Source organism: Xenopus laevis, chromosome 6L, assembly GCF_017654675.1.
Source record: "Xenopus laevis strain J_2021 chromosome 6L, Xenopus_laevis_v10.1, whole genome shotgun sequence".
Lineage (NCBI taxonomy): Eukaryota > Metazoa > Chordata > Amphibia > Anura > Pipidae > Xenopus > Xenopus laevis.
In genome coordinates this window covers 117,483,295-117,619,079 of record NC_054381.1, presented here as the reverse complement: position 1 = coordinate 117,619,079, position 135,785 = coordinate 117,483,295, and the positions used below count along the sequence as shown (strand labels likewise).

At 38.7% G+C, this 135,785-nt stretch overlaps 1 protein-coding gene across 2 annotated transcripts; it reads left to right on the top strand.

Moving 5' to 3' along the window:
* Window positions 1–66,605: 66,605 nt before the first annotated feature.
* On the top strand, window positions 66,606–129,800 carry LOC108719227 (BTB/POZ domain-containing protein KCTD1). Of its 2 annotated transcripts, none has more exons than XM_018267955.2 (5): window positions 66,606–66,877; window positions 111,157–111,335; window positions 123,440–123,584; window positions 124,856–125,161; window positions 129,382–129,800. In XM_018267955.2, exons 2-5 carry the CDS (start codon window positions 111,172–111,174, stop codon window positions 129,538–129,540), a joined length of 774 nt encoding a protein of 257 aa, XP_018123444.1. In that variant the 5' UTR covers window positions 66,606–66,877; window positions 111,157–111,171; the 3' UTR covers window positions 129,541–129,800. The 2 variants fall into 2 exon arrangements, with proteins under 2 accessions (XP_018123444.1, XP_018123443.1); XM_018267954.2 differs by lacking the exon at window positions 66,606–66,877 and adding an exon at window positions 93,227–95,346.
* Window positions 129,801–135,785: the final 5,985 nt, after the last annotated feature.

The window sequence follows — 135,785 nt, the reverse complement described above, 5'->3', positions numbered from 1 at the left end:
GTATGGTCTTGAAATATGTTTTTTTATTTTAATAAAGGGATCTTTTCTGATAATATTTCAATATTATGATGTATACATTCAATAAAAAAGAGATAGTGACACAATTTGGGGTTAAGCTTAAAGGGGACCTGTCACCTTAGGAGATAATTCCAAGTCCTTTTCTATGATGTTTGTCATGCAAAATAAATTTCATTTACACTATAAAAATTATTTAAATCTTGTTTTTTTTAGCCTTGGAATTTATAATTACAGCAAGCAGGCAGGTGCCATTTTGTAGACGCTGTTATTGAGACAAGCTTTGCATCACGCCAAAATCCTGTTTATGTGCCAGAACCTGGTGCCTATACTTGTGGACTGGCTACATATTTTATGGTAAGGAGATAGGAGGAATGTGGTGAGGGCAGTGACATCTAGGAAGTGCTGAATGGAAAGTGAATGTAATTGCCTACCCCACCTCTATGCCTAAAGCTGGCCACAGACGCAAAGATCCGATCGTACGAATCAACGTACGATCGGACTTTCCTATCTCCCGACCTGCCACTAACCATTCAGATCAAAGTCTTACCATTCCGACCAAATAAAGTAGTTAAAGAACAGATCAGCCAATGTTCTGACCCTAACAGCAATCGTATGATAGACAAAGCTAGTGACAATCTGCCACTGAAAATCGTACGGTCGGCAATACATGCAGAGATATTATCGGCAGGCGACAGAAACTTTCTAACCTGTCCGATCGACCAAACAACTGATCTCCGCCGGACGAAAAATGTCAGGACTCTCTACACACGTTCCGAAAATCGTACGAATCCTCGATTCGTACGATGAGATCTTTACGTCTATGGCCAGCTTAAGGCATTGAGGCGGGGCTGGCAATAGTTGATTTACTTTTGAGACATTTAAACAAGTCTATAACAGGTATGGATGTTTTAATTAAAAAGAATTTGAATTTCATGTATAATTTGAATAGGACTTTAATGATACAAATTTGTATGTCTGGGTGACAGGTACCCTTTAAATTAGTCTTAGAGCCTTTGAGTATTTGAAACAGAAGCATGTGTCTGTTGTATCTAGAAGGATTTTGTGCCCAGAGTCATAATGTGCTTTCAAGACATAGTAAAGCCAAAATGCTCAGCTTTGTACACCTGTTAAACCTGCTCTCCTTCCAAATAAGTCACACCACCCGACCTTAGACTTATACTGAATCAACGAAGGAAGGGGCACACGAGCCACAGTCTCAGCTGCAAATCTTTTATTTAACACATAGATCCTTTTCAAGTGCAAAATTACAGATAAACACATTACACCTTATAACACGTAGCTCACATAGGACACTCATCCTCCTAATGACATCATTAATCAGAATCACACTAGTCCAATTAGTTCTGAAAAAAGTGAAACTTGCTTTAGTGCACTGAAGTGCACCATTGTGCATATACAAAACACATTAGTCCCATAAGTGCTGCAAAAGTGAATCTTGCTTTATCACCAAAGTGTCTATTGTCCATTAGTGGGAATCATCGCATATTCATTTTCTAGCAAAAACAAAATTATTTTCGTAAAAACAAGTGAAATTAATTTTTATTTAGAAAAATGTGTTTAAAAAAGTTTTTCATTAACAGTGCAAAAGTTACCTTTAAAATTGTCATTGCCTGTGCACCACCATAAAATGAGTGTTATCCTTAAAGGGATACTGTCATGGGAAAAACATTTTTTTCAAAATGAATCAGTTAATAGTGCTGCTCCAGCAGAATTCTGCACTGAAATCCATTTCTCAAAAGAGCAAACAGATTTTTTTATATTCAATTTTGAAATCTGACATGGGGCTAGACATATTGTCAGTTTCCCAGCTGCCCCAAGTCATGTGACTTGTGCTCTGATAAACTTCAATCACTCTTTACTGCTGTACTGCAAGTTGGAGTGATATCACCCCCCCCAGCAGACAAACAAAAGAACAATGGGAAGGTAACCAGATAGCAGCTCCCTAACACAAGATAAAGCTGCCTGGTAGATCTAAGAACAACACTCAATAGTAAAAACCCATGTCCCACTGAGACACATTCAGTTACATTGAGAAGGAAAAACAGCAGCCTGCCAGAAAGCACTTCTCTCCTAAAGTGCAGGCACAAGTCACATGACATGGGGCAGCTGGGAAATTGACAAAATGTCTAGCCCCATGTCAGATTTCAAAATTGAATATAAAAAAATCTGTTTGCTCTTTTGAGAAATGGATTTCAGTGCAGAATTCTGCTGGAGTAGCACTATTAACTGATGTGTTTTGAAAAAAACAAGTTTTCCGATGACAGGATCCCTTTAACATTACACATACCTTTGCAAAAATTTGCGAAACGGCCTAAATTTGCGAAACGATGAAAATTGGTGAAACGCATTGTAGTCAATGGCCGTCAAAATAATTTTGACACACAGCGAATATTTTGTCCAAATCAATTAAAGTCAATGAGCGTCCGAATCATTTTTCTTGTCGTGTTGGATTTTTCGTTCATCACTAATTCCGACATAAAAAATATTTAACATGTGAAACAAAGTTACAATAATCATTTCCATAACCTGTTACAAGGAATACTTCAAACTACTCCTACTCGCACAAAATTGACATAACTCCAATCCACGAATTGAACTCATTTATTAAATAATCAGCTAAAAATATTGGTGCGGGAAAAGTCTTGGCAAAATCGTGTGACAATTCAAATAGTAAATTTTGTTTCGAGTTTGGCACCCAAATTGCTCTATTTTTTTTAATTTTCGTCTGAAAACTCTTTTGGACCAGATCATAACAAATCATAACATCCTCATGGACATCGGCCATTGGCTTTTACATGACTTTGATTGGTTTTAGCTGGAGTATTTTTAGGATCAGATTTTCAGCAGTTTATGGTGTATAATAAATCTTTAAAAAATTGAGGATTTTTTCCCTCTGAAAGTTTGAGTTTTCCCCTTAAAAAGCTTGACCAGAAAAAATTGAGGTTTAAAAAATAGGCCTCTATATGGCCATAATCATATTTTAAGTCAAAAATTCCTTTATCCAAAGATAATTGTCCCAAGGCTTTTCTCAGTAAAAAAATTTTTCTTTATTTAAATTAGCATTAAAAATTCGGATACAAACTCACCCCACCAGGCCCACCTTACGCGTTTCGCACCTTCCGGCGCTTAGTCATAGGTGTATCTCTTTAAGACATGTACTTAACTCAAAAAAATGGTGTTCAAATTTTCTAATAGTGCAGGCTATTCCTTTTAAATGGGGAATGCTCAATGACAGTGTTTTCAACACAATCCTAATACATACTGTAGAACGTCATTAGAAGTTTATCATAGGATCTAATAGGAGATAAGATTGGAGAAATTTTGATTGGATCAAAAACAATATCATTCTTAAAACTTCAAAGAGATTTAACATTAAACTTGCTTAGTAGCTAGATGCCCTTTCTGTCTATTTGTATAACTAAAATGTAGCTACTAAATATATTGTAAAGCAACTAAAGATAAAAAAGCATAATTATCTAACATGACTGCACATGGATAAAATATAGCAGCAGAATCAGAACATACACAAGCGATAGTCTGTGTCTGTCTTTACTGTTGTTTCCTGAGGAAGAGCCCCAGAGAAACAGCTGCATAGCACCCACCAAGAGGCGACTGAGGCCAGCTGTAATATGTGCCATTTACAAAAGACTGCAAACATTTCGGAACCACTTATATTCTCAAAAGCCTTCTAAGACCGTTTAAAAGATCAGTCAATCACCATTGCTGTGACCCCTAATCTCCATTTGAAAAGACTCAATTTTTTTCTAAAAAAGAAGGGCTGCCTAAATCAAATATCACATTTCTTTGTACTTTGTTTTTTTTTTCCTTAAAAACTTTGATTGATGTATAAATAGAAATACACTGTGGTTTCCCCAAGGGTTAACATATACACAACAGAATTATGACAAATATCTCCACTGGGTACAATATTTAGTGGAGATGTGAGAATAAACTGTTAAAGGAGAATTCAACCCCTTATTAAAAAAAACCATACCCCCTACCCTACATAGGCCCACCTCCCTCCTCCCCTCCCTCCCCAGCCTAGCTGCTAACATTTTACTTACCCCTCAGTGCAGATTCTGTCCAGTGGAATTTGCAGGCGCCATCTTCTTCTCTTCGGGAATCTTCAGGAAGTAAGTGCCGTATCAGCGCATGCGCAGTTGTAGCAGTCTGCTGGTCCCGAACAGCTGCACATGCACCGAAAGTCATGGAAATTGCTGAAGCGCCAGAAGAACACCCGAAGATTACAGAAGAAGAAGAAGAAGATGGCTACCGTGAACTACGATGCCCTGAATCTGGGGTAAGTAAAAAGTTAGGGGCATTTATCAAAGATCGAATTTTAGCATAATGTTAATTTTTTTTAAACTCACAATTCGAATGGTTTTTAATGAAAAAAATCGTCCGTCTAAAATTTGATTGAATAGTCCTGACCTGAAAACTTAGTTAGAATCTAATTTGAATTGAGTTTTCATCCGAAAAAAACTCAACTTGTCAAAAAAAATTTGATGCGTAAAAAATTGGGCGTGCAAAAAAATTCTTTCTCCCATTGGAGTCTATAGCCTTCATTTTTGAAGCGAAACTTAGCAAAAATGTGGCTCATCACTATTATTAAAATCTTCAAATGTTGAGTTCAAGGGACCTCTGCCACTGACTTCTACAGGAACTCGGCAGGTTTTAGGTGGAGAATAGATAAATCTGACAATTGAGTTTGTGGTTTTTAAATTTGAATTTGTGAGTTTTGACCACAAAAAAAATTGAATTCGAATTTACCAATTCGAACCTTATTAAATTTGCCTCTTAACTTCAGGCACACACATTGCAATACACTTTCCCTGCTAAAATAAATAGTTACATATTGTCCACAGTGCATATTGTGGAAATTCACTCAGATAACATACAGTAAGTGGTAATACCTTTTCCAAAGTAAAAGTTGATACCCAGGGTAATGTCAAGCAGTTATTTAATGTAAATTATTCACAGCAGCATTTTCGCTATAAAATACATTTTAGTAGTACATATCAATGAATTTAAAGTTAATTTCTCTGAAATCAGGACAGACTGGTTCAGCCACTATTAGGGAAACATAATCAAGGGAAATTGTTAACAACCCCACTGATGTGTTTCTCAGCTCCCTGAAAATTTACATAAGCTCCTTCACTGCTTCCTACTTTCTGCACAGAGCTCATAGAACATTTTTAAAGAGACACACCTTCCTTCCAAAGTCTTCCAAAGTCTTCCTACTAATAGTACCTTTTAACAGTTTGCATTTATACAAATACAACTCTTTCATATACATGTCTGGTTTCTGTTATCCAGAACGCTCAGCACTTGGGGTTTTCCAGATAATGGATCTTTCTGTATTTTGAATCTTCATACCTTAAGTCTACTAGAAAATAATTTAAACATTAAATATACCCTATAGGCTGGTTTGGCTTCCAATAAGGATTAATTATATCTTTTCTTGGATCAAGTACAAAGTTCTAACTCCTCATTACAGAGAAAAAGGAAATCATTTTTAAAAAATATGGATTATTTGGAGTCTATGGGATATGGCTTTTTCATGATTCCGAGCTTTCTGGATAACAGATCCCATACCTGTATTTGAAAAAAGTTGTTTAAAATGTATTCTATTTATTTAATTTGTCATGGGGTTTGCGGTTACAAAATTTAGATGTATTTTTCCCATTTTATATAAGGATTAAAGGGCCTTCATCTAGTGCTGATAGTGTGTTCATATTTTTAATGTGTAATTAGATGTTTTTCCATAAAAATAGATTCCAACTTTCACATATGTGTGTATATATTTTATGCATATTTATTAAATATGGCTGCCTTCAAGACATTTCACAGGTGGCCTTCCCACTCACTTCTACACATTAGTGTATGAGAGCCTGGAGGCACTAGAATAAATCCAAAGCCAGACAGGCTGTATCAGTTGGCTCTGACATATTGCAGTTTGCCATCAGCAAATCAGTTTAACACTTAGGGTGCCAGTGACCCTTAGGAGACAGACAATGGTATTGCAGCTGGCTTTCAACACTTTGTTAATATAGTTAATAAGGTTAATAAAATTGTTTTCCTGAAGGGAGATGGCTATAAGTGAGCTGACAAGTACAGGCTGCCTTTTATCCAAATGTTAAGCAGACATAAAGCAAATACACAATCTACTAAACTGATCATTTATTTTTCAATACAATAAATGTAATTACATATAAATATTAACAAGGTAAACAAAGGAATCTCATTATTTAGCTTCATTTGCTTTACCCCTTGTCTAAATTGTAAGCTTCATGCTCAAGTTACCCAGTAGGCTGTTTAACCATCCTCTATCTGCAATTTTTTTTGTGAAATTATTGTAAATATTTGATACTGTTCTTGTTTATTAAAGAGGACCCATCACCCATAAAAATTATTCAAAATCCTATTTTATCACATTAGTCAAGCAAAATGATGTTTAATTACACTATATAAATTATTTGAATCTTGTTTCCTTCAGTCTGGGAATTCATAATTATAACAAGCAGGCAGGAGCCATTTTGTGGACACTGTTATTAAGACAAGACTTGTATCATCTCAGAATCTTGTTTGTGCACCAGAATGGGGGACGTGATGTCCATCTCCATGTACTGGCTACACAATTAAATGGTTAAGAGAACGGGGGAATGTGGGGAGAGCAGTGACATCTAGGAAGTACTGGATGGAAAGTGAAAGTAATTAGGCATAGTTAGGCATAGAGGAGGGGCAGACAATATTTGATTGACAGCTGAGATGTTTAAATGAGCTTAAAACAGCTATGAATGCTTCAATAAAAAATAGAAATTGGATTTCATGTTTAATTTAAAAATTAATTTTATTATACAGCTTTTTGTGTTTGGGTGACAGGTCCACTTTAAATGATCATATTATATTTTCTTAAGACCTAACAAATTCCATAGGGTAGAAAATCCAAACATTTATTTGGTAAAAATGGACCACCAAGAAGCACACCTGTGTCATCCGTATCATCTATGGCTGGCAGAAAGATTGAAATGCATATGGTTGGTACATTTACTGTAAGCATGGTTTTCAAAAAAGCTTCGTCGGGCAAAATAAAGTGAATGCTATCAATATGCATATGAAATGTCTCGTAGCCACATCTGCCTTTAAGTCATATTTTCAGTAGGACAACCTTTTCCCATGTGAGACACTGAACAACAGCAAATCATATGTGTGGGAAGAAAAGCCTTCAAGCTATGTACAAAAGCTATTCCCTTTTGTGCCATGCTTTTTTCCCTCTCTTCCTCTTAATAGTGGCTGCAACAATTATACAGTAGCTGAAGCTGTAATAGTAAATACATTCATTCAGGTATTAGTTTTATCAAACAATGTGAATATGCTAAGAAATTAGGGGTGACTAAAACAGAGAAAATAATAGATTTAACAATTTTAAACAGAAAAGAAATGAAGATATTTTTAAATTGATCATCTAAGTATAACAGTTACATAGTTACATAGTTATGTTGGGTTGAAAAAAGACCAAAATCAATCAAGTTCAACCCCACCAAATGAAAACCAGCGTCCATAGATACACACGCTCACACTAACTCCTCCACACACTCACTGAAACTATATAAATACTCCAATATCTATAAATATTGTAGCCTTGAATATTTTGCTTGTCCAAGAAAACATCCAAGTCACTCTTAAAAGCATTAACAGAATCATCCATCACATCATCATCCGGCAGTGCATTCCACAAGCTCACTGTGAAGAACCACCTACGTTGCTTTAAAAGAAAGGTCTATTCCTCTAGTCTAAAGGGATGTCCTCTGGTGCAGTGATCTATTTTATGGTATAATACAGGGTCGGACTGGCCCACCGGGGCACTGGGAAAAAACCCGGTGGGCCCCAGACCTTGCAGGCCTCAGCATTATCTCCCTACTGTTCCCCAGCTGCTTTTTTTCCAGTTCTGAAATTATTTTAAAGTTCAGTGGGGGGGGGGGGAGCGTACTGTCCAATATGTGCCTGCTGGGCTCCTGTTATCCGTATCTTTGCTTAAGTATATAGTGTAGAGAACTTGCCACCCTTTCTCCCTGCCACTCTCTGATATTTGCTTCTCTCTTTTTTCCTCATCACACGTCAATGCAGAGAGTTCCTTCAGAATACGGGTGATCAGATAAGACACTCAGGGTATGCACATTGCCTGTTAACCAATCACACATTAGCTGGTCACTGGTATTCAGAAGGAGTTCTTTGCCTGTGATGTGCAGTGTGCCATGAGGAAGACAAATGAAAAAAAACAGATAAGCAAGTGATCAATCTTGTAGGGGAGGTAAGCACATTCCTAAAAGGCATAGGGAAGGGGATAAAGACAAGTTAAGATCAATGAATATTCTTTCAAAGGAATAGCACAAAAAAAATTATATATACAGTAAATATATATATATTGTATTTTTTAAATAAACAATGCAGCTTATCCCTTCCTACATTGGGTGCACGTGGTTAGGCTTGATATACAAATTACAAAATTTACCACAGCACTCCAACATATAGCCCTCTGGGAAAACCTGTTTTGCACAACTAAACTGTAACTCTAATAAAAAAAGACACTTTTAGTTACAAAGTTTGTACAAAGTATGCATAAACTGACGCGCCCCGTCAAGGCAGTGTCCATGCGTCAGTCCTATCTAAGTGAAAAAAGTATTATCTTTGGGGGGAGAAAGTCCATACCTGCTTTTCTCTTTATTTAGCATGATAGCATGATATGTTTGACCGTATGAAGGAGCATATTGATTAATTTAACAGGAAAGAAAAGGCTAAAAGCTGAAACGTCGGGGCGATTCTCCTCTCAGGGCAGGTGTATCCACTTTCTTTATCAAATTGCTGTTTGACCATATTTTGAGTGGTATGTATATTTGAATAAATTTTTTGGCATGTTTTGGCCTTGACTTATGTATGTGATTTATTTCTTTTTAAATATATGACTATTCAGATACCACTTGGTCTATTTATTTGGAGTGCAGGCCTTTCTTGCTAAACATATATCTGCAGAAATAATATCTATAACATCTTTAGTCTGCCACATACAATGCTGTTTTGGCACCTCTCCCTGGAAGGTTTAATAAAACCTTAAAGCTCCAATCATGTGAATAAAATCAACACCTAACTTCATGACATCTTGCAGATTATGATAAACAGATTATGCTAATTGGAGCAACATTCCAGAGCATATATATATATAAAATATATATATATATTTTCAAGTTATTCTGATCTGAGAAAGCCGGTTGGATGACTGGCAAAAAACATAGCAAGTCCAGTTGATTGATTTATTTCTACAGATATATATTGGGATTAGATTAGCAAAGGGAAATAAATCTGTGTGATTTGTAAATCAATTAAAATGTATTCCACCCAACACAGAACATAATACAGGTATGGGATCCATTATCTGGAAATCCTGTATCCAGAAAGCTCTGAATAATGGGAAGGTAATTTTAAGAAAATAGTTTATATTTTTAAATATTATTTCGTTTTTTGTCGGTAATAAACCAGTAACTTGTTCTTGATCCTAATCAAGGTAAAGCAAAACAATCCTATTGGGTTTATTATGGGGCCGATTCACTAAGGGTCGAATATCGAGGGTTAATTAACCTTCGATATTCGACTAGGAATTAAAATCCTTAGACTAGAGTATCGAAGTCGAAGGATTTAGCGCAGATAGTTCGATCGAACGATCGAAGGATAATTCCTATGATCGAACGATAAAATCCTTCGAATCGAACGATTCGAAGGATTTTAATCCAACGATCGAAGGAATATCATTCGATCAAAAAAAGTTAGCCAAGCCTATGGGGACCTTCCCCATAGGCTAACAGTGACTTTGGTAGCTTTTAGATGGCAAACTAGGGGGTCGAAGTTTTTTTTAAAGAGACAGTACTTCGACTATCGAATGGTCGAATAGTCGAACGATTTTTATTTGAATCCTTCGATAGTTGTAGTCGAAGGTCGAAGTAGCCCATTCGATGGTCGAAGTAGCCCAAAAAAAACGTCGAAATTCAAAGTTTTTTACCTTCGAATCCTTCACTCGAGGTTAGTGAATCGGCCCCTTAATGTGCAAATGATTTTTTTTAGCAAGCATAAGGTATGGAGATCCAGATTATGGAATACCCCTTATCTGGAAAACTCCAGGTCCATTCTAAATAACAGGAAAGAATAAAGCAGTGGAGCTTCGCAACACAGGACCGCTTTAAAAACCAGAATCTTTATTCATCTACATTAAAAGGCACACAACATAATGTTATCTAACGCGTTATCTAACGCTTCCGCCCTTAAACATAGGCATAAAAGAACGGAGTCCAGAATGTCCAAATATATAGGCATGAGTAAACATGCCTCTAGTGGCAAAAATAAACAAAACAAATCATAAAGCAAAAACAAGAAAGCAAAAAGATGCCCTTTTGTGTTAAATAGGAAATGTCAAATCTGGTATTAAGACTTTGAGGTCTGTGTGTATTTAAAGCAAAAAAAACCTCACTTAGATTTAAAGAGCATAAAGTATCCCCTCCTCTTAAGGGAATCACGTTTACTGCATGAATTAAAAGTCTACCATTAGGAGATTTAACGTCTCCTTTTTCAATAGCATTTAAATGCTCCCGGATCCTTTCCTTAAGAGGGTAGACTGTATGGCCGACATATTTATTTGGAAAACTCCAGGTCCTGGACATTCTGTATAACAGGTCTCATACCTGTAGACAGATCTAAAGCAAAAAAAAAGTAATATTAATTCTATATTGTTTGGATTGAAAGATAATTTTCCATAATTCCTGGTCCATACTCAAAATGACAATGTCAGTATAACATAACTATATCAAGAAGATCGTAAGTGCTAACAAAGGCCCTTTAATCTTTAGCTTCAGCATGCATTTGTTTGTATTATTGTACATTGCCTAATCCTATTGTACAGTGCTGCATTATACTCAGTTTATAAATATTTAATTACATATACATAATAAACAAGCAATTTACTGCAAATGTCACTAGTGATAAATATATCATAACTTTATATATGTCATTAATACTAAACACTACACACCACACACTTATGATACAACTAGACGTTCCCCTGAGTGCATAATGAACAGATAATAGTATCCTAAGATTGCCTTTAACTGGACATTTAGAATAAGTTATATGAGAGTTTGATTCCTGGGGGACTGTGAGTTATCTACAATGGTCTACAATAGCTGTGTGTTTGCCAGAGTCGGCCCCATGCTCTCTGCCTGCCCTGAAGCAGGAGATAATTACAGGGCTTCTTTTCCCATAGCAAATCTCTGCTGTGAAAATCCCCCATGATTAAAACTTGGCCCAGTTTTGCAACAGAGGAGCTGTGCCGCTTCATTAAAATAAACAGCTCTGTAACAAACTCCAGAAGTGAACTTGCATGTCCTCTTTTATTCTCTCTCAGCACATCCCTTAATAAACTTGGTCTCCTTAAAAAGAAATATATTCATTCAGTATCCATTACTGAGTCATGTGGATCATCCGGATATGGCAAAAGCAGTGGCATTATATTGTTAAGCCAACACATCAAGCTCATAATTTTTTTTTCAAGTCCTAGTGTAATAGAAAGCATAGGCTGCCCCCACCCAGCAGTTGTTCTATAGCTGCAAACCTTTCAGACATCATTAATCTTCCTGAGCTTCTTCTGCCTCCTTCTTTTAGCAAACGACTGAAGCACTTTACTGAAAAATATAGTATAACAGTACATTTAAAATTATTTTCAACTCTATGATTGTTGGCAGTATGTTACATGGTTGATTGATTCGTTTTAAGAAAAGCAGATATCCTTAACCTTTATGGTGCCTCCTGCCCATGTCTATGGTGCCTCCTGCCTATGTCTATGAGAAACAATTGGAAGTGATTATGAAAAAAGTTGAATTGAATCTCGTCCATGATTTTTAACGTGATAAACCATGAGATAACTTTTTTTTTGGAGTTTTGCTGCCGGTGAATAAATTCGCAAAATTGCAGCAAAAATTCGCTGGCGTCAAAATATATTTGACACAAAAACAATTTTGACGCCGGCGACAGTTCTAGGTGCCCATTAACTTTAAGGGGTGTCATAATTGTCGACAGAGTTGGAATTGTCACCGGTGTCGGAATTGTCGCTGGCGCCAAAAATATTTTGACGCCGGTGTCGAAATTCACGTTTCGAGAATTTTTCAGGAGAAATTCGCCCATCACTATTTACTTCTATGATGAACTAGCAACAGTGCTGTGCTAGATTTTTCAGAAAAGGCAGTGGATATTTATTACATGTTTGAAAACAGACAGGCACAATGGTGCATGTGATAAATTAATGCAAAAAAATTATTTGGAATTCAGCTCACATTTTGTACATAAATGTTACTCTGGTTTTAGAAAGTGATATATTAGACAAGCTCACTCATTAGTGTGTGAGGCTATAGTAAAATGAGCAGCACCATTTCTCTAACTTGTAGCTTTAACCCAATATGTGAGGGGATTTTGAACATATCCACATGGGAGGATAGAGCAACGATATAGACTACAACCATGGTGAAGTCAATACATACACCCAATGAAGAGCATTGGTAAAATAATCCCTCCACTGTTGTGTGCAGCCCACCCAGAGTTTCTTCTGTTTCCTCTGGGGACACCTCTTAGTGAGGTCCCAGGTGGGAATCTATCTAGTCCTTATAACCTCTCTGGCTCCCTGACTAGGCAACAATGCCCTTGGGATCTAATCCCTTCTAGTACTCCTTGGTGGAGCCAAGAGCTGCTTATCTAGGCAGCCCTAATCTGGCTTTCTCTCCTAGAGAGACTGGTGACCACATGGCTCATTCATTATATATTATTAAACAGTGATAAACATCTCAAATTGGGATAACTAGGGGTCATACTGTGACCCAGGAAATGGGGAATTACTCCATCCCCTATATTGGCCAAACCGTAGAGGAATGCACTATAAATGGGCAATATATTTATCAGTCCCCTTCATGTGAATAAGGGCAATGCTGTTATATTTATAGCCATCTTCTTTTGTAAAAAGAAAAATGATTACTAATTGTAATTTAAAGTTTGTTAATATTGCATACTGTATATGTATGCAATTAATGACAAAGTCTTGAAAAAGTCTTTTCACGAGAGACCATTTCAACACCCTAGAATGACCTCAGTTAAAAGAGAATATGGTGAGAAGTAGCTGGTTTTGAGAAATCTGTTTCATTAAATATGATCCCTAGAGGGTTATAGATTAAGAAATATTCTATTTTATTAACAAATGATGAGGAATTCATAGAACAATGAAAACTAGTACACATTATAAATCAATATTAAAACTTAACAAACAAAAACCAGCTTTGTGTCTGCTTCTCCTCCTTTTTGTCTCTATGGGATAAAGGGATTATATTACACAAAGAGAGTACACAAATACACAGAGATAACAAATATGTGGATAAATGTCTACTATGAGAGCGAAATTTCCAGCCAATATGTAGATTTGTTGGAGGACCACTACATTTTTCTGAAGATGCAAACAATTACAAATAATCAGTTGTATATACATTGATGACCTGCTAATTATTTTGTCTGATAAGAAGGAAGAGCCAACAAAATTTGCTGTCAACACTCGCTCACTGCCTGAACCTTGCCTGTACTGTTTTCTCCTGATTGGTTACTGACTCAGCCTACTCTCTGACCTTCCAACTTTGCTGCCTGTCCTGATCTGAGCCTGAATTGACCCAGTCTTCATTTCACACCAAATAGCTAGCACTTCTGCCTTTCCTTCATTGGAGCTGCCCAGCTCCTTCCATCTGTGGGAGTTGCAGAAGAGTCTGATTTCCCCCGTTAGCCTTGGACTACTGGCCAGTCTGGCCCAAAATCGCTATCTACTGCCTTTCTGTGACTTGCCTACGATTAAGTGTCCATGATGTTAGGTACGAAACATTTAAGGCTTTACTTGATGTGCTCTTCTGTTTATAACCGTTCAGTAGATATTCTTGACAACAGAATAGTAGTTATCACACTATCGAAAATAACTTTATTCAGTCTGTGACAGTTGTCAGCATAGCTTGTTGCTGTGTTTAAAAAACTGTGCGTACAGCACTGATCAAAAGTACTGTGCAGAATGGGATTAGGTCTACTGAATCAGACCAACTTAAACGGGACTCTTCACCCAAAATAATTATTCAAAATTTCATCACATTAATCAAGCTAAATGAACTTTATTTACAAGATATAAATTGTTTGAATCTTGTTTCCTTCAGTCTGGGAATTCACAATTACAGCAAGCAGGCAGGAGTTATTTTGTGGACACTGTTATTAAGACAATCCTTGCATCATCTCAAAATCTTGTTTGTGCACCAGAATGGGGGACCTGATATCCATCCCCATGCCCTGGCTATACAATTAAATGGTTAGAGAGAGGGGGAATGTGAGGAGAGTAGTGACATGTAGGAAGTGCTGAATTGAAAGTGAAAGTAATTGTCTGCTCCACCTCTATGCCTAAAGCATAGAGGAGGGGCAGACAATATTTGATTGACAGCTGATATTTTTAAATGAGCTAACATCAGCTATGAATGCTTTAATAGAAAATAGAAATTGGATTTCATGTTTAATTTGAAAAGGACTTTTATTATACAGATTTTTGTGTCTGGGTGACAGGTCCACTTTAAAAACCCAACCACCATACAATGCACCGGGGTTCCCCAACCATTTTTACCCATGAGTTACATTCAAAAGTAAAAAGAGTATTTTGCAGTTGTACACTCAGTATTATAAAGGAAAGGAAAACCAAAAAAAGTTGCATTTAAGTCAGATCCGTACACCTTCAGCGACATGATAATTTAGTTTCACAAATACACTTACTGCTGGATATGGGGTTGACTGAGCAGTTGCAGACAGTGAGGACACATAGTGAGCGACTCTTTCAAAGCTGACCATTTTGACTTTGGACCGAAGGCAGTTCATAAAACAGTAGGGGAGGATGAGGTGGACCATAATGGATGAAGTTGGCTGTTGTTCAAAGGGGACCAGCATTACTGGTGAGCAAGGCATGTCAGGTGGCAGACTATAAAACGAAGTTAACACAACCACAGTGGGTCCCTACAATTGGTGGGCTCTGGGCAAATGCCCTTTTTGCCTGTTTCTTAAAGTACCCCTGTTCTTATTATTTAATTATGAAATGATATTTAGTAAAATAAATACTGTACTTTTTCTGTCTATTATAAACTAGCTGGTCCCTAGTGACTAATAACAATAATGGAGTATCCAGGGTAAAAGAACACTTGCTATTGAATGTTGGAGCTTTATAGATGTTTGTTAATAACAATAATAATGCTGCAGTCAGTCCAAGTGCATCAAAAAGCAGATTTATTAGTTCAGGACAGCAGTGACATGTCACAATAATTTAGTGGATTTAATTTCCTGGAATTTATGCATTTAATTTGCCGGAATTCATGCACCACCAATGCCACAGTCCGCGGAATTGATTAATGAACACTAGTATTGTTATTGCTGGGTTATCATCTACTACAGTGGAATAGAGGGGGCAACAAATGTATTTGCAATATCAATTTCAGTTTTAATCATTTTGCATTCTATGAGTCGCATCATTCCCTGAATTAAATAACACTGTAAATGACATCCTAAAAATCCAGCAGTTATCAAAACTGACCAGCAGGAGGAGAGAAAGAGCCTAGAAGCAATGTATTCAGCATAACAGCAAACGTTATCTGATCTGCCATTTACAACACCAAGTTATGTATTTTCTTCAGTGCATGCCAATTAAGCTTTCTCAATGCTAATTTGCGACAAAAAGGGCATGGCAGATCTGCAAATAAACTAGATTTAACAAGCGCTTAGATGGCAGGCAGAAAATAATGAACATCATTGTCAAATGTGTCTTCATTTAGCAGATCTGTATAATTGTTTACAAAAGGAAAGTGTCAGGATTTACCAGGTTATAAATTCTAAACACTCACCACTACAGGAGATAAAGAGGGCCCTGCTCATTAAAGCTTATAGTCTAAAAGGAGATGGGGTACAAGATACAAGGAGTGACTTACCACTGTCAATCAGTGATGAATACACTGTTTACATTTGTATTCCAAATCCATCTGTACACTGGGCATATACCCTACCACCCCCCAAGCCTGGCATCGCTATCGGACAGTGGTGGAAGATGGGAGGCTGCTGGCCAATGAGGGCATTCAGTTAGTGTCATGTACCAACCTAGTGTGACACTAACACATGTTATAAATCAGTATCCCTTTAGAGGGTAAGTTGGCCTAAGTTTACATTCATTATGTTACAGATGCATGTAATCTTACTGATTGCAACACAAAATGTTATCTAGTTGTCTGGGGGTCAGTCATCCTATATGCTAACTTCCAAACTGCTGCCTGGTGCTAGGGTAACTGGAACTCTAACAAACCAGATAAATTCCATTGGTACTCACTGTTTTTGAAACATTATGTGCAATGAAATTCCTCCCAGACACACAATTTCTCAAATATATATGCTATTTTCCCTATTCAATGAATTTCAGTGGCAAATGACTTTTACCGTTATGGCTTATTAAATTAACACAAAGCCGCTTCAAGTGAAATAGGCTTTTTGACAAACATAGGTGTCTTTGCCATGAGAGCCATGCATTTATCATTTCTCGTTTTTTTAACTGGAACTATTAAGAGCCTAAACGATTTTGGTTCCAATCGGAACTACTAATTATCTAAAGGGGGGGAAAAGCAAGCCGACAAATTCCTCAAAAAGATGGTTTTAACAGAAATTAACTCTGGATAAAAATTATGAGCTGTGCAGTCACATGGACTTTTTTAACACACATGAAATTTAACAGATTTTTACATGTGTTGACAATAAAGTTTATTGTATCCTTTGAATGGAGTAGCGTTATCTTCAAACATAATAGTAGTGAGCGCTACCATCAAATAGGAAAATTATATAAGCTACTTTGTCTGCCGACTTATATTGAAGCATGGAACAGAGAATTGGTTGTTCAGTTGGAAGACGTACAGGTTGGCAATGTAAGAAATTGATTAAAGGTATATTTGGAGACTAAATTAATCTGATTGTATACAAATTTTATTTTACTTTTTTCTTTATTTTCTTTATTTTTAAATTTTTCATTTAAAACTTGGCCAGCCAGGAACACAACATATAACAATATAAATACATAAAAAGAATTTTCAAAATGATCCAGGTAGGCTGTCACTTAAAAATCACAGTAATTGGAATTTTTGCAAATCTCATAGGTTGTACTGAATGATTCCCCAGTCTTGCAACAACAATTATGTAGATTGTAGAGCAAAATTGGTGTGAGTTACAGTTCTCCAATTTGGGAGTACTATGGTGTGAGTTATTACCAATTTGGTAATCAAGTGAGAAGCAATTTTGCCAGGCTTATTATGTAGAGATATACTGTATGTAGAGAAGGTTACAAAAGGGGTCAAATGGTGACGCCCCATTTAAAGGGATCCTGTCATCGGAAAACATGTTTTTTTCAAAACGCATCAGTTAATAGTGCTACTCCAGCAGAACTCTGCACTGAAATCCATTTCTCAAAAGAGCAAACAGATTTTTTTATATTCAATTTTGAAATCTGACATGGGGCTACACATTTTGTCAATTTCCCAGCTGCCCCAAGTCATGTGACTTGTGCCTGCACTTTAGGAGAGAAATGCTTTCTGGCAGGCTGCTGTTTTTCCTTCTCAATGTAACAGAATGTGTCTCAGTGGGACATGGGTTTTTACTATTGAGTGTTGTTCTTAGATCTACCAGGCAGCTGTTATCTTGTGTTAGGGAGCTGTTATCTGGTTACCTTCTCATTGTTGTTTGGCTGCTGGGTGGGGAAAGGGAGGAGGGTGATTTCACTCCAACTTGCAGTAAAGAGTGATTGCAGTTTATCAGAGCACAAGTCACATGACTTGGGGCAGCTGGGAAATATAAAAAAAATCTGTTTGCTCTTTTGAGTAATGGATTCAGTGCAGAATTCTGCTGGAGTAGCACTATTAACTGATTCATTTTGAAAAACAAATTTTCCCATGACAGTATCCCATTTACCTCAGATTTTTTGGTCGTGCGCACTCATTAGAACCGTTTGGGAAGATGTCAGGAAATTAGCTAACCTAATACTAGATTAAAAAAAGAAAAGATATATCCTCTATAATTGTATCCTCTTGATTACAGTTGAGGTCTGACCTCAGTCAGTATAATGTAATTCTTAAAGAGTTAAAAGAAAAGTACTCCACTTGTATCAAGTTATAGCTTAGAACTAGTCACTATTAAGCCACTATTTATAGCTTAGAACTAGTCACTATTAAGCCACTAATACTAGGTTATGAGATCCCAGACAACCCTTTACGCATCTTCTTGTTTCATGTTGATGTATCACTTTCTACTTTTTTTTAACACACTGGAGTCCCATTTACTTAATGCAGCGAAATTACCGATCCCAGAGCACTGGAAGCAAACAGCAACACTCACTATACAAGATTGGCTCAAAAAGGTAGAATAAATGTGTAAATTTGAGGAACTATCACTTTCTGAACCTGAATAGAACCCTAATTTTAGCAAGGGTTGGCTCCAATGGTTTCTAAGAGTCTGAAGATTATAGATGAGCATTGGAATAGTTTTATCATGACGTAACCTCTTTTGTTTCTTTCTTTTCCGTTCCTTTCTTTTTTTTTTTTTTGTTTTACTCCTTTTTTTCATGCTAATTATTAACGATGTACATTTTGCTCCATACATGTAATTTCTTAATGCCTTTATGTACGTTATTTTATTTTGTAAATTTTGTTTTCCTATCAAAAATAGGTTGTGCTTTTATAACATCACAGGGCTCATTTATACAAGCAGGTGCAGTGTATAAAGTACAATTTGCATTTTTTTTTAACCCACAATTCAGATTACGCACTAACTGTATGCATTTGATCTATACATTATTGCACAATGCAGACTGATGAAGTTAAAAAAGGATTTTATTTAAAAAAAAGACACAAGCCTATGACTAAGTGCCTTCTAAGACACGTACCACGTACAGCATTGTCAGATAACAAAGTCTGATTATTTTTAGAAAGTGTACTACTGTATTTATAAAAACTTACTTTATCAAAGAAAATTTGCTGACAAAGTTTGAAAACATTTGGGCATTTACTTCTGCAATATTACATTGGGGTGATCTGCTCACTAGGGGTACCTATAATTAGTCTCCCTAGTTTTAGTCTGCTAATACTTTTTGTACTCTACAAGAGTACCCCTACACAAATGAGGAGCTACTCTGATTTACACAACTTTCCACTCAAGAGTTTTCAGACATTATGGGGCAGATTTATGAAGGGTCGAATTTCGAAGTACAAAAAACTTCGAAATTCGGCCATCGAATTAAAAGACTTCGAATATCGAATTCAATGTTTTTTCCACAAATTTGGCAATCCTGCGGTCGAATAAAAATCATTCGATCTAATGATTCGACCGATTTTAGCGATCGATCGAAGGATTTTTATTCGATGTGTAAAGACTTAGAAATGTTGTAGAAGGTCCCCTAAAGCTAACATAGCACTTCGCCAGATTTAATTTGGCGAAGTATTGAAGTCAAAGTTTTTTTAAAGAGACAGTACTTCGATTATCAAATGGTCGAATATTCGAACGATTTTAACTTCGAATCGAAGTCGTAGTATCCTATTCAATGGTTTCAGTATCCCAAAAATTACTTTGAATTTCGATTTTTTTTTACTTGAAAATCCCCTCGAATTCACTTCGACCCGTAGTAAATCTGCCCCTAGAAGTTTGATTATTTAACCACCAATAAAAAAGTGGATTAGTACATTTTTCCTAAACAAAGCAAACTGGAAGAGTAAATAAGCTCAAAGTAATGTTCCTAAAACAATTTAATGAAAATGCTGTTTCCCAGTAATTTTGCAATTCTTTAATTATAGGTTCCTGTATTGGAAGAATAAAAGACTGCCAAGCATGACATTGTAAAGAAAATAGAAAGTTTTCATGCAGGGATTTTATAGGTTTTTATTGTTCAATCGCAATCCAGTTATAATAACAATTTTACAAAATCAGGCTTTGAATCAAGACCAACTCTTACAATGAACATAGAGGTTTAATGACTAGGATATTGACTTCTTTATCATCAAGTATACTGTCAGCAAGGAGAAGCAAAACATCAAGGAATTAGATATTTGGCTTGCAGCCCATCCCTCTGAGCAAACAATGGCTAAATAAAATATAAAGCCATAACACAGAGTGACATTTTTCATGTTGTATCAGTTTAAAAAAAATCCACAGAGATCTGCTGATATAGATGTCAGTGTCGGGGACAGTTCGGCTTCAGTGCTCTTGGACACAAGCACAGCCGGCACCTGTCTACTCAGCAGGTTCTGCATCTGATAGTAAAGGAATAAACATGAACATATTATATTTGCCTCCCTTACCTTAGGCAACAAGAACACAGAACATTGACTCCACACCGCCGGCCTGTAACTGCACATGACTGTTACTTAGACAGGAGATGCAACTTTAATGAGGGCTGGATGCAGATGGCAATTTCATCAGTACCTACGCAAAGCAATTTCACATTATGCCTCATTGGTCCCAATAAGATTACTGTTCAAAACAGCTATAATGCCATCCATAACACTTTATAGTTGATCTGCTTTTTTATTGCTATATTTTTTCATTTTATTTGAAAAGTTTGAAATTGAATTTTGAGATAGGGTTGTGTTCACTTCTCACTTTACATTACTTTTAACCCCTTAAATAAGGTTCTGTGGCAAAGTACTTTGCCCTTTCGGGGCACTCCCTATAATATGATATCCAGCCGCAGAACATCAGCAAAGGGTGCAGAAAAACCTTATACTATAACCACAAAAAAGAGGAGCTAGGCAATCAAACAAAACCACAAAAGACACCAAAAAAATTAGCTAAAAACAAAAAAAATTATTTGAAGAATATCTCGATTGCCTTACGCGTTTCATGCTCTATGACCACTTAATCATAGGAACGCCCTTCGGTAAGGGAATGCCGTATTTGGCTCATGCATAGTTGGAGCAGTCGGGTATTCATACCAACTGCGAGTGTGCTGAAAAGTTCCAAAAAAGACCAAAGACACGAAAGATGGCGCCCATGAGCTCCGCTGCACTTACTCTGCATAAATAATTGAGCATGCTATCCAGGGGCACTATCTGAAATAATGAACTAAGGAAGCAGGGGGGACTATCTAGGGTAAAATATGAGGCTTTTTTTATTGGGGAGGTTTACAAATCAAAGTAATAGCACATTAGATCAAATTTGAATCGAAGCTTAATGTACATTTAGGGGCCTATTTATGTAGACTCAGTTTTTTTCTGCTTGAGTTTTTAAAAGGGAAAACTTGAATTTTTAGAGGGAATGATTTATTATTTATTATACCCCAAACCTGCTAAAAATCCAAATCCAAAAATACTCCAGATACAATCTGGTCATGTAGAAGTCAATGACAGATGTCCCTGAAGATGTTTGTTGACATTGTGATCTGTGCTGGATAATCTTAAAGTGATACTGACACTAAGTGCTTTTAAAATATGAATGTACATTAAAAGTTACCTATAGATCATGTTTATCATTTTTTGCTGAGAGGTTTGTTTTTGTAAGTAATTGTTAGTTGAAGTTTCTAAACCTGATTGTTTTGCCAACCTGACTGTCCCATCTCAGCCTGTCAGTTAGAGTTTCTAATGCTAACGGACTCCTGCTGCACAAATATGGCAGCCTCCTCATAGAGGAACATGGGGCATCAGACAGGTAATATAAAAGCATTGTGCAAATACGTTATGGCAAAGTTATAAGTAGCTTTCAAAGACAATGTTATGATAGATGTAAAAAAAAGAGTTTTATTTCTGGTGTCCCTATCTCTTTAAAAAGAAAACCTTTTTGAGCTAATTATTTGATAAATGAGTTCAATTTGTGGATGGTTGACTTTGTTTTAATAAAAAAGTGAGATAAATTCAAGTTTTAGTAAATACCCTCCTAAAAGTCACCTTTAGGTGATGTGCATCATTTTTTGCTGATAGTTCTGCTTTTGTAAGTAATTGAAGTCCCTAAACCTGACTGTTTCGCCAACCTGAATGTCCCTTCTCAAAATCTCAGTTAGAGATTCTAATGCTAACGGACTAATGCTGCACAAATATGGCAGCCCCCTTATAGAGGAACTTGCGGATCAGATGGGTAATGTAAAAGCATTGGGCAAATACTTGTATGGCAAAATTATAAATAGCATGCAAAGACAATGTTATGACAGATGTAAAAAATAAATAATTTCTGTTGAATTGGTATCTCTTTAGAGAAACAAGATACACACTTAGGGGCACATTTACAAAGCTCGAGTGAAGGATTCGAATTAAAAAAACTTCCAATTTCGAAGTGTTTTTTTGGCTACTTCGACCATCGAATGGGCTACTTCGACCTTCGACTACTACTTCGACTTCGAATCGAACGATTCGAACTAAAAATCGTTCGACTATTCGACCATTCGATAGTCGAAGTACTGTCTCTTTAAGAAAAACTTCCAACCCCCTCTTTCGGCAGCTAAAAGCTACCGAAGTCAATGTTAGCCTATGGGGAAGGTCCCCATAGGCTTGCCTGTGATTTTTTGATCGAAGGATATTCCTTCGATCGTTGTATTAAAATCCTTCGAATCGTTCGATTCGAAGGATTTAATCGTTCGATCGAACGAATAATCCTTCGATCGTTTGCGCTAAATCGTTCGACTTCGATATTCGAAGTCGAACGATTTTAGTTCCTGGTTGAATATCGAGGGTTAATTAACCCTCGATATTCGACCCTTCTTAAATCTGCCCCTTAAAGAGACTTTAACAATTTTTAAAAATATACATATATACAAAAGACCAAAAATACAATTTCTAACATGGAATATGGCTAGAAAATAGCAATGCTAAGACTCAAAAGATATACCGAACATATAATAAAGTGCACATTAAAGTGCAATATGCAATAAATAGATAGATAAGATGGAAATTAAAAGTAAAAATTATAATAAAAAAACACTAAGGAGAGAGATAAGAAATGTAATTTTGTGATAGAAAATTCAATATATCTAAAAGTATGATGGAGCATTCTGTATGGGGGGTGTTTATGATACAGTAATAACATAATATGCCAAATTTAGCTCTCATGCCTAAGGGTATTCAGGGTCCCAAATAAAAAATCCGAAATGCCTCATGTTTAAGCAAAATTACAAATGAAAATCCCCTCCAAGAGACTGGCCAACCTGAGAGAAAGTGTGCCATTTAACACATGCTCTACTGGGAGTTGCAGAGAGTTGATACTGGTCGAGCCCAAGTTGGGTAAGAAAAAGTGAGGTAATAGGTACTGAGACTAGACCATCTTCATAATTTGTGTTACATTTGTTTCATATAAAGCAACTGTGCCCAGACTTTACAGATATACTGTATGTCTACTGTAAGTGAAGAAATCCAGGATCTACCACCACAAGTGTTATAGTCCTCCCATACAGTCTTTTTTTGTTACAAGAACATATCCCTATTTGTCTCCCAAAAAAGAGCACCTCTTCTACACATTATCAACAACTTTGCTAGACAGTTTGAATGGTCATGCAATTGGCATGTCAAGAGAGCTACAACTTCATTTTCTGCCAATAAAACTAGCATTGTATTAAAGTTCTAGAGCCGTTTCAGTGAAAAGGTTGGATATGGCTGCAGGCGTTGTGCTGCTGTTACATTACCCAATGCAATATTCTTTATTTTGGAAAGGAATAGTCATACTGTATCCAGTGCTCCCGCTATATCACAATCTGAACTTGGCATAGTTATTTACAGGTTTGCAATTATAAGCAAGAACATGCCTATAACATATGAAGTTTTTTCTGCACCTTTAATGAATGCCACCATTTCACACGACGACAGCATTAATCTATGTACAACTGCAGCTGTGGTTGCAGTTCATTAATGAATCCTGTTAGCCGTCAACACCCACAGTTTGGAATACAGAAAATAATGTATTATCATGAGAAGATCTGCCAATCACACCCCTCAGAGCCTGGTTTGGTAGCAGATGCCTTCAGTTCCTCAATTTTACTTTGCTAACTGCACTGTTTGTATAGGCATAAAGCAGGTGCAATGCTTCTGGCCCTAAAACTATCTCTTTGCAAAAAAAAAGCACCAGTGAGTATATACTTTGAGTATAGTGAACAAATCAGGTCTGTAGAATATTTACTAAAAGAACTGTAGTTTAATGCTGGGATTTTAAGAATAATTACAGTTTACATGGAAAAATCATTAAAATACCAATAACTGTGTTACCCTGGATTTATGAATGAATTGCTCATTTCTAAATCATAGGGTAGCTCTTTCATAGACAGAAACGGACAACTTGTAAATCCATCGATATGACAAGAGTAGAGATCCACACATCCTGGAGAGTCATATTTAAAGACGTCTAATTCCCAGTATGGTCAGAGTCTCATGATCTGATGATGAGTAAAAAATTTGGGTGGATGTCTGTCAAATATGGCCTCACTTGTTAAAAAAAACCATTACACAAATTACAGTGCTTGGGGCAGGTGAATTTAACTGAAGCATTAAAAAAACTATAGAAAGTTACATCAATCATTTAAAAAGGAATATTCTAATTAAAGACGGTAAAGATGAGACTATAAAGAACTTTTATCATTTGAGTATTTCACATAAATATATATATAGAGTCAATGGAGAAGCTATGTATAAACGTGCCTGGGTGCAGTGTCCAAATTTAGTACATCTAACACACAAAAGGTCCGCACTCTCAGGACTTACTTGTAAATAAAAAATGTTTTATTATAAAGTCTTTTAATAAAACATTTTTTATTTACAAGTAAGTCCTGAGAGTGCGGACCTTTTGTATATATATATATATATATATATATATTGCTGCAGTATTTTTGTATACATAAGTAAACCAAAAGCATATATATTTATTTTTACTAATGTAATGATGTTATTACAAGGTCCCTTGAAACGCAATATGCAGAAAGCTCTAAATTATGGGAAGGCCATTGCCCAGAGAGTACTTTTCATACGCGAAAGGGACTCGGGGTCCTGGATTACCATGGGTTATTTGCTATTTAAAGAGACAGTAACCAAATTAGGGTTATAGCATATAGGATGCAAACAGAAATAGTTTCTCAGCATTAGCTATATGGAGGGATTTAAGCAGGGGAAATGGTTGACATATTTGGGGGTAACAAATAGAAGGCTTTCCACTGGAGAACTTATAATTATATATGAATATACTGAAGATAGTCTGAGAAAGAAGTTGAAAATGAATATCAACAATTCCTGAGCCCTAGCAAATTCCATGACAAACCAGTGGGAACGATTGGTTGAGTTCATACATGTACCACTGGACACAGACTGTTGGTAATATATTAAAAAGACTTACGTTAATCTTACTCCTCTCAGCAGCTTTTGACACCATCGATCACCTTCATCTCTTCGAGTTTCTTCATTCTTTTGGCCTTTGTGATAGTGCCCTGTTTTCTTTCTTATCTATCAAATTGCTATTTCAGTTTCTCCTACAAAGGAGACATCATTATGTCTCTTTGTTGGGGTTCCTATTATTGCCTCTCTATACTTCCTGCTTTGGCCAATAGATCAATTCATATGGTTTATAATACTACCTTTATGCTGATGATACCTAAATGTATCTCTCCTATCTCAGTCTCAACCCAGATCTCCTAATTAGGTTCTCTTATTATTTGACCATCTAATTCTCCTTGAATGTTCCTATGTTACCTTACTACTGTACTAAGCCCGTCACCTTTTACATGTCGTATCTGATACCTACACAAATCAGTTGAGCCACATATTTGAAAGGGTCTTCTACACTTTTTTGGGGGTTCTTTTTTTTAGATTTACTGTTCTGATACATGTATCATGACTTTATAGAACCAATTCAGCCTCACTTCTGAACTCATAATAAATCATCAAAGCAGCTTGTGCATGTTATTGGAAGAGATGAGATATAACCCTATTGTGATTCTGGGTTTAGTTTCATTTATACTACTGAAGCAATTGCAATCTGATTCACTTTGTTCATCTTCATGGAGTTGCATGGAAAATGAATGTACATCCAGGTTATATGTAAGAGGTAGGATGTGCTTTTGTAAAGCGCAAACCTGATGAATGACTGGATGACCTGAAACATTGTTGATACCCAGCATGTTGCACAGATAAAGAGAATAAAGAGAAGGCTCTGATGATTATATAGTGAATAAAGTACCCCCTCTTGTAAAATATAAGGATATTATAAGTTACCAAGGAATTTCATGACCATATAAAAACACGAGGCCGAAGGCCGAGTGTTTTTACACAGGTCATGGAACTCCGAGGTAACTTCTAATATCCTCATATTTTACAACTGGGGGTACTTTATTTATTTATAATACACAAATTTCAGTGAGTCATGTGACAGAAATGACATCAGAACTCACCATTTATAAGTGATGACATCAGAACTCACCGTTTATAAGGATATAATTTACAGGATATTCATGGCTTTTGTGTATTATATAAGTATATTGGCCTTATTATTATTTATTATTATTTTTTTAGCTCTGTTCTCTTATGTTGGAATTTATTTACCCTCCATTATTTTTTCTTTTTTGTTTTTGCCATGAAAATTGGATCCTGCTGAGTGGAACTGAAATTGCATCACATGGTCTGCAGTTGCATCCAAATTTAGTAGGATCCGATGTTAATGCTGGAGTAGGATCACAGTCTATAGTATGAACGAGGCTTCAGGCAAATCTAATCCGGGAACAAAATATCCAGTCCCCTGCTGCCACCGAATTTCACTTGAGAAAATACATCTGAAATGTGCACACTCAACCCATTTAGATTCTGTCAAACATACAAATTTTACACTTTTAACTGCTCTGTCTTTGTAATTTAGCAAAGTTTGGAATCTCTAAGTTTCTGCTAGACTGGGCAAATGTTGCAGCAGTTGCATTTTATTTGAAATATAGTGTGGTTTAATTATTTCTAAGAATGCATTTTATGTCAGTCAGCAGTAACTTTCCATCTGTGTTTCTGCATACGTTGATAGGAAAATGTACAGATTTAAAGCTGTAACTTTTTAAGATTGATTATTACAAATGTAGTGAATACAGGAAAGGGCTGAATCGATGTAGTTGCTGTATCTCATCAAGGGGCAGATTTACTAAAGGGCCTACAGGGACAACGCTGATTTACTAATGGGAGCAGGCGCCAATTCGCTAGAGAAAGAGATAGGCATAACACTCATTCACACTGTATCGCCAGGCAACAATTCGCTCTGGCGAATGGACGTTACTCCGCAAATTCACAAAAATGCGGATTTTACTGAACGTTACCTCTTTCGCCAGACTTGCCTTCACCAGCTTAGACCAGGCGAAGTGCACTAGAGTGCATAGAATTTCCTCAATCTGTTACATAAATCATATTCTTTAGTGGAAAAAGCATCGAAGTTTAAAAAACGCTTTTCCTAGCCTGCAAAAGTACTCAAAAATTTTTTTGGGGTAACCAGTTTTCCCCATACATTTTCTAACATATGGAACACATTGCTATACATTCTGATTTATTCTATTCTAATTAGTGAGTTTCCTGGGGATAGTAACTAGCAAGAAATACTCATGTAGGAAAAAATAACAATAATCCTCTACCGTAGAGTGTATTGAATCTATATTGGTACAGCTTCTGAAGAAAAAGTGAAACAATTAAAAAACTATAAATAATAATACATGGAGTCCAATTACAAATTGTTTTAGAATACCCATATGCATATCATAATAAAAGTGAATTAACTAAAAGGTGAACAAACGCTTTAACAAAAATATCTGTGCCCCCCCCACCCATGAATGCTCATAATATATAAAGGTTTCATCCTTTAAAGTATGCTTCCATAACAAGCTCTATTGCTCTCACTCACTAGCCATATATCATTGTTCAAAGTGAAATATATAAATATGCACATTATTTCGGGTCATCTTAAAAGGCATTTTTTTTCTAGATAAGGTAATACTAAAGTATAAAGTAAAAGGGGGGGGGATAAAAAAACACATTTGTTGTTAAATCTATTGAAAATATTGTTTTATGCCAGAAAATCATCTAAACTCATTTTGAAAAAATATATAGTTATATAAAGTTATAGTAAATCGATCTTTGCAATTAATAACACCAAAAAAGCCAACTTATTGTCAATTGTTTTGACTAGTGGTGGACCAGGCATGGATTTGCCGCAAATTTCCGTGTTTCACCGCCTGCTAATAAATTCACGAAACTGCTGCAAAAATTAGCCGGAAAAAAATCCACCTCAAAAAAAAAAATTCGACTTCAATGCGTTTCACAAATTTTACAGTGAATCGAAACAGATTCGCCCATTGCTAGTTTTGACATATTTGTCTGGAGTCATTTCAATGCTTCAAATTCAGAGGCATTCAGAATATTAGTTTAATGCTAACGCTAAAAGAAATTCTGTATTCACAAAAGGGAGTTAGGATTTTGAGTATAAATCTTTAAACAACAATTGAAACTGTCATGGGGGGGCAGGAGAGGCAGTTGTCTCAGGCCTAGTCAAATTTTAACATTGAGTGGAGCCCAGTGAAGTAGTTTAAAGTTACATAAATTGAATAACTTACACTAAAACTATCATTTAGATGACTTCCAAAATAATTTACATAACTTACATAAAAACCTATGTGACGTACCTACAGATATGGGATCTGTTATCCGGAAACCTATTATCCAGAAAGCTTCGAATTACAGAAAGGCCATCCTCCATGGACTCCATCTTATCCAAATAATCCAAATTTTTTTTAATGATTTCCTTTTTCACTGTAATAATAAAAACAGTACCTTGTAAACTAAGATATAATTAATCCTTATCGGAAGCAAACCCAGCCTATTGGGGGTTATTTAAGGTTAAAATGATTTTCTTGTAGATTTAAGGTGTGGGGATCCAAATTATGGAAAGATCCATTATCCAAAAAACCCTAGGTCCCAAGCATTCTGGATAACAGGTCTCATGCCTCTAGAAACTTAAGTAACTTTTGTGTCCAGTAATGAAGATGCAAAGCAGCGTGACAGGGGCAGGGCAGTGTGCCGGGTGTAAACTTAGGACAAATCCCCCCTTACCCCAATAAAAAACTTAAGGTGAATTTCACCGACCCCAATAAACTGACATTTATTAGTTGTAAATATTTATATAAGATACTTATTAAAGGGTAACATTAAGGGGCAGATTTATCAAGGGTCGAATTTCGAGGGTTAAAAAACCCTTGAATTCTACCCTCGAAGTAAAATCCTTCGAATATCGAATTCGAAGGATTTTTGCGCAAAAGCTACAATCGATAAAAAATCGATTCAAACTATTTTAAGTGATCGATCGAAGGATTTTTATTCGACCAAAAAAAACGTAGAAAAGTGCTGGGAAAGGTCCCCATAGGCTAACATTGGACTTCGGTAGCTTTAATTTGGCGAAGTATGAAGTCGAAGTTTTTTTTAAAGAGACAGTACTTCAATTATCGAATGGTCGAACGATTTATACTTCGAAATCGTTTGAATCATTTGACCAATCCGATGGTCGAAGTACCCAAAAAATTACTTCGAAAATCGTGTATTTTTTGATTCGAACTATTCACTCGAGCTTAGTAAATCTTCCCCTAACTATTGACTGACATACATGAGCTTTCTCCTACATGAACTTTAAAGCAGTGGGATGACTAATTACTGGGCCCTCCAGCAACATGATTGAGCTCTTAACTTTGGGAACAAGACATTTTTACTTGCAAATGCTTATTAGTCACAGACAGTCCCACTGTGCCCCATATACAGTAGTTGCCAGATCCCCCAGCAGTTGGTCTGTTTGCTCTATAGTTACCCCTGCTTTTCAGTAGCACAATTTGTGAGTTTGTTTCACAGTGGCACAATCCATCCAGAACAAATCCAGCAAAACCTACTTAACTTCTATTTGATCTTACAAAAAATTCTGATACCAAGCATTTGTGTTTATCGGGGGGAGGCAGACAAACAACTCATTTGTAGCCCCAAGTTTTCTAATGGCAGCACTGCTTTCAATCCAAAATTAGACTCCCCTCGGCTAGTTTTTGTCTTACTTACATAGCAGTTATCATACAGAGGATCCTGAGATCTGATGAGTGAATGGGTGCAACAAACCAGGGATCGCTCCATTTTTTTAGGGTAAGCAGCAATTACCGGGATAAATGAACCAGATATTTCCATTCCAACTTCAATTAACTAACACAGTTGTTTCATTAGGATGTCTTGTGCTTTGATTCTTAGCCCCCATGCTTTTTTCTTTCTCTCGATTTGGCAATAATGCTAAAAATATTAATTAACTAAAAAAAAGAATCAGTTCATAAAGATAAACGTTTTCCCTTTATAAAAAGCCATCAGGTTGGAGGCTAATGAAAACTTTATGAGGGAGGCTGATGAGCAATTTATTAGATCCATTTGCTCAGCGGCATTTATTTGTCACTGTGATGTCTTTTAAGATTTACCGCTCGGTGGTGCCGCCGCTCTCATATGGTCTTTTGCTTCAGTGCTGAAAGGGTAGCAGTGCAACTCAGAGCTCATCCCCAGGGGCCAAAACAGAAGAATAAAAACAGCGAAACATTTGCATCTATTTAAGAATCCCAGTTCTAAGACTTCTATCAGAGAAAGAGAAAAAAAAAATTCCATATCTGCGGGTTAAACAGGGCTGCTTGGTAACTTTGAAGGCAGCTAAGCTCTCAAGGCATCCATTTATTGTCAGAAGTGACCCAGGAATTCATGCCTTCACGATTAAATATACAAAGTGGAAGATAGTAACAATATTTTGCATTTTTTTATTTCTGTCTCTTTTCTGCTGCGGAGCATCTGCCTAGGTGGCTAAAGAAAAATTCCATGTGTCTGTTGTAGGAGGAAATGAACTGAGCCGATGGCAAAAATAAAATTATACAAATGTTATTATAGACTAGCCTGCTTCTGTCCTAGTTTAATTCACAATTTGATGCCACGGGCGGTGCTGCTGGCTGTAGCCTTCCTGAATAAATCAACATTTGCTTACATCTAAATTATAAGGGGAGCCATGTGACTTTGTTTATTGTATAAATTATACACTGGGTTATTCATTAACCCTAAACTAGCTACTGCAAAGAGACCAAATAATGTGATGCTTTGTCCCGATGTGATATTGAACATGACACCCTGAGATTTGCAAACTGGGCCGAGGTGCTGATAACTGGCACAGGGTTTATTTCCACAGACAAGACAAAGTCCATAGCTCACATGTTTCACAGTTACTGCTCAGAAAAGTCAGATGCAATCCTCCAGTGTTGCTAACAGCTTAGGTTTCAGCTCTATGTAAGGGTTTAGGTACTTAGATCAATCAAAGTGACGGAGCCAAACATACATGGATATCCTTAAACTCAAGCCTCTCAGTGCTGCTGCAGGTCTCTAGCGGTTTGTCTCTGTCATGGAGCATATATTGTTTTCACAACAGTAAGAGATTTTGACCAAGACCAGCAAGTAAGACTGCTCACTTTCTGATGCATATCAAAGGCAAAATACCACTGGGAGACATGTTTTACAAGGCACCTATCGAGGCTTTGTATTGAGGCATCCATGTAGTCCTTCATAGAATGTGGTTGCACAAGAGAAAGAGGCCAATGTACTAACACTCAGATTTAAAAATTTTCACGAATCATATTTTTTTCTCAATTAGTTATTTCTCTAAAACTCTCTAAAATGAGAGATGTATTAAGTGTAAAAACCATGAAGAACTCTAATACAAAACTCTTTTTTTAGCTGTTCAGGCTTTTAGAGGTTTTTTAGATTTTTTTTGCTCGTAATTATCATACAGTTTTAGAGATTTTAGAGGTGTTTGGATTTTTTTTTTGATCATCATTCAGCTTTTTTTTCCATTCGTACTTTTTATACTTGGATCTTTTGATAACTTTCTTGGCATGCATTGTTTTAGAGAAGACGAGTTTAATTGTTGCTCTAACACCACTAAAATTCAATAAAAAAAGGGTGGAAAAAGCATTTAATAATGGGTTATTTTTTTTTAATTTAGTGACTAAATTTAGTCTTTTGTAAAAAGAAAGACATTTTCCCAAAGCAACCTTTAAAAGTAAATGCATGATTATTAAGTATTAACTAATATTTGTTTCTAGCAATCCTGCAGATTTGACATTCACCTCTGGAGAAAGGGGCCTCCTATACTATGAAGGTGCAGAAAGCAAAAGGGACTGTGGCTGTTCCAGAATTGTGCACATGCCTGGCGTCTCTGTCCTTTATTTCAATATATATATATACAAATACAAGAGTCCTCTGCACTCAACCCATTATCAATATATTTAAGACAGAGACATTTTGTGCATACTGCTACTAAAAAATGCCTTACCCTGAAACAAAACAGGGATTGTTTGTCCATTGCACCCCCGCCTAATGGTTTTAAAAAATAGTGGTGAGCACAACTTCCCCTTGTTTGTTATAGTTATACAGGAGCAGTGACCAGCTCCATGTTGTAGCTCCCACCCTTCCCAGCTATAGTCAGGTGATCCCACTGGTGTCTAATAAAAGGGCAGCCAAGTTTGGGAGTTTTATTTTGAAAGCAGCTAGTAAGTTGCAGGTAAAACTTAGTCCCTTTGTAAAATGTATAATTAAGCAATAGAATTCTTAATGAATCAGATAAAATTGAGCATAGGACTGGCCAGATATGGGATGACTTTGAAGTAGTTGGCCAGTTTAAATATATTGCAATATATGGACAAACAATCCCTGTTTTGTTTAAAGGGTAAGGCATTTTTTAGTAGCAGTATGCACAAAATGTCTCTGTCTTAAATATATTGATAATGGGTTGAGTGCAGAGGACTCTTGTATGTGTCTATATGTATTTTGTGGTCACAGCCTCATTGCACCCCCGCCTAATGGTTTTAAAAAATAGTGGTGAGCACAACTTTCCCTTGTTTGCAGGGCTCATGAGGAGTAGTAAAGCATGGCCACGCTCTTATAGTTTATGAACTTCCCTTAGATCTCCATCTCTCTTGGGGGCAGATTCACTGACGGGCGAATTTTCGCAACCCATCGCACCACTTCGCAAGGTGCAAATACAATATGAATACACTAATTCACAAAAATGCAAAGTTTCGTCCCGGGCGTCAAACGCTGGCAACTTTTCATTAGCATTACTTCGGCTGTGCAAGCATTTCATAACGAAGATGAGCTAGCGTTCGTTTGTGCCTATCGAAACTTTGCTACTGATCTTGCGCTTAGGTCAATTTGCATAGGGCGGGAAATTAAAATTGTATGGACGTCTTTATTATAAATGTTGCTGCAAATGGTTCAAGTTACCGGTTTATATTACACATGTCCAGGGAACCTAAATAAAGACAAAAAGACATGATATTAAAGTTAATATAATGCCCTACACATGAGCCCACTGTAAAATGAATGTTCCATATATTAGGAAATGTCTAGAAAAAAACGGTTCCAGAAAAAAGTTTGTTAGGACTTTTACAAGCAATCACACTGAAAAAAGGAAAAGACGTCAGCATTTTTTGAGCTTGATGCATTTTTAGTGATTTCAGGGTCAGACAATATAAGGAGAAACAAAGATAGAGGTTAATCAGAAATGAAAAGTCTTGAAAGCAAACAATGGGCACTTCTGTAGAACATAAAGTTCACACCACTAATGTCTGTTCAGATTCAAATGAAGTCCAAGGGGTAAATTTATCAAAGAGTGAAGTTCCAGCACTAGAGTGAAATTCCGCAGCCCTCCATTCATTTCTATGGGATTTTGAAAGGCGTATTTATCAATGGGTGAAAGGGAAATTTCACCCTTTGATAAATATGCCTTTAAAAAAAACCATAGAAATGAATGGGAAGTGGCGGTATTTCACTCTAGTGGCGGAACTTCACTATTAACTTCACTCTTTGATAAATATACCAAAATGACTCTTTGGGGCAAATTCATCAAGGGTCGAATATCGAGGGTTAATTAACCCTCGATATTCGACTGGGAATGAAAATCCTTCGACTACGAACATCGAAGTCGAAGGATTTTGCGTAAATACTTCGATCGACCGATCGAAGGAATAATCGTTCGATCGAATGATTAAATCTTTTGAATCGGACGATTCGAAGGATTTTAATCCAACGATCGAAGGATTATCCTTCGACCAAAAAAACTTAGCCAAGCCTATGTGGACCTTCCCCATAGGCTAACATTGGGTTCGGTAGCTTTTAGGTGGCGAACTAGGGGGTCGAAGTTTTTTCTTAAAGAGACAGTACTTCGACTATCGAATGGTCAAATAGTCGAACGATTTTTAGTTCGAATCCTTCTATTCGAAGTCGTAGTCGAAGGCCGAAGTAGCCCATTCGATGGTCGAAGTGGCCAAAAAAACATTTCGAAATTCGAAGTATTTTTTCTTCTATTCCTTCACTCGAAGTTAATGAATTGGCCCCTTAATCTAAGTAATATTAGAATGATGTGTTTCATGATCAGAAAGAAGAATATAAATGTGATCTGTAACAATGTAGAGTGTCTGGTGTTTGCTATGAGATGTCAAGCTATGTATATATTGGGACTGGTACTTGAAATAGTGGCAAGTGAACCATTCTTAGAGTTCTATTTACCAAAATGTTAAAATTTGAAAAACATTTACAAAATTTTTTTATGAAACTTCATTGTAAGCTTATTTAATGAAAAACTTGAATATAAAAAATCTTGATCAGATACAAACATGAAAAATCTAGAACGCAGAGATTCACATTCTCATTCATCATTATCAATGCGTCTAAAAACTGAAATCTGTAAAACATGAAGACAACTTACACTGACTTCTCCATAAACCCAGCTGCTTGTAGATGCCATTTTTTTAAATTGGAGTTGCTTGTTTGCTCATAAAAAAATCTCAAAAATCTAAAAAAAAATTGAAAACATTTTTTCATCTCTGATTTAAAAAAAACTCAAATTGTTGTCAAAATTTGATTCAAACTTGGATAAATCAGTCCCTTATCATTATGTTTGTCGAAACTTGAAGACATATTTTCTAAAGCTTTTACAGGTAAATGTTCTGCTCCTGGTTAAAAAGAAACAGAAATAAAAAGAATTATTAAGGGGCCCATTTACTTAGCTTGAGTGAAGGAATAGAGGGAAAAAAACTTCGAATTTCGAATGGTTTCTTTGGCTACTTCGACCATCAAATGGGCTTCTTCGACCTTCGACTTCAAATCGAATGATTCAAACTAAAAATCGTTCGACTATTCGATAGTCGAAGTACTGTCTCATATTTTCTAAAGCTTTTACAGGTAAATGTTCTGCTCCTGGTTAAAAAGAAACAGAAATGAAAAGAATTATTAAGGGGCCCATTTACTTAGCTTGAGTGAAGGAATAGAGGGAAAAAAACTTCGAATTTCGAATGGTTTTTTTGGCTATTTCGACCATCGAATGGGCTTCTTCGACCTTCGACTTTCGAATAGAACGATTCAAACTAAAAATCATTCGACTATTCGACCATTCGATAGAGAAGGTCCCCATAGGCTTTTGGTAGCTTTTTTTGGTAGGACAAAAATCATTCGATCGATGGATTAAAATCCTTCGAATCGAACGGTTTGAAGGATTTTTCGTGCGATCAAACGAATAGCCCTAAATCCTTCGATCCTAAATCAAAGGATTTAACTTAATTAACCCTCGATATTTGACCTTAAGTAAATTTGGCCCTAAGAGTTATTGATACAACCCATATTTTAATGTGGCAAAACTAAACAGACCACAATGAGGCATCCTGGAAAAACTCACATTTCTTCCAAAAGGAAAAAACAAGTCAGACACAACTTTACAACCCCTTTAAGCAAACTTGATCCTGCAGAAGTTTATTTCCATTAAACCATGCACTGATTAGAACAGCAAGCTGACTTCTTGTGCTGTTACTTGAGTATAAACTAAGCACCTTTCCATGTAGTTCCTTCCTGGAATTCCTGGGGCTAAATGACTAATGAGCTGTATGGGTGCATAATAATATCAGACTGAGCACCATGAGATTTGTTTAATCTTGGAACTGGGATGCTAGCAGTAATTATTTCTCCAATCTGTTTCTAAATGAGACTGTACAAATGTGTATTTAAATAAATTGTGAAGAAGTGATATTTGGTAAATGGCAATTGATTTAATAGGTTGTGGGTCTTTCAAATAGAAAGATCAAATACGAATGCACCCTGCATGCGGGATTATGTAGGTTTATATAAAACATTCAGAGGCACAACCCTACATAAATGTGCTTGGTTACATTGTTTAAATTGCCCTGTGATATAAGAATGTTAGCAGGTATCCTGCTAGGCACACTAATATTCTGTATCAATGTAAAGCAGGCACTCAAAAGCAGTCTCCCAAACATATGTATAAAATCCAATACAGGTATGAGATCTGTTACCCAGAAACCCATTATGCAGAAAGTTCCAAATTACGGAACAGCCGTCTCCCATAGACTCCATTTTATACAAATAATCCAAATCTTTAAAAATTATTTCCTTTTTCTCTGTAATAATAAAGCAGTACCTTGTACTTGAGCCATTGTAAATAATAAGTATTCCTTATTGGAAGCAAAACCAACCTAATTTATTTAATGTTTACATGATTTTCTATTGGATTTGGGGTATGAAGATCCAAATTACAGAAAGATCCATTATCTGGAAAGCCCCAGGTCCCAACCATTCTGCATAATAGGTCCCATAGTAGTAGTCGTTTATTTAGGTACACATGAAGGTAGCCTTACGCCTATAATTAAGGGGCCTATTTACAATCAAATTTCTATTTTTTCCATGAATCAAAAAAAAATGTGTTTTTTATTATATTTCTAAAAAAAAATTAGATTTATTAAGTGTAAAAACCACACAAAAACTCTAAATACAGAAATACATGTGGTAAAAGTTGTCAATATCCTATAGAAGTCAATGGGTGCAGCACTGATCCTATTGGACCATTTTTAACCAATTTTGGCTTTGTTGAGGTTTTCTCCTTTTTTTCTGCTAGGAATTGTCCAAAAAAAAACGAAGGTTTTGTTATTTGGTATTTCTTTTCAGGTCGCTTAGTGCTTTTTTTCATTTGTGCTTTTTATATTAGGATCTTTTAAATAAATTTCATGACATTTGTGGTTTTAGAGAAGTTAAGTCGTGGTTTCAAAAACCTTTAAAACAACTAAAATGAGACTGTTGATACATAGGCCGCCTTCATGTCTTAATAAACTACTATTGGATTTTATACATCTGTTTGGGAGACTGCTCTTGAATCCCTGATCTAAACTGAAATGATTTGATCCTCTTCCTTGCTGAAGGCTCTGGGCGGTTCACCTGGGAATCTTCCGGTACCTGGTAAGTTTTTCACTTTTTCAGCAACACTAAGGGGCAGATTTATCAAGGGTCGAAGTGAAATCGAGGGAATTTTCGAAGTTAAAAAATTCTAAATTCGAAGTAATTTTTGGATACTTCGACCATCGAATAGGCTACTACGACTTCGACCTTCAATTTGAAGTAAAATCGTTCGACTATTCGACCATTCGATAATCGAAGTACTGTCGCTTTAAAAAAACTTCGACTTAAACCTGCCAAAGTGCTATGTTAGCCTATGGGGACCTTCCAGAGCATATTTCTACGTTTTTTGTATTCAAAGGAAAATCATACGATCGTACTATGATCGGAATACGATCGTACGATGCAAAGAATCCAAGAATTCGACTTCAAATTTCGTAGTATTCAATTCGGTGGTCGAAGTAGTTTCCACTTTGAAATTCGACCCTTGATAAATCTGCCCCTTAAGTTCTGTAACTCAGTGGGGCCTGAAATCTAATTCACATGTCATCAAGGAGATGAATAAAAGACCATCTTCAAAATTGTTCAAAAATATACTACTTCTATGAAAAGGAGAGCTTTTCACTAGCACAATCCCTAACATGGTGGGGATCGCCTCATAATGCTAAAGAACTTGTATACTAACTTGATAATAGCGGTTAGAAATTCACATTTTGGAGTTCACTTTGTACACTGCAGAGTACAGAGTGTGCAGAATACTACACTTTAATATTTTAATAGTTAAAGGTTCATGTTATTGTTTTGCACCCAACTTTACATGATTTGAGAAAGGGTCCTCATCCTTGTTACTGAAAGCACTGCCACATCTCTGCCATAAAGTGGAAGTAAGAGTTAGCAGTAATACATAACAGAAGTTATGGGAACTTTACTACAGGACTATAATAATATACATCGCAAAAAATGAATCCACTGTATAAGAGTAAAGGACAGAAATGTACAGCATGTTTTCAACTGCATATTGATGGGTCATATTGATGTTATAGAAATAACGGTTTCTTATAGTGCACTTTCACTTGAATTCACATTTTCTACTGGATATTTTATAGTTAGAGATAATTTGAAAGTGATGTCAACTTGCATGATTTCTATCTGCTACGAAATCAACATGAGGGAAGAGTTGTTGAGCAAAGATTAGATATGCTAACGTACTTGGCCTGAAGCTGAAGAGGTTTAACAAAGATATAACATCAGTCTTAAAATGACAAAATAGAGTGAACAGATTTATGAACCCATGTTCACAATCAAGATCTTGACAAGGGTGCTAGATGTAACTAAATCTCTCCAGCCATAGACATGAATAGGAAGGATTGTGTTACAATGAATGTACAAATGAAAACACCCTCCACAAAATATGTTTGGTTGAGGATAAACCACAACCTCACTTGTCTTAAAGGCTCATTTAGGAGCAGGCACTGCATTCATGCTTTCAAAAATTGTAGCATGTACTGTGTTTCAGAGCCTAGAGAGGCGTTGGATAAACTTGTAAAATTTGTGTAAAATAAATCAATAAATATTCACAAACAACAGTGAGTGTTGATCCTCCGTTTATATATTGCAACATGTTTGATCTTGCACCTCTGGCTTAATTGGTTTGAGTGCGGGCACTGTGGGACATTTCTATATGTGTGTGTGTATGTGTGTGTGTATGTCCACTACATGGCAGTGTGTTGGGGGTAGCCTTAATTAAGAAGGATCTGAAGTTGTTTGTGGATAAATAATGGAGTAATTCTAGGCAGTAACAAACAAGAGAAAGTGCAATTCAATGGCTACTAAAGTAAATAAAGTACAGGTATGGGACCTGTTATCCAGAATGCTCTGGACCTGGGTTTTTCGGATAATGGATCTTTCCGTAATCTGGATCTTCATACCTTGTCTACTAAAAATCATGTAAACATTAAAGGATTATCAATGAGCTGAAGAGAGAGTGCAGAGAAGTGCAACTAAACTGGTTGGATGTAAAAGGGATGGAAGAATTAAATAATGAGGGCAGACTGTGAAGGTTGGGGTTGTTTTCCTCTGGAAGGCAGGACATGTGTCTTTCTTCAACCTAACTTACTATGTTTCTATTTTACCTGAATGAATGAATGAATGAATGAATGAATGCATGAACACCTTCATGGACACTTGCATATGGTCTTCATTGCCAACACAGTTTCAAACATTTGCATAAGGCTGAGGTGCCAGATGCAATAACAACTGCTACAAAATGATTTTACATCCAATATCTAAAAAATGATTACAGCTTGCCAGGTCTCTTAGCAAAATGTATTTTACCATAGCCAACATATACATTGTTAATCCTGTCAGGAGCTGGGAATCCTTTTGGTGCGTTAGCAGAAATCTGGAAAACACAAAAAAAATCCAGTTGGCTTCAGGCTGGAACTAGGGGTAGGCAGGAGAGACACATGCTTAAGCGTCTATGGCTTTAGGGTTCCAAGCTGGGAGTGGTTTTCCAGATATCAAATCTTTCTGTAATTTGGATCTTGATGAAGTCTAAAAGAAAATCATGGAAACATTCAATAAACCCAATAGGCTGGTTTTGCTTCCAATAAGGATTAATTTTATCTTAGTTTGGATCAAGTACAAGGTACCGGCTGTTCGTGTGGATGCGCGAAGTACCGCTAGTGGCGCGCATGTGCAAAGTATGGCTCGTGACGCTCAGGCCCAAATCGAGGGAATCGATCGATACACGCCAAATAGTACATACAGCCGGAGAAAGAGGACCGGACATGGGGTAGGCAACAGAGGAGGTACATGCCTGGCGCCCCCCCAGCACGTGCCTACTCTGCCTACACCTAGTTCTGGCCCTGCAGGGGAGAGTGAAATCATTTTTAAAAACTGGGATTACCTGATTATAAAGAATATGAAAATGATATATGAATATGAGTCGATGGTCCTTAGTGGAGTGGAATAATATACAGTGTTTTCCGGATCAGACTGAGAAGCCAAGTAACCAGAAGCAACCAGTATTCTAAATCCAGAAGGAATTGCCAGGGTGCAGGTGGACCGAAAAGGACCTAGTGAGAAAAAAGCTTTGAAAAAGGGATCAACACATGGCTCTGATGAGTGCCCTTTTACAAATGGAGAGAAGACAATTAAATGTGCTCAAACCAAGTCTGATTCTATTGTCAAAGTGCCTGCCTTACTGGGTTGTCCAAAAACAGTGTTAGTACAAGCATACCTCCCAACATTTTGGAAATAAAAAGAGGGATGAAAAAGTTTTTTTGACCACTCCCATTTGTGTGGCCACACCTCCTAATTACCATGTTCATTTTACAAAATTTGGCAGGTTATGAAAGTTTGAACATATTTCTGTTTTTTTTCCAGTTATTACAGTTTTGTGGTGAATTGCCCTTTAAGCTGTGAGTCTAACTTCTCCCACAGTTGGGAGGTATGGTACAAGGGAATACCAATGCTAAAATTATTTTATGGTATCTCTCTGTAAAGGCTATGAGCTAATATGGGGGAAGAATGCTGGTATATTTTTATGGTATATCTACAGATTACAATCAAAAATAGGGTTTGATCCTACTGAACTGTGCTTAGTACAGGGGTACACCAATGCTTAATGTTCGTGATCTCTCTATACTGTCCATGAGCAAACACAGGGGGGGCTCTTCCTGCTGAATGGAGGGGAATAACTACAGTATGCTGGAATACCTGGAATAGATTTCTGGTTCTATGTATAGGCTATGAGCACACATATGAAATTGTTATTCATGAACTGCATTTAGTACAGGTGAATATCTATGAATAGTGATGGGCGAATAAATTCACTTGGCACTATTTTGCGGCGAATTTCCGCGTTTCACTGCTGGCAAATACATCCGCGAATCTCCGGCGAAAATTCGCTGGTGTCAATTTGCGATTTTCTAATTTTTTCTGTGAACGTTCCGCTTTCATGATTTTTCGCTAATTTTTCGCCATTTTCGCCCATCACTATCTATGATGACTTTTAGGATATCTCTCTGTACAGACTATGAGCAAACAGTCTGTTCCTGCTGAATTATTCATAGGACAGGGCAATACCTATGCTGGAAAAGTTTTATGTTTTCTCTCTGTACTGGCTATATGAAAATGTAAGGGCTGTTTCTGCACAATTACATTCTGAACAGGAGAATACCAATAATGACTTTTAGAGTATCACTGTACAGAATAGTTTTAGGATACAGTATCTCTCAGTACATGCTATGAGTAAATGTACGGGGCTGTTCCTGCTGAACTACACTTACAACAGGGGCATGCCTATGCTGGGGGGAATATCATGATGACTATCACTGTTGCTACACCGTCCGACTTTATATTACTTACCTTGTTCCTGTCGCATCCGATTTGACGCGTTCATTTTGTCGCCCTGCATCGGATTCAACGGAAACGCATCGAAGTCGCCGTGTAGTCCTACCCGAAGGCAAAATAAATGCCATATAAGCCTTGTTCGTCAACAGGGTACACTTCCCCTTTAAGAGCAGGGAACAGAGGTGGCTTCACAACTAGGAATTTGACAGTTGGTTTTGTCATTGGTTGGCATTGTGGAGAAAGGTAAGTGTACGTCTCTTAGGATAGGGTAGCATAGGGCAAGCAGAGCATGGCACACTCAGAGAACATAAGGCAGGCAGAGTATGGCACACACAGGGACCATAGAGCAGGCAGAGTATGGCACACACAGAGAACATAAGGCAGACAAAGTATGAAATACACAGGGAGCATAGGGCAGGCAGAATGTGGCACACACAGGGAGCATAGGGCAAGCAGTGTATGGCACACACAGAGAACATAGGGCAGGCAGAGTATGGCCCTTTCAGCATTTTGTTTGAAGTGTGAACAGGTGAACAATGTGGCAATTTTCAGGCTGGATCTGAGGTGTGAACAGTACAGTGCTTTAGGGTGTGAGCAATAGAGGTGTTACAGGTGTGAACAATGCAGGGGATTACAGATTGAAATTGAGTTGTGAACAATGCAGGGGCACCTATACACCTATACAAGGTAAACAGTCACAGCAGGCAGACTTTCATGTGGGGGTGACACGGGGGGGGGGTTGTGGGCCGCTAGTTGGACAGCACTAGCTTTTATAATTTTAAGAAGGCAGGCAATAGCAAGAAAGCTATGCATTTTGTATCCATGGTCCATGAACCCAGCCATATATATTCTTTTCTGGCTATTGATATTATGCATTTATATTTACGGTTATATATATAAACCCCTGGTACACATTACAATAATGCCTTTATGGTTATGAAATCAGCATTTTTATGAACAGCAATATAGGGAAAAACTTGTTAATGCCATTTTTAATTTCTGGTTTTTCTAGCAGACATTCCGATGGCTAGAGGCACCTATTATTGACAGCGGCAGAATCTAGTTTATAGATATTTCTCTAACTTTGCTTCTCCTCATTCATATGCAGCCTAGACAGCAACGGTACTGTGGAGCTTGGGGCATTTCATTTAACTGCTGGGTGTACAGCTAATGTCTTCAAGGCTTTTTAGATAAAAACCTTTTTACTTTGTGGTTCAAAATAAAATGTATTTTCAGTTCTATTGTTCAATGTAAATTTCAAAATTGCTCAACTCAATTTATATTTTATGAAGAGGCATTTTAAAAAGCTGCACATCTGGCCACAAGACGTATTCACAAATAATCTCTCAAGTGAAATCCTTTACATTTACTTTTATGTGTTTTCATAGTTAAATGCTTTTCTTCGTTATTACTTCATGCACTTAAGAGGGTACGGCAAGTTTTATGAAAAAATGGTCTTCGGGGCAAAGAAAGCCCTTGAAAACAATATTTCCCGAATAAGTGTAATCAGAAATCAAAATACTTTTTTGAAGAAAGAAAAATACCTGTGTGTTCCATGCTCCCAGGCATTTATTGATATTTTCCTTCTGTTGCTGCCAAACAGAGAAAAGAAAAATAGATTCCCCACAAAAGAGACAATCAGGGAAATATACACTAGGTGCCCTGCCGATACTAAGCCTTCTGTATTTCAATTTTCAAATATTTTCATTTAGTTTAATTAGTAGTTAATTGCACAGTGTTGAGAAGCATGGATGTCTTACTGTCACTGGAGCAAGGGCTGTCATTCTGATGTGTTCCAATGGAATTGTGTAAGAAAACTAGTCACCAGTTCTGATTTGTTCCTGATTTAACAAAATAAAAGAATACATATGCTGTGACCATTATGGTTGTGCAGTGATCCCTGCCCTTCCTAAAATATTACCTTCTTTTTACTACAACAACAAAAAATATAAATATAATTATATATTATAAAGATTAGGGTCATATATACCCTAATACACCTAGGGGCACATTTACTTAGCTTGAGTGAAGGAATAGAATAAAAAATTCTTTGAATTTTGAAGTATTTTTTTGGCTACTTCGACCATCGAATTGGCTACTTCGACCTTCGACTAAAACTTCAAACTAAAAATCGTTCGACTATTCGACCATTCGATAGTGGAAGTACTGTCTTTTTAAAAAAAACTTCGACCACCTACTTCGCCACCTAAAACCTACCGAGCATCAATGTTAGCCTATGGGGAAGGTCCCCATAGGCTTTCTAACAAATTTCCGATTGAAGGAAAATCATTCGATCGATGGATTAAAATCCTTCGAAACGATCGTTTCGAAGGATTTAATCGTTCAATCAAACGATTTTTCCTGCGATCTTTCGAACGAACGAATAACGGTAAATCCTTCGACTTCAATGGATTTTACTTCGACGGTCGAATATCGAGAGTTAATTAACCCTCGATATTTGACCCTAAGTAAATGTGCCCCCTAGTATTATAGTAATTGTACTAAACCAATCAAATCTAAAAAATAACTCATGTTCATACTTGGGTTCCTACATACCCATAATCAGAAAAAAGAGCCTAAATTCATTTTACGATCATTTAAAGGGAAAGGAAAGTTGGTTTAACAATAGGATGCGGCAGAAAACATACCTGCAATGAGATCAGCAGTGCTCATTAAATCACTTACTTTGATAGCATTTAGTGGCAGCGATTTACTTTAAAAAAAATCATAGGCTCTATGAACAAAAAAGTCACTCTTTCACACAGACCAAGACTCATGTGCTGCAGCGTTGATGTTAAAGCTGCCCATGTGCAGTAAGAGTAATTGTGAACAAGCTTCACTTCAAACACACATACACAGTGTCCCTCTGAAGATCATCCATCTTCATCCATCTTCATCCACATCTCAATCCGCATGTGCAAATTAATTAAAGTGGCCATCTTAGTAATGTCGCAATCGGCAAAATAGTGCCTGCAACCAGGAAGGAAAATAGAATTGAAGAGGGAACCGCAGGCTTAATAAATGGTATTTCTGAAAATTGACCTAGTGATCTGGGATAGGAAGAGCTCCTCTTTAACATACTACAACACTGGTTGAAAGGCTTTTCTTGTCCTTTATTATTATAATTATTATTAATAATAATAATATCATGTAAAGAAAGGTTTATTACTGCCTTTATGTTTCTTAAAAAACAGATAAGTACATATGTACTCAAGTTACATGGCACCCCTTATAAAGGATGCCTAACACCAGTAAGGTAGGGTGTGGTTGCATTAGACTCTACTGAAAAGGACGTTCTCAGCTTTATCTTTTAGTTTGAACCACAACATTTCTGGAGGTAATAGGTACATTTATGCAGTGATGGTACAGAATATGTATGCGCATTAAGAATATGGTACCATAAGCATAAAAAGCAATTTCAATTACAACACTGTAGTATGTGGAGCATCAGTTAGTAGCCCTCCTCCAGCAAAATCCTGCATAGAAATCCTTTTTTCAAAAGAACAAACAGTTTTTATTTTAATATTTAATCAGTTTCCTTGATGCCCCCAATCATGTGACCTATGCGCTGATAATCTTCATAAACTCTTTACTTCCCCAACACCAGCAGCCTATCAACATAGCAATGGGGAGGTAACAAGATAACAGCTTCCTGACACAAGGGGGCCCATTCACTAAGCTCGAGTGAAGGAATAGAGGAAAATAGAGGAAAAATAGTTCGAATTTTGAATGTTTTTTTTGGCTACTTTGACCATCGAATTGGCTACTTCGACCTTCGACTACAACCTTCGACTTTGAATCGAATGATTCTAACTAAAAATCGTTTGAATATTTGACCATTCGATAATCGAAGTACTGTCTCTTTAAAAAAAACTTCGACCCCCTAGTTCGCCACCTAAAACCTACCGAGGCCAATGTTAGCCTATGGGGAAGGTCCCCATAGGCTTTCCAAGGTTTCCAAGGTTTTTCTGATCAAAGATCTTCGATTCGAAGGATTTAATCGTTCGATCGAACGAATCGCACTAAATCCTTCCACTTCGATATTCGAAGTCGAAGGATTTTAATTCGGCAATCGAATATCGAGTGTTAATTAACCCTCGATATTCGACCCTTGGTTAATGTGCCCCAAGATAACAGCTCCCTGGTAGATATAAGAACAGCACTCAGTAGTAAAATCCAAGTTCCACTGCGACTCCTCCAGTTGCATTGAGTAGGTGAACCAATAGCCTACCAGAAAGTAGTTCCATTGTTAAGTGCTGGCTCTTTCTTGAAGCACATGACCAGGCAAAATGTCCTGAGGTGGCTGCCTATGCAACAATATTACAACTAAATAATACATTTATTGATTCAAGAATAACATTTTAAATGGTAGAATGAAATCAGTGCAATGTTTACAATGTAATTTAGTAATTAAAACAATACCATAAAAATCCCTTCTTAGGGCTAGCCCTTCTTAGAATGCAAGTATGATAATCATATCTTCTCTATCCAATTATTAAATAAGTGAGATAGAAAACAAGCCTACCTTCTGAATTAAGATAGCTGGTGGGCAATAAAGCCCTAGGGGAGAGTGCCAGTACCAAAACATAGGATCAGTATCATTGACTCACTAAAAAAAAGCCTTATTATGTGGATAGAACTTGTCAGCTCATTATTTTTGCAGTTGTACATTGCAAAATTAGCTCCATGCAAAAATGGTAAATATTCTATGTAAGAAATGCTGTAAAGATTAAAAAGTTAAACTTGACAGACGTGTAGGTTTCTTCATCCTTCAATAATATGAAGTGTTGGAAGCAGCACTGCCATTGAGGAGAAGCTTGGGTTTGTAAATATGCAGGGCTACAATTAAATTAAACAATAGCTGGGGTAGCTATTAAAAACCTTCCATAATGAAGCATCATAATGATCAAGTGTAATAACATTAAAAACAAATTGAGCAGGAAAGATTAGACTCTCACTGTCCTGGAGAAACCTTGCAGGTTTACTGAGAATTCTGAAACTCCCTTGAAACCGTGACAAATACAAGAGAGAATTGGACTGAAAGAAATGTGGGAGTGGTAATGAATTGGATGTGGCATGTCTCCCAGCCATCAAGAAGCTTCTAAATAATAAAGTAAAGAAATAGAAAGTGATGTTCTCATAAATATATATCTTTAGGCTGGTATGCCACTAGAAATCCTCCTGTCACTTTGAGTACTTTGCTACAGGGATGTCTAGTAAGGGTGTTTATTTTGATGATAAACAGGTTGCACATACTTGTACTATGTCAAGAAAAGGGGGACAGTGTTTATAATGTGTTTGCCCAAGCTTGAAAATATTTGATGGTGACCAAAAACATTTTTTTTTCTCATCTTAGTAAATAGCTGTTCATCATAAACTCACACTTCGTAAATGTGTATTTTGTAAGGAACCACAATATTAGTGTGTTGCTGCAGGTTAATCAACTGTAGTACAGGCATGGGATCCGTTATCTGGAAACCCGTTATGTAGAAATCTGTGAATTATGGGAAGGCCATCTCCCATAGACTCCATGTTATCTAAATAATCCAGATTTTTAAAAAGTATTTCCTTTTCCTCTGTAAATATGAAATAGTACATTGTGCGTGATCCAATCTAAGATATAATTAATCCTTACTGGAAGTAAAACCAGACAACTGGGTTTATTAAATATTTACATAATTTTCCAGTAGACTTAAGGTATGTATATCCAAATTATGGAAAGATCTTTTATCTGGAAAAGTCCAGGTCCTGAGCAGTCTGGATAACAGGACTCACACTTGTAACAAGATTCTAGTGATAACCAATAGATTTAAATGCCCACTGATAATGTTTCCAGATACTCCCCTATTCCCTCCATGACAAGGCCAGATGTCATGTTTTTACTAATACATTGTAATTACTTGATCTGAGCAAGCAAAGCACTCCTATTTGTGATTCCTTTAATACAATAATGACCAGTGAATAATCTCATTGTACGCTATGATTGTACACTATTACTTTGAAATGCAGTTAGACTTTCTACTACTCTGTAACATAAAGACTTTTAGGGGATTATTTATTAAACCTTGAATTTTTCTGGTTGGGCATTTTGGGGGCAAAACTCTATTCATTATACCCCAATGCTGCAAAAAGTCAGAATCTAAAAATTCGCCATCTCATACCTGTCGAGGTCCTGTATAAGTCAATGGGAGAGGCACCCATCCCAATTTGAAGTTATTGTGGTTTGCACTGGGTTGAGCCCAAAAATCCAACTTTTTCGCGGTTTCAAGCAAAAACTCAAATTGAGTCATTCGGGGGGAAAAAACCCAGAAAAATTTGAGCGATTTGGTTTTTTCGCTCGATTTTATTTAGTTTTTTTCACAATCCGATTAAATCAAGTTCTTTTTATTAATAAATAAGCTAAAATCAGGCACGGGAGTTTGGTCAAACTGTTTTCATTAACATTACGAGATACAGTACATATGTTTCTTAGTAAATAACCCCCATTATGTTACATAATACAATCATGTAATCATATATTCGAATAACTATGGGTTTTAACGCCATCGATTCCTAAAACTACCCAAAGACTTCTTAGTAATTTGTGTTTCTCAGTTATGATTCTTATATAGAATGTCATCAATTAATATGGATTCATTTTATCTATACAGTGCATATAAACATAATATGTCCATATAGGTACACACAATGAGAGCAACTGAGAGCTGAAAAGCATAGCATACAAGATAGCAACTGTATTAGATTTCTTGTCATTTACAGAGAATGAGTAAGGGAAAGGGAATCTGCCTTAGGGCTGAACCATCTGCTGTTTCTCTTACAGCAACACCCTGGGGGAATCCTGCTCTATAGATTGCACAACAAAACTGCAGTGGAAATATACTAACAGGTACAGCCTATCTGCATTATGAAAGCAGACAATGTTTTTTTGGAAAAAGGACTTTGCTGCACCTTCATATTGCAAGGACAGTGTGTATACAAAATCTCTTATTCTGCAAATGAAAGTGAATAGATGAAAATGGGCTCAGTGATAACTTTCTATATTTGGAGAAAAAGGTAAATCCATTCTGTAAAACTAACAGATCGTATTTACTTATTGCTGATATAGGGAGTACAAAATGCCAAACCACTGCTGTAGGGCACAGGAATCAATAGAGTTGTTGTGTGGGGATGGGTTAACACCAGCTACGATAGACAGTGCCAGAGGCAGTAGGACCTTGTACGTACAGTAGTTATGGGATCCGATATCAAAAACCATTTATAGACTCCATTTCAATCAAATAATTCATATTCAAATAATTTTTTTCCCTGCAATAAGAAGATATGAGGCTCATTTTTCAACATTGGGCAAATTTGCCCATGGGCAGTTACCTATAACAACCAATCAGTGATAAGCTTTTTGAAGCCATTTGCAAGTAGGACAATGAATGCAGCAATCTGATTGGTTGCCATGGGTTACTGCCCATGGGCAAATTTGCCCAGTGTTGATAAATGACCCCCAGTAACTTGTTCCAAACTAAGATAATGAATCCTTATTAGAAGCAAAACAATTAGAGGGTTTCAGGGGCGTAACTATAGAGCAAGCAGACCCTGTGGTTGCAGGGGGGCCCAGGAGTGTAGGGGGCCCAGTGAGACCCTAATTAATTAGCAATTTTAATATATCTTGGTAAAATAGACCAACTTATAAATATTTTGGGGCCCTAAATTGAATTTGCTATGGGGCCCAGTAACAACTATTTACGCCACTGTTGGGTTTCATTAATACTTAATACTAAAATTAATAATACTAAAATTATTTTTTAGTACACATAAGTTATGGCAATCCAAAGTACGGAAAGACCTCTTATCCGGAAAACCCCAGGTCCCAAGCATTCTGGATAACAGGTCCCATACCTGTACTGGTTTCGCTCTGGCTATAGTAAGGGCAGGTGTCAGTTGAAGAACCCTGAAGGTGGCATTTGCCTGTCACTAGTATAGCACTGAAGTGACATTATTAGGTAGCCATGATTTGCCAGTGTAGTAAATTCAATATTAAATGAAAATTAAATGAATATTACAGAGCAGAATTATAGAGTATATGACATGTAGGAGGTAGGGGTGTATGTAACAAGCATGTGTGGGGCCTCCCTGCCAGAAAAACTTTCAGAGGGCCCAACACACACAGGCGCTCCTGCCTACAACCCACTTGTTCACAAACCCCCACCACAAACTTGTCCAGATGAGAGTGCATCAATTAGTAGAAGAAGAAAAAGAGCAGCTGAAAGGGGGATTGAAACGCTATAGAGGAGGCTGACCCTGCTGTCCGGGCCCCTTTTCCCCAGGCCCCTGCGGGGTCTGCTTCCTCTGTTGCTATGCCACTGGTAGGAGCGAAAGGCCAAGGTCTAATCTAGTCAACCATGTACTTCTCCTTTAAATTTGTTCCTCTCAGCATTGACTCATATATTGGATCCTGCTGCTTCAGTTGAATGTAATGATACCAGGTTACATTTCTTTGCAAGGCATTGAGGAGATTAAAAGTTATCTTTTAAAGTGATTGAAGCAACTATTCAATTTCCTGCCTCGCTACCTCTTGTCCAGAAATGTCCTGGGTTAACGGCCCAACGTGTTTTGGCACAAAATCGTTTGTCGCTTGCTGATCTGTTTAAGGCGCCATTGCTACACATCAGTAATCTCATACTACAAATAGCGAGACACAAATAGTTTTGGTTATCGGAAAAACTGCCCATTACTTTCAGTGTTCCAGCTGCCCATACTTGTAAGCAAACAAATCAGATGGACATATGAAAAGGACAGTTCTTCTCCCATAATTTATTTTACTCCAAGTGCCTAAATTTCAGATTGTGAATAAAGCATTTAGATATAATATCATTTATGTGTAGCAGAATGGATACATTATAGGTAAAAAAAAAAAAATAGACCCAACAACCAATAAGTTCAGCAACTCTATATCATACACTTGTGATCCAAGAACCCTGCACCCAAAATAAAAATTTGCTTAATAAAAGAAAACATAATTCTAAGCAACTTAGTCATATACATTTATTTAAAATGTTCAGTGCTTTTAAAATTATCTGTAAAAACAGTTGCTATTGAAAGCGGCATTGGCTTAACTCTTGCTTATTACTTTTTAAACAATGTTGCAAAAGTCTCAGTTCCCCAGCAAAGACAGGTCTGTTCATCGGCTGCATTGTCTTACATTGTATCAACAGTCTGAGTCAGCAAGGCAGACAATAGAAAGGGACAGACACTGCTTTCAATAGCAATACATATACAAATAACTTAAAAATCATAAAAAATGAGTAATGAATGGATTAGTGCAAAGTAGCTTAGAATTGTTTTCCTTTATTGGGCAAAACATTATTTTTGGGTTGACATTCCCTTTAAAGGAGAACTAAAACTTAACTAAAGAAGTAGCTAGAAACATTATACATTATGTTTTGGGCTTCTGTACCAGCCCAAGGCAACCGCAGCCCTTTTGCAGTAAAGATCTGTGTCTCCAAAGATGCCCCAGTAGCTCCCCGTCTTCTTTTCTGTTGATTCACTGCTCATGCTCTGTGCTGCTGACACTTACTGAGCTTAGGGACAGACTCACAATATACAGTACACATAGAATAGAAATGTCACAGTATAAGGCTGATTAGTAATAAATACAGATAATTACTACATGGCAGCACAGAAACCAGTGCAACTAGCATCAGGATTTAATAAGCAGCCTTGTAGCATCAGCTTATATTACAGGCCAACCTCATTTTCTGCTTGATAATTTTCACCCTTAAGCTAAGCTTCTCAATAGCTGCTCAGAGCCCACTGGGCATGTGAGTGTCACAGACACTTTCCAAGATGGTGACCCCCTGTGACAAGTCCTGGATCATTGCAATTGAGAAGCTGAAAATATAGGCTTATGCAATAAGTTCAGTATATGAAATATGGCATTTTTAGCCATATTAATTTTTAGGTTTTAGTTCTCCTTTAAAGGGATACTGTCATGGGAAAAAAAAGATTTTTCAAAATGAATCAGTGCTGCTCCAGCAGAATTCTGCACTGAAATCCATTTCTCAAAAGAGCAAACAGATTTTTTTATATTCAATTTCGAAATCTGACATGGGGCTAGACATATTGCCAATTTCCCAGCTGCCCCAAGTCATGTGACTTGTGCTCTGATAAACTTCAATCACTCTTTACTGCTGTACTGCAAGTTGGAGTGATATCACCCCCCTCCCTTTCCCCCCCCCAGCAGCCAAACAAAAGAACAATGGGAAGGTAACCAGATAACAGCTCCCTAACACAAGATAACAGCTGTCTGGTAGATCTAAGTACAGCACTCAACAGTAAAAACCCATGTCCCACTGAGACACATTCAGTTACATTGAGATGGAAAAACAGCAGCCTGCCAGAAAGCATTTCTCTCCTAAAGTGCAGGCACAAGTCACATGACCAGGGGCAGCTGGGAAATTGGCAAAATGTCTAGCCCCATGTCAGATTTCAAAATTAAATATAAAAAAATCTGTTTGCTCTTTTGAGAAATGGGTTTCAGTGCAGAATTCTGCTGGAGCAGTACTATTTACTGGTTCATAAAAAAATTTTTTCCCATGACAGTATCCCTTTAAGGAGCAAGGCGATATCCATATCAATGTCTATGCTTTGCAGCATCTTAACATTAGACTATGATCTAGTAAGTAAGCAGGACCCTCATTACCAATAAAACTGTTTATAGTTGTATACACTAAATTGCACACTGACATTATTAGCCACACACAGAATAGGATCCCTCACACATGTATATAAGTTTAGCCCTAACAGCCATCTGCAGTTGGACTGCATTATACACAGTGTTGACAGTTAGTACACTATAATAATCATTAATGGATCATATTATTACAAATATAATATATTACATAATATCAAACTGGAGCTCATTGTCATACTGATTATAACTTGGGTTGGCTAAGGACAGTGACGGCTGATGGATCTGCTGTAGTCCCATGTGATCCAAATCAAACATCTGCTTGTTTGTCAAAACTGGCCAAAATGATGATATGTGTAAAACAGGGTGAGCCCATGGGCTGGATGTGATTAACAAGCAGATTTTTATGGCCACAGGCACACCTGAGATCTTCTAGACTTCTTTATATGACATTTTAAATAGGGATGCACTGAATCCACTATTTTGGATTCGGCCGAATCCCCGAATCCATCTTGGAAGATTCGGCCGAATACCGAACCGAATCCTAATTTGCATATGCAAATTAGGGGCGGGAAAGGAAAAAGTGGGAAAAAATTGGTTTACTTCCTTGTTTTGTAACAAAAAGTCATTTGAAATCCTGCCCTCCCCACAATTTACATATGCAAATTAGGATTTGAATTCGGTTCGGCCAGGCACAAGGATTCGGCCGAATCCGAACCCTGCTGAAAAAGGCCGAATCTTGGCCAAGTCCCGAATCGAATCCTGGATTCAGTGCATCCCTAGTTTTAAAATCATCTGATCCCAAGACATGTGAAAAAGCAAACAATTGGCCCACAGCATGGACAATCTTGGGCAGCAATGATCTTCAAGATAATAAAATATAATTTCTTCATAAATTTGTTGCAGTATTTCTCTCACTAACACCCTAACACACTCTTATGTGTTAGATGATAGGCTTTATTTTGTATGTTATGTTTGGTGGATTTTTGTGGAGGGCATCAATCACTAAGGTTAGGTCTTAGTTTAGATTCCCCTTGTAGTTACTAGTAAGAGAAATGCTAAGGGAAATGCCAGGCAAGGATATTAGTCACCCTTGATGAATCTTCTCTTATGCGGGCAACAGGTGAGAAAACAGTCACTTTGATAGAGCCTTGATGGGGGTGCACACACTGCTGGGCAGATAAAGGCCACTGGTTATAAGCCACTGCTTCTGTTGTACAAAGCCTAGATAATTCTTAATGGAAAACTGTCTAGTGTTACCAATCACTATTTCTGTAGGCAAAATGGAAGTGAGTAGAAAATGTGATCCCTCCAACATTTTCTCTTTGTGGATAACTTGTACTGGCAGATTAGAAGGATTTTTTTTTAGCAAGTGAGGGAATACAGGGTTATGGAAGATAGCTCATAGTACAAGTTGATCCAGGGATTAGTCCGACTGCCATCTTGGAGTCAGGAAGGAATTTTCCCCCTCTGAGGTTAATTGGAGAGGCTTCAGATGGGTTTTTTTTACTTTCCTCTGGATCAACTGGCAGTTAGGCAGGTTTTATATAGAAGTAAAAGGTTGAACTTGATGGACAGGTGTTTATTTTCTACATAACTTACTATATAACTACAGTATGTATAGCATAAAACAGTTAAGGTCAATAACTATGAATTCAAGTCTTAGAATTTAGGAAGTGAAACCTAAGCCATACCTGAAACCCCTGCAGGTAATTAAAACATATGTGTAAAAAACCTTTGTAGGTTGAGATATTTGTTTTGTAATTTAATATTTCTCCTTTTTGTCTTCCTCTTTCTTTGAGTCCCAGCCTCCTCAGTTTACGTCCTGACCCCATTTAAACATTGTTTAAATTGCAGAATTCATCCCAAACCCAGTGAATTCTTTTATATTTGTGCTGTGAATGTAGCATGACACTTCAGCAGGTATAAGACGGTTATGTAATAAAAGGCACTGCTTTTGTCCAAGAGCAGTAACCTATAGCAACCGATCAACAGGTAGCCTTTACTGGTCACCTGTTTAAAATCAAACATCTTATTGGTTGCTATGGGTTACTGCACCTGGGCAAATGCAGTGCCTTTTATGACATATGGGAGTAAGGGTCTTATGGTGGTGTACATAATGGGGCTATATTCCTTTAATATGAATATATATAAATGTCTTTTTAAATGAAGAAATTCATCTAGGAAAAAAGCTGATTCCTGATGGTGAAAGGACACCATTTGAGTTTTAGTAAATAACCCCCTTAGTGTTAGTCTGGAGAGATTTAGATCCAATGTTAATCAATCAAATAGCTTATCAAAAAGTAGTCGATTTTTCGAGTAAATGGACAAGATAATCACCCTTCATAATGGATTCCTGTTTTATTTGTGCATTGGTAATAATTGTCTACCTCGCAAGGGCCAAACATGGAGTAGCTTCAATTTCCCTGTATGCACTGCTCAGCTCAAGGAACAACCAAAACAATTTCCTGATTGAAACAAAAGGAAAAAAGTATTCAGAGCATATTCATTGCATTCAATGTGAAGGCTGAGTGCACTGCCTCTTTATTCTGGAATGTGAAAATGCACAATTAATGGTATCAAACTTTAAAAAAAGTGTAACTAGTGGAAAAATATACAATAAGTAATGGGTCGCTGCCTCTAATGTGGATACATTATTCCCAAGTAATTTATATTTATTATTATTTATTCTACAAAAAATCCCACAAGCCGACATATACCTGCCTATATACACACATTTCCCCTGCTGATTCTCTATTAGGGTTTTCATTTACCCTTTCAACTAACTAAGGTGAAGGGAAAAGTAGAAGTATAAATTTGATTTTAGATATATTTCATATTTCAACCTATATGCCAGGCCGATTCAAATAACTAAACAAAGCAGAACAAAATAACATGTCATATGATACACTGATATATTATATCCCAATACATCGACTGTAAACCCTACATTTTTATTAGGATATATTTCCCTTTAAATGCTAAAATGTGTGCTAGCAAGACTGGTATATCTCTCTTCAATACTAGCACTAATAACACGCAATTTACTGCATTCTTTTGCTTCTAGCGTGTTTAAATTATTCATCAATTAATACATACCAGCCCTGATTTTCCTTTGTGCAGTGTTAGAGATGTTAGTTAGCTCCGGGGGACACTTTGAAGGCAAGGTCAAGCCGAGCAAAGGGCCACATCTATTACTCACATTTCATGAACCTGAACAAGTTAAAAAAAACTTTGTTCAGAAGAAAAGTAAAAAGTAAAGGAAAAACCCTGCACTTAAAATAAATCCCAGTGACAAGGTATTCAAAGTACTGATTTTTTTTTCCCAAACTGGACATTACATTAAAGGTGATGTTTTATTTTAAGATACTGCTGACTTTTATTTGTATTTTATTTGTTATTATGATTGCATAACTTTATAGCACAAAAAAGTTACATAGAAACCAAATCATTCTCTCCCCAAAAAATCCATAATATATTCCTTATCAAGATTGCTCCTTCGGTGCTGTGGTTTAGTTCTGCCAGCAATACAGCTTCACCAAACTAATTTACACTTCTTTCATTGAGTGTAATCACCCAAAGAGATTGATCTAGGGTAAAAATCTCAACACACATATCTGAAAGGACAAAGCTCCATCTCTTACCTGAATAACGGGAGGAGACCAGCTCAAGACCCAGAAGTAGTGACTACCAAACCTTTGTATATCAGAAAGTACTGGAAGAGACTTGAGCTCACTAAGGTGGCTGAGGTGACTTTGGGTGGGGGCAGATTTAAACCAAAGCAGATTTATCAAGCATGTCTCAATAACATAAAAAAGACAGACAGACATGGCGGTTTCTGAGACATCCCTGAGCAGAGAACTGAGAACAGAAAACTGAGAGCAGAGAACTGTTTCCCATATACAAGCAAGACGAGCAATGTTCCTCCTACACTGAACTCCACCTCAATGGTTTAAGTCCAAGTCCATCTTGGAGTTCCAACATTTGATCAGGGCACCTTAGCAACATAGTACTGTTACAGTCATTGGAAAACATCAGTGTATCATTCATTCAACCTGGAGTCCTGCACAGAACCAAATTTTGAGGCCCGAAAGCACCACCCAGAGCCTGCGACCCGAACGCACAACCCAGAGCCTACGACCCAGACCAAAACCCGCATATTTACCCACTTGGATCCGTTTTCCCGACACGCAATCCACTGAGCACCATGCTGTTGCTGCAAACAGGAAGTGACAACATCAGAAGTGTGTGGGGACAGAAAAATTAAAATAAGTAAAATATAGACAATATAAAATAAGAAAATAAATATAGATGAGAACTACAACTCATAGACCCGCATACCCACATCTATAGCCACATCCAACAGGGTACCCGCTTTTTGTGCAGGTAACTCGGGGATACCCGACCCGCTGCAGGACTCTAATTCAGCCATCACTCCAGAAATGTCTAGGGCAACATATAGGTTATCACCCCACATCTCACCCTATTTGACCTTCAAGCTGGGCTTTGAGGCGTATAAAGGAGAGAAAATAGGTATTCTCCCAAAATTTCACCCAAAAAGCCCCCCAGAGGGTAGCTCCACAGTTTGAGAACCACTGCTCTACACAATCATGTGCCCCCCAACTTGGTAAGACTTCACCATCACATACTATTGGGGTGAGGCTGTAGGCTGCTAAAAATCAGAATGTCAGAAAGTCGTAAAGATAGAAGGTAAAATATGGCCCTTGTGTCTGGTTCTGTGTTGCACTATATTAATTAATGAATATATATATGAATATATGAAACATATATGAATGAATATATGTTTCAGTTAAACTGTGGTCAGCAGTAACATTCAGTTTTATATAAGGACAAAAGAAAACTGACTAGTAAACTGTGTGGTGACTGGTGACATTATTCATACAAGCACTAAATATCAATGTTAATGATATGCAGAATCTGCAGTTTAAAAAATCCTATTTGTTTGTGCCTTCCCTTGCAAATATTAGCATTTCCCAAAGGAACCAGTTTATTTTGCCCTAAACAACACATTCACAGCTTGAAAGTTGGCCCGAGGAGATATTTAGCCAGAGGGACAGAGGCCATGTGATTGCATTTATAATCACTTCAAATGCTTAACCACATCACATCTACCAGATTTATCATACAAGAGGTGTAAAAAACAGATCTAGCGCTTGGGAAAAAACTGCAATATCTACAGATTCATCTAGACTGCACTAATTGCAGTTAATTTAAGGGCAATCAGATTGGCGCAGCTGCAAATTGCATCAAATGTTCCTGATTCCGAAAAATTAACTGTACTCAATTCACAGACTTTTGAGATGACTAGAAAAACAACTTAATAAATATGTTGTAAATTACGAAGGAATGTTTACTTTTTAGCAACACAGAGAGAGAAAAAATGGAAAAAAGACTAGTGTATTATTTGTCAGATTTACTAAGATCCAGATAAATTTAGAAGCAGTTGAGGGTGGTGAAAAAAGCCAGTTCTATTTACTGAGATCCTTAGCCCCAGGGCTTAATGAGACACTGCCAAGCTTTTGATTTCCCTTTAGTATTTCATGCATACTGCTTCTTTTGGGGACAGGCTGTCTTGATGGGAATGAACTTTCATGTATAGTCCCTGACCAGCAGTATATAAACAGCAGCTCAGCTGCCCTTCAGAATTTTTGGTGGGGGCTTATGCACACCGGACATGCTTGACCTTTCATTATCTCTTTGGTGCATATGACTATACTGAATTCCAGGGCCGGAACTAGGGGTCTGTGTTTGCACCCTCAGTCTTAAGCTGGCCAGAGACGCAAAGATCCTATCGTACGAATTGAGGATTCGTACGATTTTCGGACCGTGTTTGGAGAGTCCCGACATTTTTCGTATGGCGGAGATCGGTCGGTTGGTCGATCGTACAGGTTAGAAAATTTCTGTTGGCTGCCGATAATATCTCTGCATGTATTGCCGATCGTACGATTTTCAGTGGGAGACTGTCACTATCTTTGTCGGACATACAGTAGATATCGTATGATTGCTGTCAGGGGCAGAACATTGGCTGATCTGTTTTTTAGCTACTTTATTTGAACTGACTGGTAAGATTTTGATCTGAATGGTTAGTGGTAGGTCGGGAGATGGGGAAGTCCGATCGTACTATGATTCGTACGATCGGATCTTTGCATCTATGGCCAGCTTTACTCCTCTTCCTTCCCTCTGCCATCCACCCCTCTATCGTTCTCCCCTCCCTCCTGTCACCCTCCCCTCCATCTCTCTTCCCTCCCTCCTGCCACTCTCCCCTTCGTCACTCACCCCCCTCCCCTCCGTAGATCACCTCTCTGACGATCACTCCTCCCCTCCGTCACTCACCCTCCCCTCAGTCTCGCTCCCCTCCCTCCTGTCACCCTCCATCGCTCTTTATAAAGGACCTTAATGGGGTTGTTCACTTTTAAATTAACTTTTAGTATGTTATAGAATGGCTAATTCGGATCAACTTTTCAACTGGACTTGATTTTATTATTATTTTATTAATTTTATAATTATTTTTTAATTATTTTCCTTTTCTCTCTGAATCTTTCCAGCTTTCAAATGGGGGTCACTGACCCCATCTGGAAATAAATGTTCAGTAAGATGTATTGTTATTGCTTCTTTTTATTAATCATCTTTCTTTTCAGCCCCTCTCCTATTCATTTTCCAGTCTCTTATTCCAATCAATGCATGGTTGCTAGGGTAATTTGGACCCTAACAACCAGATTGCTTAAATTGCAAAATGGATAGCTGCTGAAGAAAAAACTAAATAACTCAAAAATCAATTGCAAATGGTCTCAGAATATCACTCTCTACATCATACTAAAAGTTCATTGAAAACAACCCCTTTAACGAATTGTAGCTCACTTAACCAGTTAATGGCCCTGACCATTTGGTATAATGCAGGACTATATTTTTCTCTCCCCATCTTGGAGATGTGATCAGGGGACATCCCCTTACAAATTATTCCCATAGAATGACACTGGGTATTTTGGATTCCTTGATTTATACGTAGATGGCAATCACTAGCAGGATCACAGAACAGCAACTGCCAAATGGAGATTATTTACATAGGAAAAGGAAATACCCATTGTTGAGATTAGTTACTTTATTATGTATACTTTGGGATTTCCTACCCCTTTTATATCATAAATGCTGGTTGCATTTCCTTTGCAAAACAGGACACGAAAGTGCCCTGTACGCCTACTTTGAGCTGGGGGTAAGGGGTAGAAATGAAGTTATTGACGTTAGGGCACATCAGCTGCAAGGTTTTTACAAAGAAAGTGCAGTTTTTGGGAAAGAATATTGCATTTTATTTGCACTCAACATAATGAAATTTACCTGCAGTCCCATTGAGTCTGTGCTGCAGAAGCACAAACAACACAAAGTGCAGTGCCCAAATACATGCAAAGTAACACAACAGCAACACTCATGGGTTCTATAACACGATCCAATGAGTTTTTATGTTTAGCTCCCTGGGCACGCTCTCATGCTGCAGCTCAAGTGTGTCCAAAGAATGCCTGCGTAGATAAAGCCTAGAGGGTATAAGCATTTGGACTAATCTGTGGTATCTCAATAGCAGAGCCAGCCTCAGTATTGCAGGACCTGGGGGCTCCATTATTTACATAATGCAGGTTTGTCATACTTGCAGTCATCCAGCTGTTGTTAACTTACAACTCCCAGCCTCCCTCAACATTAAGGGTGTTGTAATTTAACAAGGTGCAGTTTGGACATGTGATATTGTTACCACTGATATCTTTTCTTATCATTCCAATGACTATTTGTCTCAATTCAACTGCTACTTCCGCTGCCTGTAGCTTAGATATACCTGTATATTTATGGCTTGCACTGGAAATCCTTTCCTCTCTTTTCAAAAGCTGCTGCTCCACTTGTAGCTGTCCCTCCCTGCACCCCACTATAAAGAATCATCTGCTTAATTGCTGTACATTATGCACAAAGCAACTGCGACCACAGCAATAGTATATACCACTTCCGCTTATGTGCAGGCACAGACAGCAGAGTGGAGGTTGGCCTGCAAATTCTTGCTTTTGTGTATTTGGGGCCACCTCTAGTGTGTGTGCCTGAATGCAAGTGGATCCGCTTCTCTCAGCCTGAAGAAAGAATGCTGAGCGCACAGCAGCCAACACTCTGCCTCCCATTGGCCTTAGAGCCCTTATGGATGAGCATTTTTGATGTCCAGCCCTTCCTTCCACCCCCCCTGGGATGTCAGCTTCATTCCAATCACACAAAGTTTTTTCACCAAGTTGGCACAGGAAATTTTCTACAGCAGTGCCACCACCTTACTTGGCTTTGCCAGCCATCCCTAATAGCTGAGGCCTGGCAGACGAGGGTCAGTTTTTGCTAGTTGGAGTTCAAGCAAGAGGTCACTCAGATCTTGAATCTTCTGATTGTTTTTTCCAGTTATTTTTGGAGAGCTTCGCAATCTTTTAAATAAAGCATTTTTTGAATGGCTTCTGGGCTGCCATAGTTCTGTTCTAGATGTTCCCAAGCAGCAGAGAGACTTGTTGCTGGCAGATTCATTATGTAGTGTAAAAAACAGCGGGATAATTTCCCACACATCACAAAGTTTCGCCACGTAAAAAACTGTGTCATTTTTTATGTGTGTTTTCTTAGAGTGATTTCTGCCAGTGCTTACTTAAGGCCCCCATACACGGGCCAATAAAAGCTGCCGACAGACCGAGTCGGCAGCTTATTGGCCCTTGCATGGGGCCATCCGACGGGCTTCCCAGATTGATATCTCGCTGAAAGTCGGACAGTTCTCGATCGGGCAGGTTAAAAAATCCCATCGGATCGTGGCTACATCTGTGCGTTTATGCGGTCCCGCAATCCGAACACCCGTATTGGATACATTATTATTCCGATTGTTGGGCCCTAGATCAGCCCTATATCGCCCACCTCAATGTGGGCATATCGGGAAGAGATTGTACACCATATAAACACCAGATTTACCGCCAGTATTTTACATTGCTTCAGACCTTTCTATAGAGGGCCATAAATATAGAGATCCGCTCGTTTGGTGATGTCGCCGAACGAGCGGATCTCTATATTTATAGCCCCCTATAGAAAGGTCTGAAGCAATGTAAAATACTGGCGGCAAATCTGGTGTTTATATGATGTACAATTGAACAAACCTTCATAAATTTACCATTTATTTACACAGCTTTTATGCTGTTTTTTCTGCAAATGTAATTTAATACAATATAATAAATATGCCTCCAAATATGTTCTGAAGACTGGAGGCCAAGCCACTTAATCAATAGATCCAACATTTGTTCAACTGTAATATCAAGGTGTAGTTATACAGGAATGCAGGTATGGGACCTTTTACCCAGAATGCTCGGGACCTGGGGTTTTCCCAGATAAGGATCTTTCAGGAATTTGGATCTTCATACCTTAAAGGGATACTGTCATCGGAAAACATGTTTTTTTTCAAAACACATCAGTTAATAGTGCTACTCCAGCAGAATTCTGCATTGGAATCCATTTCTCAAAAGAGCAAACAGATTGTTTTATATTCAATTTTGAAATCTGACATGGGGCTAGACATTTTGTCAATTTCCCAGCTGCCCCTGGTCATGTGACTTGTGCCTGCACTTTAGGAGAGAAATGCTTTCTGGCAGGCTGCTGTTTTTCCTCCTCAATGTAACTGAATGTGTCTCAGTGGGACATGGGTTTTTACTATTGAGTGTTGTTCTTAGATCTACCAGGCAGCTGTTATCTTGTGTTAGGGAGCTGCTATCTGGTTACCTTCCCATTGTTCTTTTGTTTGGCTGCTGGGGGTGAAAAGGGAGGGGGGTGATATCACTCCAACTTGCAGTAGAGCAGTAAAGAGTAATTGATGTTTATCAGAGCACAAGTCACATGACTTGGGGCAGCTGAGAAATTGACAATATGTCTAGCCCCATGTCAGATTTCAAAATTGAATATAAAAAAATCTGTTTGCTCTTTTGAGAAATGGATTTCAGTGCAGAATTCTGCTGGAGCAGCACTATTAACTGATTCATTTTTTAATTTTTTTTTTCCCATGACAGTATCCCTTTAAGTCTACTAGAAAAACATATAAATATTAAATAAACCCAATAGGCTGGTTTTGTTTCCAATAAGGATTAATTATATCTTAGCTTGGATCAAGTAAAGGCTACTGGTTTATTATTACAGAGACAAAGGAAATCATTTTAAAAAAATTGGATTATTTGGATAAAATGGAGTCTATGGAAGACAGCCTTTCCGTAATTCTGAGATTTCTGGATAATGGGTTTGCCATCCCTTTCCTGTACTCAGTCAATAACCTTCCATATCAGTATTGAGGCGTTTGAGAGAACCTTCTAAGTGTAGTACTTCCTGAACCCTGAAAGGGGTGGTTCCCCTTCAGGTTACCTTTAAGTATGTTACAGAATGCCCTTTTCTTAGCAAGTTGTCATTTTTTTTATAATTTTTGAATTGTTTGCCTTTCTATTCTTTCCAGTTTTCAAATGGTTCTCTGTGAGGCTACACTTTTATTGTAATTGTTACAAGTATATAAACTAAAGCTGTGTGCAACATAGGCCTCTTTAGTCTGCCCGCATATGGGGCACAATGACTGGCATACCTGACCAATATCTGCCCGACTGATATTGATTGAGCAGGTTTAAAGTCTTGTCAGAGTGAATAATGCATCAGCTCAACGATGCAGTCCTCTCCCCGACAGCCTCATTTTGTATGTCATAAAAAATATTTCTATAAAGTTTGCAGTTGGTCTTCATTATTTATGTTTTATCGTTTTTTAATTGTTTGTCTTCTTCTGCCTCGTTCCACCTTTCAAATCGGGGTCACTGACCCCAACAGCCAAAACACTTTTACTCTGTAAGGCTACAATTTTATTGTTATTATTACTTTTTATAACTAAATTGTCTCTCATTCAAACCACTGCCTGGTTTCTAGTGTAAACTGGACCCTAGCAGAAAGCTAAATAACTGAAAAAAAACCACACAAAAATGAAGACCATTTGCAAATTGTCTGAGAATATCAATGTCTACTACATCATACTAAAAGTTAATTTAAAGGTGAACAACCCATTTAAGCTGCTGATTCAGCCCCTTCAGGTCAAGTCAGCAGCTTATCTGCCGATATGTGGGGCCCATGTACGGGTTTGCTTGACAGACAACTGGGCAGATTTAAAAATCCTGCCAGACAATGATTGTATGGGCACGGTGATGCTTTCTTATCCGAGTCTCCATAGGCCCAACTGATGATCTGATCATTGGTCATTTAGTCTTCAAATTTTATTTTCTCTCTCTTTCATTATTCATCTTCCTATTCTGATTTATGTAGCTGAAAATTCTGTCTGGTTTCCAAGGGTCACTGACCCCAGCAACCTATAAACAGGTTAACTGTTAAGGTCCCCATAGACGCAAAGATTTTTCTTTGGTGAACAACCGATTTTAGTGCAATCCAACCAATCCGGTAAATTATTGTGAGGTTAGTGGGAATCGAATGATCGTGCATCTAACAATTTTTCATCCGGCATCTGTCAGAAAATTGATCGGCCAGGTTAATATCAGTAAAATCTATCTATGTTTGCAGTGGGGATGCAACAAATTCACTTTTTTGGATTCAGCCGAACCCCCGAATCCTTTGTGAAAGATTCGGCCGAATACCGAACTAAATCCGAACCCTAATTTGCATATGCAAATTAGGGGTGTGAAGGGAAAAACATTTTTTACATGTTTTGTGAAAAAAAACACGTGATTTCTCTCCCTGACCCTAATTTACATATGCAAATTAGGATTTGGATTCGGTTCGGTATTCGGCCGAATCTTTCACAAAGGATTCGGGGGTTCGGCTGAATCCAAAAAAGTGAATTTGTTGCACTATTGTGGCTCATCTATTGCCAATGAACTGCTTCGGTAGCTTTCCTTCTCCTTTAATTCTTACTATACATAGTAATGGGCAAATCTGTTGCTTCGCCAAAATAACGAAAAATTCACGAAACGAATTAAAGTCAATGGGTGTCAAAATAATTTTATGCGTGCGACAAATTTTACACACGCAACTTTTTGTCCAAATGCATTAAAAGTCAATGGCCATCAAAATAATTTTAAAGAGCGACAATTTCTATGCGCGCGACAATTTTTACACGTGCAACTCTTTTGTCCAAATGCATTAGTCAATGGTCATCAAAATTATTTTAAAGCATGTCAGTTTTTAAATGCGCAATGTTATTGTCGCAGCAAATTCTTTTTCGGCTGAATTTTTGCAGCACTTTCCTGAAAAGAATTGCAGGTGGCGAAATGCAGAAATTCGCAGTGAATCCATGCCTGCCGAATAAATTTACCCATCACTATTATGCATTATTCGGATCTTTTTGAAATATGGAAAGCGTCAGAAAAGGCAAATAGAAATTGAAAATTATATATATATATATATATATAAAAAAAAAAATAACGAAGACCAATTGAAAGGTTGCATAGAATTGGCCATTCTAAAACATACTAAAAGTTAAGATAAAGGTGAACCCCCCAATAAATGTCAAATGAATGCATGTTGCAACCTGTAATTAGTATACCAGCCTGGTTCATGTGTGCAGCCTAAGTGTGGTGACACACACTAAGATTCAGGGGGGGGGGGTTTGTCACCCAGCAACTCTTCTTCGGGCGACTAATCTTCCTAGAAAGTAGGGATACACGGAATCCACTATTTTGGATTCGGCCGAATCCTTCGCGAAAGATTCGGCCAATACCGACCAATTAGGGGTGGGAAGGGGGAAATGTTTTTACTTCCTTGTTTTGTGACAAAAAGTCAAGCGATTTCCCTCCCCGTCCCTAATTTGCATATGCAAATTAGGATTCGGTTCGGTCAGGCAGAAGGATTCGGCCGAATCCGAATCCTGCTGAAAAAGGCCAAATCCTGGATTCGGTGCATCCCTACTAGAAAGCCCTCCCACCGGCTAGAATCTAATTTGCCGGCGGGATGGCATTCGGAGCGCTTCGTTTTCAGAAGTCGCCCGGAGTTGCCTCACGAGGAAACTTCGGGCTACTTTGGAAAACGAATCGCTCCGAGTGCCATCCCGCCGGCGATTTACATTTTAGCCGGTGGGAAAGCTTTTGCAAAGAAGAGGCGATTTGTCGCTGGGTGACTAAATCTCCCCGAATCCTAGCGTGTGTCACCACCCTTAAGTGTAGCGCAAGAGTTATATTTATATATAGATATATATTTACTTAATGACACAAAATGTTCAATTGGTGCAAAACTGTGGTCCAAATTGTGCAATTATCATTACGAATCCACTATTTTGGATTAGGCCGAACCCACGAATCAGTCGCAAAAGATTCGGCCAAATACCGAACCGGTAAATTAGGGGGTGGGAAAGGGAAAACATTTTTTACTTCCTTGTTTTGTGACAATTTCTATCCCCGCCCCTAATTTGCATATGGAAATTAGGATTTTATGTAGGACTATGTACATTACATAGTGTAGTTACAATCACAAAACAGTTCTTCAATGTGTTTTGTGCATGGTTGAACATTTGAAATGAGTTTGTGTGCATCGCCCCCGGCCACTCATTCAGACTTGATTGGGGTAAAAGCAGCAGCCTCCTTGTGCTTATGTTTTCTACACGTCACCGTGGAAGTTCTATAGCCCAGGGAATGAAAATGGTGCTGCCAAACAATCGCACATGCCTCCATCAGACAGCAAGCGATTCTTATCAACAAGTCGCACGACCTTAGCGCAGTGACAATGTCAGGTCAACTTGGGGGAAGTAGAGAGAGAGAGAGAAACTCAAACACATCTAAACACAAACAAAAAAAAAGAAACCAGCAACAATCCTTATAATAATTATCATCATCTGCTGCTTTCTCTCTGTCTCCTGGCAAAGAAACACTCTCCATCCATTTGCAGAAATCGCCCGAGGAAACGTTACATCAAAACTAATCACAACGATTAAAATCAGCTTTTGTGTGTGCAAGGGGAGAGGAATAAGCAAGTTGGAGACTGGAGCCAGTCACAGTGGCAAAATAAAATGAGAAACAATACAGGGAACATGTTAAATGTATATATATATATAGAGAGAGAGAGATGAGGGATTGTTGGAATAATAAGGAGGATATAGTTGGCAGGACTGGCTAATTGAATTTCATGTTTTTATGCTGGAGATTGATTTAGACTGGAGGTAGAGGCATGAGCTAATTGTATCCTGATCCTTTGCCTTGAGGGGTTTCAAAGCCCCGGAGCGACTATTCTCTGTATTTTGTTCTGTCTACCTTAGCCAAGCCATTGCATTTCTCTCTGGTGTAGCGAGCGGAGCAGATCGCTGGAAGAAATCGGCACCAAGCGAAAAGAAAAAGGGGCAATTGGTTGTTTTTTGTTTTTAGAAAAGGAGGAAAAAAAGGGGAGAAGTAGAAGGCAGAGCCGTTCCGCGTTCCAGGTAAGAGCAGCCGCTATTATTCGCTATGGATGGGACGGCTGGGGAGTTTAGGGCGCAACTTGCTTTTACGCATGTGCCAGGTTCCTGCTAAAGCTTTTCTCTAACATCAGCAGCACTTCCTTGTCTCACACGGGCAAATGGCAGCGGTCGCGGTGTGTCTGTGGGAGACGCTCGGAAGCTGCTGCTCTTTGTGCCTTTAGAATCAGATAGAATAAGCGCTTAGGGGGCGAGTGTAACGCCGGGTAAAGGCGCAGACAATGCCAGCGGGACGCGTCGGGGGGTTCCTGCGCGCTCATATCCGTGCGCAAAGCCGGCGCTCTAACGCGCGATGTGGAAGGTGCGTGTTCACCCAATGATTCGTGGCAACTGTGGTGTCCAATGGCTTTGCAACATCGTCCCGGACACAGTGAATAAAAGGCCACATACTGTTTGGCTAATAGGCAATGATTTAGCATGTGAGTGAGTGCCAATAATCCACTGCTGAGCTAAGGGAGCTACTTACTAGTCTGAATGGCAGCTTGTTGGACATGGAAGGTGTTACACTTTAAACAAAAAGCAGCGACTCTGTGTCTGACCTGCTGCTGCAGCTTTCCAGCTCCCATTGTGAGATTAGTGTGAGTTGTAGTTCAGCAACAGCAGCAGAAGGGAAGTAGCTTTGCTTACTACTGTGTTTACTTCTCTGGCTTCAATGAACAGCACAAGCACTCCTTTCACCCCAAGCCTCAATGCTGATTCATAAAGAACGCCATTGTGGTGCTTCCAGTTGTTTCTCATATCTGGTGGCAATTGCTTTTTGTTCCTTCTTAATTACTTCCTTGCTTGTTCCTTTCATTTGGTCTAGTTGTGCCCCCGCCCCCCATTGTTCCTTCTGACGGGTTAAATGCAGTTTTTAGTCTGTCGCTGTAGACAAGTAGTCACAACCTTGTATTTATGGCAGAGGCTCTTGTACTTACTGCCTGTGAACTAAAGGGGGCAGTGGGTGCCCATCTGCTGGGAAATTCATCAGTTCTTTGGCAATGCCCAGTCTGTCCTGGCATCTGTGAATAATCAGAGAGGCCAAGAGTGGTGTGTGGAGCACTTCATTTCTAACAATAGTATTTTATATATATATATATATATATATATATATATATATATATATATATATATATATATCCATTATATCCATATATATATATATCCATTATATCCATATATATATATATATATATATATATATATATATATATATATATATATATATATATATATATATATATATATATATATATATATATATATACTCCATATATATCCATATATATATATATATATATATATAATACCTCCAAAAGAATCCGCACTCTAAGGACTTATAGATGAATTAAATTGGTCTTTATTTACAGAAATTCAGTCTGATGTTTCGCCCCTATCCAAGGCCTTTCTCCTTTATATATATATATATATATATATATATATATATATACATACACACACACACACACACACACACACACACACTGATCTATAACATTTTTTTGCTGCTTCCTTCATGCAGTTTTTATAATGAATGCTCAGCCAGATATTTGGCGGAGTAAAATTGTACTTTATTATATTAAATGATATCAGAGCACAGTAAGGGGCAGATTTATCAAAGGTCAAAGTGAAAATTCAAATGAAAAGGAATTCAAATTCAAAAAAATTCAAATTTCGAGCTCATTTTTGGACTAGGGAATAGTCCAAATTCGATTCGAATTTAAAAAAAAATTGAAATTCGTAATTTATCATTTCTTTAAAAATGTGACTTTGACCATTCGCTATCTAAAACCTGCCAAATTGCCGTTTTAGCCTATGGGGAAACGCCTAGAACCTATTTGCAGTCAATTGGTGGACTTTGAAAAATCTAATCGAGTACGATCCGAATTCGATTTGAATGATCGAATACAGTCTATTCACTCGCAGTTAAAAAATTGGATTTTCATAAATAAATTTCAGTTGGTCTTTTATTAATTGAATTTCAAGTTGATGGGAGTTTAAAAAAGCTCCCATGAACTGGAAATTCGACCCTTGATAAATCTTCCCCTTTAAACTATCATGGAAAAGCTTATAATCGATCAAATTACTTTGATTCTAATCCAATCGAAAACGGACCTATTCGATCGAAAACGGACCTATTCAGCCATAAAAAACCCCTTCGATTTAATTAAGGTTGGTCTTTTTGAATTCGAATTTCAAAGTTTTTTAAATTCGAAATTCGACCCTTGATAAATCTGCCCCTAAGTATCTGCACTCTATCATTACATCCGTTTGTTCCAATAACTAATCTGTTAGACTGGCACGGGATATAGAGGAATAAACTATAAAAACTGTAAATTTAAATGTGTAAATTTAAATATACAAAGTAGATCCTTATGGAAGCATTCTGCATTCTCTTTCGTCTGTGTGGCTTGAGAAGTGCATTCTCCATTAGCATTTAACCCTTACATGACTATCCTATGTATATACAGAGAAAGAGAGAGAACAAGAGCAGACCAAGTGCTGCTGCAGCTTTTCAGAGGAATGAGTTGCTTTTGCAGCTGGCACAGTGTGCCAATGTTCTGAGTCATTTGCCCTCGCACAGTGCTAACGGCAGCTCTGCAGAAAATTTACACAGAGAAATATTAAGATAAACAGAAGGGAGATATGACTAGCAGTAGTATATATGAGTTATGTAGTGATTTTGACATCTTTAAACCCAGTGCCAACAAAGCAACCAATCGGAAGGATTTTTATCACTCTAGACTTAACTGCTTACAATTTTTTTGCAAATGGGAAAAATTAAATAAAATCCAATACAAAAAACAAGAGACCCATTTAGGAACAGTAGCACCAAAAATGAAAGTGTTTTAAATTAATCTAAATATCATGTACTGCTTCCCTGCACTGGTAAAACTGGTGTGTTTGCTTCAGAAACACTACTATAATTCATATAAACAAGCTGCTGTGTAGCAATGGCGGAAATTGAAAAAGGCTGTATGGCACAGGATAACAGATAACACCATTATGTTCTACAGAGGTTGTGTAAAGGTGGCCATACACGGGCCGATAAAAGCTGCCGACAGACTGTGTCGGCAGCTTATTGGCCCGTGTATGGGGGCCCCCGACGGGCTTCCCCGATCGAGATCTGGCCGAAAGTCGGCCAGATCTCGATCGGATGGGTTTAAAAATCCCGTCGGACCGCGGCCGCATCTGTTCGTTGATGCGGTCCCGCGATCCGACCGCCCGTTTGAGAATGCTAGGATCCGATCGTTGGGCCCTAGGGCCCACGATCGGATCTGCCCGATATTGCCCACCTCAAGGTGGGCATATCGGAGGGAGATCCGCTCGTTTGGCGACATCGCCAAACGAGCGGATCTATCCATGTATGGGGACCTTAACCTGAGTCTTTTCTCCTTTCAGTGCTGCCCCCGTTATTACACAGCAGCTTATTTATGCTTGGACCCTATTGAGCGAGGAGGGTTCATGATGTACAGTATATTCAAAGTCTTGGGTAACTCAGAACAAGAGTTTCATTGTTGGAGGAGAAGGCTTTAGCCAGAGTAGGGTTAGACTCTAAGCAGAAGTGCTCCAGCACTTGAGAAATAGGTTTTATTCCTTAAAGAAGCAGGAACGACGTCTTGCACTTGGGGGTGCCAAATGTTAGGCACCCCCAAGTGAATGTATTTACTTACCTGAAACCCTAGGTCGGTGCTCCTATCAGCAGAAAACTGCACCAGCTTGGGGTTATACTAGTGAGCACCATGGAGCAATTTTAGAGCTTTGGCAGCTTTTTAAAACCTCAAAGGAACTCACAACTCAAATGGTTTATTATTTAAGAAAAAACTTGATTCAGCGAGCTCGGGATTAACAACCCGAAAACTCGAATTGATCGAGTTTTCGGAAAAAAAAACCCAAACCTCGAATCGCTTGAATTGATCGAGTTTTCAAGCAAATCCAATGAAAACATGCAGGCTGTTAACATCTTCAAATGGTTCAAGGGACCTCTGCCATTGACTTCTACATAACCTCAACAGGTTTTAGATGATGTTTTTTCAGATTGAAGCTATTTACAGGGTCAGGGTATAATAAATCTCGAAACATTTGAGGGTTTTTTTTAACCTAAAAATAGATTTTTGACTAAAAAAATTACCTCGAAAACTTGAATTTTCGTGGAAAGCATAACTCGAACGTTAATATTTCTGACTCTTACAGTGTCGGTCGCATGAAAAGGCATGATGTGGGTGCAGATTTCACTAATAAGGTGCTATAGCAGTATGTAGCCAATGAAGTGTCAGGAAGGCCAGTGCCCCAATCATTATTAGTATAGCGGACCAAGTAACAGAAAAAAAGGCAGAACTGATCTCCCTGAATTGATCTCATTGGGCCAAGAAACTGCCTTTGCATATGCTTTTGTAGTAATTGCATACACTGAATATTGTTAATATATTGATTTGCCTAATGGCTAATAAACTGTTATTACATTTAAGTGTGATGAGGGTAGTTTTACACCTCCAGCTGGTCCACACTGGGTGTTAGGAGGCAAAATAACCCATGTTCTACAGAGGAGTAGCCATAAGTGTAATGGTCCATATTGAGATTAGTTGCCTGTGATCAATCTATGCTAGCGCAGGCAACTAGTCTCCGGCACATACATTCCCACCGGCAATAGTGTAAATATCTGGTGTAAAAACATATGAGCCACTTCGTTTTCCAAAAGTGGCCCAAAGTTGCCTTGCGAGCAGATTTATCGTGGGCCAATAATCTCAATGGGTAAAATTTGCACCTGGGCACTAATCCATAGCAAACAATCAATGATTAGATTTTTTTCAGACAGCTGTAGGTTGATCAGTGAAAGCAATCGTCTGATTGGTTACAATGGGTTACTGCCCAGGTGCAAATTTTGTTTATAAATTACCCCAAAAGTGTGCCATAGCCATAAGGGGCATTTTGGGCACAAATTAAAATGACAGCTTTAAATTTGTTAAATATGCCCTGTGTATCATCTAAGAGATCATCTATTTGATTAAAATAAGTACTTTGGCATAGAACGACATAGAAGCTTGAGAAAACCCTCTGGGTATCAAATATACTTTGGTTGTTTTAGCAAATTAAAATGCTAAAAATAATTTAAATAATCCTTTCTCAACATTTGCTCTTCTCACCTTCAAACCATCTATCACCTACTTGTTTAATTTTGTTTAACATTGTCATGTTAAATGCAAATTTTCTAAAGGAAAAGTTTATTTTAAAGGGATTCGGTCATGATTTTTACGATGTAGTTTTTATTTCTAAATTACACTGTTTAAACTGCAAATAATTCACTCTACAATATCACATTTCATTCCTAATCCAATAAGTGTATTTTTTTAGTTGTAATATTGATGTGTAGGCAGCCATAATTTTGAAAAAATATGGATTAATGGAGGGCACTCCAAACACGACTACAAAAGAGTATATTATAATACCACTCCTCTTAAATAGAATGTAATTGAGGTGCAATTAGCCCAAAGGGTATACCCACAGTACATACCCAAAAACTCAAATAGGAAATGTATTGAGCATGTACACTCAAAATAAAAATTTTTTACAGACAACTGGAGGTATGAGAATAAATTCTTTATATTTCAAAAAGTAAAACATGCATCAAAAACATTTTTGCCATTCAGTATCGTACATATACACCAGTATGAGCAAATATATAAATACCACCCAGCAAAGTATTTCTGTTGGTTATATGAAGGCTTAAAAGTGATGGCAATATCACACAGCGCCCTCTGTTGGTTATATGAAAGAATAACAGTGACTGCAATATCACACAGCGCCATCTGTTGGTTATATGAAGGATTAACAGTGATGGCAATATCACACAGCACCCTCTGGACATGGTAGTGGGACAGTGGGACAATGCACACAGTAATCCGTTTGGCAATTCTCTGTCACCATCAACTTTGCAAAGAAGTCCAGTTGATCGCTGGGGGGTCGCTTTGGCAGACAGGGCTGTAGTTGTGTCTAGGCTTATACTCGAGTCAATAAGTTTTCCCAGTTTTCATAGGTAAAATTAGGTACCTTGGCTTATACTCGGGTCGGCTTATACTCGAGTATATACGGTAAATACCCTGTTGAATCAATTAGCTCTGTTTTTGCGCGATCCCTGCACTTCCGCATTCGTGAAGTCACGTACGCCCATGTCATTTCCCTGGATATCAAATCCAGCATCATGATGCAGCGATAAAGCCCTTTAACCATGGTTAATGCGCGCCTGCGTCAGCACCACTCGTTTACGTGCGCAGGCGTCAATAGCACTGGCGTCTATTGTATCTTAGCAACCAAGGAAAATTTAAGGTATTGCAGTGTAGGCACAGAGATCCAAACCTCCCATTATAGCATACATAGCGTACATTATATCATTGGTAATAAAGATATACATCATATCATAGGCCCACAAAGGAAGCAATATCTTAAAGGGATAAGTAACAGGGATATATGCTGCATTCAGTATTAGCATTCAATTTTGCTAACAACACATTACAATCTAATTGCCAAGGAGCTATTTGTTACGACAGAATTATACAATTTTATATGGTTTCCTTCCCATTGTTCTGCTGTTGGGCTGCTGGGGGAGAAGGAAGAAGGGTGATATCACTCCAACTTGCAGTACAGCAGTAAAGAGTGACTGAAGTTTATCAGAGCACAAGTCACATGACTGGGGGCACCTGGGAAACTGACAATATGTCTAGCCCCATGTCAGATTTCAAAATTAATATAAAAAAAAAAATCAGTTGGCTCTTTTGAAAAATGGATTTTAGTGCAGAAGTCTGCTGGAGGAAAAGTAACACCAAACACTGCTGTTTTATCAGTGCAGGACAACAATGAATTATATTTTTACTGCTTTAAAACACTTTAATTTTTTGATGTTACTCTTCCTTTAACTGTGGCATTAAGAAAAAAACATGTTTTCCCATGTTAACCCTTTATAACAGGAGCTGCACGTAGAATGAGTGTGGGGAAAGTTCCACAATTCCATGAATTTTGTGACCTTGTAGTTTTTTTTTTGATTTTTATCAACTCATTTGATGAATTTCTAATGAATTGATTTATGCACTTTATGGTCACAGTTAATGAATTATTATCCATCAAGCTCTGGAACAAATTAATTGATTGTCTTCTTAATTAGAATTATGAATTATTTCAATCAATGTACAATTTAATTGTCAGCATTTGCACCTTGTACATCATAAGTGGTAATAAGTGTTATTAAAGCTAAGAAACTATCGATTTCCTAATTTTAAGGCTGTTACTTAATAATAGAAGAGAAATCTATCGATTTCCTAATTTTAAGGCTGCTACTTATTAACAGAAGAGCAATCGTTTTTAAGGGGTCTTACAGACAAGCGTTTTTAGCTGCGATCCCCTGCGTTCCGATTTCATGTGTTCAGCGCAGGAGTAGATGCACTGAATTCTTTTCAGTGGGGCTGTACTCACACAGATGCATCTTAGCACCGAACGCAGGAAAAATGCATTCAGCGCTTACATGCGTGCGTTACATGCATACACAGACGCATGTAAGCGCTGAATGCATTTTTCCTGCGTTCGGTGCTTAGATGCATCTGTGTGAGTACAGCCCCATTGAAAAGAATTCGGTGCTTCTACTCCTGCGCTCACCTGCGGCTGAACACATGAAACTGGAACGCAGGGGAACGCAGCTAAAAACGCTCATCTGTAAGAGCCCTAAGTGACCATTTATATGTGATAACTGGTTATAAGCAGAGTACTTTTCCTTTCTCTAAAATTCTTCGAACTTAAAGCTACACTGACTTGGGTCAGACCTCTGCTTTAATCTAGTGGATTCATTTATAATTAGGTAATAATAAAGGATTTTGATTGTTTCCTTCACTATTATCTCATGAGGCATCTCATGAAAACCCCACTAAAGTATATGTGGGAAAGTTGCAATTGAATTAGGACAAAAGGGTTTCTGCTGTATTTGAAACTGGCCCAATGTTGGGAGAAACAGTGCCTATAGCAGAAGTTTTGTCAGCCACCGTACCTATTTGAACTTCAGCCATCCTACTTTGTGTCAGAGATGGGCTACTTTATTGATGAATGACAAGGCTCTGAGGCACAACTCATTGTACTCTTAATGGAGAGGTGAGAGGTGGGTGGTTACATGGTCATCCTCTAAATTGCCCCTACCTTGTACATCATTTGGAACATGAAGATTGAGTTTCTGTGGCATTAAATTCCAGACTACTTTGCAGCTAACAGCTCTGCACTGGACATTTAGGGGGTTATTTACTAAACTCCGAATGCAAAAATCACGAAAAATTTGTGATTTTTTTTATATAAAATCGGACTTTTATTAAACCCCGAGGATGGCAAAGTCAGAATCAGAAAATCCGGCATCTCAGACCTGTCGAGGTTGCATTTAAGTCAATGGGAGAAGTCCCAATGATTTTTTGATGTGCGCTGGGTTTTTGGCAATACCCCGAAGTTTTTGGGCAAAAATCTTAGTTTTCGGGTGAAAAACCTGAAAAAATTGTGAAAATCGGATGAAAAATCCGAAAAAATCGTGAAAATTGGATTTTTCAGATTTTTTCCCGCAAACAAAATTTTCGGGAAAGTGTATTAATAAATAAGCCCAAAAAAAACTGTGCAGATTTGGTCAGAGTTTTATTCAGAAAATATTGAGATAAATTCGGACTCTGATAAATAACCCCCTTAATCTGGTGTAAAGCAAAGAGCAATTTTGAGGCACTTAGTTCCCCTGCAGTTGCACCTAGCCCTTAGTAAATGGGCCATGAGTTTCCAATTTAGTTCTATAGTCCCTTCCCTTTTTTCAGCAGTGCAACTTGGTCTGCTGTCAGTGTAGACATAAAAAGAGAAAAAATTATAAGTGTAAGTACAGTGTAAATTTGACTCTTAGGGGCATTTTATGTAACCTCAATTTTTTTTTCTGTCAAGTTTTTAAAGGAGAACTAAAGCCTAACTAAGAAGTAGGCTAGAAATGTTGTCCATTATGTTTTGTGCTTCTGTACCAGCCCAAGGCAACCACATCCCTTTAGCAGTAAAGATCGGTGTCTCCAAAGATGCCCCAGTAGCTCCCCATCTTCTTTTCTGCTGATTCACTGCACATGCTCTGTGCTGCTGTCACTTACTGAGCTTAGGTACCCACTCACAATATACAGTACAAATAGAATAGAAATGTCACAGTATAAGTATTAGTAATTAATACAGAAAATTGCTACATGGCAGCACAGAAACCAGTGCAATTAGCATCAGAAATTAATAATCAGCCCTGTAGCATCAACTTATATTACAGACCAACCTCATTTTCTGCTTGATAATTTGTGACGACCCCTAAGCTTAGCTTCTCAACAGCTGCTCAGAGCCCACTGAGCATGTGAGTGTCACAGACACTTTCCAAGATGGTGACCCCCTGTGACAAGTTTGAAGTCCTGGATCATTGTTGCTATTGACAAGCTGAAACTTTAGGCTGGTGCAATAAGTTCAGTATATAAAATATGGAATTTTTAGCCCTATTCATTTTTAGGCTTTAGTTCTCCTTTAAAGAAGAAAACTCAAATTTTTTAGAGGGGAAAAAAACACGAATTTTTAGAGATTTGTCATGCCCCAAAGCTGCTAAAAAATCTGAATTCAAAAATACTCCATCTCAAACCTGTCAAGGTTATGTAGAAGGCAATGGCAGATGTCCCAAAGGCGTTTCTCGACATTGTGATCTGTGCTGGATAATCCGAAAAAAGTCTGGATTTTCCAGTGACAACTCAAAAAAAATTGATTTGGGAGTCACATTAAAAAAAGTTGCAATATCCGATTTTTCCTACAATTTTATCGAGACTTTTCCATCACTGTCTGTTTCTAGCTGATTATTTGATAAATGAGTTAGATTTGTGGGTGGAAGTTAGGTTGACTTTGTTTTTTAAAAAAATTAGATAAATTCAAGTTTTAGTAAATACCCCCTTAAAGTTACTTGGGCCACATGAAAGGTGAAACGGCACTGGCCCATTCACAAGTATATAATGAGTCCTATAAAAGACCAAAACAGGAAATTCCATTTCCTGCACTTTGCAACTTGCCTAATCGTCGCCTTCAGATGAGCTACGTGCAATACAGGTATGGGATCTATTGTCCGGAAACCTATTATCCAGAAAGCTGGATTACGGGAAGGCCATTTTTCAAGTCAATTTTTAAACAAATAATTCAAATTTTAAATGTGATTTCCTTTTTGCCTGTAATAATAAAACATTACCTTGTATTTTATCCCAACTAAGATATAATAAATCATTATTGGAGGCAAACCAATTGGGTTTATTTAATATTTAAATAATTTTAGTAGATTTAAGGTATGAGGATCCAAATTACAGATCCCTTATCTGGAAAACCCCGGGTCATGAGCATTCTGGATAACAAGTTCCATACCTGTATTAGAATGGAGTGCAAATTGCTGCACTCGCTCATTTTGCAGCCCTGCCTGCTTGAGCAGCATTGCATATGGAAGGGGAGGGAGGTGGACACCACATTGATGTCCTTTATCTTTCATTATTCATAAGATAGGAAGCAGCCTATACCAGGTGTTCTAAACATGGGATACTAACAGAAGAGTACATTGACAATTGTCCTATAAATTTGGCAATTGTGTTAACTTTAGTGCTATCCAACCACAGTCTTTCAAAACAAACTGTACAGTCAGACTGATGCATCTGTGGTCAGGTATACTTAGCTCCATTATGGGAGTCAAAGAGGGCTTAAAATGGAGTAAAAATAAAAGAAACATCAGTCTAATTTGAAGGTAGTTTATCTTTAACTTGGCCCCAGGGGTTTTACTACCTCCTGTTTCAGGAATTCTTTGACACAGCTTTGAGTACTAATATGCTAGAGCTCTCACAATATTTTATGTCAGGCAAAAACATGATCAGTATGCTAATTTTCATAATAACACAACAAATGAAAGGACAACACAGTGGGAAGACATCATTGGTTCATTAGTTCCTATCAAATCCTATTTGGTTGTTTTTACCACCAGCTAGTAAAATGGGAGCAGTTATCACATACAGTAATGTAGCAGTAAAATATCAATGGTTCAAACAAGTTACCCCATTGACTTGGCAACTGATCAGGATGGAGTTCTTTGGACAAATTATTTTAGGAATATGGGGAAGCCAGTAGTGGTTGATACGATTAAGGAATACTCATACTGATATAAATCCAAGGAGATCATGTGGCTTTGAAAGGAGAAAATGCTATTAATAAGAATAATAAGAAACTCAAAAGTTCCCCTTCAGTTCTCTTATCTGTTTCTTTGCACACATGAATTCTCACAGGTATAACAATTTGTTTTCTACTTGTTCTGAGTAAAATATATATAAACATATGGAAACACAGAAGTTGCAGTTTTCCACTTATATACCCCACTTACAACAAGTAAATGAGCTGGATCAAATGTTCTGCCTATTGTTTTAGTTAGGAAATTTGACTTTTCTTCCAGTTTTATATATTGCTGTGTATATATTATATATAATATAATATATTTGCGTTCAGGGTGAGCCCTATTCATTGAGCTAATATAGAGAAAGGCTGTACACTGAGCAGCCTTATGACAGTCATGATCCATGACTTTTACGTTGAGCTCCCAATTTTCTTTTTAGGGGATACTTTTAGAGTCACTGGCACTAAACATGCTCAGTGTGCTTTGGACTACTGTTGCCAATCTAAGCTTAGTGGTCACTGGAAATATTCAAAACAGTAGCAGATAACATCTGTTATAGAAGCTGATGCTGAAGGGCTGATTTGTTGCGCTTTAGTTCTCCTTTAATATGGGATATTTTGCTAGTTATTGCTTCTACACACTGACACGGTTGCTGCAGCTAGTCTGGTACCTACAAATACTTCTGCTCCATGTCCTTGCCCATGAAGGATTCACTTAATTGATCCCATTACAGCTATAAGACACACAATCTGCATTTGTTTGCATTTAGGATTTTGCGCTATTCCTACGATCGAAGGAATAATCGAACGATTCGAAGGATTTTAATCCATCGATCCAAGGATGTTCCTTCGATCAGGAAATTGTTAGGAAGCCTATGGGGACCTTCCCCATAGGCTAACATTGGCCTCGGTAGGTTTTAGGTGGCGAACTAGGGGGTCGAAGAAATTTTTATAGAGACAGTACTTTGACTATCGAAAGGTCGAATAGTTGAACGATTTTTAGTTTGAATCGTTTGTTTCGAAGGTCGTAGTCGAAGTAGCCCATTCGATGGTCAAAGTAGCCATATTCGACCATTCAAAATTCAAACTATTTTTCCTCTATTCCTTCACTCTAAGTGAACTAAGTAAATGGGCCCCTTAATCTCATCCGCCTTTGGGCACCACATCCCCATATAATTAAAGGGATCATTATAATACACTAAAATACATTTTTATTAAACCAAAAAAGAAAACAAATCCGCTTACATCTTTTGCTTCTACTTTGTTAGTGATATTGTTTTTTTTGGTATAAAAACATAATATAAAGTGAATTTTTACCTGTGAAACAAGTATGTTTTACAGTGAATAAACATTTGTCCTGCCATAACATCTGTCCTTATTATCATTAAATGAATGTTGTTGCTGGGAGAAACAAGGATGCACTCAGATGGGACACATTTAAATTAGATAAGATAGTCACAGCTTATTTTAGAATTTGCTCTCCAGATGAAGTGCAATCGCAAGCAGTGGATGTATTTTTGTTACTTCCGTTCATGAATCATCATCCTGTGGGAAATCATAAACACAGAACTCTTAGTTAAGCCACAGTGGTGACTGTACTTGGGGACCGTGCACAAGCAGCTCTTTAAGGCTGTTACTGTTAAATGGATAAATATAGCACCCTAAAATGAAATGCTTTTTTGCCCTGCTTTATTGCAGTCAATAAATATTGCAAATAATATACTTACTAAGAAAACAACTTAGAGCAGTGATCTTCAGATTATTTTGCAGGCTTCCTTTGTGGTCATATATTTGGTTGTGTACTCAAGGTCAGACATATATGAAACCATTGATGTAGCTGTCACTCTCAACATTATCAACATCATCATTAGTTTATATGGGACCAGCAAGTTTGGCAGCGCTTTAAATAAATTTATTTACAAACAGGGGTCTACAATAATCAAACAAGGGCAGCAAAATAAAAATAGGGTTGTAGGACCCTGCTTATCTATAGTTAAAGGAGAACAAAAGCTTAACTAAAGAAGTAGGTAGAAATGTTGTACATTATGTTTTGGGCTTCTGTACAAGCACAAGGCAACCACATCCCTTTAGCAATGAAAGTCTGTGCCTCCAAAGATGCCCCAGTAGCTCCCCGTCTTCTTTTCTGCTGATTCACTGTACATGCTCTGTGCTGCTGTCACTTACTGAGTTTAGGGAACGACTCACAATATACAGTACACATAGAATAGAAATGTCACAATATAAGTCTGATTAGTAATAAACAGAGATAATTACTACATGGTGGCACAGAAACCAGTGCGACAATCAGCCCTGTTGCATCAGCTTATCTTACAGACCAACATCGTTTTCTGCTTGATAATTTGCGACGACCCCTAAGCTTAGCTTCTCAACAGCTGCTCAGAGCCCACTGAGCATGTGAGTGTCCAAGATGGTGACCCCCCATGACAAGTTTTAAGTCTTGTATGGTGCAATAAGTTCAGTATATAAAATATGGAATTTCTAGCCACATAAATTTTTAGGGTTTAGTTCTCCTTTAAATAGATGTATAACATAGTAAATATGTCTTTTTTACTCTAATTAGCTATGGGGCTGTCCTCCAATTTTAACTGCTCTGTGCCCCCCAGGTAGGGATTGACAACTTGTAGATGCCCCCAGGACTGCAAATTTTCTGGGACAGTGCTTGCAAGGAGAATGTATTGATCCTTAAACTGATTTCAAAGAAAGATACTTATTGATCAGTCAGCCGTAGCATTGCCTCTCTAGGTCTATTAACATGCACTTTGTCATTAATCATATCGATTATTGGTTCGTTTTAGATTTAAATTTACTCGTGCTGATATTAATGAATAATTCAGCCTAAATTAAAGGTTATGGATATTTATTTGTTAAACTGCTGTCAGCCCACAGACAGCCCACCAACAAGTCATTTGTTATCCTGCCTTAAACACTTTGCTACCGTCCAAATGGTATACTAAATAGAAACAATGAATGTCCACACAAAAAAAGTGCAATAGTTTTTTGCAAGCATTTTTATTATGCAAAGCAATACATTTTGGTTTCCTCCAATCCAGTATTTCTTCATTCTTTGTTCTGACACAGGTTGCCATTGAGAATGTTTATTTAACGGTTTGCCGTGATTGCAAGTGATTAGATTGTCTAAGATATGGTCACCAATACTAATACTTCTTTAGCTGCAGAGAAAAATAATATACAGTGCACACAAACTTTGCAACATGCAAATTCCAAAGGTAAATATGTTACCTTAAACTAGAAATGTCTCAATAAAATAACTACAAAACACTTATTTATATAGTATTGGTACAAGGATGAGCAATTTACAGAGCTTGTGTATCATTCACATCAATCCCAGCCCCTGTGGAGCTTACAATCTAAGGTCTGTATCACATTCACACATGCTATGGTTAATTTTACCAGGAGCCAGTTAACCTGCCTGAATGATTTTGAAATCTCTGAAAGAAACCCATGAAGACACAATAGCAATAAACTCCCAAAAGACTGAATGCCAAGGCCTCAGTCCAAAAATGGATAAATAATTTAGTAAGTAAAAAGAGTTGAGGAGCAACACAAGCATGAAAAAAATCCCTGGGGATGGCAATTAAAGGCCGTGATTGGCTATTTGGTAGCCCCTATGTGGATTGGCAGCCTACAGGAGGTTCTGTACCCCTGAAATTGCTAAACTGCCTATATTAATTGATGCATTTGTGAGTATCATGGTATTTTAACACACACTCCAGTGGTTAGCACCTGTGCCTTACAATGCTGGCATCATGAGTTTGATTCTGGCCTGCGCACATCTGCAAGGAATTTAGAAATTTTCTTCATGTCTGTGTGTTTCATCCAAAACATAGAGGCAAGTTAATTGTCCTTAACAAAAATTTACCCTACTGTGTGTAAATATAATAGGGACCTTACCACTGGGGCAGGGACTAGTGTGTCGAGGAATCATTTCTGTAAAGTGCTGTGTAAATATGTTGGTACTATATTGGAGATATTGAAATGTTCTAGCTATGTTAACCCTGGAGTCTGATTTTCTAGTGTATATAAATAGTAATGGGAGAATTTCTCCCGATTCGAATCGACAAAAAATTAGCGAATTTCCCGCGAAACAGCGAAAAATGTTGATGCTCACTTCAATTTGGATGATTAAAAGTCAATGGACATCCGAATAGAGTTGGCGCGCAACGGTTTTTACGCAAATTCACACCTGCCGAATTTATTCGCCCATCGCTATTTATAAATGGCAGACAGATGTCTAGAAGTTTAGGAGAACATAAAACCGAAAATTGTCTGAAAATACAGTACATTTCAGTTCTTTTACTATAATGTTTTACTTAAAGGGGAGTTCCAGAAACAGGTGTCTAGTAGGGAAAAGTGCTAGCTGACATTAAGCTATCATGGAAACCTCTGGATAAAGAATATTTATATAATTATTTTTCTCCCCCATATATTTTACTGGTATTGTTCCAGTTTTTGAAAATCTCCAAGCAACCAGAATGGCTATTTTGCCAGACTTGCATTTAGCAGAGCTTGTATTTGAACACTTGCAGCCTGAAGCAAAGCACTGAATATATTCGAGTGCATGTAATGGTACTGTCCTGGAGGGAGAATAAACTTTACACATACAATAACAATTACTATCAGAATTGGAACTACAAGTGCAATTACTGGACTGGCTATTTATCAGCCAATGGGGATGTTAGTGTTCGGCATGTGGAGGAGGAATCCATTAGATTTTATAAATCATTGTAGAAAGCTCTTTTAACATAGAAAATATTTTGTATATGATATGTTTCTGATGAAACCTGAGAAGGAAGATATTAAGTGGCATTAATATCGTCTTATCACATCCATAAACTGAATATCCCACTCACTTTACAACAGCTGGGTGTCAGTTGACATACTCTCCCATCCATAAAGTTTCATGGGTCTCTGAATATCTCTTATTGTGGCTGGATGAATGGAGTGGCAATTGCTTGGAAACAACATCGAATTTAAGAATGTTTTAAAGATATTAATAAAAAAGGACTTTTGTGCCACATCCAGCCTTTTTCCTTTAAGCCGTGCAGAGAACAAGAACTAGTAAAGGCATAATTAGCTAGTTTAGGCAGTCAATGCAAGTGGCATGCTAGTGGTAGCTATTGAAAAATTAGAGATCGACCCCAGAACAAGGCAAGGGCTTCATTTAGCACTCTTTATTAAAAGGGTAGACAAGGCTATTTAATAAGGATATGAGAAATCCCCACATAATTCATTGACCATAATATGCAGAAATTTGTGATGAGTCAGAGGATATATTATACAGTATAGTAATATAGATGTGATGGTTGTGTGCATAAGGAGGTAGATGGTACCCAACTGATGTGTCTAGGAAGTTTTCCTGATGTAAATAAGTTTTCTCTATCAAGACAAAGGCAAGTTCTGTAAAGTAGTTTGTGATCTGCATAGGAGTGTATTTGCTAGGGGGCCAGGGGTGCGCAGGGCTTACTGAGAACCTTGATTTATGGGCAGTTTCATCTTTCTGAAGTTTCAAGTATCCTAAAATGAATTTGATGGCACCACTTTGCAGTCAATCAGTGGTATTATGAGATATCATTAATGTCCAGTTTTGCTTGTGTGTGATCAGGCCCAGATTTGCGAAGAGGCCACCAAGGCCCGGGCCTAGGGCGGCAGGATTTTAGGGGGCGGCATGAAGCCCAACCACACCCACATTGGTTCAGAAACACTGGGGATACATTGGAGATACAATAGTTTTTTTAAAAAAATTTGTGTGAATAAAGGGGAGGACAGGGGCAATGAATGACAGCAGGCCTAGGGGCACCCGCTATGTAAATCCGATCCCGTGTGTGCACTAGCCTGGTGTATTTCTGAGCAGGCGCCATGGAGCGATCTTCTTGCTCCTTCCTTATTTTTGTTAGGTGTACATGCATCATTTTTATAATTAATCTGAGTGATTGTGGTTTTTGAACTAAGGTACTCAGGTACCCAGATACCCCAAACCATACTTAAACTACTCTCCATTGCAAAACCTTTGCTCTACAATTAAATGGATCACACAACTAATAAAAACTGATATAAATCCCTCAGCATAAATTTTCTCCTTACTAACAATACAGTAGCTTTTAGATATTATGGCATGGCAAAATCTCATTGGAAAGGTGCACAGGTATGGGATTTTGTGGTAAATAGATGAAAGATTGAATTTTAAAGTCATTTAACATTAAGAGGGGCATATATCATTGTCCAAATTCCAATATTTTAAACAAATCAAATTTTGGGGGAGGGGGGGGGGCTAAAACTTGTGAATTTAAATTATGTTCTTAAAAACTAGTTTGTACCATATTTATAGCACAGAAAATTCATAAAATTAAATGTAAAACTTTGCCATCATGTAAGTCAATTGGAGCCATCTATGGCAATTTAAGGGTTTATTTCAATGCAAGTTTTTAACATTTTTAACCCATTAAAATTATTTTTTAATACATAAGGAAGCATTTTGATTTTTTTCTTTAAAATTAGAGTTTATTCAAAGTAGAAAAACCCTCTAACATTACGTGACAAACTTACATTTTCACATGATTCAGTCTGGCTGAAAACGAACAATGCAGGGTTGCACCAAACCCAGGATTCTACTCGGGAGTTCATTGAATCCGATTCCTGCAAAAGACAAGGAGATTTAGCCACCTCCAGAATCGTGGATTTTGTGGATTCCTTGGTGACAATGATCCTCAAAATAAACCAGTGTTTCCCAAACTGTGGAGCTGGCCCCCCTGAGGAGATTCTAATCAGTGGCGGGGGGTTCATCCTATTATTATTTTTAACATGATAAAATGGCAACATATTCCCTGGTGTATACATTAATCATACAGGAAAAAACACAACAACCACCAAAACAAGAGGTAAATTAGGCCCTGCCCACCTAAATAGTTTTTGCTCTTCTAGATACACCTGCCACCATGAATAGTGATGGGTGAATTTGTCTGGCAACAAAATTTGGAGCCCATTAAAGTCAATGGGCGTCCGTTTATCGGCGCCGGCATCTAAATTGGCGCCAGAGTCGGAAAAGTAGCGTCGATGGGCAAATTTATTTGCCAGATAGCAAATTCGCAAATTTATTTGCGGGCGGTGAAACGGGCAAATTCGCTGAGAATTTACCATGCAGATCATTTAAGGTAATATTTGTGGAAAATGACTTTATTTGCTGTCCTGTATATTGTTGGAACTATTTATTATACAGTGGCAGTCATTGAGATGTCAGTTGTAGAAATGCTGAACACAACATCTGGATAAGTGAGACAGATATTCTGTTCATCACATCTACTTTATTAGCAGAGATATACAATTTGGTAAGGCCAGATAAAGCCACAGAAACAAAAGAAATGCAAATAGAATAATATAATCTGATAATTACATTTAATAGTAAATATTTGGTGCAGTGTAAGGGTCAGGGCACACAGGCAGATTCAGGGAGTTTAGTCGCTCAGTGACAAATCTCCTCTTCTTCGGGGCGACTAATTTCCCCGAACTGCCTCCTCTGACTTCCAGCTGGCTAAAATCCAAATCGCAGGCAGAATGGCACTCGGCTTGATTTGTCACCGGGTAACTAATCTCCCTGAATCTGCCCGTGTGTCTCTGCCCTAAGAGAATGGTAATTAAATGTACTAAATCTTGTAAATGTTTTAGTCACATTTCTGTTTCTATAGGGTAGGTAAGTGCCTTAAAATGATCAATAGGGAACCGTCATGAAACCAAACATTTAACAGAAGCTTCATCTCATGATAATGTGAAACTTGCTATGTATATTCTGTTTAACATTCTCCTTTTCTGTAATAATCAAGTTATTCTTCAATGTAAATGTATGAAAACCAGATGCCACGTGGCAGATAAATAACCAAACATAAGGTTTGATTATCTAAAAGGTTGTATACATAGCGACAGTCTCCATTTACTGCTACTGATCGACAACAATACAGTTCGAGATTATTCTGCTCTTTTACCTATGAAAGAGAACAAAAAAGTCATATTACTTTGTTGGTTTGATGTAAATACAATGATACAAGGTTGAAGTTATTTCCTCAATGTACAATGCACTAGTCTGCTGCTGTCACTTTGATGCCTGCTGTAGAGTTAACTGTGAATGCAGATCATGTACGAGTATTTGCTTTCTGTATTTATGAATGAGTAAACCAGGAATGTTGTCATTTTGCCTTTGTCTGTATAAAGCTATTTGCCAAATTCTAAACTAAGGAGACAATGGGCTAGTTAAATTATCTATAAAGTATAAATGAATAAGTACTGTATTATTACATTTAACATACTTGGTTATTCATAAAGGAAACTGTATGTTACATGAGAATATGCTGTATACCTGATCTGCTTTACTCTTCTCTTTGGAAAATAATAAAGAATATTTGGAAATTATTACATTTAACATGGGCTGCATGGGGACCTAGTAGATTATAAGTATTTTACATCTTCCACATATGTAGGCACCTATATTACTATGTTCATGGCAGAACTTTGGGCAGTCGGAGGTACATGGGATTCAATTACTCTATATGAAACACTACCTTTCCTGGAGTCTTGAAAAACAATTATTTTCAATTGTTCTGTAAGTAAGAGTGTGCCCCAAAAGACCAGGTGGGTTTCTGATGGCCAGCCTGATAAATACTATTTAGTAGCTTTTATGGCAGTGACACACAGGGCATTTAGTTGCCACGTTTCTGAAAAACCAAGGGCAATTGTCCACAAGGAGATTAATCTCCTGCTACAAAGCTCCTCTAAATGCTTTCCCACTGGCATTAAAGTGAATCGCTGGTGGTAAAACCAATGTGTGATTTTCTGAAATCACCAAGCTGCCTCATAAGAGATTGAAGTGAGATTGAAGCATTTATGGCTGTGGCTGTCGAGGAGATCTGCTTTAAAACCCTTGACTGGGGACGAAAAATCTCCCGAAAAAGCTTCTCCATCGGCAATAACTGAAATCGACCATGGTAAAATCAACTCATTGCTTCATTCTTCCGAAGTCACCCGAAGTTGCCTCATGAGGAAGCTTTGGCCGACTTTGCAATGTGTAGGTTTTAGGGTCGGGGCACATGGGCGGATTCAGGGAAATTAGTCGCCAGGTGCCAAATCTCCTCTTCTTCAGGTGACTAATCTCCCCTATCTGCCTTCCCCTGCCTTCTGCCCAGGGGCGATCCTGGCCCCTCCACCGCCTGAGGCAGCAGCAGTTGCTACCACCCCCCCTCCACCGTGCACTTACCTTTTTGCGCCTGAGGGGGTCCAGGGGGGTCCACAAGGGCAGCAGAGAGGGCCAGTACACTAGCGCAGAGAGCCTGACTGCTCTCTGCACTAGAAGAGCCGAATTTCTGGTTTGAAAACTGAAAATTCGGCTCTTAAAGTACCAGGAGCAGCATTTTTGCTGCCCCTGGCACCTAGTGGGGTGCGACAGCCTCAACTCACCTCATTGGCGAAGCGCCCCTGCTTCTGCCAGTTAAAATGAAAATCGCCTGGGGGCAGGCACTCGGAGTGCTTCATTTTCTGAAGTCGCCCAAAGTTTCCTCGTGAGGCAATTACGGGCGACTTCGGAAAATGAAGCGCTCCGAGTGCCTGCCCCCAGGTGATTTTCATTTTAGCTGGTGGAAGGCAGATTGGGGAGATTAGTTGCCCCGAAGAAGAGGAAATTTGACGTCTGGCGACTAATCTGCCTGTGTGCCCCGACCCACCGGCGAATTCAGTTATGGAGAAGCTTTATTTGGGACATTTGTCACCTGCAGTTGTGCATTTTTATCGCAGGCGACATCTCCCCGTCAGCCACGGCCCTTATAGGGGTACAGTGTAATTTTCAATTGAGTATTAAATTGCCACTACACATATGCTGGCATCTGGTTGTGATATCTCTCATTGTAGCTTCCATGGGAATTGTCCCTGCTGTGGAAAGTGACAGTTTACGGCACTGTTTGGCTATCCAGTGACATTTTGGGCTACAAGGCCACACTCTTCTAATCAGATTGTCAATACAATAGAAGTCCTAGGGGATGTAGTAAGGAGCTTGTCAGCCTACCAATTACACAGTGGCTGCTTAGGCAAAGCTACAACTGCTGGCAGAGCCAGTTAAACCTTATCAGAAGCTTGAGTACATAAAGTAAATGAAAAATAAACATACTCATAATATTTCCACTAGGCAACTATATCAAATAATAAGTATGCTGGCCATTTAATGTGTAATTAATCTTGCCACATGAGACTGCACATCATGAGTATAAAAATCTCTGCCAAGTCAGGGCTGCAGTTTATTGTTAGAAAGGAAACTGAGACAGTCAGGTGAATATTAGAAAATGTATTTATGCCTTCCCCTTTATATTTGGTTTAGATCATTTCATATAGGAAATAATATAGTGGTATATATAAGCAAATAGTGGACTAGAATAGGTCTTCTCTGTGTAATAGGATCTGCCATGTCGATCTGCCATGTCCTTTATCTCTTAGGGCAGAAACACATACTAAGGGGCCGATTCACAATGGGTCGAATAACGAAGGTTAATTAACCCTCGATATTCGACTAGGAATTAAAGCGCAGATAGTTCGATTGAACGATCGAAGGATAATTCCTTCGATCGAACGATAAAATCCTTTGAATCGAACGATTCGAAGGATTTTAATCCAACGATCGAAGGAATATCCTTCGATCAAAAAAAGTTAGCCAAGCCTATGGGGACCTTCCCCATAGGCTAACATTGACTTCAGTAGCTTTTAGATGGCGAACTAGGGGGTCGAAGTTTTTTTTAAAGAGACAGTACTTCGACTATCGAATGGTCGAATAGTCGAACGATTTTTACTTCGAATAGTTCGATTTGAAGTCGTTGTGGAAGGTCGAAGTAGCCCATTCGATGGTCGAAGTAGCCCAAAAAAAACTCGAAATTCAAAGTTTTTTACTTTCGAATCCTTCACTCGAAGTTAGTGAATCGGCCCCTTAGATTTGGGGAGATTAGTCCCCCCGAAGAAGAGGAGATTTATCGACAGGGGACTAAATCTCCCCGAATCTGAGCGTGTGTCTCTGCCCTTATAGGGAAGGAACAAACTGGTGGATTTACAAAAGTAAAGATCTGGTCAGTTGCCTGGAGCCCTTGGGTAAGACTAGTACAGTAGAACCCCCATTTTACGTTTTTCATGGTGTAAAATCCAGGAAAATGTAAAATCAGGGAGATGTATTATACATAATATATAGGTGGGACCACAATGTAAAATGAGAAAAAACAAAATTAGGGGATGTAAAATTGAGGTTCCAGTGTACTTGTATTGTCTTACTGTCCAGAGCATTTCTAAAGTACAGGTATGGGACCTATTATCCAGAATGCTTCGGACCTGGGGTTTTCTGAATAAGGGGTCTTTTCATAATTTGTATCTCCATATCTGAAGTCTTCTAAAAAAGCATTACATCATCCCAATAGAATGTTTTGCCTTTAATAAAGATTCATTACATCTTAGTGTGGTTCAAGTACAAAATATTGTTTTATTATTATAGAGAAAAAGGAAATAATTTTTAGAAAATGTGAATTATTAGATTAAAATGGAGTCTATGGTTGATGGCCTTCCCGTAATTTGGAGGCTTGTGGATAACGGATCCTATACCTGTACTGACTTGCCCTCCTGTGTTTGAAGCATGGTGATACAGAATATGGTCTTACAAACAAGAAATGAAACAAATACTATTGGAGGTAGATGTTTTTTATTTTTATTGAGTTTTGTGCGGAAACACAGTACATAATCATTTATTTAATGGCAAAAGAAAGTAATTTTATTATACTGATTATTAGTGATATGACGGCAGGCTCCTCTACAATTATGCTGATACGAGAATATGCATTTTAATGGCATTTTAAGGTGATATTTGGGTGGGAGGAGGGTTTTCCACAAGTTTGGGCTACTTTATTTGACAGTTGAAAGGTTTTCAAAATACCAACCCACCAGTTGGCAGACTTGGGCCAAACTTGTTCTGTACTATGGTTGCCTGGTCTGAGTTTTAGCATTGTGAAACACAGACAACAATTGTTCTGATTGTGTTGCTCTAACTTCATAGCTCAGACCCCAAAATCACAGTTCTACCCCCAAAGGTCACTGGTGGCAACTCCATTTTGCAGGTAGATACATTGAAAACCTGCCAAATTTGTACATAGATTTTCTATTAACTCTTTTGTTTCCTGGCATATCATTTTAGCTGGAATATGCCACACAAGTTGTAGTAAAACTACAATGACCTGCACAGTAGGCAGGCCACGTCAGTTATAGTAACTCTTTAGAAAATTTTAGGGATGGGCATCACCGGAGGGCCAGCTTTTAGTGTGGTCAGTGCTTCCAGGTTTGAGAGCACTCACAGGACAAGCATTTTCATGTAATTTTTTTATTAACCCTGTGTTCTCTTGTTGATTTTTGGATAATTTTGTCACTCTTTCTGGCTGGCTTTGAAAATTAGACCTGGCAAACCTGTTGTAAACTGGCAATGCCAGATATGATGGCCACTTTTTCTAAAGAAAATTCCCATCTTACTAACTCTTCTATTTAATTTCTCTATTACTTCCTTATTGATTATGGCACAGAAAACAGGTAACAGGAAACGTGAATCTGTGGAGAACATAAATAAAATTGTTCATTTCAAGGCTAACTATTCTTTAAACCCAAATGTTAATGAGACATGAAAGAAGCAATAAGGGCAGGGGCACACGGGCAGATTTAGTCGCCTGGCGACTAATCACCTCTTCTGCGGGGCGACCATTTCCCCAAACTGCCTTCCGCCTGCTATAATGAGAGAACGCCTCACGAGGTAACTTAGGGTGACATCGGAAATCGAAGCGCCGCAAGTGCATTGGCGCTGCCATTTTCTCGTTATAGCAGGCGAAAGACAGGGGGAGGCAGTTCGGGGAGATTGTCCCAGGCGACTAAATCTCCCCGAATCTGCCCGTGTGCCCCTGCCCTTAGTCATAGGCATCAAGCAGATGTGTAACTACTGTGCAAGCAAGGTGCGACCCCCACGTGGCCCACAGGGGAAACCACTCAGACCTGTGTGTCTATATGTATGCCACTAACATTGTGTATGGTTTTTATTGGTCAAATGGCAATCAATACAGGTAAAGGATCTGTTATACAGAATGCTAGGGACCTGGGGTTTTCTGGAAAATGGATCTTTCCTTAATTTAAATCTTTACCTTAAGTCTACAAGAAAATAGTGTAAATATTAAGGGGGTTATTTACTAATCTCAAATTTATCTGGTTGGGATTTTTGGGGCAAAAACTTAAATTTTTTGTCGATAAAAAAACCTTTCATTTTTCTACATTGATTATATCCGCTATTTCAGACCTGTCGAGTCATGTAGAAGTCAAAGGGCGATGTACCTATCCCAATTTGAAGATATCGTGGTTTGCGCTGGGTTTAGCCCGATAATCTGATAAATTCTTGGTTTTGGGCAAAAACCCCCAAAAAATTTGAGCAATTCGGGAAAGAAGTCCTTAAAAATCATACGATCCGGATTTTTGCTAGATTTTATTGTTTTTTTTTATATCTGCTTTATTTGAGCTATTTTAGTAATAAATAAGGCAAAACCGGGCACGGGAGTTGTGTTGAGCTTTTTTTTATTAAAATAATTTGATAAATGTGGATATTAGTAAATAACCCCCTAAATAAACTGAATAGGCTGGTTTTGCTTCCAATAAGAATTAGTTATATCTTAGTTGGGATCAATTCTCTGCACAATGATTCTGATTCTGTGGAAGGTAAGGCACCATTGGAGTCCCCAGATTCCTGTGCAAGTTATATTTGTTGGTCCAAGTGGAACCAACAGGGAGTGATGAGGAGTTTTACGCTCTTTGCTTCCTTACCTGCTCATGGACCCACCAACAAAGTGACAATGTTCATGACCTGAATGCATGGTGGGAATGGACTGAATCTGTGCGCCAATATATATATGACTAGCTTTAGAATACCCTGTAAGATTTCAGTGCAAGTGTGTGTCTGTGTGTGTGGGGGGGTTGTTTCAGTGTGAACATTCCCACAAGCAGACAAAACCAACACCGCAGTGTGCCCATCACTAGCCATGGTGTTGGACAGTTGTGTGCCCATCGCTAGCCTTGGAGTTGGACAGTTGTGTGCCCATCACTAGCCATGGTGTTGGACAGTTGTGTGCCCATCACTAGCCATGGTGTTGGACAGTTGTGTGCCCATCACTAGTCTTGGAGTTGGACAATTGTGTCAGTTGTGTGCCCATCACTAGCCATGGTGTTGGATAGTTGTGTGCCCATCACTAGCCTTGGAGTTGGACAGTTGTGTGCCCATCACTAGCCATGGTGTTGGACAGTTGTGTGCCCATCACTAGCCTTGGAGTTGGACAGTTGTGTGCCCATCACTAGTCTTGGAGTTGGACAATTGTGTCAGTTGTGTGCCCATCACTAGCCTTGGAGTTGGACAGTTGTGTGCCCATCACTAGCCTTGGAGTTGGACAGTTGTGTGCCCATCACTAGCCATGGTGTTGGACAGTTGTGTGCCCATCGCTAGCCTTGGAGTTGGACAGTTGTGTGCCCATCACTAGCCTTGGAGTTGTACAGTTGTGTGCCCATCGCTAGCCTTGGAGTTGGACAGTTGTGTGCCCGTCACTAGTCTTGGAGTTGGACAATTGTGTTCTAGTCTTGGAGTTGGACAATTGTGTCAGTTGTGTGCCCATCACTAGCCTTGGAGTTGGACAGTTGTGTGCCCATCACTAGCCTTGGAGTTGTACAGTTGTGTGCCCATCACTAGCCTTGGAGTTGTACAGTTGTGTGCCCATCGCTAGCCTTGGAGTTGGACAGTTGTGTGCCCATCACTAGCCTTGGAGTTGGACAGTTGTGTGCCCGTCACTAGTCTTGGAGTTGGACAATTGTGTCAGTTGTGTGCCCATCACTAGCCTTGGAGTTGGACAGTTGTGTGCCCATCGCTAGCCTTGGAGTTGGACAGTTGTGTGCCCATCACTAGCCTTGGAGTTGGACAGTTGTGTGGCTGGGGACACTCTGAGCAGTGACAGATAGATCTCCAGTCTCCACTAAAGCTAGAGTAAAGGTGTTGCACTACTACACTGGGGAGGAGGAGAGTATGGCAGAACACAATGTGCTATATGAGTTGCAGTCGTTAAAATGACAAGGGCATTGTGAGAGACAAAGGCTGGTGTGTGTGAGAATATACACAGTATGATGCACAGTGTGAGTCTCATCATTAGAACTCTATCCCCTCACACAATATATTCGCCTTCCAACCGCGTCCAGTCTGTAGCAGGCAGCCGCCGCCTCCCCCCGGGCACAGACTGTCTCCAGAGTCGCCGCCTCCCTGTCCTGCTCCAGCCCCTCCTCCCGGTCGGTGAAGGTCATTACACGGAGCCAGTCGCGGTCCAATATAGCGCATGCGCCCGGGCCCAGGGACTGGCACAGTGAGAAAGAGAGAAAGGCGGCACAGGCTCGTATCCTGAGCTGGGAGGGCACAGCAAAGAAACATGGCGAGGATGCCAGTCAGCGGGGACTGCACCCCGGGTATGACCGATACAGACCACCTGCCTGCGCCTCCTCGGGCCGCCCAACACCGCCTGCAGCCGGGCAGCGCTGGAGAAGAGGAGGAGGAAGAGGAGGATGATGATGATGAGATCCAGGAGGTGCAGATCACTGGGGAGGAGGAGGACGACGAGCTGCTGCTGCTGGAGGAGGATGAAGATGATCTGGAGGATGACATGCAGCTGGAATGGGACCCCGAGGAGCCGGGCGCCTTGCTGGATCCCCCCTACACCCGCGCCCCCCTCTCTGCCCAGCGCCCCGCACTCACGGCCGCGATGGAGGTAGAAGAAGAGGATGTGTTGCTGCAGCTCGGGAGTACGGGGGGAGGTGGGGATGGAGGAGGAGGAGGCGGTTGCGTGGGGTCCCCACTAGAGCGCCCGGAGCGCGCACGGCTGAGCGAAAATACCCGGCTGGCCACCCGCTATGCGGTGCGGATCTTTCGCGAGTACCTGAGCGAGAAGTCGCAGAGCCCGGACTTTGAGAGTATGGACAAGGAGGCGCTGTGCCGGGTCTTGCGCTCATTCTACGCGGAGGCGCGATCCAAGAGTGGCCAGTTGTACAGCAAGTCTTCCCTGATCAGCATCCGCTCCTCACTCAACCGCTATCTCAATGAGCCCCCTTATTGCCGCACGCTCGACCTCACCAAGGACCCGGAGCTGCGCAGCGCTAACTTGACGCTAGCTGCTGTCATCCGCAAGCTGGAGGAGCAGGGAGCTGGCCCAGTGGTGCAGAAGCAGGCGATCACCAGGGCAGACTTGAGGAAACTCTACACTTCTTGCGTCTTCAGTTCCTCCACCCCATTTGGACTTCTCAACAAGGTCTGGTTTGAGACTTGCATGTACTTTTGCACCAGGGGCAGAGAGAACCAGAGGGAGTTGGAAGAGGATTCCTTTGGCCTGGCCATGGACGAGGATGGGCGCCGCTTTGTCTACTTTAAAGCATTGGGCCCCTATCACAAGTCACGTTCTTCGTCTTGGGGTAAGAAGCGCAGTTGCCCTGGAGGCAGCACAATGGAGAGCGATGAAGAGAACTTGCCCCGCATGTATGAGACTGGCACTGAATTCTGCCCCTATGCCAGCTTTGTCAAGTACCTGGCCAAGCGCAACCCGCTGTGCAAAGCATTCTTCCAAAGGCCACGGGATCATGGGAGTGAATCCGACGTCACCTGGTATGAGAACAAAGCCATTGGCAAGAACTTATTGGGTACCAGAATGCAAATGTTGTCAAAAGCAGCTAAATTATCTAAAACATATACCAACCATTGCATTGGGGCAGTCTCAGTGGCCACGCTCAACAGCATCGCTGGCATTGGCACCAAGCTTGGGCCTCCATACCTTGCGGATAGCTTTAATGGATCTAGGCATAGACCAGTAATGCCTGGAAATACTTTTATCCTGCCTAAACCTACAGCTGGCCTTCCAGAGGCCAAAATGGAAGCCACCAAGCGACCACTGTATAATTCAGCCCAATCAGTTTATGCTTCTGGTGACATGTGCAGCCCTCCTTCACCCAAACGGCTTTGCATCAGGCCTCCTGACCCCTCGGACTGTGTGCATGTTGTCTCTGTCAAGAGTGACCCTCAGCCGTCCTGCCCAGAAACCAATGGCCACATGGTGCTCGCTGCCTCCCCTGCTGTCACGTCTCCTAATGTGATGTCCCCAGTCCAGGTAACTAAAGGCAAAGCTATGTATGTGTTCTGTACTCTGCTGTATTTCATCATAGCTTCTTACTCAAGGCTAATGTTTTTTAATGCAACCAAGAATGTTTAACAGGTTAACCTTTTCAGAAAATATTGTGAACTTCCCTTATTTTTAGTAACTTGATCCAAAAAAATCCATCTCTTTTGAGACCTGGGTATTACAGTCTTCCAGTTGTCGTGATTTCTATTTTCTTCTTAATGTAGCCAATAACATAGGGGCCAAAGGGCAAGTGTAAGCTAAAGACAAGTTCCTTGGAAAGAATATTGGTGCTAGGAAAGGTCAAGCAAACACTCAGGTAAATACATTTAATGGAATTGTCTCAGTTGCTGATGCCTGGCTTGTGAATGTGATCCAGAAGGCAAATAGTGTAAGTATTTTGTGTGTAGGTGAGCTTACTGTAACGTAGAGCAAAAGTTGTACTCTTTAGCGTAATGGCACATGGGATGCTTTGGCTGGCAATTTTTTTAGTGTCCAAAGTTCTAAGCTGCCCTGGGTGAGAATCACATGCTTGTTTGACCAATGGCAGGGGAAAGTGCAGAGGTGTGTTTGCAAGTGTGGATCCCAAATTGTTAGGCACCCACCAGTGACTCTAATCAGTGCTTCTGTTCTCTAAACAAAAACTCAGCCCCCCCCCCCAGCCCTAGGTAAATGTTACTCCTGGCACCATCTTCCCAGCAATACCTTGCAGTGTGCAGGCCTGTCTGATGAGTATTAAAGTAAAGTTGGAAAAATGACTATAATACACATATACTGGCCTAGGGAGTTGCAATGCATTAAAGAGTTTTTCACCTTTAAATTAACTTTTAGTATGAGGTAGAGAGTAATATTCTGAGGCAATTTCCAATTGGTGTTTATTATTTGTGTTATTTATTCCTCCGCTCTCCAGTTTGCAATTTCAGCTAACTGGTTGCTAGTGTCTAAAACACCATGCATTGATTTGAATAAGAGACTGGAATATGAATAGCAGAGGGCCCAAATGGATGTGTAATAAAAAGTACTAGTAATAATAACTTTGTAGCCTTACGTTTTTTGGACCCCCATTTGAAAGAGTCAGAAAAAAGGCAAATAATTCAAAAACAATAAAAAATTTATTGAAAAATTGGTTAGAATTGACTGTTCTATAACATACTAATAGTTAACTTAAAGGTGAACCACCCCTTTAATGAAAAATACCCTTGACTGGTGTGTTCTTTAGAGAGGAGGGACCATGGGCCCAGCACAACAAATTGATGGTGTCTAAGAAACGGGAACCCTGCAGTGAATTTGGTTTTAATTGTCCTTCAAACAAATGCTTTCAGGCAGGGTCGGACTGGCGCATCTGGGGCCCATCGGGTTCCATACCTCCAGGGCCCCGAGTACATGTGCAAAAGCCGGCCAGAAAAAGCAGTGTCACGCGCGCATGCACTAAGTCATTGCGCAAGTGAGAAAGCCTACGCACATGCGCAAAATCCTCAGCACTGTGCCACAAATATTTTTTTTTGTTTCACCCAATCAAGGAGCGAGTCTGGGCTGGCAAGGGGCCATTAGGGCCGGGGGCCCACCAGGTTTTTTCCCGATATCCCGCCGGCCCAGTCCGACCTTGCTTTGAGCTTTTTCATAGAGGGCAGTGATATGTCATTGTGGCTTGAGTTACTAAAAAAGTATAGAGGCAAAGCGTCCCAGATCTCTTTCTGTGCCATTCTGTGCCTTAGTCTTTTTTTTAAAAATATACACTAATGCTTTAAATCAAACTCGCTGGGGTTTTGAGTTATGATTACAAGTGTCACGTTACACTGAGTGACGTTTGCAAAAAGTCTTCTTTATGCTGCAGTGGTGTAAACAATAGAAGCGGAGGTAGATGATCACTGATCTTGCTGCGATACTTGATCTGTAATAGCCATTAAACAGGAAAGAAGGAAGCCGTATTTGTCACATGATTACTGGGAAATAACTTTTCAGTGTCCTGTCATTTTACTTGACATGCTTTTTAATTGGTCTCCATTTGACCCATATCAAATTCTAGTGCAGAAGTATTTTCTATCTGCATGTTTTCCCTTTTCTCACATAGGTATTTTATAATGTCACTTTATACTGAGCCCCTTGTTTGTTAACTTTGTGGGTGTTTCGGCTTTTCACATTACAGACCTTATTGCAGATTTCTTGCATTTATTTGGACCAACTGCCAGTGCTGGAATCAGAACCAAGGGCAGGGTTAGTTAAGAGAATGTTTGTAAGAAGTACTGAAATAGTAATAGTTCTGGAATTTTGGGTGTGTAATATTTAAGAAGATTGGGAAATACTGCTCTTAGGGGGGCAACTGAAACCACGGAACTTTGGTCTGGACCCATTGCCTTTTAAAAGGCAGGGTAGTGTGTGGAGTATCTGAGTATAGTAGCTTATGGTTCACTTACAAGCAGTATTAGCTTTACATTCTTTGTGCAGGTTGGACATGGAGAGTGAGTGAACAATATGAAGAGCAAATATACCTACATAAATGCAATCAAATTAAGAGGAAACATTTAAGCCTTCTAAAAAAAAAACATTTTTTTAAAAAGAGTATAATCACGGGATAAAGGTATTTTTTAAGAAAAATGACAACATTTTTTAAAAGAGTATAATCATGGGATAAAGGTATTTTTTAAGAAAAATGATTTCCGTTGACTTGCATGGCTTGACTCATGTTGAAACTATGCAGAGTGCCAGTAGATTCAGAGCTGTATTTCGCCACTTTGTTTTGCAGTATTGCAGCTATATCACTTGAGTTTTAATTTAATTTCACTGCCACTTTTTTTTAAATATCTGTTTCACATTTCAAATACAAAATTTCAGACTGATTAAACCACATATTTTGTGTGCCAAATCACCAGCAGGCATTTATGAATTGGTGCACAGTCTGAGAAATCTGTTGTGTATGACTGAAATTATGTAGCGGCAGCATGCACATGCTGATTTTATTGTTTTTGTTTAAAAATTAACTATCCTTTCACTTCGGCAAATTTCTTTCCTGTGCATGGATTGGCACTCACAGGTTCTATTTTTCTAGATAAACTTTCTAAAACCTGCATAAACCCCACTCACAGGTCTTAGCAACAAAACAAGTGTTTTATAGAAATTTGTTTTCTTCAGTTAAAAAACTTTTGTTTTGTTGCTAAGACATGTGAGTGTGGTATACTATGTTAATTTGTTTATAATTCTTAGCTAGCCCCTAGGCATTTTATTTTATAGGCGTGCTCTCCTTAGTATTTATTAACAGAGCATTATTTTGGTTTCATTCATATTGTCTTTTCATTAATCTTTAGTTTAACTAAAAATACCAAGCTCTGTATAAACAAACTCTTCCAAAATTACATCATTGACTTGATTGAGCCGCTTGCTCTCTTTGGCAACATTCTGTTCTAACTGAATTGATCCTGAGGCCAATAATTGGAGGCCATTTTTGGAACATTGGTGATCATTCTTCTTCTTATTATTATGAGCCAACATATTCCAGAGTGCAGTACAATAAACCAGTGTATATAATGAACATACAGCTGGCAAACCAAAAAACAGTAGTTAATACAGGAGGTAACGAGGGCCCTGTCCAAAAGAGCTTACAATCTAAGACCAGCAAGGGTGAACTGTGCTCTCTTTTGCTCATGGGCAAGCATTCGGCTGGTTCTGTTTTGCGTGTTTCAAGCCAAAGGTTAAAAAAGAGGGCCGAAGGAGTCAGTGAGTAATATTATTAGACATTAGAATTGTCACGTCATTATAAGCTGACAGTTGTCAGGTGGCTAAACACCAAGTATCAATTTTGGGGGGTTTTATTGTGAACATTTGTAATTTTATAGAAAGAAATTAAGTAGCGTATATTTTTCTTATTTTTTATAATGATTTCTCTTTATTGTCTCTCTCAAAACTGGAATGTAAAAAAAGTTTTTTGTTACACGGGTGATTGACACCTGCAACCAGAAAGCAGACTAAGGGCCCTATTTATCATGCTGTGGTAAAAACAGTGACCAAATAACACAAAAAAAACCCTGCGAATTTATCAAGCTGTGTATACATTTTCAGACGAAAAGCTTTCCGTGTTTTAGCATAAAAGGCAACAGCTGCTTGATATTACGGTGTAAAAAACAGCAATGCTCCATCAAAAAAACTTTTTTTTTTTATTGTCATTTTATTGCTGCCTACATTTTTCCCTATTACTTGAATGGATTAATAAATATGATGTTAAGTAATCGAACAGAATATAGTGGTCAGGTGGTGTAAAACATACAGCTTTATATATTCAACATTTATTTTACACCCCTTTTTTTATATCTTTTTCCCCACATAAATAATTTTACATAGCATTTTCAATACACCCCCAATGTGAGGCTAAGTAGTTATTGTTATTATAACTTATTATGACATCTTTCATATATATTCTATATTATTGGTTATTTAATCTACACTTATTGCTGGCACTGTTATATAATTAAGCAAATAGCCATTTATTCTCCAGCAGTGGCATTAGCACTGATTATAAGAAAGAGCTCATAGTGATTTTCAGCATGGTACCATCATAGAATATCACCTTTCCAATGAGTCAGCTAGAACTTCCCCTGTAAACAGCAATTGAATTTATAGTGGATTGGAAACTTCTAGGAGCAGCAACAGTTCAGTCATGTCCTAAGTTGGAACACTCACGGCCAAGTTCCAAACTGTCTGGAAGCAACTTTATGAGTCTGCGTATGAGTGATGCTAGGAGAGCACTACCTTCCTGACTATGTAAATGCCAGCTGTAAAGTTCTGTGCTGGAGGATTAATTGTTTGGTGCATTTTTTTTATTGTTTGGGCTAGGGTCTTTATTTCCAATAAAGGGAATTCCATGCTTTCTTTATTGAGGAAAGAGTGTTGACACACAAGGCAAAGGTCCATATGGAATTTGTTTCCTGAGAAAGGACATGATTGGCCTGCACAGATCCCTGACTCAAATGGACCCTTGTAGAATGAACTGGACTGTGAGCCCGATCTGACTTCATTAATGATGTAGTGGCTGAGTGGAAGTGATCCAAATTTCCCAAGATCTATTGGAAGCCTACCCAGGAGAGGCTCTTAGAAAGGCATTAGGAGGACAAATTTCCAAAGTCAGTACTTTGGTTTCAGAGTAAAGCTGGCCATAGACGTACAGATTATAGCCTATGTCTGTGCCAATCTTCCAACCTACAACTAACCATTCAGATTAATATAAAATAGTAAAGTGAACAAATCACACAATGCTCAGGCAATTAATTGACAGACAGTAATCTCAAGAAAGTCATGTCCGACAAATAGTAGTGACAGTCTCCCCTTGATATTGTTAATACATGCAGAGATATTATCGGTAGCTGATATAAAACTTTTAACCTCTCCCACCAACTTAACGTCCGATCGCCATGGTAGGAAAAAACTGTTGGGACACTCCACACTCGGTCTGAAAAATTGTACGAACCATTGTTTCTTGCGATGGTATCTTTGCGTCTATGGCCAGCTTAAGTTTTTAGGCAGGTTGTTCATTACATAGTGAACATGGAACACGGGAAAATCATTTATGAAGCACGTGACCCCAGAAGGGGAACTGACGTGACAATGTAGAACTAGTCCCTACTTTTCCCACTTTGCACCCCATCCATACACCATATGGATGGATGGATGGATGGATATATATATATATATATATATATATATATATATATATATATATATATATATATATATATATATATATAGTGAAAAAGGATTGCAGCACTCATGTTTGTTTTTGCTCCTGACGAAGATCCCTGTGGGGGGTCGAAATGTTGAGGCTTAATAATAAAACATTTTTTTGTTTTTTCACTAAAACCCTGTGAGTGCCGCAATCCTTTTTCACTGCTTATTTCCCATGCTGGCACCCAGGTATTAATTTTGTCTACGGAGTGCACCATTCCTTATATATATATATATATATATATATATATATATATATATATATATATATATATATATATATATATATATATATATATATATATATATATATATATATATATATATATATATATATTGGACTTCTTGAATGGCACATATTCTCATATATGTACCAGTGTCTTTAATCATTGTAAAGTGGTCCTTGTAAATTTGAATTTACAGGTTTTTAGGGGTCTGTGCAGTCAGTTAACTTTTAGCAAAACCTGTGGCCCAGTGTCGATCCTCTGACTGGACATGTTTGATACTTTGGTGAATCTGCTCCTACTTGGTGACTGACTTGTTTCAGTATTTTTTTGTACGGGCAATATGCAGACTTTTCTGTGTCCAGTTGTAAAGGCAGTTCCCAAGTGACTGGATTTATAAAGTCTGTCACAATGAGAAATATTTTTTCATGCATTTTTATAAACAGAGGTTTATGTAAAACGCTAAAAAATCTTTATTTATCCCACACAATAGGCATATATGTTACATTAATTTTTAGTTGAACATGAGCTAAATGAGGCAGCAGCTAAACTTCCCAGGTGTCTGTGTCGGCACTGAAAGTGAGAGGATCAGGTTGCAGTGTGCCTTCCTTCTGTACATTGCTGTGCATGTGCGATGTCTGTGTGTCTGATTGGTTCAGCTGCAGTCATGTGATAGTTCATTAGTTTACCGTTCACCTCATTTGACATCAGAGGTCAATGACTGAAGTTGTTGTTGTTCTTTTTCCTCTTGACGTCAAATTCCTTCCCTCAGGCACCTCTTAAGCCTGAAGAAACTACAGCAAATCATAGGCCAATAGATTCTCTATGCGAACATCTTGTTAGGAACATGTGTCTTTGCCAGCCTTTTTAACTCCTTCAAGGCAAAGAAGTAAAGCCCTTTTCAATCCCGTACTCCAGTTTTACAGCTGCTTCAAGAGTCAGAACCTTGAACAAACAAATACTGCACTGATTTCAAATGCAATTATAGGTCTTTTAATTTGCTACATTGCTTCAGGAGTCAGAACCAGCAGCAATGTATTCAGTCAGACAGATTTCTATGGCAATTGCAGAACAAATGGTGATAGTTACACAGTGACAGGGGCAATTATTCCCACATATTATGTTATAATAACGCATATGTGTGTGAACTCAGATATTTGCAGACAATTCCTGATGTTTTGCTAAAGAACAAAACACCAAGGGGCATATTTATCAAGGGTCGAATTTCGAAGTGAAAAAACTTCGAAATTCAAATTCAAAGCATTTTTTTTTTGGTCGAATAGGTCTGCTTTCAGCCAAATACGAATTGAAGGAATAGTACTTTTGATCTAATTCGATTCAAAGTTTTCCCCCAAAAAAATTTACTCCAATTAGGTTCTAGGAGGTCCCAATAGACTAAAACAGCAATTCGGCAGGTTTTAGATGGCGAATGGTCGAATTTTTAAAGAGACAGTACATGATAAATTTCGATAATCAAATTTTTTATTCGTTTTTTCCAAATTCAAATCGACTATTCCATAGTCGAAATACACAAAAAATAGCTCGAAATTCTAATTCTTTTCATTCCAAAATTCACCTCGATTTTTGATAAATCTGCCCCCAAATGTAATGCTGATATAACATGCAAGTTTATATTTTGTTGGCCAAATGTGCCCCATTTTCGGCAGTTTTCGGCTCTATAGTTGAAGAAAAAACATGACTTGCTTTTGCCATTACTCTCATGTATATTGTTCTTAGACCTCTCTTCCATGTCAATCAGTCGTTAGATTAGTGCCATCCCAATGCACTAAAGAGATGCCTCTGATGGGTTCTTCTGTCTTCCATTTTCTTTTCCAAAAAACAAAAGGTGGCCCTGTTAAGTCATTTAATCAGGTTCTGTATGTCAAAATTTGTGGTCATACACAGGTCTTCCAGCTGGGAAATTGGCTGTATGATAAGCTGGTCATACACAGCAAGATCTGCTTGTTTAGCTAGGTTGCAAAATGAGTGGATTTCGTCCCAAATGGCCAGCCACACGCTGGGCAAATCAGACCAACAGTTGGATCATAATGCAGGCAGTCAAAGAGCCCCATACACAGGCCGATAAGCTGCAGAACAGATCTGGACCAAGTTAGCCGCTTTCAGTGGTGGTACTAATGGGTTGCGCGGGGGGGGTGCAATTGGACCCAGGCCCACACCCCCTCTGGGACCATCATAACCTTGTGTGCGTCCAAATCTGGAATGTATATTACGTCTGAAGGGGGTTGCATGTCCTGCAACCGGGCCCCATCAGTGCTAGTTACTTCACTGCCAGCTTTTATCAGCCCATGTGTGGCTAGCTTGATTCCACTTCACTTTGCAGAAGTGCAGAGCCATGGAATTCTAGACTGACCAATGGCAGAGGTACCCAGAAGTGACGTCACATTGCGCCACATGATGTGACATGCGCAAACTCTTGCATGAAGCCACTGAATGCTGCCCGTGCATGCACAATTTTCCACTATGACCATCAATGAATGCTACTGCATATGTGCACCACAGAATTTAACGTGAACTGTGAAGAATTGGGGGAATGTGTGAGTGGCAGGAGACCAAGGGAAGGAGGCAAAAATCGTGTAACTCCAGAAAAAATAGGGGGACTGAAATCTCTGCATTGGCCCGAACTACTGGCCTGATTAAATCAGTGATCCCCAACCAGTGGGGATGTTGCTCCCAGTGGCCTCAAAGCAGGTTCTTATTTTTGAATTCCTGGCTTGAAGGCAAGCTTTAGTGGCGCAAAAAACAAATCTACTGCCAAACAGAGCCTCGTGTAGTCTGCAAGTCCACTACCAATTGACAATAAGATTCCATATTTTTGCACCTGTAGGAACTGCTTGCATGATTATGTTGCTCTCCAACTTGTTTTACATTTAAATGTGGCTCACTGGTAGAAAAGGTTGGGGACCCCTGGATTAAATGGACTCTCCATTTCTTTGAATGGATCTCCTTCGCATGCTCAGAACTTTGCCATTTAGGAGGTTAAAACAAATATCAGCACCATTGCCGCTCTGAGACAGCAGTGCAGTTTGCCAGCAATGTTTGTTTCCAGATTGTCATGGTGACCTCTGTGCCTTCTGTGCCCAGAACAAGTGCTTACCTATTCCCAATCTTACCCCTGGCATTCAATTCAGATATGTTCTAGTGCTAAAATGCAACCAGTTGGACCAGGTTGTGCCACATAAATAAGATCCGTTGACACGCAAACAAAAAGGAAATGTGATACTGGGTGCCATTACAGAGGATTTGCTTGGCAGGCCTATAGAAAGGGTTGTGGAAAATGTTCATCTCCTCCTGGGCCAACTCTCTTCTACCTGCCAGGGTAGTGTCACTCCAAGGCATTACATGGATGAATCTCCTTTCACCTTTTTAATTATATATATATATTTTAATGGTAAAAAAAAGACCCATATCTGTCAAGGTTGCCATACATTTGCTAATGTAAATGCGTTACGACTACGCTAATTCATTAAAATGCAAAGCTGCATCTCTGTAGCCAAATACTGGGGAACTTTTGCAAGCGTTAATTCGTCAGCGCAAGCATTTCATATCGATCTTTCACTAGTGTTTATTTCTGCCTAGCGAAACTTCTTTAGTACTCTTACATTTAGGTTCATTTGAATAGGACGGGTACATATAGGTCATATATATGTCTTTATTAGAGATGTTGGTGCAAATGCTTGAAGTGGCCACTTATTACTACAAATGTCCAAGGAAGCAAAATAAAGACAAAAGAGATCCTCTAATGCCCTAGACATGAGCCCATCTTAAAACAAAAACAAATGTGGCATGCCCCTCAAATGACTGGGAAAGAAATGTTAGCACAAAAATATTTAATAGTTAGGACTTTTGAAGGCAATCCCGCTTTAAAAAATGAAAAATGTCAGCATTTTTTACAACTTTTATGACTTTCGCGCATACAGGATATGATGTCACTGACATAAGATTGAGGAGAATGTAGCTTCATCTTATCAGTTCACCTGGTCTAAGGTGGCAAAGGAAACTCTGGTGAAAGGGGTAACGTTCTGAAAGATTTGCACTTTAGTGAATTTGTGGAGTAACGTGCGTTCACCTGAGCGAAAATTCACCTGTTGATAAGGTGCGAAACTGCGCTAGTGACAGTCTCTATTTTGCTAGCGAATTGTCATCTTTGTCTGTTAGTAAATTGGAGATGTCCCTGCGGATGAGATTTCTGGTGAATTTTCACTAGCGACGGCCACCTCGCCCTTTAGTAAATCTGCTCCATAACAGGAAGTTATTCATTTTGTAGTATGTCACTGTGCTTTCTTCAGCTCTTTAATGTCTCTGGCACCCAAAACATAACATAGCATAGGCAGGGTCTTGCTAGTGATTTATTAAAAGGGCAAATAATAAATTTTCCTTAAAGGAGATGGAAAGGCTTGGCGTACTTTGGGTGCCAAATGTCAGGCCCCCCAAGTGATTGTATTGATTTATCAGCAGAAAACTGCACCGGCCCGGGGTTATACCAGTGAGCACCAAGGAGCGATCTTCTTCCATCTTTCTCCTTCTTCCGCATGCATTTGCCCCGGGAAATTTGAAGACAGAAGAAGACGGAAGATGAAGGATCTGTGGTGCTCACTGGTATAACCCCGGGCCGGTGCAGTTTTCTGCTGATAGGAGCACCAGCCCGGGGTTTCAGGTAAGTCAATACAATCACTTGGGGGTGCCTAACATTTGGCACCCCCAAGTGCACCAAACCTTTCCTTCTCCTTTAAACAAAGCCACATTATACCCTTTCCCTTATATTAGTGTCTTTCTTATATGAAGGTAGCTTAAGTCAATACACCAAGTAATATTGCAAAGTACACTATGTACAGGTATGGGACCTGTTATCCAGAATGCTTGGGACCTGGGGTTTTCTGGATAAGGGATATTTCAGTAATTTGGCTCTTAAGTTTATGTAAAAATATTGTAAATAATACATAAACCCAATAGGCTGGTTTTGACTCCAATCAGGATGAATTGTATCTTAGTTTGGATCAAGCACAAGGTAATGTTCTATCATTACAGAGAAAAATAAAATAATTTTTAAAAATGTGAGTTATTTGATTAAATGGGAGTCTATCCCGTAATTCAGGAAAGTTATCTAAAGAGCTTTCTGAATAACGGGTTTCCAGATAGCGGATCCCATATCTGTAATAATCTCCTTGTATTAATATTTAAAGATTTCAGATTTTTTACTTAGGATCTCCCTAGTGTGGCCAGCTCCCCCTTTCTAAATAGCATACTTATTTTTAAGATGACAGTATTTATCTATACAGAACTCTGGTGTATTTAGAAAGCCTTGTGTCACATTGCTACTTGCAGTTGAAATGATTCACTCACTTAAGTATAAGCTTGTTTAATTAGTTCCAAGGATTTAATTAGCTGTGCCCCTCTGTCTGCAAAGGCTGCAAAGAAAGTTTGAGCTCAGCATATAAGTGAACCAGTTGTATTCACTGTCCGTACACGTCTGATTGTAACAACTTGAACTACACTAAACATACAGATTTTGTAAACTGGCTCTTACTTGTTATTCTTGCTATTACTCATGCTCACCACAGACATTCTTATGCTGCGGTTTTGTGACTTTACTGCTCCAGGTCAAACGTTTCATACGTAACTATTTTTGTGGCTAGTACAGTTCATCATCACTTTCCTTCCTTTGTGGCTTCCACTGTGTTGTTTATGGGGACAGCGAATGAAGTCACTTTTGCTGCAATAAGTGGATAATAGGTCCCACACCTGTAGTTGTTAATAATTTGTTCAGTTGCTTGGATGTACTATTTGTTCAAGACACTCACAAGTGGTTTATAAATGATAAATACAGTTTCTGACAAGTCCAATAAAAATAACACAGTGTGAATGATGCCTCTTTTGGTAAGTCTTAGCCGGGCAAGTGGACTGCGAGCCGGGAAATGTGGATTTCTAATGGATTGTATTGATTTTAGAGCTCAGAGCCAAGGGCTTTTGCCAATATATTTATGGACGATATACAGGATTTATGAACAGACAAAATGCCCGGCTATAATCATTTATTGATTGGAGTCTTTTGTTTTAGTATCAGGGATTTTCACAAAGCTCTTCGGAGATGAGGTACTGTAGCACCCATTTCCCACAGATAGAGATGATTCCAGAAGTAGATGTTTTGGCGCTGGCAGTAAATATTTGCTTGTAAATAAAGTGCAAATCTATTACTGTAATAAATTCTGTACAATGGGACATTTTCAAAGCAAATGTCCTCCATATATGTAAAACTGGCACTTACAGGTAACTGAAACACCTTGCCATCTATTTCAGCAATCCTGTTTTTCCCTGTGACCAAGCAACGGTCTTACTTGATTTTAGCTTTGTTTGTAACAGGTATGTTTGTAATGAAGAATGGATACTGAAATGATGGCAAAATATACCTGTGACAGGTGCTGCCATGACGATTGAGCTGCTTTTGGAGCAGGAGGAGTGAGGATTGCCCTATCTGATTATTCATCCCTCATTGTGAAGATTTGCCCTGACCTGTCTATGCTGCAATACCCTGTGTTAGCAGATTAGTGCAAATTTTATATGAATAGACTGGTGGCACAATAGCTGACATTGGGTTCTTATTGAAACTGCTCCCAAACAAGGCAATCTCTGCATTGAAATTGTCTGTTATCCCCATGTATGGGGTCCCCTCAGGGGTGTATTAATGCACGGGTTAACCTAGCCTATAGTCTAGGAGCACAGGCATGCAGAAGGGGGGCCTGTGTGGATGTAGCCTAGGGGCCCCGCATGTCATTGACTGGCTTCTTGTTTGTGTTTTTATCTTTGCTAGGATATTAGGTTGTTCTTTTCTTTCCCAGGGACTGATATAAATAGGGATGCACCGAATCCACTATTTTGGATTCGGGCGAACCCCCGAATCCTTCGCGAAAGATTTGGCCGAATACCGAACCAAATCCGAATACTAATTTGCATATGCAAATTAGACATGGGAAGGAGAAAACATGTTTTACTTCCTTGTTTTGTGACAAAAAGTCACGCAATTTCCCTCCCCGTCCCTAATTTTCATATGCAAATTAGGATTTGGTTCGGCCGGACAGAAGGATTCTGATTCGGAATCCTGCAGAAAAAGGCAGAATCCTGGCCGAATCCTGGATTTGTTGCAACCCTGGATATAAATGATTAATTTGTAATATGTCAAAGCTAAGAATGGGGCAGCTATTATTATTTTTCAAAATGATAAAGGTGTCAGTTCGTCAGAATGTGTTTGACTGCTTTGATTATTTTCTAAGGGGTTTCTGTTAATGTTCATTGCAATTCTGCTGCAGCACCAAGCACTACCACCTGTGCCATTTCATAATTGCCAGCAAAGAACACTGGTGGGAAGAAAGGATTCCGTTCAATTATTTTAATTTGTTCTGTTACAGGAAACAACATTCAGAGGCGTTACTAGTGTGTGCTGGGGCCCCCTAAAGAAATCTTTAGAGGGGCCCAACGCACAGAGATCCCTACTTGGCCCCCTGCCCACTCCTCGTCCCCTGCCCAAGGCCCCCTGGAACTGCAGGTTCTGCTTCCTCTATAGTTACTCCACTGACACCATTGTGGTGCACATTAGTACTGCTAATAAAAAGGAAATAAGCCCCTATATTAATAAAGAATATGGACTAAAATTGCACGTGGGTAACTATCCTGGTAAGATCATCTATATAATTTCCTTTAAAGGTGTAGTGAGTTCCTTTTCCTTATTCAGCTTTGAGAGATGCCCCCACCTTACATTGATATACATTAGCCTGGCAACAAACATCATACCCTATGTAGTAGTAATGAAAGTGATTATGCAGATTAAACCAATGATAAACGAATATGTCTGGAACAGACCCATGACTTCTCAGATGGACATGTCAACAGACGGTTCCATAGATCACATTCATTGAAAATGTGATGCTTTATCTGACCCCAAAGTACCAGGAGCCTGCTCTCTTCCATAGTCCTTTTGTGATCTATTTCTTTGGCTTGAGGTGGATTGCAATGGTATCAGCCTGTGTGTTGGTTTATTTGGTATTGAAACTGTGTCTTCATAAATCTGGACTTGTTGTACTGCACTCTGTGGTCTGCAAGAGAACAGGCCTTCTCCAGTCTGACATCCCAGCTATGCCCTTGTCTCCTGACTTGTTTGTCCTACAGCTGGCTATAGTAACACATTAGCCAAGTGAGAGCCTGGATGTTCTGTTCCTGTAAGGCAAATTATCCTGCCTTTCATACAGTGACTTCCTTCTTCCCCAGCCATGTGAATGTGTAATTTGTAAGCATGTCAAATTGAGCTGATACTTGCTTGTTCGTGCCAAGACTCAAATGCTGTATATCAAGCTGTGCTGCCATTTTACCCCCAGCATCCCCAAATGATTCCTGGAGGGCCAGAATGTGCCTTTTACAGCTGGTTTATTTCTTATCTGAGACATACACGGAGCAGGAAACGTTTCTAAGACCCACTCATTACACCAATTAATGCCTGTTGTTCTGCAAGAGTTAGATGTATCTGCTTACACTCCAGGATCAGATGTAATTGTCTATGATATACCCTTGCCAGGATGCCTTCAATGAACAACACTTGTGTTTCTGTCATTCTGAATAGCACATAATAATAATAACAATATGTTAATAGCACATAATAATTCTTTCTCTTTGAAAATGTACTACTGTAATGGACTGCAATTCATATTGTGTGAATTTTTGTTTTGTAGGTTAGGGTCGAGTGCAGGTTAAGGTTTTGAGGGTCGGGTGCGGGTGCATTTTTCCTGACCTGCACATCACTACTACTCTGAGAGGTGTTTAGGGTAACGGCACACTAGGCTACTGTCGTCTTTTTAGTAGCCTGAGCACTCTATCCGCCAAAGCAGCCACCCATAGCCTTGAATGTACGGCAGCCTGGAATCCTGTTTTCGGCCCACTAAAATCTGTTTTGTTTAACCCACCCACTGTGCTGTTATGTTTTGTTTCTGTCTTGTAGAAGAAGTAGAATATTCCCTATTAAGCAGAATTTCTTATTTCTATTACAGTGTTTGCTATCATATCTGCTACGTTCAGCCATGTTTATCTTCTGTATAAACTAAGCCCCACTCCCTACCCACTCTGTTTAATAGTTAATGGAACCCTAGTTAATAAATATTAAATGCAAAAGGCATGCTTTCTAAAAATGATAGTAAAGGGTATTTGTGCACATTTCTTCTGGTCACTAGTCCTAAGCCTGTAATAACTCCTCACACCCGACACCACTGGGAAACCCCTAAACGTGGGTTAGTGGGTGCTATCTCATGCCACTCATCTCTGCAATCTTCCCCTTGAAGAATAAGGGGGTTATTTATTAAAGGTGGAGTTGTGAAAACTTTTAAAATGAGAGAAAACGAAGAAAAAATAACTTGATTTTTTTCCAAGGTTTATTATACCCCAATGCTGCATAAAGGCCAAACCCGAAAATCCGCCATCTCAGACCTGTCAAGGTTCTGTATAAGTCAATGGGAGAGGCACCTATCCCTATTTGAAGTCATTGTGGTCTGCGCTGGGTTTAGCAAAATCTGACTTTTTCAGGATTCTCGGCAAAAACTCAAAAATCGAGCCCAAATTAAATTGAGTTATTTTATTATAGAAGCTTTTATTAAATAAGCTTAAATCTGGCATCGGGGTTTGGTCGAGCTTTTTTTAATATTATGCAATAAATTCAGATTTTTGTACATAACACCCTAATGCTTTTTGTTCCTAGTTCTTTGTATTGTGCCATCCCTCTGAATACAAGATGCAGCCAAATGTAGTTCTGCTTGAAAAAGCTTCATCACCATTTATATATATATAGTGCCACAAAACCCTCTCTCTTTTACAGGATACACGACCCAATATGTCAAGACCTCTGATAACCAGATCCCCGGCATCTCCATTGAACAATCAAGGCATTCCAACTCCTGCACAACTCACCAAGTCCAATGCACCAGTTCACATTGATGTTGGTGGACACATGTATACTAGCAGCTTGGCAACCCTCACAAAATACCCAGACTCCAGGTAAATGCTGAATGCATACATGTTGTTCCTGACTCTTCAGTATGAAAGCACGAGTAGTTCTGACAATGTCTGTATATATAGTGAATAATGTACCTCCTATCACCAATGACATCACTAAGCAGCAGTTAAAAGGATCTGATTTACAGGATATTCATGGCTCTTGAGTTTTTTAAAACTCGAAAATCGAATTTGAATTTTAAAAAAAAAACTTGAATCCAATTTTTCCAATTTGTTTACAATAGTTGAATTTGACAGTTTTGGCCACAAAAAAAAATTCTAATTTTCACTTTGACCCTTGATAAATCTGCCCCCTGATATCCTCATATTTTACAACAAAGGGTACACCTCTACTTCTTTGCCGCATCTGATGTAGTGGAGACCATGACCTCTTTTTGGCTGGTGGCCTTGGTGAGACAGATTACGCCACTGTTTATACATTTTTTTATGTATACTTTTTTTAAAACTTTTATACTGTTTTGCATACACTCTATACATTATGGGGTATAATTATCAAAGGGTGAAAAGACAATCCTCCTCAAAACTGAGAATTCTTCAACAGCTTCTATAAATAAGGGCAAGGGTATGGCTATTTCCTTCTCACCTGCTCCCAAATAATCCAGATAAACTGTTCAGGTCTTAAAGCGATACTGACACATTCCTATAAAGATCATAGGAACATGTCCATATCAAAGATATGCTGCACACTTAATATTTACATCCAAAAGCCTCCCCAGCCCTGTGAACCTTCGTGAAGCCGACTCTTCGACACTGCTAATGAATTTTCTGTATTTGTTTCAGTCTGGGCTGGGGGTGGTGCTGTCCTTCCATAGGCTAATTACAAATGAAAATAGGACTCCAACCTATGGAAGGATTGCTCCGTCCCCTTTAGCAGTGTCAGAGGGTGGTAGGGTTGCCACCCGGCCGTTATTTTACCAGCCTAGCCAGTAAAACATCTGCCAAGGCCAGGGCCAATATTACAATGGTATTACAATGTAGTTGCCGGTAAATTTGTAATACCCTTAACAAAAGCCCTTGGCCCTCCGTTGGAAACGTACCTATTCTTAGTATTCTGCCCATCACGCTATGTGGCCCCACCCCCTATTGTGTTACGTCCCCACAGCTCCACCCCCTTTGTATCATGGTCTGCCATCTTTACATCCTGTTCCGCCCCTTTTGTTCCCGCCCCCACCATTAGCCGGTAAACATATTATAAAAAGGTGGCAACCCTAGAGGGTGGGCTTCACAATGGTTTGCGGGGCTGGGAGGGGGGCTTTTAGAGGAAAATATATGGCGTGCAGCACCTCTTTGATACGAACAGGTTCCTATGATTTTTATAGGTACGTGTCAGCATCACTTTAATTCTCCCACCTTTGATTAGAATCCTAATGAACGCAGGAAACTTATATTGAGTGGTGCAGGTGTTGCTGAGGCTGAACAGTCCACGGCAGGAGCCAATTACGTGGTTTCCTTAAACCCTCCGGGGCTACAGTCTAACAGCTAATAGTCTGGCCCTCTCAAACACGGCCTGTTTCACTTGCACAAATACAGGGATAAAAGCGTAGCTTTAAATATCATTCTAATAGAATCTCTTAGTACAGTATATTTTTGGAACTTCATATTTTTAATATTGCTACATGATAAACATGCTCAATGAACCGTTCCTCGGTCAAAGGGAAATACACTCAGTATATAAATAAGGTTTATTTTCCCTTTCATTACTATAAGTGATTATAAACCCAAACGTTATTTTCTCATATCTTCTTATTTCTATAAATAAGATTTGCATGTACTGCTTGCTAGAGTCCAAATTACCCTAGCAACCATGCATCTGAAAGCTGGAAAGAAGAAAACAGCAAAAAATTTAAAAACTATAAAATAAATAAATAATGAAGACCAATTGAAAAGTTATTTAGAATGGGTCATTCTGTAACATACTAAAAGTTAAATTAAAGGTGAGCCACCAGAAACTTTTAGGGGGTTATTTACTAAGCTCTGAATACCCGAAATCTAAAAGATTTGTGATTTTTTCTTATAAAATCGGACTTTTAAAAAAATCACAAATTTTTCGGAATTTATTAAACCCCGAATATAAAAACACGGCATCTCAAACCTGTCGAGGTTGCATAAAAGTCAATGGGAACAGTCCCATTGATTTTTGGTTTTGTCTGGGTTTCGGGCAATTTCACGATGTTTTCTGAGCTTTCGGGTGAAAAATCCGGAGGTTTAGAGGAAAATTCACTAAAAAATCGTCAAAATCTGAGCTTTTTCCGCAAAGTAAATTTTTGGGAAAAAGTAATAATAAATAAGCATTAAATACCCGAGCGGGTTAGATCGGAGTTTGTAGCAGCCGATATTGAGATAAATTCGGACCTTGATATATAACCCCCTTAGTATGTTATAGAATGTCATATCCTGACAAATTTGCAATTGGTCTTTTTTTTTTATAACGTAGTTATTTATTTATATTTTTTATATCGTAGTTATTTGCCAGTTTCTTCTACATTGTTGCAGCTTTTAAATTGGGGTCACTGACATCAGCAGCCAAATAACGATTGCTCTGTGAGCTTATAATTTTATTATTATTGTCCTTATCTTTTTGTTCAGGCCCTCTGATATTCATACTTCAATCTCTCATTCAAATCACTGCTTGGTTGCTGAGGTAAACAAGACCCTAGCAACTAGATAGGTACTGAAATTCCAAACTGAAAGCTACTGAACAAAAACAAAATAAATAAAAACAATATTGTAAATTGTCTCAGAATGTCAATGTCTATGCCATACTAAAAGTTAATTCAAAGGTGAACAACCCCTTTAAAATCCAGTTCAAACAATGAAACTCTATGCAAGGCAGAAACTGCAATGTAAGTTAGAAATACCTTCATTCTGCTGAGTTAAGTGATGATACATTCATAATATTTGCTATAGACACACTCAAAGGAAGAAAAGAAAGATATGGATGCCCATTGGTTAAAGGTCGAATTCGATTAAACTCGATGGGGGTTATGTATTAAAAGGCACTAAGTTTGCCCAGGAGCAGTAACCCATAGCAACCAATCAGAAGGTAGCATTTACTGGTCACCTGTTTAAAAGCAAACAGCTCATTGGTTGCTATGGGTTACTCGGCAAACTTAGTGACTTTTATTACATATAGGGGTATTTTTTTAAAACCATGAATGCTTTGAGTTATTAAAATATGGGAGTTATTTATCAAAGTCCGAATGCCAAAAAATCAAAAATGTGAGGTTTTTTTTTACTATAAAAAAAAAATCTAATTTTTCGGGATTCATTAAAGCCCAATGCTGCAAAAAGTCTGAATCCGAAAATACAGCTTCTCAGGCCTACCGAGGTTGTATATAAGTCAGTGGGAGAGGTCCCTATCCTATTTGGAAGTTTCTGTGGTCTGCACTGGAATTAGCCTGAATATCCAGCTATTACGGACTTTTGTTCGTCCCCGATTTGATTAAATTGTGATTTTTTTTTGGGGGATTCTTGTTTGGTCAGACTTTTTAGATTAAAATAATCAGAAAAAATCGGACTTTGATAGATAAGGCCCAAAAAGTACCGGAAAAAAGTGCTGAATGATCTGAAAAAAATACAAATATCTCTAAAACCTCTAAAAACATTGAGTTTTTCGGACAATTACAGGTAAAATAAAATCCAAAAACCTGAATGGAAATCTGAATGGTTAGAAAAAAATGTCCAGTTGGGTCAGTGCTGCTTCCAGTGACCTCTACGGGACCTCGACTGCTTTTACTTGAAGGTCTCTCTTTTGTGTTGTTTTCACACTTAAAAATCTAATTTTTAGAGTTTTCGAAGAATAAAAAAAGGAATTTTAGAGGAAAAAATACAAATTTATAAAAAAAATTAAAATCTGGATGTTAGTAAATAGGACCCCTGTTTGCCCTTTAACCATGATTGACTTGTATTGAAACATATTGGATGGTATTTTAAAAGGGCACCATAGCTGCTGAAAAGCTTTCTCTGTAAATAAAGGTGCCACAGAGGCAGGGAAATGAAATACCTGCTTTAGTAACGCGGATATGCTTGCGAGAAGCTGCTGGCACCAGTAGAAATATGATGAGTTGGCGGCGCTTGTTATACAGTGCAGTTACTAAGCAACTTTTGGCACCTCCACAGAGTTGCACAATGAAATGAATTCAGGTCTTTTCAGTTGCTTTATACCCCAGGACACATTTTGGGTGTGTATATATAGCTCAAAAGCATATATGGTGTAAGTGTGATTTCTGAAGAGATTCCCAGAATTTCTATCTATAGAAATGTACTTACATGCCTGCGTACAATAGCACTAAGCTCGTACAAGTGCCAATGTTTCAGGAACGCTTGGGTATTTAGTGGCCAGCACTGCCGAGTTTCTTTTGTATCTCTAGATCAAAGGGCCACTGTGCCAACGTTTCCCCATTTGTATTGGTTTAACGGAAAAACAGGTATGGAACCCGTTATCCAGAAACCCATTATCCAGAAAGCTCCAAATGATGGGATGGCCCTCTTCCATAGACTCCATTATTTCCAAAGAAAATCCAAATTTTTAAAAATGATTTCCTTTTTCTCTGTAATAATAAACCAGTAGCTTGTACTTGATCCCAACTAAGGTATAATCAATCCTTATTGGAGGCAAAACCAGCCCACCTTGCAGTCTGTATGTCCTAACCAGAACTGGATTCATCAGATTGGGCTGCCTAGATTCAAGTGTGGCCCCTGTCTCAGGGTTGCTATTGATTGAGTTGTCATGGTGGCTTAGTGGTTAATGCTTTTGCCCTAAAGGAGAACTAAAGCTAAAGAACTAAAGTAGGCTAGAAATGTTGTACATTATGTTTTTGGCTTCTGTATCAGCCCAAGGTAACCAAATCCCTTTAGCAGTAAAGATCTGTGTCTCCAAAGATGCCCCAGTAGCTCCCCATCTTCTTTTCTGCTGATTCACTGCACATGCTCTGTGCTGCTCTCACTTACTGAGCTTAGGGACCCACTCACACTATACAGTACACATAGAATAGAAATGTCACAGTATAAGGCTGATTAGTAATTAATACAGATAATTACTACATGACAGCACAGAAACCAGTGCAATTAGCATTAGAATTTAGAAATCAGCCCTGTAGCATCATCTTATATTACAGACCAACCTCATTTTCTGTTTGGTAATTTGTGACGACCCCTAAGCTTAGCTTCTCAACAGCTGCTCAGAGCCCACTGAGCATGTGAGTGTCGCAGACACTTTCCAAAATGGTGAACCCCTGTGACAAGTTTGAAGTACTGGATCGTTGCTGCTTTTGAGAAGCTGAAACTTAAGCTGGTGCAATAATTTCAGTAAATAAAATATGGCATTTTTAGCCATATTCATTTTTAGGGTTTAGTTCTCCTTTAAGGTCCAGAGCTGGATTTTGACCAGAACAGGATTGGCAAGGGATCTGTATGTTCTCTCTGTGCCTGCATGGGTTTTCTTTCAGGTCCTTCTCTTCTCTAAATACACAGGGAAGTTGTTGTGTAATGTATACATGGGACAGGGACATTAGATTGTAAGTTCCTGTGACTATGATCAACAGTCTCTGTAAAGCACTGCATAACATGCTGGCTCTGAGTATATAAAACACAAGTGTTAACCATTATAATTGCAACAAAAGGTAGTAGGTAGCACCATCCATTGATAAGGATATAGCAAATTAATGGTGTGCAGGGTCACATGACATATAGAATTGAAGCAAGAGAAGAGAAGTGTGTCCCATGTCATTGCACCATCCCATTATTTAGTCCGAGATCCCAACTATACAAGATAAAACTTAACTTTTATTAAATCATCCAAATTAACACGAGAAAATGTATCTTAAAAGCAAGGTTAGGTAGGGTAGCTGTTTAGACACGAGGTCATCAGCTAATATACGATACATGAGATTGAGACTACGATGTGGGTTTATACTACAGTAACAACTGTTGCCCAACATCAATCCCAACTGCTGCAGTGCTGGCGTGCCTCAATACATGTGAGGGATGGATGGCGTTTGGAGTTATGTGGGCACATAGAGATCAAGCCCAACGTGTACACCGTAAGCCCGAATGCCGTAACTAGCAACTTCAACCTGAGAGGCAATGTGAAAGTACTCTCGCAATTGACACGGGGCCTCTCAGGTTGAAGTTGCTAGTTACGGCATTCGGGCTTAAGGTGTACACGTTGGGCTTGATCTCTATGTGCCCACATAACTCCAAACGCCATCCATCCCTCACATGTATTGAGGCACGCCAGCACTGCAGCAGTTGGGATTGATGTTGGGCAACAGTTGTTACTGTAGTATAAACCCACATCATAGTCTCAATCTCATGTATTATTTTATTATTATTAACATGTATTTATATAGCGCCAACATATTGCGTAGCACTGTAAAGTAAATGTGATTATACAACTACATCACATGAATTACATACATAGAATATATGGAGTAACAAACATCACAATCAATACAGGTACAAAGAGGTGAGGAAGGCCCTATGCATAGGCATACAGTCTAAAGGGAAGGGAGTAATACACAAGGTGTGGGAGTGGGCAAGATCGAAGTAAGTGGGTGAGAAATGTGGTATTGTATGTGGTGTTGCGTTTGGTAGTTAAGCAGAGTGAGGGAAGGCTTCTCGAAAGAAGTGCATTTTCAGAGATTTTTTGAAAGCAGATAGGTTGGGAGAAAGTCGGACAGACCGTGGGAGAGCGTTCCAGAGGAGGGGTGCAGCCCTTGCAAAGTATCGTATATTAGCTGATGACCTCGTGTCTAAACAGCTACCCTACCTAACCTTGCTTTTAAGATACATTTTCTCGTGTTAATTTGGATGATTTAATAAAAGTTACATTTATCTTGTATAGTTGGGATCTCGGACTAAATAATGGGATGGTGCAATGACATGGGACACACTTCTCTTCTCTTGCTTCAGTTAACCATTATAACTCTATTACATTTGCTTGATTAAACATTTTACAAAACCCCTTGTTTACTTGCATGTGGTGAGCTCCTCCATTAACGTACTTTGCACAAAGATGGCTGCAGAAATTTTCATCCATTTTGTCGTTAATCATTAACTGTTTGCACAGTTTAGTTATTAAGAAAATATTTTATGAAACCCCCCTATTCATATTTATATGTATAGACAGGTATGGGACCTTTTATCCAGAAACCCGTTATCCAGAAAGCTCTGAATTACGGAATGGCTGTCTCCCATAGGGGCAAATTCACTAACCTGCGGAGTTGCGCTAGCGCAGGCTTCGCCACACTTCGCCAGGCAAAGTTTCGTCAGGGCACCGCTAATTCACTAAAATCCGAAGTTGCGCTCAGGGAGGCGAACGGTAGCGAAGTTTAGCTAGCGTTAATTCATCAAGGAAATCGAAGTTACGCTAGCGATGCCTAATTTGCATACGGAGTCAAGTTAAAGTACAATGGACGTATATGTAGCAGCAAATACATTACACTACACAAGTCTGGGAAAGCTTCATTAAATAAAATAGAGGTGTTATATTGCCCTATACATGTGCCCACTGTATAGTTTAGGTGCCATATGTTAGGAAATGTAGGGGGGAAGGAGGGTACCCCCAAAAAAAATTTACAATCTTTTTCAGCCTATCACCCTTAAAAAAGGAAAAGACGCAGGCGTTTTTTGTGACTTAGAAAAAAATTCAACTTTTTTTGAAGAAATCCCTATCTACTCTATTGCACTTCGCCTGGTCTGAGGTGGCGAAGGCAAGTCTGGTGCAAGAGATAACGTTCAGTAAAATACGCAAGTTAGTGAATTAGCGTAGTTACGTCCCTTCGCCATAGCGCAACTTCGCCTGGCGTAAGGGTGCGAAGTAGCAATAGAGTAGGTCCACTTCGCTAGCGAATTTACGCCAGCACCCATTAGTAAATCAGCAAAGTAACAAAATGACGTCACGCTGGCGAATTTGCGCTAGGGTTAGGCGCTTTGCACTTAGTAAATTCGCCCCCTAGACTCCATTTTATCCAAATAATCCAAATTTTAAAAAAAATTATTTCATTTTTCTCTGTAATAATAAAACAGTAGCTTGTTGATCCCAACTAAGATATAATTAATCCGTATTCAAAGCAAAACCAGCCTATTGGGTTTATTTAATGTTTAAAGTATTTTCTAGTAGATTGAAGGTATGAAGATCTAAATTACGGAAGGTCCCTAAATCCCGAGCATTCTGGATAACAGGTCCCATATATATCTATATATATATTTTTAAAACAATATTTTTTTTACTCCAATGTTAGTTGTAATGCAGACATTCGGCTTTTTGCACGGTTTGTTTTCGTAGGTAATAACACATTGCAGACGTGAAAAAATTAACACGTCTCCTGTAGATGCCTGAAGGCTTAGCCACAGAGTCAGTCAGTGTATCTGCTTGTCCTTATATGACTCCTGCATTCCTAACAGGCAGCTGCAGAGCTCCAGGTCGAGGGATTCTGAGGTACGGCTGCTGTCACGTGTTGCCTTATCTGCAATTCCTGAACATTTCACATTCCCACTGTCAACATTGAGGGCATTGCTGGGAGCATGGCTGTGCATTCACTTACACATAATCCCAAATCTCACAGGGGGACATTCCACCACTGCTAATTAATACTGGCCATGAAACTACTGCAAAGCACCTATCTGGCATTGCTATAAATGACCCACTCCCACTAACAGTGTCAAAAAAGGGCAATGGCAAAGAAGGAGATTAGTTGCTCGTGATAAATTCCTTGCGAGGCGACTTTGGAAAAAGGAATCACTGCATAGGTTTTCCCACTGACCCATTTACATTGTTGCTGCTGGGAAAGCATTTGGAGGAGAGGAAGAGGTGATTTATTGCAGGAGACTAATCTTCTAGCCTGTGGAACATTTAATTAGGAAAACAGATTTACCTTATTTATATTTTATAGTTTAACGGTCATTTGTCTTTTCATGGCATTATAATATGCAGCCTACAATGTTGTACTTTCCCCATGTATCTAAAATGCTACCCTATAAACCTCTAGCAAAAGATCCCAGACCTAATTCTCCCAGCTACTATCAACCGATGGGTAGATTCATTATTTACAGTGTCCTAGATGCCCTCTGTATTAAGGTCCCCATAGACGCGACGATTCTTCTTGCCGAACGACCGATTTTAGGGAAGCCCGACCAATCCTTCGAAATTATCGTGCGGTTAGTGGTATTCGAACGATCGTACATCTTACGATTTTTCGGCCGACATCTGTCGGGAAATTGATCGGCCAGGTCAAAAAATCTTTGTCGGTCCCAGTGCAATCTCTCTATGTTTGCAGGGCCAAGCAGGCAGCTCCCCTTTGTTTTCCTGGTAAATTGGTCTTTTTAGTTGATGGTAGATTCGTACGATCGTACGATCGTTCTGAGAAGATCGTGGTCTCACGATCAGGATCTGATCTTTTAAAAATCTCAACATCTATGGCCAGCTTTAGACTCCAGTAGAAGCATTAACCACCTAAAAAGCTACTGGCTCATACAGTAGGTTCATGACACTTTTTGATCCACGAAGGTAGCGGCTCCACTTTTGGAATGCAAAATTCCTTTGCGTTAGGATTTTCTTTCAGGGCCAGGCACTATACATTTGTCGTCCATTTGAGGGGTACAGAACCATTACCAGAGTTATTTTTATTTTTGTAACTTGTAAAGCACCTTGCCATTTTTACTTTGTTAAACTTTGCAAGCCATGTCTATAAAGAGTAGGGTTGCCACCAGGGCCGGATTTACATAGTGGGTGCCCCTAGGCCTACTGCTTTTCTTCGCCCCTGTCCCCTCCCCTTTATTTGGGCAAATTTTTGTCTTCAGGACCAGAGCAATTGAGATTGGAGCATGGGAAATTAAAAAAACTATTGTATCTCCTGGTATCCCCGGTGTTTCTGAACTAATGTTGGTGTGGTTGAGCAGCATGCCGCCCCCTAAAATCATGCTATCCTAGGCCCAGGCCTTGGTGGCCTTTCCACAAATCCGGGCCTGGATGCCACCGTATTTGTTGTTGAGAGTCTGGATGGGGGGGGGGGCGACATCAGAGGCAGAGCTGCAGCGGTTGGGATTATGATGTCAGGGGCAGGGCTGGGAAACAGAGGCTTCTCATGTACTGCTGATTTGTTTGACTTGGGACCAGGAAGTAGAATGCCCTGTTTAGAACATGATATTAGTTTAAGAAAAGGTGTGTACTGTACTCTTTTATTTACACAATAATCATTGGTCATTGGATGAACATTTGTAAATGTTTATGGTCAAATGACTAGATTTTTCAGGTTAGTTTAGGGCTGAACTCCACGGTGCAGCTTGTTCTTATCCGACGAGATTAGAGGAAGTAGATGCGACAAGACGGATGCGCCGAATATAATGTAAGTAATAGGAATGTCGGACCTGCAAACTGCGTGCATCCGACACGACTGTCAGATGAAGACACAATGTGCAGCATTCACATCCTAGGGTCGAGTTGGATGCATGCAGCTTGTAGGTCCGACATTCCCATTACTTACATTATATTCGGCGCATCCGCTTCCTCTCATCGCATCGTATCAGAACAAGCCGCACCGTGGAATTCAGCCCTTAAACTCAGTGAAAATTAAATGGGATTTTGAGACAATTGCTTCTTTTACATAATCAGTAGATGAAGGAGGAGGTAAAGGAGTTAAATGTCTGACTTAATAGACATGAGACGTTCAATATATCATTTCTATATTTCCTGTTCAAGCGTCGATGTTTGTTATTTATCAGAATGGAACCATTCAATGAACATTATGGTTCCTAAAAGTGAATTGTTTGAGCAAATTAATCTGAATTCTAATAGAACTGGTTCTAAACAGAGAATATTATATCTGCCAGAAATACGGCCTCCTACCAAAGCAGAAGTAGTTACCTTGACTGCTATGGAAAAATTAAACTTGCAACTAGGAGCATCGGTCCTTTAATCACAGATCTTTTGCTTCCTCCTGCTACTTTTCCATTTATTCTTTAAAGGGAGACTATAGCTCTACAAAGGTTAACACATAGAGGTTTTGTTCTAGCTGGGAGGTACAGCTTCAGGTCCAGTTCTGCCACAGTGTGCCCAAGGGCTTTATAGACTATTGTGTTGCCTCAAAGATTGCAAAAGGTTTAGCATCTCTCTGGTACATTAACACTCACAGGTAATAGATATACATGTATATATTTTGCTGTAAAAACTGCAATTTCAAAGCATAAAACCAGCACCACAGGGCAGTTTAATGCGGGGAGCTCCCCTTGCATTTATTGTTTATTGTCCTGTAGGATCAAAACATTGTATTATGACACAATAACCAAAGAGGAATCTCCCCATCTCTAATTGTACTGTAGTGGCAGTGTTATGCTTTGTAGTTCCATATTATGGTCTCTTGGCACACTGGACATTTTGACCACCATGGAAAACCATTCAGTCAAAACAATCACCTCATCTGCAGTTGCTTTCCATTCAAATAAAAAGAAAATATGCTTCTTATATGACGGTGCTGGCAATATCGTATGGGGATCAACAGAGAACACTCTATTGGTGTTCCAAATAACAAGAGTTATGTTGTTGAGCACGAGGTCAGCAGGAAACACATCTCTCAATGAAGAACTTATTATAAACTACCTATAAAGCACCAATCTATTCCTCAACACTGTACAAAAGAAGGGTCTATACATGGAACACAAAGATTACATAAAATAATACATCAGAATAAATAAATAAAGCGGATCCGCTCAATAAAGCTTCACTGAATGGGAGTTACGCACACATGTTAAAAGCTATGGCCTCGGTAACAGACCGGGATGCTGGTAGTCCTTGATCATAACTGTGACAGCTGCTCTTATCTCTTAGCTTTTCAATTGGCCTTCATTTTTTCATATTTATAGTTTTTCAAATGGGGGTCACTGACCCCTTCTAAAAACAAGTGCTCTGTATGCACTGAATGGGAGTTACACATACATGTCAAAAGCCAGGGCCTCGGTAACAGACCGGGATGCTGGTAGTCCTTGTTGGTAACTGTGACAGCTACTTTTATCTTTAGACTTGTCTGCATCTCTTTTTATCCTCGGCACAAATGCTCCAGTGCAAACAAAACATGTCTGTCTCATTACAGAATTGGGAGACTGTTCGACGGCACAGAGCCTATTGTTTTGGACAGTTTGAAACAGCACTATTTTATCGACAGAGATGGCCAAATGTTTCGTTATATTTTGAACTTTCTGAGAACATCAAAACTTCTCATTTCAGACGATTTCAAAGTAAGTACACCTTGGATTTGTATAACCCCTCCCCCCCAGTGATTATTGCGTTTTCTATATTTCCTAGCTGATATACTTGTAGGTAAACAGCAAAAAAGTTGCCAAATGCATTGAAGTCTATGGGTGTATTTTTTCAGTGAAATATTTTGAGCATCCCTAGACTCATTGTGTATATTTTGGCTAAATGTTGGGTAATAAGAAGAATGTTTTTGGTTGAAAAATTTGATAATTAAAGCTTCCAGAATGAGACGAGGCAACACATGGAAATCACAAGTGCAGAAGGTCCTGGGGAACTTGCATGATAGTCGGGAATACCTCTGTAGTCTTGGTTTGCAACCATGGAAGAAGATAAAAAACTTCAAATTTCTTTGCAGATAGGAACCAGTTTTGTTCTTCTCTGCCATGAAGGCTAACCCACTTGGGCTAGAGACCTGTGCGGAAGCAATTTCTAAGTCCCGAACCCGCAGCCCCGGGACCTGAATGGCAACCCGCATATTTACCCACTTTGATCTGCTACCTGACCTGGAACCGCTGACCACCATCAAACAGGAAATGATGTTGCTGCAAATCTGAAGTGACATCATCAAAAGTGGGCAGGGACAGAAACAAGTTTTGTAAAATTTTAAAATAACTAAATTATAGACATATAACACAAGATTTAGTTGAGATGAGACCCGCAACCCGACCCGCATCTATACCAGCACCTGAAAATTCGACCTTCATTTCGCAGGGTACCTTTTTTTTTGCAGGTAACCCGCAGGTACTCGACCCGCTGCAGGACTCGTGGGCTTTAAAATAACCTGCTTGCTTTGGTTTGACCCGCACCAATTCCCATTGATATAGATGAAAAGGGACATGCAGCAAGTGATGGCAGATCATCAAAAGTCCTGGCTGATGTTGACCTAGTGTATTAATGTGCTTTTTCTGTATGCCCACTTGATCCATCAAGTGCATCACTGCACAATCAGTAGAATCATTAGAATATAGTAACACAGGGATGTCCATATGGAAGTCCAAGTGTTTGTAGCTATTGGCTTGAATAATGTCATCCTTTTATTTAGCTCCTGACAACAGATATATTATCTAACAGAACATTACTACATTATTTCTGACTTTTTACATACTAGGACCTTTTTATAGCTATCCATGTTCCTCACAATGTAAAGCATGGATTTCTTCCCCAGTACTCCCATAAACACTAAAGGCATTTAAATGAATGCATCCCAATTATATTCATAGTGTGCAATTTTCCTCTGCTTTAACTTTATTAGGATTATTCTTTACTGTACGAAGAGGCCAAGTACTTCCAGCTGCAGCCCATGCTCCTGGAACTGGAAAGATGGAAGCAAGATAAGGAGGCTGGCCGCTTCTCGAGGCCTTGCGAATGCTTGGTAGTCAGAGTCGCACCAGACCTCGGTGAGAGGATCACGTTAAGCGGAGACAAGTCACTGATTGAGGAAGTTTTCCCAGAAATTGGAGATGTAATGTGTAATTCTGTCAATGCGGGCTGGAACCACGACTCTACACATGTCATTAGATTTCCTCTAAATGGTTACTGTCACCTTAACTCAGTTCAGGTAAGCAAGCCCTCACAATGAAAGGAATCTGTGCATGTTGTAAGGATGATTTGGTTCAAACATTGAGTATGACTTTTATGTATATTTTCCCCATGCATCTACCCATATCTACAGTTCATCTTTCCTAAGGAACAGTTCTGCGATTTATACTTTGAATACAATATTTGCCATGACAACTACGTACACAAATGATTTACTTAAAGGGGTGGTTTACCTTTAAGTTAACTTTTAGCATATTATAGAATGGCAAATTGTAAGAAATCTTTCAAGTGGCCTTCATTTTTTTATATTTAGCGTTTTTTAATTATTTGCCTTTTTCTTCTGACTCTTTCCAGCTTTCAAATGACCCCTTCTAAAAAAACAAGTGCTCTGTAAGGCTACACAGTTATTGGTATAGCTAATTTTTATCACTCATCTTTCTTTACTTTCAAGCCCTCTCCTATTCATATTCCAGTCTCTCATTCAAAACAGTGCATGGTTGCTAGGGTAATTTGGACCCTGGCAACCAAATTGCTAAAATTGCAAACTGGAGAGCTGCTGTATAAAAAGCAAAAAAACACATAAACCACAAATAATAAAAAATGAAAACCAATTGCAAATGGGAACATTTTTAGCAATGCAGATGTAAGGGAGCTGCTATCTGGTTACCTTCCCATTGTTATGCCTATAGACTGCTGGGTGAGGAAGGGAGGGGGTGATATCACTCCAATTTGCAGCACAACAGTAAAGAGTGCAATGCACAAGCCACATGACTGAGGCCACCTGGGAAACTGACGTCTAACATTAGAATTTAAAATTAAATATTAGGGATGCACAACTTTTTTGGATTCGACCGAACCCCCGAATTCTTTGTGAAAGATTTGGCCAAATACCAAACCAAATCCAAACCCTAATTTGCATATGCAAATTAGGGGTGGGAAGGGGAAACAATTTTTACTTCCTTGTTTTGTGAAAAAAACACGTGATTTCTCTCCCTGACCCTAATTTACATATGCAAATTAGGATTTGGATTCGGTTCGGCCGGCCAGAAGGATTCAGCCGAATCCTGCTTAAAAAGGAACCGAACCGAATCCTGGATTTGGTGCATCCCTATTAAATATAAAAAAATCTGTTGGCGCTTTCAAAAAATGGATTTCAATGCAGAATTCTGCTGGAGCAGCACTATTAACTGATGCATTTTGTAAAAAGCATGTTTTCCCATTATAGAAGCCCTTTAAATATCCTTCCATTCTCTCACATGAGTTTTCTTGTGGTTAATAGTTCAGAGCCAATATATCTTGTATACCAGAGCATTCGCTATACAGTGGGCTGAGAAACTTGCTGATTACAGCACCAAATGATTTTGAGTCCTCGGGCACTGGCACACAGTTGTCCTTTCATTCACTTGAATGATAATCACCTTAACCAGAAACCACTCAGAAACCTGACAGCAAACATTTCTGTTTTTGCAACAATCTGCCCAGCAAAAAATAGAAGCACATAGATGTCACCCACAGCAGTTGTTTGTGGTTCCATAACCCCACCACCAAACCAGAGGAGTAATCCAGTACCAAAGAGTAGAGTCCTGCAACCCGTTCCAGACCTCCATATCTGTGCTCTGACCGGCATTAGCTATGATGTCTTCCCCTATCCAAACCTACTTGAAGAAGTGCCTTCCCGAACCCACCCCGTACTTAGTTGAACGTCTCTGCAAAAAGGAAGTGATGTCAGTATTTCAGGATGAGACTGATGCAGGAACCAGAAGTGACATCACAAATTAGGAAGATCGCTGAGGAGTTTTAGTATTCTTTTTTTAAAAGTTTTATAGCTGTCCCGATTGCCTCCACTGGGAACCGGTGAGAGATTTGCAGGTATTCCTCAGGTACCTGACATGCTGTAAAGGACTCTACCAAAGAGCGCAAAACTGGGGAAGGAACTAGAGAAAAAATGGTACAAACATGGTTGCAATTTATTTAGATGGATTGCCTGCTCAATGTCTAGTTAGTCCTGCAATACGAGGCTTTAATGTGTGTTTTAAGGGGTTGAGCTAGGTACATATTTATCTACAAATGCAGATATAAATATAAAGTGCATGTTCACAAGGAAGAACAGCTACAATAGCAAAAAGATGAATTGGTATTAGAGTGTATTGTTGCTGGGGTCAAAACACTCTCAAAGCAACAGTGAAAGTATAAAGAGATCCCAAATCCCCTACTTAGAATAGAGTCAATTTATGTGCATTGTGTGCTTGCAGGAGCCGCAGCAGCAAGTGGGTGAATGGAATCAGATAACTCTCCATATTTCAGGTCTCTCTCCTAGTAAAGTACAAAGCACATTGTTACTTTTGATGCATTTTTTCCCTCCTGCTGGGATTCAATAGAACCTGATTGAGGGAACATGAATCAAGCTTTGTAGTTCAGCCCTCGACTTGCATCTGGATGGTGTGTTCTCTCTTTCTCTCTGTTTTTTGCTTTGCCTTGATATGTTTCTACATCACTTCATTACTTGTATTCACGCTTACTTTATTTGGATCTCATTGATACAGATGTAACACTTATGCCTAGTTACATTTGCACTTTGCAGGGCTAATTTACAAACATAAATCACACTATTATGTTACCCATAGCAACCAATATTTGCTTTCATTTTCTGACTTGTAGACTGATGAAAATGAATTGCTGAGAGCGGTGAAGATGTGGAATTCTCCCTGAATCAGTTGTACTGGCTGATACATTAGATAGCTTTAAGAAGGGGTTGGAAGATAGCTCATAGTACAAGTTGATCCAGGGACTTGGAGTCAGGAAGGAATTTTTTCGCCCTCTGAGACAGATTTGAGAGGCTTCAGAAGGGTTTTTTGCGTTCCTCTGGATCAACTGGCAGTTAGGCAGGTTATATATAGACATAAAGGGTTGAACTTGATGGACCTGTGTCTTTTGTTCAACCTTACTTACTATATTACTAACCTCAGGCCATTTTGCAGGTAGGCAGCAACCCATAAATCTGTGATTAGCAAATGTGATTGAGCGACGCAGGTTACTGCACTAGTGCAAGTTTGCTCACTGTTGGAAACAAAACATATACATACTTTTTACTTGGACACTTTGGGGCAAATTTACTAACGTGCAAATTTTCACTTCAGAAGAGCCGCTGTACTTCGTTCAACTATGTCAGACATTATTTTGTAGTGAATACGCGTATATATCAAAATCCTAAACTTTTTCTCTGCAAATGAGCACGAAAGTCTCGTAGTGATTTTTCTCTAGCATTATTTTCTTCTTAGTGAAACTTTGTTAACATACTTACTCTTACGTCAATTTAAATGTGACGGGTACATTCAGTACATTTCATACGTATGTATTTATTAGTGATGTTGGTGAAAATTGCTGGAAGTGGCCACTTATTGTTAAAAATGTCCAAGGAAGCAAAATAACAACCAAAGAGATCCACAATTGTCCTAGACATGAGCCCACCCTAAAATGTGACATGAGCTTCAAATGGTTAAAAAAGTGTAAATAACACATAGGGGTATATTTATCAAAGAGTGAAGTTAATAGTGAAGTTCCGCCACTAGAGTGAAATTCCACCACTCTCCATTCATTTCTATGGGATTTTTATAGGCGTATTTATCAAAGGGTGAACTTTCACTTTCACCCATTGATAAATATGCCTTTCAAAATCCCATAGAAATGAATTGAGAATTGCGGAATTTCACTCTAGTGGCGGAACTTCACTCTTTGATAAATTTACCCCATATTTAACAGTTACAACTTGTAAACATAATCCCACATTAAAAATATGAAAAAACATTAGTGTTTTTGTCTTTTTATGATTTTTTTGGAATACAGGATATGATGTCATTAACATAATGTTGAGGATGTAACTTCATCTTATCAATTCTTATCAAAGTCAAATAGACTTTGGCGGAAAGGGTAACACGTATTGGAAAGTTCACACTTTGATAAATTTGCAGATTAATGATCGTTTGCCTGAGCTAAAATTTGCCTGGCGAAACGGCGCAAAACTTCTCTAGAATTGGCGATGTCTAAATTGGCTATGTCCCTGCAAATTTTGCTGAAAAAACATGCTTTGCTTTTTAGTTAATTTGTCCGTTTGAATCAGTGATGTTTCAGATTGAACCCATAAGAAGTGAATCCAATGTTATAAGTATGTTCTAATTTCCCACCATTATAGGCGCTTTTACAACCAGTAATGTCTCTTCCTCTCCTTTTTTCCCCACCTAGGTCCTGGAAAGGTTGCAGCAACGTGGCTTTGAGATCGTAGGCTCCTGTGGCGGAGGAGTTGACTCTTCTCAGTTTAGTGAATATGTACTAAGGCGAGAACTGAAAAGGACATCTCGTGCACCTTCCGTAATAAGAATAAAGCAGGAGCCGCTAGACTGATTAGACACTTTTCTTATTCTAAATAGGACAGTCAGTGTAAGGCAGAGGTCTGGAATCCAAACCGATAAAGACATTTCCATCATCTCAAGAGATTTAGCTGCAACTACAAAGCAGCTGCATCAGGAGAACCTGTCAAGATGGCAACCTCACCACTGAATTGTAGAAAGTAATGTGTAAATTACAGAGGGGTACTGTGGGGATAACTAAACATTAGCTAAATACATAACAGAATACATCAAAATATACCATAATAAGATATATATGTTCATAGTTTTTATTCCATACATTCTATCCTCTTAGCCGCTGGGAAATCCTTCCAAGTCTGAAGGGCTTAAGACAACCACTACATTTTCTATGTGCTTTGTTGTAAAATGAACACTGAAAATGGCAGTCCTACAGCAACGTAACCCAGAGGCTGAGAGGCACACTTCTTGGCTAGCACTTATTCTCAGAGCCAAAGGGTGTAATACCTTTTGATGCCAGTAGGGTCACCAGAGCGCTGCTCTCCTTCAGGTAGTGAGGGAGTATTAGAGGACACATATCACATTAGGATGAGAATTTGTACATTTTTTATACCTGTATATTTCTGTTCACCCTCTCAAAATTGCTTTGGAGGACTAATAGTATCTATAGGTCTTTTGGTGATAGGGTTGTGAAACCTCCTTTTTTTAAAATGTCTCCTTCCATTTCCCTTCCTTGCTCAGATAAGATAATACAGCATTTGGTTCTTCAATAAAAAAGGTGTCACTTGATTCCATTGAAACCGACATTTCCAAGTCTTGGTTTCTGTGGAAATCCTTGCATCAAACAGAGGGGTGATTTGCTGAGTCTCAATATTATCAGCATATATTTATGGGAAGGGATTTAAGCCCAGTATATGGATTTAGTTCTGTTGGTGGTTGAATTCAAAAATGCAAATGTAGCACTTATGTGTCTTGTCCAAGACCCTTAGCTCTTCTAACCGTACTTTTTTGCTGCCAGCAGTCGGCTGTGTTAGCATGAGGCACGCTAACGTATTGGCAGCGTCCATATGGCACGCAGATTAATCAAGCGTCCAACATCTTGAAAAGATCCCTAGTCCTTGGAACAATGCATTTTCCTGTTTAATGCAATGACTAAGCTTTCAGCAAATCAGTTACAGGGCTAAATTAATTATACAAAATGCTACTATAAAGTGTGAGCCTAAAGTATCAATTTATGTCACAAATTTGCTTTTATATTGACCTTTAGTAAATCCCCCCTCAGCAACAGAAATTGCTTGTATTGTTGGCATTAAAGTACTGGATGGCTTGCTGCTAAACATGTTATAATACTGTATAAGGCTTGCAGGAGAATATGCACAGCGGCGCTCACCTGTAAAATCTTATGTCATGCCTTTTGCAAATGAAACCGCTCTCTGGATCCAGTTTAGGCTTAAGCCTGACCTTAAACTTTCTCTAAGAGTTAATCTAAGTCTAGTAGAGCTGCCCTCTTGGATTCCTTCATTGTAGGCAGGGTGAGCACCCAGGGCTGGATTTTAAAGATGCCCCTCCCAAATGCTCATTTTGACACCCCCCCACCACCACCACTTGCACTCACCCCTCCTTCCCACCGCTCACAATACTTTCACCACCCTTTTGCTTATAGATTCCCCTGCTGCCTCCGCTTCTTCTGGCCCAGTGTGATCTCTTCCACAGGGCACAGGGTGGACTGGAAATTCAAACCGCTGTCAAAATCTCCTGCCCAGTCCCCAGTGGTGATGAGACCAGCATACTACCCACACAATTTTTGCCGTCCTAGGCCTGGGCCTTCCCACTGGGCCTGTGATCACCAGTAACTTTGCATGTCTAGCACTTGAGCCATCATGTGACATTGGCACTTTCAGATGTGTTGTATAGTTAAAGGGCTATGATACATTAAAGTTACTGATGCAGAATACTTAGCATTGGAGAATGCCTGGGCTGGCTCAGCAATTCTAAGTAAAGGCAATGAACAAACTCAGATGATCTCCCTTACTGCAGTGACACCTGTATAATTTCATTGTTGGCCTTTTATAATTAGTAATGTCCCTGGTGATATTAGGCTATGCACTTTTTGGGGGGCTACATGATAATGACATCACGGCTATTGTAAGTGATGTCAGAGTTTGAAGCCTTGTACCTAGTGAAACATGGAGGCTAACATAACTTTCCACTTTTCACAGTGGCCTAAGGCAACAAAGCAAAAGAAGTGTAGTTGCCCTTTTAGAAAGCACATGTTTGTTATCTTTTAATAGGCTTCAATTATTTGGGAGTAGTCTCCCATATTTCAAGGGCTTGTATCCACAGCAATTTTATGCATCTGAGATACAACTTAAATATTTAATTGATCATATTTTCTTCTACCTAGTTGTACCCATGAGCCTTCAGGTCTGCAATAGAAGCCAACTTGTGTTTTATTGTGGTTTAGGAGTGGGAGAGGACATAGGCTGCAAAATGGAGCTAATCCTGAGTTACAGACATTAAGGACAGGGCTGCCCTGCACCCTCCGATGTTGTGCACCCCACATTACATTTGCCTTGGCAGAATTGCTACCTAAATGAGTACTTAAAGGGATACTGTCATGGGAAAAAAATATTTTTTCAAAATGAGTCAGTTAATAGTGCTGCTCCAGCTGAATTCTGCACTGAAATCAATTTCTCAAAAGAGCAAACAGATGTTTTTATATTCAATTTTGAAATCTGACATGGAGCTAGACATTTTGTCAATTTCCCAGCTGTCCCAAGTCATGTGACTTGTGCTCTGATAAACTTCAATCACTCTTTACTGCTGTACTGCAAGTTGGAGTGATATCACCCCCTCCCTTCCCCCCCCCCAGCAGCCAAACAAAAGAACAATGGGAAGATAACCAGATAACAGCAACCTAACACAAGATAACAGCTGCCTGGTAGATCTAAGACAACACTCAATAGTAAAAACCCATGTCCCACTGAGACACATTCAGTTACATTGAGAAGGAAAAACAGCAGCCTGACAGAAAGCATTTCTCTCCTAAAGTGCAGACACAAGTCACATGACCAGGGGTAGCTGGGAAATTGATAAAATGTCTAGCCCCATGTCAGATTTCAAAATTGAATATAAAAAAATCTGTTTGCTCTTTTGAGAGATGGATTTCGGTGCAGAATTCTGCTGGAGTAGCACTATTAACTGATGTGTTTTGAAAAAAAACATGTTTTCCGATGACAGTATACCTTTAAGGGGTGCTCTCTTGTACTTCTGCGTGGGGGATTAGTAAATTACCCCTTATGTTGTGATGCACACATGAGACACCCATGGGCTGCAATAAATATCCAACAAACATCCCTTTTGCAGTAGGCTTGTGGTATGGTTATTGTCACCTATTACAATACAATAGAAAAGTATGTAATTAGGAAAGTAATTTGGCACTTACCACCACCCAACACAGGGGTCGTTTTCAATCAGGAATGATCATTTTTGTGTGGAAGCAGCAATAAACGTTTAAAAAACTCTGCTGAAAGAAATATGGATAAGCCGAAATATCCCAAAATGGTCAGAACCCTTGGCTTAGTCAGCTGTATATACGTATTGGCCGGTGCCATCGGTAGGTGGCCACTCAGAGGCCCCTCTAGTTCAAATCAAAAGTGGCTACGGTCACTAGGGAAGTGTACAGAGCACTCTGCATTGCACAGGGCAACTTGCCTCGAGGTCGATTGTTATGGCACATCTGTATATGACTTTATCCACCTGTTTTTGATTCAATCAAGTAAGCTCACATGAAATCAACTGGTTAAGGTAAAAAAAAATGTACGTAGAACTAAAACTACTCTGCTGCAGCCACTCCAACTGTACTTTGAGATTATTGAAATATATAGATTGGGAGGTTTTTGTTTTCTTCCTTGTACATTTGCTTAACTATACAGAGCAGTTTGCCCTTGCAGTGTTCATCCATGTTTGCTCACACCTCACTAAGGCAATTTCATTTATTTATATTCCATCAGTCAAAAACAACACAAGCAATTTCAAAATGCGTTTTGCCAGAAATATGGAATGTTTATGTTCAACACAATTTAGTGATGGCTACTTTCTAGCTGACTGCAAGCTTTAGGTATCTGGCTATGGGAAGGTTTCCTCTACAAGCAGTAAATACCTTATCGCAGTAGTTGAAACTGGTTTCTGGACCAACCTGGGCTGCTGCTTTTACAGCAACTGATGGCGAATTAGCGCTATTCCTGTTTCACACAATGCAAAGACCCTGGATAAAAGGAAAATACAAATGTAAAATGTCACTGATTGGTTTGCATTGAATAATAACTTGTTTTCTTATCTGGTTAGGTTCTGCTAAATTGTCGACTCTTCCATTTCAGAAACCTTCTTCCTGACTTAATTGTTATTGCAGAAAGTGCAATTCTTTACTTGACTTTTGTATACATTAAAAAATCCTTACTGCCAGCCAGTAGATAGGTGTTTTGGTCTTTTTTTTTTCTATATTGCAAAACAACTGGGGAAACAAAAAAAAAAAAAAAAGGACACACTATGGGCCCAAGCTGTCACCTACTTCACTAGAGCTCAAAAGAAAATCCTGTACAATTATTCTGAGAATTATAACCCCTGTGCTTGTAATAATATGCCGTTGCTCCTCGATATCGTAGCACCTTTGTACTTCGTTACATGCATTGCTTTATGCAGTCTTTGCAGATTAAAATGTAAGTTAAATTGAACTCTAGAAAAGTAAAGTCCATATACATTTCTTGGGTAAGAAAATAGAAATCATACATCAGTCTATTTTGAGTGGCATACTCATCAAATGGTTGTTCTAAGTAGGGATGCACCGAATCCACTATATATATATTATATCCACTAGATTTGGCCGAATACCTAACTGAATCCTAATTTGCATAGGCAAATCAGGGATAAGAAAGGGGAAAACATTTTTTACTTCCTTGTTTTGTGACAAAAAGTCACGCAATCTCCCTCCCCGCCCCTAATTTGCATATGCAAATTAGAATTTGGTTCGCCTGGTAGAAGGATTTGGCTGAATCCTGCTGAAAAAGGCCGAAATGGATTCGGTGCATTCCTAGTTCTTAACCATTGCCATAAATAATTGTCTAACAGCATGGAACCCTCCAATCCTTTTCAACTGTAATGGCATTGCTAAATAGGCACCGACAAAAAAGCCCTTGCTAGGATCTAGATACGACACAATATACAGAACAGAAACACAGAGGGGGGGGTTAGAGCTGTAATTGCACACAGCTGGGGGGTCCACACAGTGTAAAGGTAGCCATAGACATATCAATTACGATCTTTCCTTCGACCATTTGGTTGTTCGTATTCATTACAAACATTAAGACCTCTATCCGAAAATTCAGCAGTATCCCTTTGCCGATGTTTGGGTGCTCCAAATTTTCAGTCTTGGCTGATCGATGAGACGGCCGATAAAGTATTTACTGATATTGGTCACCTCATCTCCCACGCACTGAATATTATACAAAAGTTTGGGGCTCATTTATAAACACTGAGCAACTTTGCACCTGGGCAGTAACCCATACCAACCAATCAGTGATAAGCTTTTTTCAGCTAGCTGTAAATTGAACACTGGAAGCAAGAATCTGATTGGCTGCCATGGGTTACTGCCCAGGTGCAAATTTGCCCAGTGTGTATAATCATTCGATCGAACAAATTACGCTAAATCCTTCGACTTCAATATTCGAAGTAGAAGGATTTCAATTCGGCAGTCGAATAACAAGGGATAATTAACCCTCGATATTCGACCTTAAGTAAATTTGCCCCTTCTTGTTATTGCTTCTTTTTATAATTAATCTTACAATTCGGGTCATCTCCAATTCATATCCCAGGCTCCTAATAAAAATAAATGCATGGTTGCTAGTATAATGTGGACCCTAGCAACCAGAATGCTGAAATTGCAACCTGGAGAGCTGCTAAATAAAACCCTAAATGAAAGAGCAACAAATAATAAAAAATTAAAATCAATTTTAATTTTCTCAAGACTATCCTACTTTACATCATACTAAAAGTTAATTCAAAGGTGAACAAACCCTTTAATGTACAATTTAACATTTTATTCCGTCGGTGCTTTTCCAGGTTTAGGGCTTTGAAGTACCTATTTTCCATTTCAGGGGCATTTTTAAATGTTCCTATGGTATTAGTTAAATGCACTAAGCCAGGATATACTCCTTGTTTATTTAGGATTCGTGGGATTTGTTTTAAGATTTAGATAAGATAAGATTCCTTATTTGTCACATGCAT

Bases quoted from the DNA above. Each gene is read 5' to 3' on its own strand.
- LOC108719227 (XM_018267954.2), top strand. From the start codon at position 93,625: ATGGCGAGGATGCCAGTCAGCGGGGACTGCACCCCGGGTATGACCGAT. The intron at 95,347-111,156 runs GTAACTAAAGGC...TCTCTTTTACAG, and splicing joins ATGTGATGTCCCCAGTCCAG to GATACACGACCCAATATGTC. The intron at 123,585-124,855 runs GTAAGTACACCT...TAACTTTATTAG, and splicing joins TCATTTCAGACGATTTCAAA to GATTATTCTTTACTGTACGA.